This window comes from Magallana gigas, chromosome 6 (genome assembly GCF_963853765.1).
Source record: "Magallana gigas chromosome 6, xbMagGiga1.1, whole genome shotgun sequence".
NCBI lineage: Eukaryota > Metazoa > Mollusca > Bivalvia > Ostreida > Ostreidae > Magallana > Magallana gigas.
Genome location: NC_088858.1, coordinates 35,658,436 through 35,802,614, shown reverse-complemented (window position 1 = coordinate 35,802,614; position 144,179 = coordinate 35,658,436). Strand labels below are relative to the sequence as shown.

At 34.4% G+C, this 144,179-nt stretch overlaps 8 protein-coding genes and 1 non-coding gene across 31 annotated transcripts; 4 read left to right on the top strand and 5 right to left on the bottom strand.

Moving 5' to 3' along the window:
- Positions 1–5,860: 5,860 nt before the first annotated feature.
- LOC105322435 (putative ammonium transporter 3) lies at positions 5,861–19,560 on the bottom strand. 2 transcript variants are annotated; one of them, XM_034469481.2, is made up of 9 exons: positions 19,300–19,560; positions 11,195–11,458; positions 10,271–10,559; positions 9,965–10,036; positions 9,822–9,881; positions 8,004–8,080; positions 7,784–7,897; positions 7,544–7,665; positions 5,861–7,444 (listed from the first exon to the last, which is right to left on the bottom strand). In XM_034469481.2, the coding sequence occupies exons 1-9, from the start codon at positions 19,388–19,390 to the stop codon at positions 6,833–6,835; spliced, it is 1,701 nt and encodes a 566-aa protein (XP_034325372.1). In that variant the 5' UTR covers positions 19,391–19,560; the 3' UTR covers positions 5,861–6,832. The 2 variants fall into 2 exon arrangements, with proteins under 2 accessions (XP_034325372.1, XP_019920482.2); XM_020064923.3 differs by lacking the exon at positions 19,300–19,560 and adding an exon at positions 16,034–16,326.
- Positions 19,561–36,327: 16,767 nt separating this feature from the next.
- On the bottom strand, positions 36,328–64,979 carry LOC105322432 (aryl hydrocarbon receptor nuclear translocator homolog). 4 transcript variants are annotated; one of them, XM_011421159.4, is made up of 16 exons: positions 64,839–64,979; positions 53,506–53,563; positions 52,400–52,468; positions 50,713–50,870; positions 43,490–43,569; positions 42,509–42,601; positions 42,079–42,196; positions 41,609–41,638; positions 41,090–41,284; positions 40,536–40,713; positions 40,042–40,148; positions 39,630–39,780; positions 39,045–39,235; positions 38,454–38,632; positions 38,136–38,205; positions 36,328–38,009 (listed from the first exon to the last, which is right to left on the bottom strand). In XM_011421159.4, the coding sequence occupies exons 1-16, from the start codon at positions 64,879–64,881 to the stop codon at positions 37,729–37,731; spliced, it is 2,001 nt and encodes a 666-aa protein (XP_011419461.2). In that variant the 5' UTR covers positions 64,882–64,979; the 3' UTR covers positions 36,328–37,728. The 4 variants fall into 4 exon arrangements, with proteins under 4 accessions (XP_011419461.2, XP_011419462.2, XP_011419460.2 ...); XM_011421160.4 differs by lacking the exon at positions 64,839–64,979 and adding an exon at positions 56,846–56,963; XM_011421158.4 differs by lacking the exon at positions 64,839–64,979 and adding an exon at positions 55,450–55,721 and having other exon boundaries at positions 43,490–43,566.
- LOC105322433 (conserved oligomeric Golgi complex subunit 1) lies at positions 55,791–84,940 on the top strand. 3 transcript variants are annotated; one of them, XM_011421162.4, is made up of 28 exons: positions 55,791–55,931; positions 67,460–67,544; positions 68,092–68,136; positions 69,153–69,219; positions 71,583–71,692; positions 72,045–72,114; positions 72,902–73,081; positions 73,500–73,541; positions 73,689–73,775; positions 74,175–74,313; positions 74,662–74,715; positions 75,350–75,412; positions 75,920–76,001; positions 76,558–76,663; positions 77,123–77,227; positions 78,141–78,232; positions 78,911–79,069; positions 79,360–79,539; positions 80,413–80,505; positions 81,081–81,191; positions 81,439–81,543; positions 81,938–82,031; positions 82,339–82,416; positions 82,508–82,584; positions 82,804–82,987; positions 83,475–83,606; positions 84,017–84,220; positions 84,603–84,940. In XM_011421162.4, exons 1-28 carry the CDS (start codon positions 55,895–55,897, stop codon positions 84,762–84,764), a joined length of 2,943 nt encoding a protein of 980 aa, XP_011419464.3. In that variant the 5' UTR covers positions 55,791–55,894; the 3' UTR covers positions 84,765–84,940. The 3 variants fall into 3 exon arrangements, with proteins under 3 accessions (XP_011419464.3, XP_065943275.1, XP_011419463.3); XM_066087203.1 differs by lacking the exon at positions 55,791–55,931 and adding an exon at positions 64,975–65,099 and having other exon boundaries at positions 68,092–68,140; positions 69,157–69,219; XM_011421161.4 differs by lacking the exon at positions 55,791–55,931 and adding an exon at positions 64,981–65,099.
- A 342-nt stretch (positions 84,941–85,282) lies between these two features.
- Positions 85,283–106,796, bottom strand: LOC105322431 (homer protein homolog 2). 11 transcript variants are annotated; one of them, XM_011421155.4, is made up of 9 exons: positions 106,698–106,796; positions 92,879–93,035; positions 91,153–91,284; positions 90,705–90,908; positions 89,520–89,665; positions 89,093–89,249; positions 88,281–88,400; positions 88,099–88,179; positions 85,283–87,786 (listed from the first exon to the last, which is right to left on the bottom strand). In XM_011421155.4, the coding sequence occupies exons 1-9, from the start codon at positions 106,706–106,708 to the stop codon at positions 87,589–87,591; spliced, it is 1,206 nt and encodes a 401-aa protein (XP_011419457.3). In that variant the 5' UTR covers positions 106,709–106,796; the 3' UTR covers positions 85,283–87,588. The 11 variants fall into 11 exon arrangements, with proteins under 11 accessions (XP_011419457.3, XP_011419456.3, XP_065943278.1 ...); XM_011421154.4 differs by having other exon boundaries at positions 106,578–106,718; XM_066087206.1 differs by lacking the exon at positions 106,698–106,796 and adding an exon at positions 104,325–104,341.
- A 188-nt stretch (positions 106,797–106,984) lies between these two features.
- LOC105322430 (uncharacterized) lies at positions 106,985–112,769 on the top strand. The gene is made up of 12 exons (XM_034469485.2): positions 106,985–107,142; positions 108,285–108,441; positions 108,936–109,004; positions 109,097–109,173; positions 109,328–109,378; positions 109,492–109,565; positions 109,771–109,890; positions 110,377–110,457; positions 110,977–111,115; positions 111,265–111,347; positions 111,588–111,684; positions 112,588–112,769. The coding sequence occupies exons 1-12, from the start codon at positions 107,059–107,061 to the stop codon at positions 112,759–112,761; spliced, it is 1,206 nt and encodes a 401-aa protein (XP_034325376.1). The 5' UTR covers positions 106,985–107,058; the 3' UTR covers positions 112,762–112,769.
- Positions 112,770–113,158: 389 nt separating this feature from the next.
- On the bottom strand, positions 113,159–122,603 carry LOC105322429 (lamin Dm0). Its single transcript, XM_034469487.2, has 11 exons — positions 122,088–122,603; positions 121,526–121,658; positions 120,968–121,117; positions 120,208–120,381; positions 117,185–117,310; positions 116,833–117,053; positions 116,344–116,557; positions 115,827–115,946; positions 115,555–115,674; positions 115,210–115,293; positions 113,159–114,947 (listed from the first exon to the last, which is right to left on the bottom strand). The coding sequence occupies exons 1-11, from the start codon at positions 122,483–122,485 to the stop codon at positions 114,915–114,917; spliced, it is 1,773 nt and encodes a 590-aa protein (XP_034325378.2). The 5' UTR covers positions 122,486–122,603; the 3' UTR covers positions 113,159–114,914.
- Positions 122,604–126,054: 3,451 nt separating this feature from the next.
- Positions 126,055–129,964, top strand: LOC105322428 (sorbitol dehydrogenase). Its single transcript, XM_011421143.4, has 8 exons — positions 126,055–126,145; positions 126,822–126,855; positions 126,962–127,126; positions 127,316–127,475; positions 127,769–127,953; positions 128,388–128,563; positions 128,840–128,961; positions 129,419–129,964. Exons 1-8 carry the CDS (start codon positions 126,098–126,100, stop codon positions 129,564–129,566), a joined length of 1,038 nt encoding a protein of 345 aa, XP_011419445.2. The 5' UTR covers positions 126,055–126,097; the 3' UTR covers positions 129,567–129,964.
- Positions 129,965–130,902: 938 nt separating this feature from the next.
- On the top strand, positions 130,903–133,073 carry LOC105322427 (lysoplasmalogenase TMEM86A). The gene is made up of 2 exons (XM_011421142.4): positions 130,903–131,042; positions 132,079–133,073. The coding sequence occupies exon 2, from the start codon at positions 132,083–132,085 to the stop codon at positions 132,788–132,790; it is 708 nt and encodes a 235-aa protein (XP_011419444.3). The 5' UTR covers positions 130,903–131,042; positions 132,079–132,082; the 3' UTR covers positions 132,791–133,073.
- A 1,690-nt stretch (positions 133,074–134,763) lies between these two features.
- Positions 134,764–141,967, bottom strand: LOC105322425 (uncharacterized). Of its 7 annotated transcripts, none has more exons than XR_010714741.1 (4): positions 141,783–141,967; positions 140,998–141,052; positions 137,261–137,410; positions 134,764–136,299 (listed from the first exon to the last, which is right to left on the bottom strand). It is a non-coding gene; the product is annotated as an uncharacterized protein (transcript). The 7 variants fall into 7 exon arrangements; XR_010714740.1 differs by lacking the exons at positions 140,998–141,052; positions 141,783–141,967 and adding exons at positions 138,078–138,145; positions 138,298–138,318; XR_010714738.1 differs by lacking the exon at positions 140,998–141,052 and having other exon boundaries at positions 141,783–141,953.
- Positions 141,968–144,179: the final 2,212 nt, after the last annotated feature.

Genomic DNA, 144,179 nt, shown 5'->3' with positions numbered 1-144,179 from the left:
AAATCCAAAAAGTTACCTGTAAGTGTCCAATAAGTTTAAAAAACTGTCCATTATTTTAAGGAATGGACAGTGAAATCTGCCCAGTAAAAAATAATGGATAGTAATTGTAAACTTATTGGACAGGTACAGGTGACGTGTAATAAAACAAATACCATGCAAAGCCATACATCTGAGAACAAAATGAAATTTAATTAAGCACGCTTCGAAATATAATAATCCAAATGAATTGACACAACTCTGTAAAATAATTCAAATGCACTGGTACATGAGTGGTAAATAATCCAAATACAGTTGTATACATGTATACATGTGTGGAATCAGGAAAATCCAGATTTGACTTTGCCTCCGTTTTCTCAGATAAACCACTCCGTATTAAGTCATCCAAATCCTGCTGATTCAGAGGTTTTAAAATCCTATTATTGCTCTCTACCTCTTGACTGGCGTTAATCATATCTTCATCAGAGATATCAGAAAAGACACAGTTCTGAATTAAAACAAAATCTGGCCCAGCCTCCATATCTAGAATGTCACTTATAACACCACCCGTGTTTGGATGATTTTCATAATCATCCTTGCATTTTGACTGAGTTATTTTTAGAAAATGTTTCTCCATCAGAGGAAGGCATCTCGATACTAAAACACAAGTTGTGTGAATGAATGAAAAATCATGCAGTTCAAGTTATACCTAAACCTGTCCACTAAGAAGACAATAGAAACAGAATTCTACTCAGGACTGCATTTTTGTTAGGGGTGGTTATAAATAGCTCTATTTTCATTGTCTACTGGTGTACCTGTTGAAGTCCATTCTTAAAACAAAAGAGGAGAATGTTTTAAGTCGGATATAAGCCTCAAACTGTCCATTCTGTGAGAAAAAGAACTGATCTCGGCCCTTCGGGCCTCGATTAGTTCTTTCTCTCACAGAATGGACAGTTTTTGGCTTATATCCTTTACATAATCCAAGTATCATTAGTATTAGGACTGCAATAGCATTATCATTCCTTATCAGTTTGGATGACTTCCTCTGCAAGCGTTGCAGTTTTCCCTCGTTTACTAGAAGTCTCTGCAGTGGCAGAAGATGTGCTTCCTTTCGTCGTAGGTCAACAAGTACATAGAAGGGTAAGTTGTGTGAACCCCTGGCCCCTGTATATTCATCCTGGTGTGCCAACCTTCAACCTGTAGAAATAGATGTAAAAACAAATGAGTAACTGTTCATTTTCTTATTAGACAGTCATTCCATAACATTTTTTAAACTGTTGGATCTAACTCATAAAATTTGTCATTAACATTTTATTACATCGTTGTTGGTGCGAATGGACTGGTTGAAGGTGCACCAGGATGAAATGGGCCACGTCCTGCTTGTGATCCAGGTCTGTTGCACATAGTTGATTACATCCTTTAGAGGTTCATCCTGAACAGAAGCGCTGATCTTCTCAAAGGAAGGCTTGATGTGCTCCTCAGGGATGAGAGGGAGGGCCATCAGTATCCTTATACACTTGTTGATGTCATCTCTTTCCCTGTAGGCAACCTGAAACACAATAAAAAACAAGTATTCCTTTTAAAGGAATGATCGGCAATAATGATATATTGATAGCAAGAACAGGCACGTAGCATCTCACAGCAACAATTTTTTAAAATTTATATATAAAAATTGGAATTATCATGGAGTTGCCCCCCCCCCCTCCACTTTATTGGGAGCGAATTAGGATTTTGAAGATTTTGGGAAAATCAATTTTTATTTTTTTATTTTTTTTTTGCTTGTCAACATTTTTTGGATGAGTTCCCCCCCCCCTCCCCCACTTTCAAAAACGATGCTACGGGCCTGAAGAAGCAATCAACATGATCAGTTTGATGTAAAATAATTTAAAAAGCATTGTATCTTTAAAAAATATAGAATATTTTGAATCTGTACACCATAATTTCATCATTATAACCCGTCAACAAATTTAATTTTGAAATAAATTTGGGGAAAGCCGTTCGTAAACTCCTTGTTTAATATTTTTAACGTAATTATTAAATGTTAACGTATCTTCTTCTTCAGAATACTGAGTATGGCTCTAAAAGAGCATTAACACGTATACAAAGAAAGAGTACGTTGTGTTAAAATAATTTAATGCGACTGAAAAACATTGAATGCCATCATAACTTGCTATTGAGGTCGCATTATAACGTAACCTTATTTATAAATCAAGCCGTCTTCCTAGCTACTATTATGCAACATCAATAGATCGAGGTCAGTTCATGGAGCATCTTCTTATGATTGAGGTCAGTTCATCGAGGTCAACAGGTGGCACCTTAATGTACGGCGGTCAAGGTCTTATTAGAAATAATAAGCACTGAATTAAAGAATTAATATGTCATTCTAAATAAGTATTTTTCACACGGTGACAATACCCTCTTGCCCCCCCCCCCCCCCCCCCAATACGTCCTCGTGTTTCCGATAGTTCTTTGCACTCCTGGTAGCTCTTCCGGTACATGGATGGGTTATCGGATAAGCACGGCGAGGATTTTGTGTTTGGAGATGTTGTCATGGATGACGTTGTGGTCCAGATTGAGCGCGGTATGAAGCTTTTGGTCTCTCGATTGATGCTTTATGATCTTTCAAATGCATTGATTCAAGTTTGTCTTGCAATGTGACTTGGAGCTCTGCTTGTTTTATCCTCGCTCCCGCCAGATCTTCTTATTGGGCACCGAGTTCTTCACTCTGTTTCTTGATGGAATTGTCTTTTTCCAACATGTGACGTTTGAGGGTTTTTCGATCACGTTTCCATTTGTTCCTGAAAAAGTCCGCTTCTGCTTTACTGGATGCCGCCTGCTCTCTATATGTTTGGTTTCTGTTTCGATCATTTCACAATGAATTTCATTTACATTTACGGTTGCAAATGGCATTTCGTGTAAAGTGTTTCTTTTACTTCGATTTTTGTTGAATTTTTAATACATTTTCTATCCCTAGTTTGTTTTCTGTCAGATTTTCTTTTCCCGACTTCTTCTGTTTGTGTTCCAACTGTGCGAGTTGTAATGGAAGAGACGACCGGCACCCCCGGAGTTCCTAATTCTGCACATCCGCGCACAATGTCCTTTTCTACCGCACTTGAAAATCTAGATGAACTGGCGCTGCAGATGTTCCATCCATGCCTTAATCCACAGCGTCCACACGGTTGTAGAGGGAAGCGCGGCCGGACTGGATGCATCCACGCAGAGCTTAGGGGAAAGACGAATTACATGGATTGGGGATTGTTCGCTGCTGTGAGTAGGTACTGGAATCCGACTACTACAAAGTATAAGTAGCAACCCCGGGTAACTTCACCCTTAGGAATTCTCCAACAAATATGACCGATAAAGATCCAAACTTGTCGTTTCTACACGATCTATGCAGCCGGCATGGACAATACAAGGTCCAGTCTTCAACTGATGATCAATGTGAATGACGACTACTTTATAAGCAAGGCATATAAAGGGGAATAAGTAGAGTTACTCTTGACATAAAAGATAATTATATATAATTTAATTACAAGAATTACTCAGGATTAATTGACGATTTCATAACAAGTGGCACCTTAGTGTCCAGGGGTCAATGTCTAATTAGAACACTGAATTAAAGAAGCAATATGTCACTCTAAATAAGTATTTTTCAGATGGTGACAATATCCAGATGGTTTCCGGAATTTTTTTTAGGAACTTTCGTTGATTATTAATTAGCGAAGCCTGATTGAGAAAAAATGAAAACAAATTGGTAATCCTCAAGTACCCATGATGTTTAAAATATATAAAACAAAAGACAGTACTCTTCTGATTTATGGGTATTAAAGACCAAAAATTTCGAGTCTATTATTTTAATATAGTAGTATAGATGTTAGTGTCGTAATATTTGTCATTTTTCTAATTTTAAAGACCAAATGTAAATTCATCCAAATTAATACGAGGGCAGATGCGACTATTGCAATGGTACACTAGTTTTAGAGAAAGAGGTCACAGCATTCAAGATTTGACCATCTATCATAGATTCTGTCGAAGATTGAAACTCTGTTGCATAGTTTTGTGCTGATTTGTCATTTGAATTTAAGTATTGTTTTTTATCAGCAGCCACAAACATAAAATGATTGATTGAAAATTTGGAAATTTTAGGATCATGGCGGATAAAAAAAATTTAGTTGCATAAGACAAAAGGGACATTATTTGTGATTCGTTGACCTAAAGGACAGTCAAGAGCAACCATGGGGTACATAAGAGTGTAAGAGGGGGTTAGGAGTAATCACTGTAAAATGTTGGTGCCATGTGTATGTGCAAAGTACTGGGGTACATCCATGAGTTTTGTGGCATGTGAAGAAGATGAGTTAATGGGGACCGGGAACAAGTAAAATATTATATAATAACAATGGTTGTTTAACTGTGTAGATTGGAACTTTAAGCGTCAAAAACAAAATAAAAATGGGGATCTTTATAAATTATGCTAAACTGTCCACAATGCTTTGGATCTGAAGAAGGAAGGATGTAATTACCTTAGGAGAGATCAAATAAGGCAGGTGTATCCCCTCGATAAGTTCATAAATACTTGACACGGTATAAAGACTATTGTAGATAAGCTGGTGCATTTGTTTGTTTTATAATAAGTTGTTCCAGCATACAAACTCATGTTCCACAGAGTCAACCGAGCTGTGTAAATGTGTGTTAAAACCACAATGTCTGTTAGAACCACTGTGTCTTGATGGCTTTTCTGTACCGTATATCATTAAATCTGGCATCAACTGTGGATATAAAAGAGGGAAAATGCTTTTTTAAAATGACAGTGGTTGTGGCAATTTGGGCTTTGTTTCGATTCAGGGTTTGCATATGTCTTTGTAATGTTGCAATATCATCGGGAGTTGCTGCTCCGAAAAGTGATTTAGATATCTGTCCTATGAAATCTAATATTCGACGCTTGTGTCAAGATAAACCGATTTAAGTCATAGGTTTTCGAAGATGACTGTTGAATTAGCATATGGATATCATACACAGTTGTATTCAGGTTTGTCATGGTTTAAGTCCGCATTGCGTTGAGTGTTTAATTACATGGTATCCGTACTTACACTGAGGGGCTTTGTTACAATACAGCTCTGGTTCACGACTAGAGGAAGAGAACAATAATATCTCACTTTAATGTTCCACTTCTTCTGACTTATCGATGCAAGTCAATTCATATGCTACATGAAAAGATCAACCGCATGTCCACCTGACATTAGGTGTATGGGACGTAGTATAAGAGATTACAGTCGTAACTTCATTGTTTATTTCTATTAATAAAAAAAGAAAAAATCTGTAGTTTTATTTTGTAATTGTTTTATTTCTAAGACATGTACATGAGAATAGGGGCAGTAAAAAACGCTTATGCGATGTAGTTGGTGAATGGTCTCATTTCATCAGCAACCATTTATACTGGTGTGGTGTATTCAACATCCGATACGGTTATCTGAAATGTCAAACTCCATACTACAATGTACGTTGTAGATGTTCACGAGGGACATGACGAACTCTGATGTTCACGAGGGATATGGCGATCTCTATCCGAGATGTTTACGAAGACCTCTATTTGAAAGTTACACAAAAAGTAAGGTTACTCCTATTATGACAAATTTAATGTTGCCTATTGCAAATGTTAAAACTGTTGTCTCTTACCGGTATCTATATAAGCATGTACGATTCAACATGTTTTTGATGTCTGTTTTAAAATTGGAGACAGTTTAAAAAGGGGGAGTGTTGATTAACGACCTCCAAAGACATCTTCATGTTGACCAGAAATCTAGCATGAAATCGTGCATGAGTCGTTTACTCTGCTGTGCCTTTTTACTTCACACAGATGCAGGCTAGGTAAATACACCAAAACGAATAAAGATCAATCATGTAGATCTATTTTTCAGAAAATAAATTAAAAAATTCATAACAAACATCTTAGGGTATTCTTGCAAGTATACTCAAGACAGACGAGCATGACAAAAGATGGGAATAATCAATTCGCAGTTTCACATGCCAAAGAAAGAAGTGAAAAAGGTCTAGCTAATGAAGTGAAAGTTGATAAAACATTCGGTGAGTATTAATTATAATATAATATTACTGTATACAGGGTTATTTTCGTCCCGTGTAATTTTTGCCCTTTTACACTAGCAAACGGTTTCGTCACGTCTTGAATTCGCCCAGATGCAAATGTGTTAACAGAGATATTATTTGCAATATAGAATTCGCCCAGTCTTGAATTCGTCCGCTGACAACGAGGGCGAAAGGGGCGAAAATAAAACTGGGGCGAATATTTCCCTGTAAACAGTATTTTCTCACTCTTAAGCTTTAACACTTTTGCTTATTTTAGAGTACATTGCCGATCTTTAAAACGCTGTGATGGATTTGTGATAGCTAAAAGACAAAAGATAATTGAAGTCACATTAAGGTCGTTCCCAGAGATACCAAAATCCACACTATTTCTGACTTGGAATTTTTGTCTTAAAGCTGTCACTACACAAGCTGGCAAAATTCGGCGGTCCTGTCTTTCTAATGAATAAATTTTGCAAACCGAAGTATTCTAAATTTCGATACATCCTGAAAACAGCATAATTAACTAGATTTCTTCTATATTATGAAACGAGCCAGTTCTCTTTCGATTACCGGACAGGGGTTATTTTGACTGCATCGAACTGATACGGGTGTACTACAAAATCAGGTATATCGTAAGAAAACAAGAGTCCTCTATATGTCAGTGATATTAAGCAGACTTTGGTAAATAACATTGTGTAAAATCACTTTTTTCATAACGTTGTTTACAAAATTCTTATGTTTATTTTACGTGCAAGAAGTAAAAGAAACACTCTCGTTATACATAAGTCACTGTTATGTTGTCTCTGTTTGTTTCTTCAACATACTTGCAAGATGGTATGGAGGGGTAGGGCAAATTACCCTGAAGATCATAAATCTCGTTGTCATGGCTAATTGGTAAATTTGGCGTAACGTAATCTTTTGGACTAAACAAAACAGGATTTTTTCTAGTTTTACACCAATTCATGATGTTTTTTAACAAGGTCAGTGGTGAATTCTTTTCGGATACATCAACCTCATCACTAAGAGACACTGGCAATTGATAATGTAGACTATCTTTGCAACTTCCACTTTGAGTTGAAAACCGTCTGCCGTATACGTGGCTTTGTCTTCGGTGCATCGTTGCGATTGGTTGGTCATAATGACGTATGATATCTGGCTCCTCTTTACTGGCTTGTTCTGATTCGATCATTCGGGTCTTTTTATTGTAAAATACGCCCCCTATCGCATGTTCCACAATATCCGCTCCGATGATCTCTTCTTCGAGACTCACCCTTAGGCCAACGGTGACCTGGATCAGCTTTAAGAAAACTACAGACGTAACGACTGTCCATCCACAAATAGAAACAACAGCAAGAGCTTGAATCCCAAGCTGTCGAAAATCACCAGACTAAAAGTAAATAACAGAAACTTCTGAAAATTTAAGTAATCAACTCATTTTAAATCAATTTCAAATAACAGTTGTACATTTGTTTATTGGGTTACTTACATAAACCAACCCTGGGCGAATTCTGTCCAATTGCATAGCGTCAGTCAGCTCGTCTTTCTCAGTAAGAAATCCGGATGCAAGTAGACTAAACATTCCACTAGCAGCATGAGTTCCGACACAGCCTGAAACAAAGGTAAATAATATCTTTTGATAAAAAAAATTCTAAACTAACTCTCTCTCTCTCTCTCTCTCTCTCTCTCTCTCTCTGATTTTCTCATTACATTGCTCTAATATACTTACCCACAGGATCATCTATCTTAAGCTTGCTCAGAAGCTCACAAACTCCATTGGTAATCAAACTCGAACACACCCCAATCACCAGGGCTTCCCATGGCTTTGCGAGGGCACAACTTGCTATTTATAGAACAAATTATGTTGATAGTTTTATTCCCGCTTTGCTGTTGTAAATTTAACTTCTGCAATGCTTAAAATATAGAAAATTGCTTTGAATGTTCCTTACCCGTAATCCCCACAAGCGACCCTAAAATTCCATTGATAGTGTAGCCCACATCAAACCTTCGTTGTTTAAATATGTAGCTGTAAGAAAATTAATCATAGTGCATTATTTTTTATTCAATTTTTGAAAGACAAACCCACAAGGGATTCCTTAAAACGTTGATGCAAAATCTGCGGATAGTTTGTTTAAACTTATGTAATATTTTTCAAGCAATTGGCTGTGATTGAATATTCGCTTTTACCTCAAAACAAATGCGACCAAACTACGTTACTTTTTATTGTTAATTAACGTTTATTTATACATAGGCTATAATCAATAGTTTTGTATTAAGACAGGCGAATTTTTTTTACTTTTGAGGTATAGTCATCATGGGTTTTTTTTAAAATTCATAGCCAACACACGGATTGACTTCAAACATTAGAATGTCGAGGTAGACTTCGTTCCATGAAGAAGTGTCCAAAGGGCAACTCTTATTTGACTCATTCCTTTACAAAACTTATTCATAATTTTTTTTATTAAGCTCATTTTATTTTATATAAACAAAATGAAAATTAAAATTCTGATAAAGATAGTTTTACTAAAAACTGTTTGTTTGCGGTTTCTACGGGAATTACGAAAGCCATCATTGTACCTCATTAAACCATATTGTAAAAACCGATTGAGTCACAAAAGAAGCGTTTTGTTATTGTTACAATATAAATCAATGATAAGCATGATGATTTCAGATCGAACTCACCGCGTTCTACTTAGATTGTTTTAATTCGGTTGCACTGTTTAACAGACAGTACCGATTTCTAACAAAAACGATTTGCTAAATTATTTACAAGGTGAACTAGAAACGGTATTAAAACATCAATCCCATGGCACCTCCAACGGTTATGATATGTATTCATCGGTCTTATCGATTCTCTAGCGAACTCTAAGGACAACGAAATTGGATATTGCAACGATGAATTGAAAAATTAAATCAAGATTTGATTCTATAAATCACAAATACATAATTAATATTTTCAAATCCCAAGCGGTAATTGAAGAGACAAAAGAAAAAAAACATAGTTTGCTTCATTGGTGTACCTGATATTTCCATTCCTATGATATGCAGATTGATGATGTTTGGTGACATTTGGAATAAAATATCAATAGAATATGCTATTTTGCTAATCAACCCGTCTTTACTGATTGCAAAGTCTTAAAAGGATTTCATGGTTTGCTAAGTGAACAGATTAAAAGACATTAGTGATAAATGTCCGAAGTTCTATTGACTTCGGTACATAAGTGCACCATAGACTTCTTTTATTAGTGGTTATGTATGTCTTGAGACAGACATTTATTTACCTACATTGTACATGTATATGTATTTGTTTTTGTACGCCATCGTGTGTCATCCTCTAACATTTGAATCATTTTATTTTCAGCGTCGTTTCCAAAACATCCAGGATTATCTTGGTCGAATTTGGTTTGAGCAACTTATGTAGGAAAAATTGTGAAAAGTAAGCAAATAGTAAATAGTGATAATGAGCAAAGAAGCTTTTACAACAAATGTAAAATTTCTAGCCCTGAAGTCAGGTTGGGCTTTAATGGTCACAGTGAATAAGCAATACTTTCAATATCTTAATATTCTCTACTACTGGACAAACAGCAGACAAACTAAGCCGGACCCAAACATTTCAAAGAAAGGTGTAACTGAGGTGGCGCAAAACTAGTAATCGACGCAAGACCAGAACGCCGAAGAAGGCGTGTCACCACGCTTCGTTGTTATATAAGTAGTATGTTATGAATATTCTTTTGATCTGTATCAAAATCGATATAAATTGTACACACCTGGTCATGGTCCCTACGATGCCGCCAGCAACAGAGGCCAAAGTCGTCGTTACAGCTGATCTAAAATACCAAAATTACAATGTTAGCAGCCATAACGATGGATATTTGAATACTAGTGAATTATTGGTGATTTTTCTTTTTACCTTGCCGCAAGTTTCCACTTTAGCCCGGATATACCAAATGTGCTTCCACAGTTAAATCCGAGCCAACCCCACCTACAAAAATAATACTTTTTCATTAAAATATTTCATGAATGATTGAATCATTGCAGGATTAAAATCAAATCACGAGCAAAATGGGACGGTCTCTAATATTTATTACATGTATATCAATAAACAAGAAAAGAAAGATTTGAATTGTAAACACTATGAAATTACAAATGAATTCGTGAGAACAATATTTCGGTTACATGTAATGATAATACATGTACGTAGATTCTTTCAACTAACCACAGCATGAACATTCCAAGGATGGCATTTGTTGGACTTCCCATCGCGGGCTGTTCATTTTTGTCCGTGGTGAACCGCCCGTGTCTTGGTTTCAGCATTAAAGTTGCTACTAAACCTGTGACTCCGCCCACAAGGTGGACTGGTCCTGCCCCCGCAATGTCAATCACGCCCATTTCATACAACCAGCCACCGGGCGCCCAGACCCAATGGGCGGGAATGCAGAAGATGAAAGTGTTCAACATGGAGAATACGATGTAAGCATCTAAACGAGTTCTCTCCGCCATTGAACCTTATAAATAAAAACGAGAATATTGATGATTTTTTAAAAGAGCTATTTTAAAATATCGGTTGCTGATGTTTTGTTCTATGTCTAATTAAGCCAATGGTTATATTGATACATGTATATATGAAGTCTAGTCAACAAAACATTAAAGAAAATAAACGTAGCATGATTAAATTGGCAATCAGTCAGAGCAAAATAAAAACGATTTTGATGCTAGTTAAGAGCGTTAAGCTTGCATGACACGAAAGATGATAAAAGAAGGAGCAATTAAGCTATTTCTTCCGGGTCTTTCATTTTTTTATCCACGTCTGATGCTGACAACATAGTTTTTAACAAGATAGGATTACGAAGCAGAATAAACCATGACGAAAGAAAATCGAACTGTAAATCGATTACCTGTTTCCAAAAATAACTATTTTTAGTACATGCGTATAATTATGTAAAATATGTTTGTGTACCTGTATCGATGCACAAAGAATAAGGCACACAATATAGTTATGTTGTTGATAACAACCCCAACCCCCCCCCCCCCCCCCCCCCAAAAAAAATGCACCATTGCTGTTAGCAAAACTCTTTATGAGACAAAAGCTAACAATTGTTGAAGACTTAATTAAGCGACGCCAATAACATTGCCTACTTACCTGACACAATAGTAGTTGCCGTCGTTGCAAACGATGACTGGAAGAAGAACTTGGAATAGGTCCATCCTAACTCCGAGGAGTTGGCATGAACAAAGAAGTCGCCCCAACCACAGAAAGGATTTGCTCCAGGCTCGTCCCCAAAGCCCAGGCCATACCCAACCATCCAGAACGTCAATCCCCCGAACATGACATCGACGGCGTTCTTCATCATGATGTTGACCTCATTTTTCACCGTCACCGAGCCGCTCTCCAGCAGACCAAACCCTTGAAAACGGGCGTTGTGTGTTTATTTCAAAGAAAAATTGTATTTCATCTACATTCATTATAGTCGCTAAAATATTTGATCTGCAGGTTATTTGGCCGACTATTTAAAAAAACAAAGTATCTTTAACAGATAGAATTAACCCCTTCACGGTTAAATGCGGTACTGCTCTTTTGCAGGGTGACATAGTTTGGTGAAAAATCACCTAACGTCAATTGTTTCATTTACGTCATTTAATTATCTATCTATTGAAATTTCGGCAAAGTATATCATTTTGCCCTGCAAGATAGCAGTACCGCAGTTATCGTGAAAGGGTCTAATATCTTTTAATTAAAGTAACGTTAATTAAGAAACCTATATTATAAATACCTGAATAATAAATGTATTGAGGCTTATTTTAAACTGGTATATTATCTTTGTATATCGCTGGTAAATTTTGAAACAATCTGATAGGGATGTTTGTACGGGGTCTAATTCATCATATACAGACGATTAATGCATTTTAAATATGAATATTTTTTTTTAAATTATTATCCAATAATGAAGAGGACTTTTTTTCATTTATAAAGAAACGCTTTCAACAACAATGTTGAAGGGACTTATTATGTTTCCGGTTTCTCGTGACAATTTCGGCTCCATATGAATATAGATAAAGTTTTAAATTCTTCAATGCCGACGTAATTGTCTAATACTAGTCTGCAAACTCCATACAAGAATAACAAAATAACAAAAAACTTTCCCATCAAATATAATGCTTGCTTTATCATGTCCCTCGGTACTAAACTGTGTCCATGCAAATTTAATGTGTTACACCTCCGGGCGAAGCTTCCCCCGACTTTGATGAAGTTTAACCCCGCTAAATAATGCATTGAAATGAAACACTTCAGTATATTTGATACATGAACCACACAGGGACATTTTATTCGCAATGAACTTGTTTGTTTCCAGACAAATTTGAAAGACTATACAAGTACGAAGAAATTCCACACAGACAAACACATACATATATGCTAGGTATGTAGATTATACTCAAGAGATTGAGGTATGTAGATTATACTTTAAAAAAAAGTGTTTTAGTTTCCTCAAGCGTTTTGCCAGTAATCACAGAATCGCTGGCTCAAATGTCGATGTGATAGCAAGTAGCTATCGTAGCCCAATTTGTGCACTCACCGAGGCCCTTGCTTTGAGAGGATTTAGCTTAATATTTTTTTTTCACTTCTGTAAAACAAGGGATTACTCCAGTAAGTCATAGGCTCGTGTAAACATATCTGTTGTTTATTCTCTTTCAGCCAGAGTGAAACCAAAAAAAATTAATACTCATAAAAATTCTTTGAAGTAATCTTATCTTAAAATTGATTATTTCATTAAATACATCAAAACTATTCCTCGCTTGAAATAAAAAAGAAAGTTCTACAGATTATAGTAATATGGTGTTTTTTTTTGTTATTTCAATTTAAAAATATGCCTTTACTTTGAGTTCCAATCGTTAAATTAATGAGGCCTTATTACTGTAAACCTTATAGCAAAATTAAGACGAAAATAGATATAAGTACACTTGAAGTAGATTTTGTCTTATAATTTCGTAAAGGATTGTGAATCATTTATCACGACACATTAGCTATTTGTCCTATGAATGAAACGAGATTAATTGAAACATTGTATGCCTGTATATCAAAGAATAATATTATTAGGTATTTTTCGATGAAATGTAGGGCTGCGTTTTACAAAAGAACTTACAATTAAGTCTTTCAGTCCCATAGAATGATGTACAATGCAATTTGTATCTTTAATGATACAACACCATTTGTTCTAAACAATTTCAATAGTATTAGAGTAACTTTTTTGTATTTATTTCAATTTATTGATAGCATTGAATTTATTTTAACACTTTTGAATATGGTCCTTGGTCTCACTTTCTTTTCTAAAAAAAAAACTCCAGCCCCGAGAAGGATAATTAGCGCCACACTGTTTACTAGGGTTTTACATATTTTCCGTATACTGTAAACAACTGTTAATTGCCAACAACTTTACTCCCCGATTTGCCAATCATAAACTGTATTACAACGACCTTTATCTTGAGGCATTATTCACTGGAAAATCCAAATGTGCGTGTGAGTTAATGATTATTTTGAGGAAATTCCTCGCAGCAAGAAATATATGAGATGGAAAGATTTTCACAAACTCGTAACCTAATGAAAAAGAAAGTTTGACAAAGTAGGCCATCCGCTAATTATTTTGTTGAATTTTCATATTGTGCGACATTTAATTGAGTTCCAAATACAGTAGTGTTATTAATCATTCATTTAGACATGTAAATAATCAGAGTTTTAATAGCAACTAATTCAAAACTTTGGCAGCTACTGTCTAGTAAACTTAGTAAGTGGGGGAAAATTGTATACCCCGGTATAAGTCATCATTTATTAACAAAATGAAAATGATTTTGATAGATTCAAATAAAAAGTGGGGTTTTTTTCAGGAAATATTTCCAAATGAATAGATGAATATATAAATTCTATAAGTAGAAACACTGAAGTCATATAAAGTCAGGATCGTTAATAAATGTTGATTTTTTAGTAAAAGGATGCTGACAAGAAGGGGTAAAGCAATGCTTTCCAGATCTTTGTACAGTTAAAATGTAGTGGCATTACGGATACTGATAGTCTTACCAACAAAGACACAGGCCACAGAACATGTATGTGCTAGCACGATAAAGATTCATATATAGTTGACGAAACCAGACCGTAAGCCCCAGGTTCAAGTGTCCTCAAGCGAGTCTAGCAGCACCCTTGTGGTTTCAATGAAATTAAATCACCTAAAATATCAGCAGTATCGTGGATTCCCATATTATATTTACGTTGTATCATTGCTTTATAACAATGAAAAATGTATCAGTGTTCCTATGCAATATAAATGATATGATCAAAAGGAATTATCATACTGTGATTTTTTAAAGAGGGTTATAAACGGGAGATGTCGCCCTATAAATATAGATTCGGGTATATATTTAACTCTTAACCAAGGAATGGTACACGAACTAAAACAACGAATTTTATTTACATATCTACAATATTATTGCAAATATCAAACAGAAAGTAAATGTGGAAACCAAACAATTTGATTAATTTGTCATGTTCTAGATTTTGAATTTACCGGGTGGCATTAAATGCAAATTTTACAACATGACAAATTGTTTAAATAAACATTCACGACTTTCTTAATGTTACATTGTTACTTGCAGTTATGATTTCACAAAACTGGTTAGCTAAAAACCGACTACATTAATTACATGTATGATTCTTTGCATTCTAAAGTAAAATGAAATTCATCGCAGAGTTTGTTGCAGTTGCATAAACTACAATAACGTTCACTCCTGCATGCATTCGTGAACCGAATTAAAAATCAACGTTCAAAAGTAAAAATAAACTTCGTATAGAATGATAGAATTACATCCACTATACCCTGTCCCAATAAATCTGTCCCAAGTTTCTATAGTTTCTGGCTTCCATCACTTTTTACTTAATATATCGATATTCATACATATGTTTGTGTACAAACTGCGTTTGTATGTGTATTTTCGTAAAAATTCGTCAAAAAGTGAAGGAAGCAGTAACCGAGAACTATGAGTATGATTCCCTCTATTTCTTATGGAAATTGATTCAAAGCTCTATTTTTGACAGGTCAAAACCTTCAGCAACGTAAGAAAAATCACGGACTGTACGAAATATTCATTATAATGTCAGACTCAAATTCCATATTCATTTTAGACTTTTTTTTATCTAACGTGCTGGTGTACTTTAAACAATTATTTAGTAACGTTTACGATTAATTTGTTAAAAAGAAGATGTAAATTTAAACAACTTAATGCTTTCTTTGATGATTCATGCGGGTTATGAAGGTAGCGATCATTGCAGATAAAATTTACATAACCCGTTAACTGCAGTGATCAATACCTTAATAACCCGCATGAATCATCAAAGCAAGTATTTTATTATTGATATAACTGGAAATCTTTCGAAATCTGCTTATCTGACCTTCCCTCAAGAGTTAGGAAACGAAACAATTTTTATTTGATGTTCATTATATGGAATATGTAATTTTACAAAGGTTATCTTTCATCCATAGAAAAAACCTGTTTCGCTGATATCGTAAGTTTCAATTTGAAACGTATCTGAAGACCGTATAAATACCAAATGAATTGGATTCAAACTATTTGTCAAAAATGCATTTCAAATGAAAAATCTAACTACAGCAGTAGTTAATAAGTGTTAAATTTGTAATTTATGAAATTCAATAATCCAACCAATTTCAAGAACACTGCACGTAAAGCTCACAAGAATGATCTCTCATTTACCTCTCAAAATGATATTAAAAGCCAAATAAAAAAACACCCTACAAATCATAACAAAACCTAGTATGCAAGAGTTGTATCTTCACGTTGATGTTCCGAAAAAGAGATATCCATAATTATGTGTTCAAATCTAGATTAAGAATGTACTAAGTTATCAAATGCAACTTGCTTTTCAATTATAATGTTTTCTATTATGATAAGAAAAAAATTATCAAGTAAACCTACTTACCAGATTGCATCGTAAAAATTATAAAGGTGCTAGAAAGAATCCAAATAGAGTCGTTTTGGGGGTCTTCGAATTTTTCTTTAGTTGCATTGGGAATCATTTTGTGTGTTCCGGGTACCGTATCCCACAGACTCGGTTCAATGTTTGCGTTTGTAGGTAGGCGAGGTTTCCTAATGAAGTTTTTCTGTTTTAAATGTGATTTTAAAACGACGAAGTTGATGGATCGATTTCTGATCCCAGCCGAAGTTTTGATCCTGAATTAGGATGATGTTGATCACAGAATATCTAAAATACCTCGTCACAAAGACTGATGTATAATTAAATATTACTAACTGGAAACCTTTAAACATCGGTATCTAACAATTTTGCCATTATCTTTTTATCCTGATTTCTCTCTGTGTGTTTCTGTGACTGTTGCATGCAGATAACTCTTCGCACAGCCATTCCATTTCGATTTTTGAAAAAAAAATAGTATTGGTTTTATGGATTACGTGCATTATATTTTTTAAATGGTATTTTATTTATACCCCCGTTCTTAAACAGAGGGGAGAAATGCTGTTTAATTCTTGTGTATCTATTTGTATGTTCGTACCAAATTTCTGTCGCTTTTTTCTTCAGCAACTATCAATCGCAGATGCTTGAAATTTTAACACACTCTTTGTTTAAGAATGCACTACTGTGAAATTCATTTTCGTTCCAATCAGATGTCAACTTCCGGTTAAGTGATGGCTTTGTTTTTAACACAAATTTTGGAACAAAATTAGATTTCTAATGCGGGTTATGTATTTTTACTGCAATGTCGCCACCTTCATATCCCGCGTGAATCACCAAAGAAAGCATTTTATTGTTTACATGTACGCTCCAATAGCAATGTAACATGTATGAGATACGGAGATTAAAAAATATTTTTTTTAATAGAAGCAATTTATGTGTATTGAACACATTAAACTTTCGGTTTGTCGTACGCATGTTTTCCAATATTAGTACTAGCAGTGAGCGTATTAAATTTATATATAATACGTTAGCTTCACAAACCATATATAAATATGTTTTGTGTGTATATAAGTATTAATAAAAATGAATAAAATCCACGTGTTTGAAAATTTTGTTTGTTAAAGTTGTATCGCCTTATCTCGTAGGATAATTAAATGTGACGTTAACAGTAGAATTAACTTTGATCTTTGATCAGCCTTGTGTTAATAAAAGATAGGAACAAAATTAGAAACCTAATGAACGGTTAAGAAATCATGCATTTGAGAGAAGAGGACGTAAATAAAAATGTGTCCACTCACGTTCATAATTGGTTTATAGAGAAAATTATTAAAGAAATCATCATAAAATTCTTGAAAATGGGCCCTGGTATTTCTGTTTGCTTGCTTCAACTTATGCCGAAGTCAAATGATCCCTGGCGCAAGTGACAAGTATGATTTCAATAGAAAATTGCAGGAAGTAAAGCTTATATTAGGTCGAGGCCAGTAAATGAGAGAGAGAGAGAGAGAGAGAGAGATGTATTTCAATTTTTTGTGTTTAAACCTCAATTACTTTTCAGATTAAAGAGGCCGTATTTATTAGGTCATCCATTTTAATTACTTGAGATGAAATTGATACACGCAAGATTAGTTTTTCGGATTTTGATTACTCTTGTGCTCCGTGCAGACATTATCCTGTTCAGTCTGTCATGCAGGTAATGAGGTTTTATTTGTGATGGTTATGTAATGGTTCTACATAATGGTTAATCTGGTGATATAGTGATTTTTAATTTCCTCCTCTACTTTATCTATAATTTGGATTTGTGTTTAAACCCCTGAAGAGAAGGACAAACAGACAGACAGAATTCTGTTGTTGCTAGTTAAAGAGAGTTAGATGATGGTGTCCATTTTCCGACTATTTTAATCTCCTTTAGAAAGAAAGCTTTGTATTAAGATATTTGAAAATGTTAAAATTTTAAAGCTAAATTGAATAGGATTTTTTTTCTACAATATATAATAGTATATACATTTAACAAATCATATTAAAATTTAAGGTAGATCTGATTGTTAGTTGGTTGACCATACAGGCTCCTCCATTCGACAGGGCTAATCTTTATCTTTAAAAAGTTATTTTTTCTATGAGTTATTTCAATGATTTACATTATTATACATGTATAATAACCCTGTTGGTTACCTTAATTGAACTGTCTATACTTTTATGTTTTGTCCGTAGTTGTAAAACTCTTCAGTCTTCGACTTCCATCCTTTATATATGCAAAACAAACAGCCTCTAAAAACTAAACCCTATATTGTATGTGCATTTAAGGTCTTATGAGACATTTTTCGATCTTAATGTAAAAAATCAAATATTTCACCGGTTTGAAATCTTCAAACTTTGCAATATTCGACCAAAATACAAATGTTTAAAACATTCTGGGAATTGTAAAAATTAAACAAGCCTTGAACTTTTTGTCAAAGGTTTATATTTTTACACAGTCAATATGCTTGAAACTGGTAAGATTGTGACATGATTACATCAATAACTGTATCGATACAATCAGGTTATTGTTTCCAAAATATTATTAGTATTTAAATATTTACGTATAGACCCTTAGAATAGAAAATTTCAACGGAATATTTTGAGTGTAAAAGTTGTTGTTTTTCCAGTTCCTAAATCGTGGTAACTTTGATAATACAATGTAGTTATTTCGAAGTCAAAATGACAAACTATCAACACAGGACGGGAACATTACAACATTAATTATAAATCAATTTGCGTTTTATGAGGTTAATCTTGAATCTTATTTTTTTATACGATTTCTTGATTTAAAGCATATATAATTAAAACAAAAATATAGGTGAAAAAATTACAATAACAAACTGTCAACCATCTCAAAAATCCATAAAACGAAATACAAATTCAAAGCAGAGTAACACAGACCTCTAAAAAGATAGAGGTACGATCAGGTATATAGATATATAGATAAATTCGTACTTAAAACTTTAAAAAAAAATGTAAATTAAAGTGGTTTATAACGCAAATACCAAGTGTCTTGCAGATCAACACATGCAATTTTTTTGACAAATTAGGAAAGGGATAAGTTGGCTAGTTTGACATTATCATTAATTGCATCATAGAGAAACCCATACAACTTGGATATCTATAGTCTCTACAGACTACAGGTTTAAATTGTTCGTAACCTCTCACAAGTTTGCCATACCACTAAAGCAAATATATTAAATTAAGTCTGCTGACAAACTTCATTATAAGAGTACCGGTATCACTGCCATTATACTCACCAGATTGCATCGTGAAGATAATGAACGCACAAGTCAAAATCCACGTGGCATCATCCAAGGTCTCAATTCGAAACCTGTTAGGGACATCCATGCTAGTTATCGGACTATTCAATTCAACAATTGTCTCTATCACAAATCGCTATTTATCTGGTACTCACAATTAAACAAAACCTTAACATTTATGTTTGTTCACAACACGGGACAACATGGGCTTAGCCAGGAATATGCTTCATTAGATTGTTTCAAATCAATAATTGGTACTTGGATTCCACGTACACAGATTTCTTTGTATATGAAAAAGAAAAACTCACAGCATTGTAACTGTGATTTCTATTCTAAGCTGCAAATTGTGTGCAGTCTTCCTGTTTACAATTATGATACCCAAGGGGCCAAATTACCAACCCGAACAACAGTGTACTAAAAGCATGTGAAGTCTTAAACTGTATCAGGATGAGCGGAAACACTCCAAAGAACAACAAAAACTCTTAAAAGTGAAAAAAAAATATACAAGAAGACAGAAAAGATAGATCAATAAACACTAAATCACACAAGCATTCGCACATATATATTTGAAAGTTTATAATGAAAAAAAATATGAAATATTATAGTATATAATTTGAAAACACACTACACTTCTACTAAATCACTTCACTATAAGACAAAGACTTATTATTTTCTTCTTCGGGCATTAGTCCCAGACCTAGAAAAGGACAAAATCACACAAACAAAATAATCAATATTATCGTCATTGAGATTATCATATTCATCATTATCAGCACCATATCGAAACATCGTCATTAACAACACTGTCTGCTTTATCATCATCTTCATCAAAATCATAATCAAAACATTTCATCTTCATCATCATCGTCTGCTTCAGATTCTGTTTCATCATCGAAATTCCCTATCGCAATAATACGATACACGGTTCTCTTTCCGTGTCCTTGTAAGTATGTTTCATAAAAATATGCCACATAGGCTGAAGCTGGAATCAGATATGTTTCGGTATAAATGTAGATTAAAGTAGGCTTTAATTAAAATACTTTCAGTGGTTAATGATTTAAATTTTACAATATTTAACTCGAAAAAATCGAAGTAATCCCTCTAACCCACTGCTGTTTGGTAACTTTGGGGGGAAAGATTACACTTTATTTTGAAAAATAATATGTCACAACATGAAAATGTACCTTTTCATCTTAATTAACGATGCCCCCATACATGTGTTTATCTCACTGGACTGCTCTGCCGGGTATGACCTAGCACCTCTTGTTATGGTCGGCTGAGCTCATTGTAAAGAATTATGGGAAAGCTCTATTGGGTGTGTTCGATTTGCACAGTGATTGTCGCACAACTCCCCCTTAGTAAATTGTCCAACAATCTTAAATACAATATCACTGGAATGAAATGGTTTTTGTTGACTTTCAGTCCACACAACTCTATTAGATTGGTCTTTTCTCGTCAGGTCAGAAAGTATTAAGCTATGGCAGAAATATTGGGGATATTTTTTTAAATAAAAATCCGCTAAGTTCAAGAAAGCACGAACCTGTTTCTTTGTTTGAAGCACTGGCCCATTTCTGACGGATTCAATCTTGTCCATTTCTGGTTCCAACCGATGATTGTTTACCAGATGCCCCAAACAATCAATTTTTTCAAACCCAATGAAATATTTGATTGGTCTAGCAGTTTATCTGGCCTCTCCTCAGTCGTTCAAACACAACCTTTAACGTGATCAGATTTTCTTTGAATGTATCTGTGTAACAATCACTTATATCAGGTAAGCTTTACGGCCCTGTATTATAAACCCGGCTGGGTATTACCCACAATTCTATAAAACACGTGATCGTGCGTGACGTAGTAGAATTGAGCCATTTTCTCAGGTGTTCGGTCGTGTTGCAAGTGCGGCGCACGATTTATGCATATAGCTGTTTGACTAGCTTCAAAACATGGGCACGGAAAACAGACCGTGGTGAGTAATGTACAGTGCATTCGATATGTATTCTTGTTTGTTTTTTTGCATATAAAATAAAATTTTGTTGTTTAACTTATTTCTATATATAGCTTAGCTAGCATTCACAAAACTTACCTGTGTTGTTCACTCAGGTGAGACAGTGGAGAGAAAGTTTAAATACCCCATTCTTATTTTTATCGATAACTTTAAACGCCTTTTGTATTTGTATTTTTCGTCTTCTTTTTAACGTATTTTTCTACTGTGGAGATATTTTTTGGTAAAATGAATTAAATGTGTTGGGCGGAATTGAGTTCCTGGAAGTGGAAGCCATATTGGTTTCAACTTTGTTTACTTGTTACCATGCATTCGTATTTTAATGAATATAGACAGCTATAAGATATTATATACTATAGAAACATAATAACTTTGCCTATGGCTGTTTTTGAAAACTGAACATTATTAGTAAGATCATTTAGCTGTCTATTATTCATAGCTAGTAATTATCAAAAAGGGAATTTAATTTTTGGGGTTTAGATTTAAGCAATTAGTTTTGAACGAGAGTGAGTGTGCGAGTGACGGTGAAAGAGAGCGAGAATTTGTAAATATTTTCTGTTTATTTATTTTCTTGTAAATAAATTCATTAATTGAAACTGTCTTGAGTGTTATTTGGAGATCGCCTGGCTCAACCACGTTACATTTGGTGTATGGTGTCTGATGTATCAGGATCATCTGGGTTTCTTACACCATTAAAATTTCCGAGGATCAAGTCATATGACGGATTGTCAAAACACCAAGCAATCACTGTACCGGTGTAGAAAGGATTATCTATTTCAACTTCAGCTAGATCTGCTTCGACAACTCTTCCATCTGCTAGAATATGCTAGAATATGCTAGAATATCTGATTTTGTCCTGTCATCTGATCCGGCTAACTAGATTTCTTCTAATCACAGCACGACTGCAACCAGTGTCTCTGAGAACGTTGATGATTCTATCACCGATGCATCCTTTCACGATTGGCATGTTCGTCTCGATAAATGTCACAGTTTCACTAACATGTGGTAAGTCTCTTTGCTTGTCGATTACTGACGATCCTTGGCCTTGTCGATAATTTCCATGACGTTGATTTCCTAGGAAATTTTCTTAATTTCTGTTGTTAGTTTGCTATCTAGCTGTACGATTTCTGTATCGTATATTATTGTTATCGGATTTTTCGGTGCCACGACCGCCATGACTTAATCTGTCAATTTGATTTTAACTGGTCTACGTGAATCACATTCATTAGCTTTATGTCAAAATCTTCCACATAGAAAACATCCTCTTTGATTTGTTGATGTAGCTAGCACATTGTCTTTGGATTGAAACTGACAGTCGTTGTATTGTCTATTAATTTGTTGTTTTCTTTCGAATCCAAATGGCTTCATTGTGAGAAAAGACGACGTAGTAGTTTTGGCTTCAGCAAATTGATCAGCGAACTGTGCCATTTCCTGGATATTCGATGGACATTTTTCCTTAACGAAAAGTGAAAGTTCTTTAGTACAACACAATAAGAATTGTCCGTTAGAATGCGATCCTTCAGTCCTTTATACGATTTGGTAGATTCTGAGAGTTCAATCCAGCGTTCTAAATAACTGCCTAGTCTAGAAGAGAACTGTGAAAACGTCTCACTTCCATCAGGATTTGATGTTCGAATTTTTTTTTTCAGAAACTATTCTCTGTCATTTCAAATCGTTTGTAAAGTGCGTTCTTAAGTTCATCATTATCAAGAGCACTGGACTGTGGTAATCTAGCAAAAACATCCAAAGTGCACTAAGATGTGATCCCCAGTTGATGCGAATTCAGTTCGGCGCAGTAGAATATCTTTCGAACCGCTGAAAATATATGCATCAATATTGTCTTTTGCTTCGTCAAAAGGAGGTAATTTTGGGCCTTTCATTGCTTGGTGAGTCTCAAGGACGTGTGTTGATTCCATGGATGATTTCTGAGTTTTTTCTGCATGGAACTGTTGGTCAGCTTCAAGTTCTTTTATTCTTCTTTGATGCTCAGATGCGGCGAACTGTTTTTTTCTGTCTTCCATTTCAAGTTGATGTTGCTGTTCCTCTCGAGCGCGATCACTGTGTTCTTTTTCCATTTGTAGCTTAAATTCTCTTTCTTCTCTCAGATTCAATCAATATCTTGAAGAAGTTTCCCCATCAACTTTATGTTGCCGGCGCGTTCACAAGACCAAATAGCATCGTTCTGAATTAGTAACGTGCAGGAGGGGTAGAAAATGCAGTTAATGGTTTACTTTAATCAACCATCGGTAATTGCCAGTAAAATTTGCTGAAGTTTACTTACGAAACGAATTTCTTTCCTGTCATCTTGCGAAATATGCTCTCTGGACTTGGCATTGGTTTAGTATCAAAAACTGTAACACTGTTCAGTCCTCTATAGTCGATGCAAAATCAGTTTGTTCATTCCTTCTTTTGAGCAATGACAACTGATGCTGAGTAAGGGCTCGGATTGGTTCAGATAAAGTCACAATAACCTTATGCTCCATTAATGTTGTTGTTCCTGGTATGTCTGTAAGTACATCCGTGAATGATTCACAGAGTGAAAGAGCGGCTCCTAGTTGTTCTCTTGTCGAGCGCTCCGAACAACTTTATATCCTCTACTTTTTCTGTCTGAGAAATGGATGGCATCAGAATTGAATCCTGCTCTTCATCTGCATCTGGATCACTATGGTGTTTGAGTGACAAAACACAACAGTTTTAAGATTCTCTTTCAACGTATTAAGATTTGCAATAATTGTTTCATCTTGACTCCCATATCTATCTTATACTCCATCTGTCCAATCTGCTGTATAACACTGTAGGGTCCCTTCCACTGCATGAGAAGTTTGTTAAACTTTGTTGGTAACAGAACAGTACTTTGTCATCGTCTTTCAGTGTGCGGTTTTTTGTTTTTCTGTTTTAGTATTTGCATTGATGTTTCGACGCCTTTTTCAGATTCTGACAAGCAATCATGCAGGTTTCTTCAAGTCGTGCTTTCAAGATCAGTACGTACTGATACGTTGTCTTGACATTTTTAGCTGGAATCCCCTTAGTCCAAAGATCTTTTAGAATAACCATCGGTCCACAAGCAGTCCGCCCGTAAAGAAGATCAATCGGCGCAAAACTCAAGCTTTCCTGGGGAACAACACGGTATGCGAAAAGTATTGGGTTGATGCACTTATTCAAGTATTTTGGTCTTTCAGAACACATCCTTTTGAGCATCTGCTTCTACGTACCATTGAATTTCTCAACAATCCCTTTGCACAATGGGTTAATGTACTTATACCAGTCTTTTAGTCGTTCGGAACACATCATTTTGAGCATCTGCTTCAATGCACCATTGAATTTCTGAACAAGCCTATTGCACATGGGATGATACGGGGTAGTAGTAATGCGTTTAAAGACAAAAGACGGCTAACTTCTGTCATATCTTACGCAGTGTTTTGTGACCCTTGATCTGTGAGCATCTCGACTGGAACTTTGTCATTAACTGGTTGGAGAGGGCCCATAATTTCAACTGCTTCTCGCTAAACTGCTTCTGAAATTGAAGGTATTTGTCCAAAAGGTACTGCAGGTACTTATTCTTTCGAAATAATATTAATTCTCTGACACACATCACATGATTTGCAAAAACGTCTTTGTCTGACTGAATTCTGGCAAATAGAAGTCGGACACGGTTCTTTCATCTGTCTTCTATGCCCCTAGATGACCAGCCATAAACGTCGCATGTGTGATCCTCCGCATAACGATTGTTCTATATTTCTTTGGAACAATTAACTACCGGAAGAAGTTTCCCATTTGAAACTTTTGGACTAGAAAACTCAGAACGACATTTGTTTTCGTTTACACATTCTCGAATATCCACCATCATTGACATGTTTAAACTGTCCACTTTCTATCAAGTTTTATAGCTTTTTCAATGTTTCGCTCTTCCGTTGTTCCCGTATTATATCATCAGGTGACACATCAGGAACTTTCATAGGTTTTTATGAAGGCTGTTTCTTTTCCAATTGTCCACGAATATATCCGAGAATAATCGCCACATCAGCATCGACTATACAACCGTCTGCTAACTTGCAGCATTGAGATGTCCCTGTTAGTTGCTACTCAAATTCGTGTTCCTTACGAATGAAGGCACCACTAAACTGTGTGTCTTTATGCAAAGTCACCAGTTTGTTACCTACACTTCCTTTTACTTCTGACATATCCCGTTTCACATAGAGCAAACGAATCACCAACACAGGAAAGATTCAAGGTTTATCGACATATGCAGATCCTTGACGACCCCTGCCACGTCCTTGTTATCCAAAGTTTCCATTACATGAAATAATGTATGAACCACGCTTATGATCAATACGGTGAGTATGTTTCTAGTTTCTCGGTCGCAGTAACTGTCTAATGTTTGGAAGTTATCAGTAGTTGCAGTTAAACCACTTATGGCCATATTTTCAACACTCGTAACTTCACACCGTTACCGCTTTGGTTCTGTTGTACTGTATATTTGTATTGCGTTTGTTTGTCTTCCGTCGAAAATCGGTTTCTGTGTGAACGATGAGGAAGTCGTAGTTCTTACCTCTGCAAATTGGTATGTATATCGCGTCATATCGTGAATCGACGCCCAAATCTTCTCATTGAAGAATAATGCCAATCTTTTGAGCAACACAAAAGAAACTGTTCATGCAAGAATAAGTCATTCAGATCTTCAAAAGTTCTGTTAGTCTTCGATAACTGGATCCATCGTTCGAGATAACTGTCCAAACTTGTAGAGAATTGCACAAAAATTTCACTTCCATCTGGTTTTGAAAAACGAAATTTCTTACGAAAGACATCCTCGGTCATTTTTCAATTCACAAATATCAAGTGCTGTTTTAGGTGACGGACGTGGGAAAACACTCAGTGCTTTTCCCTTGAGTCACTTAGGTGAGCTTCACATGTATCTTTGTGCCATTTCTGTGATATTGCATATATTTTAAATCGTTGAATATATGCATCAATGTTATCCTTCAAGCCCTCAAACGGGTGAAGTTTCGGTCTCTTCACTGGTTGAGAAGTTTCTTTCTCATCGTGAGTCGTAGCACCCGATCTCTCTAGCTGTAACTTAAGTCCTAAATCCTAGTTCCTAGATCCAAAAGCTCCAGCATCTCTTGAGAGTAGACATCGTGGAATGACTTAAAGACCAACTTACATCAAATAAAGAAACTAACTTCTCACTATTTATCAAAAATATATACCAAAGGTTTGTCACTCAACAAGGGTAAATATGAACAGCACTTACACTTGCAATACTACTAAATTTCAAACGTAAACTTGGCAACCCTTCACAAGTGAAGATACCTTTTGTAATAAACAACGTTTGTGCTGTAACCAATTGTATTGGGAAGAGCAGAGACACTCCTAATAACAACAAGAACTTTTCAATTGAAACAAAAATATTTTATTTACATAGGAAGAACGAAAGAAAAGATAGATAATTAAACAATTAACCACACAAGCAATCAGATCATCATCATCATATTCATCATCAACATCATCGAAACATCGCCATCAACATCACTGCTTCATCGTCAGCTTCATCATCTTCATCGTTAACATCATTATTATCAACAACATCATCGACCATCGTCATCATCATAATTATGTACTTCACAGTCTGTTTCATCATCATAATTAAAATTCCCCACCGCAACAATACGACACAAGGTTCTTTTGTAACGTTTCAAGCTACTTGTACTGCCAGGGGAAGGGCTCTGGTCTGGCCTTTACCAGGGAACATTAACAAGTCTTATAATATAATGATTTTCTATTGATTGTCAAAAATGATTGGTTAGTCTAACCTTTCTTAGGTTAATAATCAACAACTAATTTCAGAGAATCTAGTATATTTACAAACACGACAAGAGTATAAAAATATATTATTGACACTCTGTGTGATGACTTGTGCTGCCTTGTTCGGGTCGGACAGTACTCATCCACAGTGAAATTCCTCTGAGGTCAACCACTCAGCTAAAATGACTGACCGTCCTCAGATCACCGCATATACTGTAGGCTGTCTCATTCAGGACGGAAAGTATATGTGGTAGCCCTTCAACCACTGTGCACACTGTTGCCTGCCTTATTCAGAACGGGCAGTAGGCACAACAGCCTGGGCGACAGTCTGATCAGCCACTAAGACAATAACAATGGCTAACCTCTCTGAAGAAAGCCTTCTGTGGAAAGCCAAAACAACTGAAGCATAATACCAAGAGGACAACCTCTCTATGGTCTGCCAAAATACCCAACACCATTACAACGGACGAGCTCTGTATTAAGGTGGCTCTATACACCCACAGTTTATTCCAATTTTCAATAGAAGACCACAAAACATATACTTATCAAATATTAAAATGACGACATGGATACTATAGGTATTTTTTAAGAATTTTTAATGTTTTTTCGTGTTTTTGTAAAATATTTTTAAAAAGACAGCTATTAACAATTGAGATAATTTTTTTGTCATATGATGGATATTTCCTTCGGACACAAAAAATATAACACTTCTTAACATTCAAAAATGTTATTATTGCAATTTTTTTAAAGTATTTTCCCAAAACATAATTTTTCAAATTTTCTTACTCTGTTGACAAATCATCTGAAAAAGTTGCTTGATGTTATAAGAAAATGTATTTTAATAAATGTGACATAAAAAATTGAATGAAATTCATTGCAAATAAACACAAAAAATATTTTAATTTTATTTGGTATGAAAGTTCCTCAGGTAAGGGTTATCGTTCCTAAGTCCCGAGGCCCAAACACCTCGGGGACTTTTCATTTCTGAGTTGAAGAAAATTTCCTAAATATAATGTTGGAATGATAAATACATACATATTTCATTATAGGCCTCGCCCTGTATTAGTGAATATATTCGCTTTAATGCAAAACTAAGTCAAATAAATAGAGGTGAAAATTGACTAGGCTAATAGGATTTATGTATCCCAACCTGAGAGAAATTCAAAGCATCCCTCTCATCCCGTTAAGGTGTCGATATTAGTGTGCATTGAAGTATATTATAATTGAAATATTTTCAACGGTTTAGAATTTTCTTTCACAGTATTCTACCAAAAAAAATACGTTTTAGACAATTTTGGAAAATTAAAAAAATTATTGTTCTCTACGGGAATCGAACTCATGACCTACAGGTTTGTAGTGAACCCACTGTGCTACGGTGTAACATATCAATGATGGTAAAGAAACTATTTAAAAAATAATACTTGATTTTATTGTTTATTTCGATATACAATACCACACAACGTGAAGGTGTCACATACCACATTACCCGTAAGTAATGAATTTTCCAATTATCAAATTAAATCTATTCATTTAACAAACTTTTCAAAAGAGCGGTCCCCATACAATTCGCCTCAGTTTAAATCAGCCATTACCGGAATTGCATGCTTCCAGATTTACTTTTTTGCGTACTGCGTCATCAAAAAGTGGTGTATAGAGCCACCTTAATAAACACAATACCTTTTATTCAATTTCACTACCGTCTTCTCTGTTCTGCTGATCTTCAAGTAAGCAGCCGAGAGCTGATTCACCGTCGTATTTATACCTTTGTATTACGTGAGATAAACAAAGAAACTAAAAAAAAACGTCCGGGTCAAACCTAAAACATGTCCGGAATTATTACACTCTTTCCTTGTCCTTGTCAGTATGTTACATAGAAATATGCCACAAAAGCTTAATTAACGCTGCCCCCCCCCCCCCGACACAAACACCCCCATATCGATGGACAGTTCTACCGGGTATGACCTAGCATCAATTGTTATGGTCGGCTGAGCTCATGGCAAAAAATTATGAGAAAACTCCACTGGGTGTGCTCGATTTGCACAGTAATTGTCTCAAAAACCGATATAATTTTTTTAAACAGTTTAAATATAATAATACATGACAATTCCACCTTAGTTAAAGTCCATATGTTCGACACAAAAAACAAAAGCTAGTAAAAACGTTCCTAAAGAGATAAATTTATCAAAAATCTAGGCATCCCTTTTCATCTCTGGTTTCTGTATATAAAATGGAGCTGAAGATTTTTTGACTAAGGGCAATGTATGCGAACTTGATTGTTTCCATTGTTTCTTATGTAGCTACCATTTAAAACACGTATTAGCATTTAAGATTTCATTGTCTACAATGAAAATCTATATTGAATTATCTTTGATGCCCAAACTTACAGGGTGGTTCAATTCTAAACAATTATTGATGTTAAAAACCAGAGATAAAAAAAACACATCTTAATTGCAGTGCTTTAATTATAGGAGCAACAGCGAAAACATTGCGTGCAACATCACTCCCTTGCTTAATGAACTAATGACAACGTGACTCGGCTAGAGGTCTCCTTATCATTACATGTATTTTCTAGTACAAGTCGAGACAGATGTAGAATTAGGGTTTTCAGATTGATACCAGATAAGTATTGTCTGCTCTCAAATATGTATTGTCTTTTTAGGCATATCGACACACTTAAAACAAGAGGCATACAGGCCTTGACGGTTACCTGAGGACCATTGTCCTTAGACTCACCTGTCATTTTTGTATTTTTAAGATACATTTTACAGTCGTCACTTTAATCCTTAACTCCTCTGACTGGTACCCCTGCCATTCATAGTTTGATTTTTTTTAAAAACATTTGTTCATAAATAGGCGGGGGTAGCAAGAGTCAGAAAAATATCGGATTGTCTACATCTTAGCTCCAAGGCAAAATATTGTAAACTTTTGATATAAAGAGACCTGCAGGCCTTTGATGTCGTTCTTTTATAATATTCACAGTTTCATTTAAAATGCACACAGCATACAATGAACAGGAAACCAAAGTAGATTTTCTAAAACAGAACACATTTACCTTGAAGTTTTCAAGTTTAACTCCCTTATTCTTATGTGGCTTGTTGATGCTGATTATATATTCATAGTGACATGGTTGCAAACGGTTCTGAATCAGATTGGTATTACCAATTCGGAGTTTAAATAAGTCAGAGAAAATAAACATCGTATGGTTTTATACCAAAGTTGCAAATCTTCCATTACAATGAAATTTAAGAAGTACCTTATTTCAAAACTAACTTAATTTCAATATTCAATTTGCAATAAGCATGATTGCGTTCAAATTTGTTACCAGGTACATAAATTTTCTGTGCTTTCTCATGCCAAAGACGCTTGTTACTTTTTTGCGTACCTTTACATTCTTTTGATCCCTTGTTGTAAAATATAGGGCTATTCTTTGATCATTCTTCAAGTCATCACTGAAAGTAGGATTTTGTCATCGTTTTTTTTTAGCAAGGCCAAATGGTTCAGATTGTTCTTGTGGAAGTTGTTCTAGGCACTGAATTATTTCATCGTGTTCTTCAACTTAATTGTTGCCTGTTTTCTCTGTTTCTTAACGTTTTTTCTTACTACATTTCATCTTTGGTGGCATTTTGAATCTTTGCAGACTTTATCATCAGACAACTACCGATAGTTTAACAAGAGGCCTTGGGGCCACATCGCTCACCTGAGCAACAATTGCCTTAATTCTGATCAAATAAGCATTACAGTATCAAAATATCTTGACAACTAAGTACAGTAGATCTTGCTAAAAAAATTGAAAATCTGCCAATTTTTATCCACCTCTTTTTTTTGGTAAATACCAAGCCCCTTTTGTTGTTGTACCTGTAAGAATATTTTTCTCTTTTTTTTATACCCCCCCCCCATTTCGTGGCCCCACTTTTCTCTAGTGAATCATGGTTTCATCAAAATAAATCTGCTTAACCTGTGCCTCCACAGGGACCATGATTTGAACAAACTTGAATCTACATTATCTGAGGATGGTTACACGCCAATTTGAGCTTTCTAAGCCAAAGATTTTTTAAAAGATTTTTTTTAAAGATTTTCTCTATATATTCCTGTATAAAAATTTATCCCCCAATTGTGGCCCCACCCTACCCCCGGGGACCATGATTTGAACAAACTTGAATCTACACTATCTGAGGATGCTTCCACTCAAATTTGAGCTGTCCTGGCCAAATAGTTTTTGAGAAGAAGATTTTTAAAGATTTTCTCTATATTTTCCTATGTAAATCTTGATTCCCCACTTGTGGCCCCACCCTACCCCCGGGGACCATGATTTGAACAAACTTGAATCTACACTATCTGAGGATGCTCCCATTTTAATTTGAGCTTTTCTGGCCTGATAGTTTTTGAGAAGAAGATTTTTAAAGATTTTCTCTATATATTCCTATGTAAAACTTGATCCCCCTCTTGTGGCCCCTCCCTACCCCCGGGGACCATGATTTTAACAAACTTGAATCTACACTACCTGAGGATGGCTCCACACAAGTTTAAGTTTTTCAGGCCGAATAGTTTTGGAGAAGAAATTTTTTGAAAAATACCAACAAATTTTCAATAATTCTCAATTATCTCCCCTTTAAAAAGGGCGTGGCCCTTCATTTGAACAAACTGGAATCCCCTTCACCTATTGGTGCTTTGTGCCAAATTTTGTTGAAATCTGCCCAGTGGTTCTTGAGAAGAAGATGAAAATGTGAAAAGTTTACAACAACAACGACGACAACGACAGAAAACGGACAAATTGTGATCAAAAAAGCTCACTTGAGCCTTTGGCTCAGGTGAGCTAAAAATGAACGCAATTATTTCTTTTCGCTTGAGCTCGTAGTTCACTCTCATTACTCAATCACTCAATATTATGAGGTGATAATTTCGGTCGGGGCGTGATCAAATCTATCAGAAAGCCCTTCGGGCTTTATTGGATTTGATCATGCCCCGACCAAAATTATCACCTCATAATACTCAAAGAATGATTCCTTATTCCTTTATTACATTCCTATTCATTAATGTAACACTTGAATTTGTACACTCAAGTTACTCGTACGACACTTGGGATAGCTCATGTGATAATCACTGTGTGACAGCTCTGCAAGTACTACGAAGTTTTGCGAGTGTCCTACGAATGTTGACGATTTACCGCGAATTTATAAACGAGGGCAATGTCGTGCGATGGTTTACGAATACATGAAAATCGTACTGGGGCCACGATTGTTCTTAAATGTCATTTTATCTGAAAAAAATTAGATGCACATAAGAGTTTTGGAAATTCTATAATGATATAAAATTTGAAATATAAGGAAAGAATTTTTTCATATGTTTTTATATTGGCATAAAATTTGTCTGGTTTATTCTGACTCATATTTATATGTTTTTAAGTCTTTCTTTTTTACAAACAAAATGATGATTTAAGATCCTTCACAAATTGCTAAAAAAGCAAAGTACTGAAGAACTGACGGGAGTTGATTTTGTCGATGTTTATTTATTTTAAAATCAATTATATGTTATTTTGCATGACAAGTACATGTAGTTTCCAATTTGAATTACGCACATTTTTATAATATGATTTTTTTTTACTTTTTGACAAGAATGTCGTGAAACCCCCATATGAATCATGTTAAATAATATTTAAAGATAAAATTAATTCAATCAAACTATGTATCAGTGTATTGATCCAAGCAATACTGAAAATTTAGTCTCGTTCAACCAAACGCTCGGCTGACACCATAAATCTCCGACAAGGATTTACGGAGACAGCCGAGCGTCGAGTTGAACGAGACTATATTGAACTCTGGCGTAGGAATACATACGACTACAAAAAATATTTAAATTGTTCTATTTTCAAGGTATTTACATGTATAATATAAATAAGTTTCCTTGAAAAAACAATGCTTTAGCATATATTACATCGAATTTATCAATTATTTTCAAGAACTAAATCTTGTCAGCGGTGATGATTTGTGCTGAGTTCCAAACACTGTTTCACTTTCGGTTTGTCTGAGTAACTGCATAGGGGAGTAGATTAAAATCAACTCCCAAAAATGGAACAGAAGTTCAGGGCGCATATAAAGAAAGTAATTCTAATGCTATAACCGACACGAATATATAGCTAAAAACGAGAAGGGGAATAGCGCACTGTCATTTTAGACAGAAATTCTACACTAGTATTTTTTTTCCCCCGGAAGGTTTGACCCGGGGTGATTTTTCCTAGGAGGAATTCTACACCAGTCTCATCTTTCCGGGTGAAAGTTCATACCCGGGCGGCCGGGCCAGTTTTTCCGGTGGGAAAGGGGAAAGTCGATCTATGCAGGGGGGTGTCTATGCTACAACACCGGATTTTCTTCTCCAAGTGTGAAGGAGCCAATTGGAATAGAGAATGAATTGCTAGAATTTAAGAAGATAAAAAAAGTCAATAAGTTGGCCATTGTTCAGTATAAATAAGGACTCTTAAATTCGAAATTTTATTATATTTTATATTTCCATGTATACTGTTTAGAATGGTTAATATGGGTTTTTAATGCTTTCTCAAAACTTGAAAGTCAAACATTGAGTTATAAGCAAGATAAATAGTTTAATTGAAATTCTTTGTTTTGATAACAAAGTTCGAGCCTTACTATTGTTTACGTGTGTTTTATTGGTATAAGTTCCAATCAAGTGTTGCTTTCTTCTGTTGATAACGATTTTTATGGACACGTTGACTCAGTTAAATTCACCTTGTTTGTCACGAATTATTTTGTGAAAGAAATTGTTATTCCATAATTCACATCATTTGTTAACAAATATATGACTCAAGCTTTGTTTATATAACAATGAATTCTTACTTATATATCTCTCTTATAAATTGACTTCTAACATTCAAATTGTGATCAATCATTCAATATGCACAAGTACATTTATTACACGAAAAATAAAGTTTTGATCTGAAATCGTGCGCAGCTGTAGTCCTTTTAAAGCGTACAGTATATGGGAGTGACCGCTTGTTCCCGACAATATGCTCATTGCATTGCAACTTGATTGCTACCCGGATGATAATGTTGAAGAATTGTGCTAAGAGTCCCCATTTACTAATGGATAAAAAAATGATTTTCCCATAGTTATTTCGCGTAAGAAATGTAATTTGTTTCCCATGATTTTGTCTGGGTATAAAGAGAGAACGTGTGAAGAGGAAATCCTAGGATTTTTGCCATTTATTGATCTCATTTTTTTCCACTAACAGGTAAAAATGTTTATGTATTTATTAAGCTAAAGTAAATCAACAAAAAGTTATAAATTAGTTATAAATTATAACAAGAGACGTTTGTGAAACACTTATGCCCCTATCCCTTGGAAACATCCACAAAGAAAATGAACGTAAACTGCAAATAACTGGAATTTTTCTAAGTCCAAGGGCCATAACTCTGACAATAAATGCTCGATCGTACCCAATATATCGAATTTGACCTAGATATTATCATGACAAACCTGTATACCAAATTTCATTTCAATATGTTCATCCTCTGCGAAGAAAATGAGCGGAAACTGCAAATAACTGGAATTTTTCTATGTCCAAGGGCCATAACTCTGTCGAAAATTGCTCGATCGTACCCAATATCGAACTTGACCTAGATATTATCATGATAAACCTGTATACCAAATTTCATTTAAATATGTTCATCCTCTGCGAAGAAAATGAACGGAAACTGTTGGTGGATCGCCCGACCGACAGACAGCAGCAAAGCAATATGCCCTCCCTTCTTCGAAGGGCGGCATAAAAATGGGTTACCTTGGAAAGACTTTAAATAAGAACAGTTAGAAACCATATTTTCTACTCAGGCAGAATTGTGATAGGAAAATAAAATGAAATAAATGTATATGTAAATGATTTTAATTCGTATACTACAAGGAATGACAACAGACATACAGGGGATTTACACAAAACAATGATGAATATAAAATTCACTTGTAGAAACGTAACAGTTAATGTTATATAAAAAAAAACAAATTCAAAACATCCAAAAATCTTCCTGGCAATGAATATCAGTTTCTGTGAAAATGTGCTTTTTGTTTATAAAATTCTGAACATGTACATGTGTGTTGTTGATTTCTGCGGATTCTACCAACCAGTCTGAGGCAGGCAAATGAAATATTGGACACTTTTAAAAAAAAAAGTACGGTACCTTCTGTGATTAAATAAATTTTGTAATTTTCTCTGGTTTGAGCCCTAATACTGGTATAAGAAAAAGGCTTACAAATATATATAAACAATATATCTATGAACAACTTAAATTTTTGTATCATAGAATAAAAGCAAATTGTGTGTTTAGGTCTTATGATAATGAGATGAAAGAATTGAAAATGGTAGAAAAAATGATGTTGAATATTTTGATTTCTTTGTTTAAAAATGTGAAAATATAAATATACTGTACATCTAAATACATTCACCTACTTGCATCTATATCAACAATGTTTTGATTTGAAGAAGAGTCTCTAAACTGTCTATCAATGTCTACCGAATGGCGATGCATTTAGAATTAACAGGAGAGGGGTTATAGATTATGGCACATTACTGTTTGTTTTGTTGCTTTCTATTACCCTCTACCCATTTATCAATTTCAGCACAATTGTTGTTGATAAGTAAAAATGCGTACAGATCATGAGATGTAAAATCCACAGGATCATAAACAATTTTTCGAAACCTCATCTACCTAAAATAATTAATTGATTTGTGTGATCAAAACTAATATGGCAGTTTCAACTTAATTTGATTGTAACAGTTATACAAAGATATGAATATTTTACTGTTGACTTAAGAATTACCAGTAATTCCTAAAGAGAGAAAGACCTTTGAATCATATCAAATTACCATATTCTGACAATAATAATAAATCAATGTAAAATAAATATATATTTTTGGACTAATGTCATACATGATACATCCTTATACCCTGAACAGATGAAAAAAAGCCTATAAAACCATTACATCTGTGGTTGGTATATTCATCTCACATCATGTGGGAAATTCAATCATCCCAAGTGAGTTAACAGTAGATTCAAAATTGCACTTGCTTTTTTATCTTATAACTGTTTATATACGGAATAATATATGAATAAATACACGTACATAAAATGCTAAATATGAACGAACCAGTGAACAAAGTGGCAGATCTTTTTATCAGATGAAACATTTTAATGAGACAAAAAAATCAAGAAGAGAATAAGAGGGTGCCATGGCAGCATAACAAAAGCATGGGAAAGTAAAATTTTGTCAAGTTTTCTTATTTAAAAAATGTTCAGTAACATTAAAGTAAAATCAGGGGTTGTACACTTACAAGGAATGCATCATGCCATATTTCTATTCAAGAGTTAGCAAGCTCATTACCAACACATGCCATATATATGTATCTACAGATATGTACAGGAGTTCTTTATGCATTGCAGAGGTTTAATTTGCCTTTAAAACTGGCAACCCAACCCAGCATGTGCTAAAAAAGCATTTTATCTAAAACTGACTCCAAGGACTATTTCCCTCTAAATAGTAAAATTTAAAAGGCCAAAATAAAACCAAACAAAAACAATCTTGGGGTGGTAACACATGTAAACAGGCAACATAAAAATTATAACATGATTTTCCACAATATCTTAATAAAATTTAAAAAAAAAAAAAAAAAAAGGCTTAAAACGAGCCTTAGAAACATTTAATCTATCTGAATACCAGATAATTATTTGCAAGCAAAGGGTGGCAATTTACCCAACAAGTTAAAGAGGAAAATGCAAAATTTATCCCCTGTCCCACTTTCAAAATTCCAAATATATCATAATGGTAGCATTTAAGTGAAGTAGCACCACACTGTATGTATATCCTGGGCCTAACATCTGCCTATTTTTATCATATCAAAGTATCTTGATAATGTACGGAAGCTTATCAGTTTGAATTGGTCTTCTATTTTGCGGAGAATAAATTCTTTGACACTACAAAAGAATTCAAATAGCTAATTGAAATTAGCTAATATTTAAGAATGCCCCCCTTTACCCTAACCCCCTCCCCCCCCCCCCAAAAAAAAACCCAAACTAAATACTGCTGCAAAATACTAAAACATAATTAATGGGCATTAAGTAAAATGTTTTTAAATAATTGCATGATCTTATACATGTACCATAATTATACTCAACAAACACAAAATTAACAGATTTTCAACAGCTTAAAACATATGAAATAAAAAACAAAAATTCGCATATTGCATGATGAATAATAAAGGTGATCCCAAGTGCAATGGCAATAGGCTATATATATAGCTATCTGCTACATCTGTTCCTCTACATCAATGTAGTCAATAAAAGAACCAAGCAGAATCGTTTTCATAAAATAGTGATAAGCAACGGAGTTGCAAATAATATAATGTGTTTCAGAATTTTGTTTGTTAGACCCCCTAATCTCCATTGGCAACTGATTATAACAAAATAATGATCTTTGGAAACTGAAGTATAAATGAAAACAATAAAACTTTTATCGTATGAAATAAATGATGTTTCATTATGGTATAAACATTTAATAATGTATATAAGAATGGTCTGTTCAGTTGAGAATGATGATATAGAGATGAGTGCTCTTTGTTATGCTGATTTTAGTCCTGGAACGTGTTAAACATTCCTGAGAGATCATTAAACTCCTGGCCTGGGGGGTCCAACATGCGCAAAACATCACTGAACTCCTCATTCTGCTGGCCATTGGGAGGAGGTGGGGGCTGCCCTTGGGGGTTCTGTGTGGCTTCTGCTGCCCCTCCCTGCCAGTGTTGGGGCCACATGCCCTGCCCAGTTGTAGAGGGGGGAGAGGAATGAGAAAAGTTATTTGGCTGTGAGCTGGGGATATTCTGTGATCCTAGCTGAGTATAGGTAGGAGGACCAGCTGAAAGAGTGGTAATTTCTTGTAATATTTCATTCTAAAGTCTTTACTTTAAAAAAAAAACCAAAATGTTCTATTGTTTTCCATTTGCTACAGTAACTGAATTGACCAATTGAAGAGTTTACTGACCTGGTGAAGAACTGTTTGGACTGATCTGAGAAAATCCTGAGGCAGGGTTGCTGCCGAAATCAGCACCTCCCTTAAAAAAACCCACACATTATACATATATTGTAGTACATCATGCTATTATAAACATTATTTTATTAAACATATATTTTCAAAATAAAAAACATACCCATTATTGCAAATTCCTACGATTGCTTTGGTGTCTAAATTACATGCATCTAATCATCGTATCCATGAATTTGTATTCAAAGTCTTGTTAAATCTTAAATCTTAAAATCTAAAACTACATGCTTAGGTTAGGGTGAGTGCAATTTTGTTTACCTGGTTCTGAGGGAAGCCTGCGGGCCCTGCCCATCCCCCAGGGTTAGGACTCCTCCTGACCCCAGAAACACCGGACGGCTGGGACATAGGCATGTTGGTGGCTGTGTTCTGCCCAGGGTACTTCATTTGAGAAGGAGAACTATAATTGTACATCTCTGGTCTGCCCACTTGTCTGGCTCCTACAAATGAATAGAGTTGTCTTTCCTTTAATAACTTGAGACCGATCTTGACAAACCAGACAATTCTGTATATGTATTTATATATTTTACCTTTTATAAAATGTACAGATACAGGTAAAATACTGAAAACTTTTTAATAATAATAAAAAGAGTTACATGTTTTCTTGTGATAAGCCTGTATATGTATACATTTCTGTATAAGGCATACAGTATATTGCTTTTTAAAACACCGCCTTTAAATTTCATTAGTTGAGCTGTTGATTTACCTGCAACGGTCTAATTTTAAAGATACCACTTCTGCAACAGTTTGATAACAGGTGTAGTATCAGACTAGAGCTAAGCTCACTAACTCTGGACCATCTGACTGTGAGAACTAAGGAGGACATCACAGCGGTATCTTGAATAAACTTACCAGTCAGAACAGAGCTGTAGTCCTGGAAGGGTTCCCGGAAGTCGTGCTTGTTGGCTGGCTGCATGTTCATTTCCGTGGGCATGGGGCCCCTAGGAGGGGTGTTAAATGAGGCCATGGACGGGTTTGGATCTTGTGGTTGTTCGCTTGGCATTCCTGGAGCAGTGGACGCACCAGCTCCCTGCTGAACACTTCTATAGAGCACAGAAAAAAACAACCAAATAGGTCATTAGATTACATTACCAGTATATATGTGCAGTGAATGCTTATTCTGACCATAGAAAAACAAGCCTCAAACAGCCTAATGTTACATTTTAAAATACGGCATTTCCGAAAACTGTTCATCAATTCGGTTTACTTTCTCTAAATAACATGTAACTTGCTTTCAGAAGGAAGTGCATAATTTGGGACTGGTCTTTCTTTATTAAACACGTAGATCAGTAAAAACAGCATCATAAGGCAAAACTTGTCATAAAGAAGTAATATTCATTGATCCCAGTGAGATTTGATTTTTCTTTCTCATTATCATGTAATTGGACCTAAATCATAAGGTTTTTAACCACATCCAGAAATAAATTGAGTTCCTACTTAGCGGATGTATTTGTGCAGACAATATACTCCACTTCGTCAGTGTACGGGTTCTGGAAGCTGAAGCTGCTGGTCCTAAGCCACACCCACTCATGGTTGGAGGCCCTGAACCTGTACATGATGGACATCACCTGACCCTTCAGCTTCAAAACTGAAAAAAAAAAATTTAAATTAATTTAAGTAAAATATTTGGTATAGACCCACTACCTACAGCCCCCCCCCCCCCAAAAAAAAATATATTACAGAGAATTTCATGTCAAAAGAAATCATAACCCTTCTCTTCCTTTCCCATCCCCCCACCCCAAAAACAAATATTAAAATAATTTATTGTGAGAATTTCAGGAAACTAAAGATTAAATGTGGATTTCAAATAAATATTTTCCACAAAAGTTTTTTCAATGTACCAACGTACCTTGATCAAAAGTATCTTTCATGTGCGCTTTGTCCTCAGGGTGATAGAAATCAAAAGCTGTTTTTCCCAGGAGGTCAGCTGGCTGGTAACCAAGAACGGCTGTCACTCTGTATTAATCAAAGACAAACCAGAATTAATGACGTCTATTCACACGCATAGTATTTCCCAAATATAAACAAATCCTCAAAATAAAGGATTAAGTTTATGAAATAATATATTTGGGGATAAAAAAAATGAATTTAAAAAAAAATTCAATTCAGTAGGTAACAACAAAAGCCTCTACAAGATTAGAACCAGGATGTACAGATCACAAGCCTGACACTTTATCTACTTGGCTATGGAGTAATTTACATATTGCCATCGATAAAATCCTTTTAATGAAACGAAATGTTGTTTTGATCAGAGGTCGGCCAATTATTTGATGATGAGTTATTCCACTCCAACACCATCTCAGGTTACATGTACAAATGATGGAACTGGCTCCCAATTCTTACCTTTGGTCCACAAAGGTGAATTTTCCATCCATGTTGTGCCTGGAGATGAACTCAGTGCCTCCGTTTGGTCCCATCAGGTCGCTGCAGTTTGGAGTGCTCGTCACCTGGAGACGACCTATGCCCACCAGACAGCAGTGTGTGCTTGAGTTCTCGTCCGAGTCCCTGTCCATCTGGACACCTGCGATCAGAAATGACACATGAGCTGATATTTACCTGCTACATATAACACAATGCCCCACAAGAAGCTAACACCCTGCTGCATAAATTGTGAACTTTTCAACAAATTGAAACCAAGGCTATTTTCATCCTACATCAACATGTTTTTATTGGTCAAATCACACTTAAACACTTATTCTGCACCACTGAAATTTAACTTCTAAAGCGCACCTGTGTTCCAAGGTAGATAACATTACACTAACTTTCCATTCTACCTGTACACAGCCATTCCCTCTCCAACCTTACTTTAGTTTTTCTTTAACTATCTTGGCTGTACATCTGTAAGTTTGTAATGGCAGTTCTGAGCATATCCCTTGTAAGTAAGTTGATGACTTTACCTGAAGGGGGCCAGTTCTTGATGTAGCCTGTGACATGTACCACGGTGTAGTGGTTTCCGTCGGGGGAGGGGCCCAGGGTGTTCCTCTGTCTGGCCCGGTGGGTGTGACTCGCGCTCATGGTGTTCACTTCCATGTTGCCCATCTTCATTCGGCAAATAAAGCCCCGCCGCGACCCCATACACAGTCGAATGGAGGCTGCAATGAACAATGGGCAACCCTTCATTGTCTTGATTATAAATGGCACACATTCATTCTACTCTAAAAACTTTTGTTCTTGGGAAATGGAGGGAAAGGAGAAAAAATTCTGACAAAACACTTTTTCACATCATTGTTACTGTGTATTAGAAAAAGAGGTTGTCTTTTTTTAAATTACAAATATGCTTCTATTGCAATCTAAATTAATGTAGGGGAGATATGACAAATGTAATTGATGGTGAGACCACATTTGCAATCTTCATTTTTAGAGTCTGACTTAAGGTTTGAAATTGTATTCATTTTCAGATGAACAATAAAACTTACTTTGATGGCTATCTTTCTTTACTGTTCCAGCTGAAAAAAAAGATCAAGAAAATAATTATTATCATAAGTCAATGGGTGAAACATTGCATAGCTTTTTATAATAGATCCATTTCAGACTTCTTGATGTACAGCAGACTAATTAACAGCCAATAAAAATCTGTGAACAAATATCGTTACTCCATGTAGTACCAAGGGGAAGACTTTGTTTGCCTAAGGAGAGGGGTGTGTGGGTGGGGTTGCAAAGTCTGCTTTGGATCTGTATAGTAAATACATATTTCCTGGTTATAAAGATGACCAAGGTAAACATCTCTCTAGACAGCAATTTTTTTGCTTATCAGTTTTTCTGCCTTGACACATTAAACTTACTGTTGACCTCATAGCCAGTAAAAACAGGTGTATAGGTCTATTAAACTGCTATTATACATGTTTAGTGCAGTAGCAATATTCCTGGTTTCTTAATGATGACTTACTTTTCAGGTCTAGGATTCTGCCCGTGTTTTGAGATTCTGTTGTGGACAACTGTTCTCTCACCTTCTCCACATCGTCCGGATGGACCAAGTCGTACATGGAGTTTCCGAACCAGTCAGCCTGTGGGGAAATTTATAAACAAATTCCTATCAAAGAAATCATTTTCAAGGACCTCCTATGATCTTGATATTGTAAATAATGAACTTTGTGTAACATGAGGCAAAGAAAAAATAAAAAGGGAAGGGAGTAGGACAACATTTTTTAAAAACTGGATCGATTTTCTATTCATTTTTTATGATGATAAAATCATTGGCATTAATTCAACTATCTGCATGGCTGAGATAAAATGTAAGCATACACCTCACAAATTTTATTTGTCCAAGCTGTGCTGTAAGATTTAATCTTTGATTTAAGCATGCATAATATTTATACCTGAGACTGGTGCAGGACTTGTGTGATGGAATCGGAGACGTAAATGAGCCGACCAGAGTCGCACTGAACCACAAACAGGAAGCCATCGGCAGCCTACAATACAGTACGCAATATTAATGGAGAGTATGCCTAACGTTACAACTTACAATACAGTACGCAATATCAATAGAGAGTATGCTTAATGTTATAGCCTATAATACAGTATGCAATATAAATGGAGAGTATGCTTAACGTTACAGCTTACAATATAGTACCCAAAATCAATAGAGAGTATGCTAATGTTACAGCCTACAATACAGTATGCAATATAAATGGAGAGTGTGCTTAACGTTATAGCTTACAATACAGTACGCAAAATCAATAAAGAGTATGCTTATGTTACAGCCTACAATACAGTATTTGGTACAAATTGGAGATTTCAACAAACATTATAGCCTACAATACAGTGTGTAAACTAGAAAGTATGCCAAAAATAAATTTTGCCCTTTTCAAATACTAGTATTCAAATCTTAAATGAATACAATTTTCAACTTGGCAAGCAACTTATTATTGGTATAATGTACCATGAAGTCATTAATAGTATCTACAATTGAAATTGGTATGAATTTTTAAAATTCAAAATGATTAATGGTATACATGTACTTGCAAGCAATATGCTTGGAGCTTCTGACTGCAGAATCGATTGAAACACTACATATACACATGAGCATTTTAATTTAATACCGTTTACACAAAACCTAAAATATGGTACACCTGTACCTTCCATAACAATTAGCTATACTGTATAGTACAGGCTGCATATTATTTTCAAATTGATATAAAATTGAATTAAAACTGAATAAAAATTCCTCCAGAAAAAGACATACCACCAATCAACATCAGGAGCTTCATAGCATACAATCAACAGGGTTTTGAAGATAAACAGAAGATTTTCATATATAATTATTTATTTCATGAGAGAGTAAAATTTCAATTTTTTACCTCTAAAATCAGATGTTTGAGTTCCTGGTCGGTCAGAAAGGAGGGCTTGTAAGAACCGTCCACACTGGTGTTTCCAGCTACTGAAAAACAGTCACTGTATAGTCATACTAATCTACAACAAGTCTAAACCAGAATCAAATATACTTTCTAATTTGAAGGACATTTATTTCAACATTTATGTCATCTTTAACGTATAATATATACATGTATGAGTATTGTCTTTACATTTTGTATTGGTATAAGATCTTTACATTTTGTATTAACAGCCAAATTGTCTTCAATGGGAATGTGAGTCTGCAATTGATATCATCCTGATTATTTCAGTGATTTTTCTAAGGTCATTGTAGGTTTCGACCAATCGTTAAACAAGGCGTTAACTATAAGTTTCCATAAGAAATGGAGGAAAGCATACTCATTAGATGTAAATATAATTCAGTAAACATATTGATTAACAAAAACATTGACTTGTGTTCTTCTACTCACATGAACAGATATGATTTTAAATTCCTATTCAAGAGCAAAAACAATTTGATGAAAAGTTCTTTATGTCAACATTAGGGACTTTTTTTCATCAGTGTAACACCTGTACATGTACCTGGGTTTTTTTATTATCTGAAGTTTATCATACAGATAGATATTTTTTGCCTACATCTGTAATTTTTTTGTGTAACTTTTCTGTACCTAAATGATAACTTTTTTTGTACCTGCATCTATAACTTTTCTGTACCTAAACAATAACTTTTCTGTAACTTTATGTATAACTTTTCTGTACCTACATCTATAACTTTTCTGTACCTAAATGATAATTTTTTTGTAACTATGTGTATAACTTTTCTGTACCTACATCTATAACTTTTCTGTACCTAAATGATAACTTTTCTGTAACTTTAATTTGTAACTTTTTTGTACCTAAATGATAACTTTATTATAACTTTTTGATAACTATTTTAAACCTATTTTATTTTTATGAAAAAATAAATTGTCAATAGTTACACTCTAGTTATGACTTTTTTGTACTTAAGCAAAAAGTTACAATATAGGTATAACTTTTTGATGCTAATTTGGAACCATAATTGATCAGATGGTTCCAAATTGTGCTAACTTAGTTATGACTTTTTTGTAACTTTTTTAAGGGCTCATAGGTATAACTTTTTAGTGCTTTTTTTTGGTATGGGTTATGTTTGTTTTTATTACCTGTCCAGTATTTCTATTTTATATTCACAGATTAAAAACCATGATATTTAGGATGTAATGAAAATTGCTGTATATATAATAGGCATATAATACAGAATATCTGAATGAAAACACAAGAAATAAAATTGAAGTAAACCCCTCCACACACACATATACAAAACCTAAATGCTATCATCAACATTTAAAATGGTGTGAATTTACAGCTGAATATAATATAGAACCATTATATGTGAGCTGTTATAAAATTTTTGTTTTATGATGTACCGTTTTAATGATAACATCAAAGAAGACATACCAGTTCTGTGTGTGAAATGTACATGAATATAAATTCAGGATTTTTTTTTTACTAACTCTGATCTAAACTCCATAACTTATTAAAGCACTAATTTTTTTTATTTATATTAAAGCAATATGAGCTGCATTTTTCAAGCTGAAATTTTTTTTTTTACTAAAATGTTCTTTTCTACTAAACTGACAAAAATATCATTGTTTTAAAATTTCTGTTAGCCATATTTTTGTGGAAAAGGCCGTTAAGCAGCCTTATTTGGAGCAAATTTGAATTATTGTCGACCTGTATAAAAATTGATTTGCTATTATATATTCCTTAGAAGAGAAAAAAATGATTTGCTATATATTCCTTAGAAGATAAATATTTCCTTTCACAAAAATTAATAATTTTTTCACATCTTATTTATCATAAAAGTTTAAGTTATATGCAGACTTATCATACTAGCAGGTTTTTACAGCAAAATAAAATTCTAAAAAAATACAGCTCATATTGCTTTAAACTTTAGCACTCTATGTTAAACCAAGCTCTGATGATTAATTTTTTTTTCTTTTTCAAGTGTCTTCACATAATAATGTACCGTAGTAAATTCAGTAGAGATGAAAACATTTTCACAATAATGCTGGCTGCCTTGATTCATAATTCATTCTCTTTTACCAGTATTAATTCAATATTCATTCAAAGCACAATGTTTTTTAATAGACTAGAACTAATTGCTAAGCAGAGAAGCCACATAAATGAAGTAACTCAATTCAAGAGCAGCTAATTTCTCTCACATTTCACACTTATTGATACATGAAAATCAGATTCCCAGGGGGTATACAGAATTGGTTTCATCAATAAATTAGTTTAAATTTTCTCATCCTGAAATTTAAAGAAGTCCAACTTCACAGAGTTCATCAATGTGACCTGAAGCAGTGACGTTTTACATGGAAGAACTTACAACACATTTCCTGTTGATCAAGTGTATGAGTCACTGTCAACTTAAGTCTTAAAAAAGGTGAACACAGTCTTGTATTATACATGTACAAGAATAGTTTAAACTCAGGATTATTACGTGACATACTTTCAGGCACGTAGCATCAGGGGGGGCCAGGGGGAGCCTGCCCCCCCCCCCCCCACTTTTTCTCGCAGCAACTAATTTTTTAAAATTTACATATAAAAAATAAATTATCATGGAGTTGGCCCCCCCCCCCCCCCACTTTTTTGGAGCATGTAAAAAATTGATATGAAAATAAGGAAATTAGGATTGAAATTGCAGTTATATACTATGCCAAGAAGAACATGGTTGAAGAAGAATTTTTAGTGCATATAATAAAAATATAGCTGACATGTGATTTAGGAATAGTTTTTAAAATTGAGCAAACTAAACATAAACATCGGAAATTAAAAATGGTTCCTCACACCAATATGTTATTTGATGGATCTATGGGTATAATTTTTTTAAACATATGATTTTAGAATGATAACGAGAAAGATTGATACAAGCTAGCTCTCAACTATCTTATATGAACTTTTATATAGAGAAACATTAAAACTCAGGCGGCAGAAATGAAGAAATTTCATTTGTTGGGGATACTTTATCAATGAATTCATAATATAATTATCTAATATGTTAAAAGAGGATCAGGTAAACTTTAAATTTCACTGATGAATAAATGATAAATGTTATTTAGTGATATTTTAAAATGGATTTGATCAATGGCCACAACCGTAATGATATTTTAAAATGGATTTGATCAATGGCCACAACCGTAATGATATCCCGATAAAAGTCCAAGGACGAACAGCCTTAAGTTTTCTCTTATAGGTATTACTGTAAATGGAGAAAATTTTGTGCAAACATATTTTCTAAGGCAAACACATATGCCAATTAATACATTTGTGCAAATATATTCTAGCGCACATACCTTTTATTTAAAAAAAAAAAATGTTTTTTATCAACAGAATGTGTTTACTCAATCACATTAACATTAACAACTTTGATTGCTACCACACTTACACAGGCAAACTGTTGATGAACGTTTCATATCGACCAATAAGAGAGCTAGATTTTAATATAATGTTAAAAAAAGTCAGGCGGCAGAAATGAAGGAAATTTCACTTGTTGGGGATACTTTGTTTGTTAAAACAAACAGAGGCATAGATTCATTATTTAGAACGTTTCATATCAACCAATAAGAGAGCTAGATTTTAATATATCATATGTATTTTCAATGTGGACGATCGCCTCGCTTGAACACTGTTCACAGTGAAGCGCTTATAAGAAATGATATGAAGAGAATAATTTCAAAATTTTGAATGTGCTAATGATAGGTAATAAAAATGCTGCATTAAAACTGAATTAATCAAATAATGTTTATTTGGCAGAACTTGCTCAATTATCGATACCTCTTATCTGTGTAAGTGTGGAAACAAACAGAATCGATTGTCCAAATTACCGTATGTAAGTGCATTCTTCTTGTATTTAAAACAGACTAAACTTATTGTTTTAAGGTCAAGATCTAGTAAATGAAAGGTGCCTACAGGTTCATAAAATTTAAGATATAAATTCTTTCAATGATGCTTCATAACAATAGCTTTGTTTAATAGGGTGTACCAGGGCTAAAATTTTGGGTCAACACAATGAGAAATCATGTTTTAAACTGGCATTTTCAATGAAATATGAAGGAATTGAGGAAGAAATATCGAAGTTTTATCCATTTTTGACTAATAAAATATATCTAGAATGCCTACAGTCTCCCAAAAAACAGAATTAAACAAGCTCTTGACCTCCTCTTTAAAATGATATCAAATTGAATATAGGTACCGGGATTACTTTTCCCATGATTTAACATAGAATGTCAAGAAATTGTTTCTACAGTCTCCCAAAAAACAGAATTAAACAAGCTCTTGACCTCCTCTTTAAAATGATATCAAAATGAATATAGGCACCGGGATTACTTTTCCCATGATTTAACATAGAATGTCAAGAAATTGTTTTATTTTCTTTAACGCCGTAAAGTACAGGAAAAAGATTCTTCAAATCAATTATGACATCATAATGGTTCTAGCACAAAAAAGACACTCTGGAATCATTTACTAGATCTTGTTGATCTTAAAGGGACATGGTCACGATTTTGGACAAAAATTTGTTTTTCGATTTTAATGTTTACAACGCTTCATTAAGGCATTTTTAATAGGCAACCAAAATTTGAGTGTCATCCCTTGAGTTATAAGCGAGTTACAGTGCCTACAATTCTTCGCTATGTAAACAAAGCGTTTGTTTACATTTTGAATGTTGAAGTGAAAATTCCAGTTTTAGACATCAAATAAATACGTTAATCATTAGGAACTGTTTATTTATGCTTAATATGAATAAGAAAATAGACAAATCAGCTTGAAAAAGAATTTTTACTGGTATATTGAACCTATGTAAACAAAAACAGGGCACGAGCCTTGTTTACATGACGAAGAATTGTGAGCCCTGTATCTTGCTTAAAACTCATCGACTGGCACCCAAGTTTCATTTGATCATTAGAAATGCATTCCTAAAGCACTGTAAATATTAAAAGCAGAAAAATAAAATTTGACCAAAATCGTGACCATGTCCCTTTAAAGAAATATATGATATAGAAAATTGTTGGCACACTTTTTATTTCAGCCCTCAGGGATGGTTGCACCAAACATGCCAAAGAAGCTAAAATTTGTAGTGCGCCAATATATTTTCTTGTTTTTATACAGTAATTAATTTACTGAGATGATAATCATTCACATCTCTTATAGATCTATTAGCACCTGTGTAATAAACAGCAGATCTTTGCTCCACAAACAGAATAGTCTGTTTGTGTCTTGCTGTGTTTGTCTTGTATCCAGCACAGCGCTACCTACTAGGGAGTATTTGTGAAACTTTCAGGCTTGGGGGTATTTTCCTGTTTATCATATTTATCATTTGTTAACAATTGCTCTTTCTTAAAATAGAATGATATGTAATCAACATTCAACATACAGTTCAATTACTGAAGTCTTGGTGTCAGCAGACTAAACAAGATATCTGTGAGCCAATGCTCACTAGCGATACCCCTGCACTTGCTTACCAGTAATTGTTAATTATATGATTGAAAAAGGTACCTTTTATTTGTGGGTTGAAGTGTATCTAATACCTTATAGCTCTTTTTGCATCAATGTCCATTGTTTGAACAATAGGATAGGTGGGAGATGGTGGAAAATTTTGATTAGATCATAAGTTAATAGGGTGTACCAGGGCTAAAATTTTGGGTAAACACAATGAGAAATCATGTTTTAAACTGGCATTTTCAATGAAATATGAAGGAATTGAGGAAGAAATATCGAAGTTTTATCCATTTTTGACTAATAAAATATATCTAGAATGCCTACAGTCTCCCAAAAAATGGAATTAAACAAGCTCTTGACCTCCTCTTTAAAATGATATCAAATTAAATATAGGTACCGGGATTACTTTTCCCATGATTTAACATAGAATGTCAAGAAATTGTTTTATTTTCTTTAAAGCCGTAAAGTACAGGAAAAAGATTCTTCAAATCAATTATGATGTCATAATGGTTCTAGCACAAAAAATACACTCTGGAATCATTTACTAGATCTTGTTGATCTTAAAGAAATATATAAATATAGAAAATTGTTGGCACACTTTTTATTTCAGCCCTCAGGGATGGTTGCACTAAACATGCCAAAGAAGCTAAAATTTGTAGTGCGCCAATATATTTTCTTGTTTTTATACAGTAATTAATTTACTGAGATGATAATCATTCACATCTCTTATAGATCTATTAGCACCTGTGTAATAAACAGCAGATCATTGCTCCACAAACAGAATAGTCTGTTTGTGTCTTGCTGTGTTTGTCTTGTATCCAGCACAGCGCTACCTACTAGGGAGTATTTGTGCAACTTTCAGGCTTGGGGGTATTTTCCTGTTTATCATATTTAAGTATCATTTGTTCACAATTGCTCTTTCTTAAAATAGAATGATATGTAATCAACATTCAACATACAGTTCAATTACTGAAAAGACTTGGTGTCAGCAGACTAAACAAGATATCTGTGAGCCAATGCTCATTAGCGATACCCCTGCACTTGCTTACCAGTAATTGTTACCGTAATTATATGATTGAAAAAGGTACCTTTTATTTATGGGTTGAAGTGTATCTAATACCTTATAGCTCTTTTTGCATCAATGTCCATTGTTTGAACAATAGGATAGGTGGGAGATGGTGGAAAATTTTGATTAGATAATAAGTTATTTTTAAAGCAGCTAGAACACCATTACATAACAACATTTTGAGAGTAGATTTATGTAAGTTTGCATTTTGCTTGTAATCCAAACCATCTCAACAGATCATAAACAAGCTGAGAAATTTTAGTAACTGGGAATCAAAACTACAAACAGTATCATCTATTATTTTGGTTTATCACTTGCTAACATAGTACTGTGTACAGGAGTATTTTCATCCTATGGTTTTTTGGGTTTTTTTGCCCTTCAAATGAATTTGCTGAGACACATTAGGAAATAGAAACTATTTCAAATTAACACAGTTATATAAAAAAAAATTTGAATTTGCCTGGTCTTAAATTTGCCTGCTGACAAGGGCCAAAGGAGCGAAAAAAAATTGATGAGAAAATTTCGCTGTATACAGTTCCGTAATGCAAACCATTCAAACTACCATGCTGAGAAAAAGCATTATTTAGCATGAGAGTGGATTTCATGTTATAACATTGCTAATACCTCTCAGAGTTTTCATGTGGGACACGGCCATTCGAAGGATGGTCAGCTTGTCTGGTTTGCGGGCGAGCGTGCTACAGGTGGGCACCATGTCACACAATTCATTGATGTACGAGGTCATCTTGTTCCTCCTTCTTCTCTCAATCTCACAGTGGCTTTCTCTATGTAAAAAAAAGAGAAAAATTCATCGATCTATTTCTTTCTCCTCAAAAAAGCACAATAAAGAAGGTATCAATGAGTTAGTTTTGACTTCTTCAATTTTAAATTATGTGTGCCAATTTTTTAAAATTGCAAACAGGTGTCAAACACAGGTAAGATTTTCCAGTGTCTCACAAGCAAGAATTGGAGGAAAATGGTAACATTTAGCAAAAAAATTCTTAATACAGACTGCATGTCCTTGCCCGTTTTTTCATTTTTTGTAAATTTTGGTGTCCTGCTGTGATCCCATAAATGGGGCAAAAAATTACAATACACACATTTTTACATATGCAATGTTTCTTTTAAGGATTTCAATAATTTTGAAATAAACTGAATGAGCTTAAGCAATTTATGTGAAATGCTGCGTTTTCAAATCATTTCATTTTTACCAAATTAAAGAAGAATTGACCCATTTATGTGAAATTACGTCATTGCTCTTCAAATTCTGTTGGTTTTTAACCTAATCTGCTGTAGTTTCTTTAAAACCTTCATTTAATCACAAAGAATGAATTTTGTGCAAAGCTTATAAATTGAACCAACTTGTAGATGAATTTTTCAAAAGAACGCATTAACTTATATATCTAAAGCTGATGATCATAACAAGTTGACATTTAAATAATTTGTTTACAAAATTACTGAGATTTAATGGTCTTTATTTAACTAACTGACTCGTCTTACAAACAACCTGGTATTTAACTTGTAGGGTAATTACCAGCAACTTGTTACAAGGAACTTTACATGTAGTACCGGTAAATGCTTTCCTTATCATGAGCCCTGGTGAAGACCTTTGAATTTTGGTGTGATAACAATACTAATTAAAAATACCTGATAAAAAGTTTTCAAAACAAGATGGCATTCAACGTTATTTATTTCAGCCAATTGATGCATGGTTATTGGTTAAAGATTTAATTGTGAATTAACCTAATTTAAATGTTGACGCTGTATGTGGTTGGAAATCTAGCAAAAAACAATTCTTCACCAAAATAATGTTTTTAAAAACAAACTGTTTGCCATTTTCAGCATATTGCAAGTGTTTCCATTTTTAATCTCTAGATTCCTACAAGTGTCTCGCCTAATCATCAATAAAGTGAAGTAGCCACTTAATAAAATCCAAATGATATCAACACTTAATAGGCTGCACACAGGCTAATGGCAATAAACTCTCTCTATCAATAATAGCAAAGTCAAACAAGTTCCAATTATCTCATTGATATCCTAGCTACCGGTATTACAAGAAGTCATACATGTGCATTATCATCTAACCTGAAGTTCAAATTATCAAAAAGATCAGCATAATGATCACAAGCTATCTAATAACAGTGAAACTCGATTTGATCAAATGACATTTTGATTGTACATGTTGTGACGTGCATTTAAAATAATTTCTACTTTTTTTAAATCAAAGAAGGCAACTTATAGCAGTCTTTTTTTTAACAACCTTGCATATCCTTTTTTTTTCTAAAAGATGATTGATTTGAATTTTTTTTTTTACCTGGCAAATCTCTCTTTGTCCGCCTGTTCCTGGTTATAGCCTCCCCCTTGCCCATCTTCTTCATCTGACCTGATCAATTCATCAGCAGCCAATCAGAAATCAAATACATATGACGGAGCACCATTATTTTTGGTTAATTAAATGGGTCATTTTTATATACATACATGTAAATTGTTACTTTTAAAGGTTATATGATTCATGAAATGTATCTAAATTATGTAATATTGTAATTGTTAACATTGAAACCAGTGAAATATACATGAACATATGGACATTTGTAGGTCAATTTCATATTGGATAGACATAGTGCGTCACACTTCATCAATTCAATTACATGTATCACCAATATGTTTCCAAAACTTGCTAATCATATTATTTCTTATAAAATATCAAACTTGCTCAAAAGGGATCGTGATTTGAACAAACTTAAATCTACACCACCTGAAGATACTTCCCCACAAGTTTCAGCATTTCTTGAGAAGAAGATTTTTAGAAGAATTTTTTCTACATATTTTCTAGCATGCAAAAATTTGACACCCCCCCCCCCCCCCCCCCCCAAGTGTGCCCCACACCAACCCCAAGGGATATGATTTGAACGAAGTTGAATCTAAACTTTTTGAGGATTCTTTCACACGTTTCAGCTTTTCTGGGCAAATGGTTTTTGAGAAGAAGACTTTCAGAAAAATATCAATTCATTTCTATAATTCAAAATTGCCCTCCTCTGAAGGTGTGACCCTTCATTTGAACAAACTTAAAACCCAATAATGTTTTGAGCCAAATTTAGTTTATAGCTTAATGGTTCTGGAGAAAAAAATGAAAATATTAAAAGCTTATGATGGAAGCAACAACAGACTGATCAGAAAAACTCACTTGAGCCTCTGGCTCAGGTGAGCTAAAAAGACTGCAATTTCCCTATCAGTTAAACTGAGCAATATTTCTGCATCTCTGCATTTCCAAAATATTATCAGGCTGAGTTATACATATATATAGCCAAAGCGTGTTTAGCGTCATAGAACAGTTCCTAACGATGATGAATTTCATACAAACTTTGGAGCTGTTTATCAGTGGGACACAGAAAAACCGAGAGGTTATCAGATGTTACTTACTCCCTCCCGGATCCACCCTTGCGTTTTCGATTCCCTCCTTTGGAATTATCAGGTGTCCCTGAAAAAAACAGACACAATATTTATAAACATGGCATATTAGATTCCATCAAGTTAGCTCATCAGTTTTGAAGTTATGCAGAGCTTTCTTGACAAAGATAATGCTTATCTCCAGCCATCTGCCATCCTCTGAGAGAGTTTCATAATCATGAATGGGGCTTTGGAACAGAGGATGTTTGGGAAAGAGAAGCCATGAATGAGAGGATTCACAGAAATATTTCATTCATTCAAAGCAAATTAAATGATGTTCCAGTATTCATTTCCACCCATGATGTGAGTAATAAATAACGAGATCAAGCAATTTACCTTCAATCTTGGTCAGATTAATATTAAATGCACATATCATACATACAACACAATTTTTTATGTTGGCACCTCTTTCTTTGGTTTTTAATTTCACTGTCAGTCAATGAAAGATAAAAATGTATAATCCTTGTTATATTGATACCATTCAACGATATCTTAAATTAAGATCCAAAATCTTTCATCACGAACAAGTAAAATTAAATCATTGATGATTTATCTTTGTTTTGCTGTACAATATCCCCTTTTTTAATCTAAATTAAATATTTTCGTACCTGTGCCAAGTTATTGATGACAGATATTAAAACTGCTACGGGTAAGGGCAGTAAAAAAGTAACTGGTTTGTATGGAAGTAATTTTTCTGGGCAACCATATTGCCGCTGGTGAGAAAAATAACTTTTGTATACCGGTACGTGAGGATGTAAGTGCTGGCCTCAAAATCCATGAAAACTGACCCAATTTTCCGTACCACAATTTAAACACCTTTAAGCTTACACTTATACAACAGGCTTTAACAATGCCCAAATGTGTATAACAGTACAACATAATTACTTTATGAAATTTCTTCATGACAAAGTGATCGACTGAATTAATTCTAACCTGTGAACAACATCCCATAGTATGTAATGATACTGCTTGAATCACACAGACATTTTTATCAATCTTTGTTTTATATACCGGTATGTGAGTTAAGGGGGGGGGGGGGGGGGGGTTATTTATTTTTTTACACTTATCTAATAAAACAGGAAAGTTCGTTTAATTAAAGTTTGTCTGCCAATAAACAACATGATTATCAATTAATAGCTGCATGAACTTTTAATTACATGTACAAATATGTAGAACAATAATATTTTAAGACTGGTTCTAAAAATTTAATGAAAATGGTTTAAATTGAATGACAAGGTGATACGTACAGCCTAATAACTGATTCAGAAAACAATATAATCAGAGAAGCCACACAATCACTTGATTGTCATTCTCAATCAGACTCAGAAATTAAACCGAACTAATTCAAATTAAATCTGATCTAAATAAATATCCCAATTACTTTACATGTACTGAATATGATTACCGGGTAATAAAAACAGCACTGTTAATTATCTATTAATGAATGAAAATTATTACATCAAAATAAAATGTATAGTTACAGTTAACTTTTAACATTGAGTTTTCTTAAATCACAATTAGCAACTTTCCAGAAATTCCCAGTATTGAAATGTAAACCAGCCTTCTATTAATGAATGAAAATTATTACATCAAAATACAATGTATAGTTACAGTAAACTTTTAACATTGAGTTTTCTTAAATCACAATTAGCAACTTTCCAGAAATTCCCAGTATTGAAATGTAAATCAGCCTTCTATTAATGAATGAAAATTATTACATCAAAATACAATGTATAGTTACAGTTAACTTTTAACATTGAGTTTTCTTAAATCACAATTAGCAACTTTCCAGAAATTCCAAGTATTGTAATTTAAATCAGCCTTATGTTAAATCTTTGTCATATAAAAATGATATAGTTCTACAGACCAACAAGAATTTTTCCTGTAGTCTATAGCTTTTCCTGCTCAACTTCTTACCATAAATTGCCATCTCTGTATATGCAACAGGGATCGGTGTGACCCCTGGAAATGCATACTGTCGACTTTGACCTCCACCTTGATTGAAGTCATAGCAATGCTTTGAGGGGCCCTGATATGGAAGATCAGAGTAATCCATTATTTCTCCTGTTTTCAATTCCAACAAAAGTTTGATTGCCGACCAAAATTGTTATCACCAACAAAATTTCCCACTTCTGCAATTTTTTTCTTCTCTCTACTACAAATACCACCAATGAAATGCAGACGTGAATATTTTCCTTGTGAAAGAAAAAAAATTAATTTTTTTTTTCTGAAATCCGAGATAAGATGAATATAAGCAACCTCAAAAGAAAAAACAACCCAGAAGTCTTTCTTCCAATTTGTTTTCCTTTTACATCCTATGTGAAAAGCAGACGACAGGTAACATGCTGCTGCTGTCGCTGAAATGAGCACTACAGTTCAGGTAGACAGGAGACACACAGGTAGGTTTACACTTACTGGAGTAGCATCTAGCAGCTCACTTATTGGTTTTCAATTTTCAATATAATGTTTCGCTAGGCGTACACAGCTTTCCGCTGGTGGACCTTCCACACACATATTATCAAAGTGTTTTCAAGTGCTCTACTAATTTCATGTCACCATACACTTCTTCTAACTTTCTCACTGCATTGTAGAGAGAGTGAGCGAGCGAGTTAGAAAAAACAATTCTACACCCCCCCCCCTTCAGCCAACCCCCAGCTTTGTTTTATGTTATGTTTGTTTTAACCATTTCATGCATTTTTTTTTTTTAGTTTTAAACTTAGCAAATATTAGTATTACACAGCTATCCAAAAGCTGCCTTTATTTCTTTAGCTCGATTTGAAAAAAAAAAAAAATCAGGTAAAACTTGGGTTATCAAAATGTTCCAGAATGACAAAGTTTTCCATAAACTGCCTGGTGACCTTATTATAAATTATTTCTGCCACCCAGGAGCTTGAACTGAAGTCACGAATTGTGGAGCATTAACTGTAAATGTACTCCTACACATGGTTGCACTTCAGCGGACTCTGTAATCTATAATACAGCCGTCATCATGAGGGCAAGTTGATACACTGATCTAATGGATTACCATTTCCCATTTACATATAATGTTTTATGTTCCATTACTATACTTCTCACTGCTTAAAAAAAATTATTAATCTCTGAGGCAATATTAGGAATAAAATAAATCAGAGAGTTTAGGCCTTAGGGGGAAAAAGATATCCATATGTTTGATTCAAAATCTCTTTTTCCTTCCTTAAAATTTGCCATATTTCAACACTTTATAGGTAGTACATTATAGTAAGAAGCACAAATGTTTTTCCTATTATGTACACATACATTATACAATATGGTACACCCATCACCAAACACCAACCTTCTAACTGTAAAAACCTTGACAATTTCATGATTATCGGCTATATCCTGTTTCAGTAATTGATCATGACGCTGTACACTTGTTAAAACACTTGGAGCTATCGCTGTGTATTAGAGTTCTCACCTGTTATCAGGCGAGACATGACAGAATGAGCCTCATTGTCATGAACTTCTATTAATAGATCTGGAGGTGCAGAATGATTAACCTGTTCCCTTTACACATGTGACAGACATAAATTAAAACATTATCTTTTGTATAAGTCCATTGCCCAATGTCAATATACTGAAAGTTTACAAAATCATTATAATGATATACATGTTGAATACATATCAACAGGTTTGATGATATTACATGTATATACCTATACCTATATATTTAGAGGTAATAAGCTAGAAAAAGATATTTCAATGCATATTTGGCAGAAAGAGAATTTTTTAAAAACAATATCATTCTAATTAGTTTATTTTTCATGACAGCTTTTCTTTCTTCATTGCGGTAGTTTTTTTTTCTACAGTGAAATTTAGCAGATATTATCTACTATAAAAGTGATTATTTACTCCTTGGAAAAATGTACACAAGGTATGTGGTAAGCTTACAACTGCATGCATAAAATCCCCCCTTGTCTATGTTTACAAAAAATCTCAATGTCAAAAACTAGTCTTAGTATAAATACTTAGCTGTAAAATAATGACGCACTTTGCAATATATGTAACAGTTTAATTGGGCAAAGTCAGTCTGAGAAATTTAGCTTTATCACTGATTAAACTTTTCTCACATGTCTAACCCTACCAAAGGTTAACTTTTATAATATTTTTATAATATAAGTTATATATAATATTTAATGGTTATATAATATATATTTTATAACTTATAACTTAATTTTATAACATATAATATATAATGGTTATAAAATGTATATTTTATAAATACATGTAGAACAGAAAAGGTTAAAAAATATAGGACTTTTATTTGATATAATAAAAAAAAAGACTGCATTATTACAACACACTTTGAAAAATTACGCACTTTGAAAAAAGTTTTCAAAGTGCGTTAATTTTGGGACCAAGTCAACGCACTTTGAAATTTTTTTTTTTTTTTTCAAAGTGCATTGATATCGTCGATATTAACGCACTTTGAAAAATGTTCATGGTTTAGTGAAAATAGTTGATAGTTTTATATACAATAAATGATTGTTTTAACCTTGTTTAGCTAAATGTGATATATTTAAAGAAGAACTCATTGCATTCTCAGCTAACTGGATAAACACTTTCTAGATGAGAATTTTTTTCTTCTCTCATAAGACAATATCGACAATTTACACCAAAAAAATTCGGGAGGTTTTAATTATCCAACATGACATAAACTTCATCGCTTAGCAACTGCATTTTCCTTTTTTTTGAGTATGCAGCAAATTTACCTCTTATCTAATATATTAGGCTATGCCCGAAGGAATATGATTTATATATATATGAATAATGGAGATCAATGTATAATATATTTCAACTGGCTTATTGCAAATATGATGTGAAAAAAGGATACCTTAGTTCTGTCTTTCAAAAACAATAATGATCTTTTAAAAGATCAGTGTGAGAAAATTAACCCACATCCTTTTGCTTGTTTTTAAGCTTATAACAATTTAATGTTCGTTAATGTTAATACTCTTTTATTGAAGTGGTTTATTTGATTAGAATACGAAAAGAGAGTTATTGTTGAAACACATAGATTCTTTAACATACCATTGGAGAAATTATTATTCGGCCAGCTCGTTTTTTCAGTAACACTGCATGTACTTATACAGATCATATTTCTTTTTCTGATCTTAAATGTTTAACCAAAGTTGCAGACTATCATATATTATGGAAGGAAAAATGAAGGGTAGGGGACATCCTTCTTGTAATCAATAAATGATGCACTGGTATTCGACCTGTACCTTTGGTTAACCCCCACCCCCATCCCCGTTCTAAATATGTTAAATTAGATTCATGAGTGTTAACAAATCATCATACAATCAAGAAATTAGAAATTCAGTTCCAGAATTTGTGATATAAAAATATTTTTTCAAAGTGCGTTAAGAGTGTCGATACTAAAAAATGTTGATGTACCTAATTCATAACGCACTTTGAAGATTTTTTCAAAGTGGGTTAATTAGGTCCAAAATTTAACGCACTTTGAAATTTTTTTCAAAGTGCGTTGATTTTGTCCAAAATTTAACGCACAATTTTTTTTTCAAAGTGCGTAATTTTTCAAAGTGCGTTGCCACACTGCATGGCCATTAATTTAAGGAGCTGCGATGAGTTAAAAGTCTTCAATTTATAGCTCCTTGATACACATAAATTTTTTATAATAAACCACACAACTAAAAAATACATTCTATTCAATTTATATCAGTCTGATCATTTGACTGTTGCATAACCTGATCGGCGTAAACAACAGATGTTTTGACAGTAACCCCAGTTTTGAATGACCTAAAGTGAATACTGCTTTTATCACATTATTCCATTTAGAAAACACTCTATGTCTATAATATACCAATGCATATTGAAAACTACAGCTGGTGTACATTACTAAAATAAGAGGGTTTCACATGTTAGTTTTAAGGGTCTATAAGCACCGGTGCTTGTTTCTGTAATAAAAGTTTACCCTCATAGTAATGATCATATAATAATGATACTTTAGGTGTAGTATTGAACATTTAATTATACAAAAAACAGTAGACTAGTGCCTGCAGCCTTTTCCCCTACATAAGTACCATAGATGAGTTCTTTTCTTCTATTTGATTCATACTTCATATATAATATCTATATAATTACAATACAACATGTATCTTGTTGTGTTGACATTAATTCGATCATTATTTGTGTTTAGGTGGAATAACACATCATCACAAAATGGCTGACCGCTGATCGAAACCGCCTTTCGTTTTATTAAAAGGATTTTATAGACTGAAACATGTAACTTACTCCATAGCCGAGTGGATAAAGTGTCGGACTTCTGATCCGTATTACGTACATCCCGAGTTCAAATCCCGCAGGGGCTTTTGTTGTTACTTACTGGAATAATTATTTAAGATATTCTTTTTTATCCCCAAAATGCAAATTTTTCACATATTTGACATTTGTACAGTTTTTTTCATTATGTCTTTCATTATCAAAAAATTTCCTGTTAATTTGAGTGACTTTTTCCAGGCGTGTTATTCCACCTTAAGTGTATGTAAGAAAACTTGGGGGTATTTTCTACAGGATGTTTTGAACATGGGCTTTGAAGGTGGGCTTGTGAATCATAACTCCAATCTCCAATAATTCAAAACAATACCATGACTCCTGTACTGGTACATTATACATGTCATTATATCACTTGTTTATTTCCATGCAAAGTTTTCTCAAATAATTTGTTTATTTCCAAAGCAATCTCCAATAATTCAAAACAATACCATGACTCCTGTGCTGGTACATATTATACACGTCATTATATCACTTGTTTATTTCCAAAGTTCATTGAAAAATATATTTATGAATTCCAAGTGATTAGGAACTTTAACAATTATCAACATAATTATCAACTCTTCCTGAGACCTCCCATAACGAAAAAAAAACAACAACATTTTAAAGCAGTTGAACAAAACAATTATTAGTTATATATGGTTTATTATAAGTGTGATTTAATAATATCCTTGAAATATTATATTATGATTATGATCCTCCATACACCCAAAAATCCCTCTCTGTTTAGAGTAAATCTTCTTTTTTTTCAATATTGGTCAGATTTATAAGTGAGATCAAAATATATATTACAACATCTCATTTTCAATAATATAACATAGTCTGCCTCATAATAACCCTTCTTTTTAGTGCCATTATATACTTCATGTATCTCATATATTTAATTACCACTCTGATATAAACTTTAATAAATCTATGATGCAATGGGCAAGTTCAGAAAGTTACATGGTTTCAGTGCAGATATCTAGCAGCAACAAAAGGGGCATAATTACAACTCCTCGTATTGTACAAATTATTGCTGCATTAAAAATCTTCAGTAGTGATCATTCAATAAAAACAAATCAGTTAGCTGACTTCTATTTGTTATAACAATTAATATGTTTTCTAAAATAAGAATTCTCGATTTCCCTGAACAACCTATCATTAAGAGCTATGTGGCATTCAAAAAAATTTAAGTCTGTTATATATGTTAGCTAAGCCTATTAATAAAACAGTAAAACATATATGCAGGAAATCTCTAACCTTGGCCTCTGGGCAGCTGTTCAATCTAGCATAATCATAAAACTTGATTTTTTTCTTCATATTTTCATGTGATTTATCATTATATAATGATCATGGTTTGAAAAATATTTACATCATTGGTCCCAACTATTTATAGGGAATAATAATTTAAATGAAATTTAATAACTTTACGTATACATGTCTAAATAGATTTTTTTACAAAACATATATTCAAGTACTGGTAACAGATATAAATATTAATATAAAAAATATTGGGTTTTTTTTCTTGCACGGCTCACAATTCATAGCTAAAATAACCACGAAAAAAATGAACTTGCAGTTTTAGAATTTTCTATGACATTCATGCATGCACATGTTTCTTAGCTATTCATTGTTTTAAAAGCTTTAAAACTATATATAAAAGCTTTTATAAAAAATAACTATAAATAAGGTAAAGCTGCCTGTCTCAATAGTCACTGGCAGGTAGTGGACAGTCATTTATATGATACGAAAGTTTTAAGAAACTGTACATGTGTTTCTGTGTTATGATGCTATTATGAACTAGTGTGTCTACTCTTGTTCAACCACATCCTTTTTCTATGAAACACTTTGAAGCTTTGCATAAAGAGAGCATCAGGTTGAAGGGGACCAATTATGAATATGTTATTAAAAAAATTAAAAATGTAGAATTCATAAGTAAAATAAATATTACTGTTGTTTCATTTCACATTCTCAAAGACATTTTTTTAAAAACAAAAATAATTCAACAAAAGGGACCTTTTTGTGTTTTGTAATATTGGTATTGGATAATCAGGACCTGGTGCCATAAAACTTAGACAAGCTTACTTTTGATCTCAGTCTCACTTTTCCACTATATAATATATTCCTTTTGTACAAGTGAGACTGAGATCAAAAGTGAGCTTGTTCAAGTTTTATGACCCCGGGGCCTAGAGGTAGTTAGAATCATCTAAAACAAAGACTTTAGAGTTACTTAACATGCATGTGACATGTTTTGTTGTTGTTTTAATCGATTTTATTCTTATTTCGGTACAAATTAAATTAAAGTTATCCTATCTGGTTTATATTTTTCCAAAAATTTATTTCACATTGATATCAACTCAACGAGCAAATAATGAAAACATATAATTTACCTATATTTTCTGCTGTTTTGTCAATTAAAAATAGGAATTTGACAGTGTTAATAGAAAGTTAGAAACATGGTGTTTTATAAACTACAATGTAGCTTGCACAAAGCAGGCCAAGGCCATGAGGAGACTTGTAAGTGTTATAAGTCAGGAATATACGGATGTCAAAGCATGTGGTAAGTTCAAATCAGAACTCTCTTGCTTGTTATTCCTTGGCAAGGGGAGTAATGCAGAGTGAGACACACACTTTCTCCATTCTTATTTTCTTCGTATATTAATGGTTTCCATTGTGATGATTGATATCATTTAAAACCTAGCTATGTGAACATACTCAACTGAAAGATACTGTAAAATCATTAAAATTTGTGGCCTAGGCAAATTTTTTGGATTTCCATAACTTTATAGCTTCGTGGAAATGTAATTTCATGTATTTTCTTGTGCCTACAAAAGGAAATACATGTATTGTATTGTTGAAAGGTACACCCACAAATTCCACAAAAATTGAGCCACCATGAAATCTAATGATTCCACAGTATGTTTTTGTTACTTTTGATGCATCATATTCACTAAAGATGATAGTGTTTTAACGTCTCAACGAGTCCAAGGAGGGCATTCAAAACATTCTTAACAATTTGCCGATTTATTTTAGCAGTTGAAATATTTAAATTTATATTGACACATGGTTTTACTGGTCTAGAGAGTAAAACCATATTGACACATGGTTTTACTGGTCAGATATTTATTATTATCAAAAAGTGGTAGAAGCTGAAACTTGGGACAGCTGGGGTGTAGTTCATACTTGTAAGTTGTTTTTGTAAACTCATATTGAGCGTTTTCAGTTCCACATCCAATTTCATAATTGAACATTACATTATGTCAGCTTATGGCCAGGTTCTGTAGCATCCTAGTGGTGCTAGAAGGGACTTAGGCCTATATATACAACTGTACATCTGTGGTGCCAGGAATGAGTATATCATAGATGATATATATTTGGCCAACATGTTATAATACCGAGCAAAGCGAGAGGTGGGTGAAGCCTGCCTCGCAAAGCAAGGCTTAATGGTAACACGTATACATCAGAATAAAAATGAAAAATAAAAGTTGAATCAGGGGTACTAAGGGCTGAAAAATTTTCTTCCACCTATAACGGTTGTCATTTTGTTTGAAAAAGTTATAAAACGCATTCCTTAAATCAGTGGCACTTTTCTATGTATATTGTCCATTAGCTCTATAAATTTTTTCCAAGTTTTCAATTGATTGTGAAAGTAATTATAATGAAAATAAATGACTAAGCAAACCAGATAAGTTTCATCAGTGATTTAATCAGGAGATAAGACTAGTTGCACGTATATATCTTATCAAATTATTAGGTGGAAAATAAAAACATTAAGTTAACATCAAGGAACTGATCTTTTTAGATATACTAAATAAAGTATAGAGAGAAAATTTATAAACTTATGAAATGGATAAGCATTAATTGAATGAAGAAATAACAATTCTTGGAATCCCGTACTTTTCTTCAGCTATTTCCGAAGACATAACGTTTACCTTCTACGCACAAAAAGCCACGTTTAGATTAACTTTGGTTTATGATTTAAGTAAGTATGCAGGCAGATCCTACTGTCTGCGTTCCAAACCATAAAAATCTGTGCTCTGCAAAATGGTCACACCCTTTACATATTGTGTCTAATCCAACCCACAATAACATTTAACAAAGTTAAATGCACATTTTCCTTCCATGGTTTAATGGTCAACAACACTAACTGCATCAGGAATAATTATTGAGAATGGGAAGCGAGCCCTTGGTCTTTGTATCAGTTAGAAAATGTTCATGGCATACGATAGAGGTACCCAAGTCAATGTCAACAATCACATAGTTCAATGTTGCATGTTGAACTACGAAGTAGCTATACTCTGTCCCAAGATATTTTGGATTCACGTTTGGCTTAATTGTTTGATATTTATAAATACCTCAGGATTCAAATGATGTTCATTTAAAAGTATGAAAAATTTCCAAGATTTCTCAGTCAAAACGCCCCTGTTAGCTTATCAGGTTTCAATACAATGCTAAAAAATGTGATGTCTACGGAGATTTTGCATTGCAGCGAGCCCGGATGATAACGTTGAAATATTGCGCGATGTATTCCGAGTGTATTCCGAATGGAGAAAAGATGTAAACATTCCCCATTATAAATCTCCGTAAGGAATCTGTTTTCGTTCCTGTGAATTTTTCCGAGTGAAAGATGATAATGTGTCAATGAAATTATCTTGGAAAATATCCCTTTCAACTATTTCAATTGCACTTCATTCACAGGTAAGTGTATTTTTATTAAAAATCGTCCAAATGTGCAGCATAAATATCTTGGGACAGACTATAGTAGATATTTCGTCATCGTTTACCATTTTGTTTACCGTTATTTTTTATCTAATGCAAGCTACTGTTTCAGTCCAAAACTAAGGTTAAAACTCATATACAACTAACAGATGAAGTAGTGAAATTTCTATGATGGTCATTGTTTGATTTGTGTTAAAGTGTCAATGTTGTAATCATATGTAGCCTACACAATGTTACATTGTTGTCTACAATCTCTTTGTCGTTGAGGTTCATTGATCTATATAGATACTTACCACCACCAGAAGGTCCCGGGGACATCGTCGACGATGCTGACATGTAAAGTTTTCTTAAAGTGACCACAAATTATCAAAATATTTAGATTTCTTTTCTTTGGTGTCAAAAATTTTTCCGGAAGTAGTCAAGAATCGACTGACCCGATATAAACATGAACAAAGTTGCAAATTCGGATATAAACGTTAATCTTTATCTCCCTTTGTGGAACTCTTCATCAGATGCCAACATGGCTAAACACCAAGACACCCGGTCGGCAAAATGTAAGCTGATACGCTGATTAGAATCTTATAGATATATATATTGCATCAATTTACTTACCATTTACCATGTAATTGTTGTGTCAGAAAAGTTTATTGAAGTGTCAAGACTGATGCTTTGATCTCATGTTGAAATGTCATTACATATATATGTCCTAATGATATTTGTAGTTCCTTGATTCATTTGTCACTGCTCAGATTAATTATAATTTAAAGTTACTTTGAATTACTACCATACCCCATAAACATTGACAGTCTTGAAGTTATTACTGTTTAACATGAATTGATAAACAATAGTATTCTGTTATTACAGTGTTATAATGTAAAAAATCCCCGAAAAAAACAAAAATAAAACACTGAACCAAATTTTAATCATATGTGCAATATTTTGCAATGGGTCTCTTGTTGCTGTTGCTGTTGTTTTTTGCCTTTGATCAGTGATGTTGAGGGTATAACATCTGGGACAATAATTTTGATGGGAAGCCAGTCTGCATCAATCTCTCTTGTACTGCAAAATTATGGAAAATCCAACTCTCACTCTCTCTGATTGATTGTCTGTCTGTCTTTTCTCCTCTCTATTTTCAACCACTTTATTTTGCGATATATCAGAGATATATTGGCCCATGGCCACTAATTTATTGTTCAAGCCTTTTATGAAAAACAAATCCACTCTTTCCGCTAATATGTTTTACGGTGCGACCGTTGGGGCGAGCGCAGCATTTGATCAAATAATGAATTATAATAAATCAATAAAAATAAAAGTATCAACGTAACGTAAATGAATTTGAATGCAAAATAAATAAAAACATGCCTATTTTTTCTTGTAAATTTTCATAATTTATAAGATTGTTTATTTATTTAAATAGAATTTATCTCAGTTTTTACAATGTTGTTGAATAATAACGATTTTAACATAATGTTTATTGCAGTTTATTTCCTCTTTTCTTGCAGCATTTTTCTTAAACTTACATATAAAAAATTGACCTATCATATAGAGCCCCCCCCCCCCCCCCCCCCCCCCCCCCCGTTTTAAAAAAAAAATATAATTTACGTATTAAAAAAATAATTGCTGATCATATAAGAAAATCGGTTTTGGACCCACCCACCCCGAGAGGATGTAATAAATGTGAAAATAAAGATACCATTGAGCAGTTAAAGAGCTAAATGCATACTACGCACTCACCATTCCTCACCCGGATTAGAATTTTATTTTACTTGTAAATATTTTTTAAATGATGCTGCCGCGCACCCTTTTAAAAAACGTTCCTGGAAATTAATTACTGTAAATATATAGTGAATAAAATAAATGTGAGCATTCATCCAAATGAGAGCAAGTTACAACTGTTTCCTGTTAAAAAAAAAAGCTTTGCAAGATTTTGAGAAGATTTTGGTATTTATATTCCAGCAGATTTACAATAACTACTTAGAGTAATTTCCCCTTATTGTGATGTCAAAGTTGACGTCGGTCAAGTGTCATCTGTTTTTTGAAAAACCCTGGAAAAAAAAACTAAGTGAAATATACTCTTTTGTTTACTTAAAAAGCATGATATTCATGAAATTACACAATTTATCTGTTTCTCAAAAGTTTTACTTTGATTCTCGCGAGAAGGAATCAAGTCTAGTGATAAATTGCATTGTGGGTCGAAATTTACTGACTCCGAAAAATTCTGTGGGATCAATGTGCAAGAAATCCATTGTGACGTCACTCGAAGGAACGACGACTCTGTTAGTCTTATGTAATGGAATTATTTTATTTACAATGCATGATGTACATAGTCTTTAATCTTGTTCTCGTGAGAGTGTGAAATGGGAAACCATATTTACAGGGAATTACTGGGACGATTAAAACAAGGCATTACTGGTCCGATTTACTGATGTCAAAAAAATCCGTTGAATGAATGTGCAACTAGTCCGAATTTTCTATTCACACACGCCTTGCTGGTAGAGCTCGCTTCGCGCCGGCGCTGCGCGCCGGCGAGCTGCGCTCGCTTAAAATAACTGAAGATCCACATCTGGGTTATTAAAACTTTTATGGTAATAAGCTATAAATTCTTACATTTTATTAATTAGAAATGAACTGTTTAGTTCACCTGTTAGCTAACTTAGCTATAGCTATCAAACTTCAGTCATTTTGCTTGAGATTTTTAATGAGAACGGCATCAAATTAATTGTTTTGTGTTTTCTATACTGATGATAAAATATTTTTTAAAATTGTACAATGATGTTGTATTGCAACATTAGAGGACTGGTTCGCAGCAAGAAATATTCACTAAAGTAACTTGCACATGCATTGAATAAAAGTTGGTTTACAATGTTACATGTTTGTAATTGATTAATTAAAATTAATTTCTTGCTAATTTCAGCTCTGCCAGTGCATGAAATGGACACAAATATCTTATTTGAAAAATTCACAGTAGAGGAGATCAGAGAAATTGAGAAGAAAACAAGGTAACTTAGATACTGAAACTATTTACTTATATGTACCTGCACATGTATGATAAATATTTTTGAAAATTAAAATTTTTTTGATGATTTCTTACAGTTTTGAGAATGTCTTTCTTTGGTGATTCAAGCATGATATGAAGGTGGCAACATTTCAGAAAAAGATGCATAACCTTTGTTAGCGTTAGCAATGATTGCTACCTTCATAACCCGCTTGAATCATCAAAAAAAGCATTTTATTGTTCATATAATTGATTATAAGAAGTATGTAAAATTACTAAATTACTGTTAATGTACATCAGTACATTAGCTAAAAGAAAGAGGCAAATTATATCCTATCAGAATTTGAGTCTTACTTCATCACTCGCTGTTTCTGTAGAGCTATAAATTAACTATTATTGGTTTCTGTAAGAAATAGATGGACTCATACTCGGTAGATGTAAATATATAAATATGCATAGCAGAACAGATTACAGATTGACCTTATAAAGTTTCTGAGTTTTAAGACTATGTTTATTCACTATAAGTTGTTTTTAATTTCACGATATTTCAGAGCTGACATTGAAAGAAAGAAAGAAGATTTACGTATCATGGTGGGGTAAGTTATGGTGTATATTTTTAAGTAGTCAAAAACTAGTGCAAATTTTTATGCTCCATAAATTGCAACTCTTTAACCTAAAACATCTGTAAAGAGTGTACGTACTGTAGCTCCCATGTCTTTCATAGGAATTTTTTCAGACCTGCAGCTAGGTTTTAACAGTTCGTTGTTGCATATGAACTCTTAGGTATCAATAAGTATATACGCATTATCTGACTTGCCACAAAATTCCACCGAAAGATGGATATTTCTTTTTATTTGTACTTGGCTCTCTTACATTCAGATGCCTCCAAAAGATGGTAATTGCCAATTTCTGTAAAACTGACCATGCAATGACTGGCCAGATTTACAAGTGTAAAGAACCACAAAAAGTCCTTTCAATAGGAAAAAAAATTTTTATCACAAAGAACATTAAAGATATAATGAGTACTAGTATAAGCAAAATGGTTAATTCAATCAGAATTTGATTTCCCTCATGTTTTATCTCTGTTACATGTAATTAGAAGTTTGTTACCTAGGACAGTAACTGACAAATTAAACTTTGCTCCTTTTCATGCCAGCTAGAGGTGAAACAGTTGCTGTCTAGAGGAACAGTATACCTAATATTTTCCTCAATGTTTGCATAATATAACACTTGGATTAATTTTAGTGATTTTATTTTGTTTGCTGGTATTTCCATGACTGTATCACTGAAAGCATTTAATTTTGATAATTAAATGTTTAACAACGGAATTCTATAAGATTGATTTTGATTTTTTCATAGTCTAAGAGATATGCCCCCTCCATCCAAAGAAAAAAAAAGATATTGCTTTATCTTATAATGCAATATATGATTTTTTTTGGTTAAAGAGACATTAACTTTGTTTTGTAAAATTTAAGCTACAGTGTCTACATGGGTTGATACAAATTAATTTGTTTTGCACATACAATTTTCTAGCATCTGTCTAACATTTTATTTACAACGGCAACTGTCCTGTGTTTAGTATGTATATGACTGTGTGTTTCAAACCTTTCAGGGAGAGATACAGAGACCTGATAGAGGCAGCTGATACAATCACAGAAATGAAGAACAGTGCTCAAAATGTAAGAATCTTACAGAATACTGAATATATGCAAACTTTAGTGCTGATCAAGCAGTTACCAGGTATTGGCATGGTCCTGTCAATTCGATGAAATCCTTGCAAATCCCTATGTCTGTACGTACAAGTGAGGATTTTTTAAGAAAAAAATCCTCAACCTTTGACAGAGTACAGTATAACCTCATTAAAATTTTATATTTCATCATTATCTCTTCTTTGATATGACTTCATCATTGGAACACAAATGGTAGGCCTAAATCATTTTATATGAAATTTGTGTTTTTTGAAGAGTAGATTATTCAGAGCTTTAAGTTTTCTGTTAATTTATATATAAAGATATCTACATGAAATGTGCAGTGTCAAGAAAGATCAGTTTTCTGAAAGTTGTGTTTAAAGAGGCTCGTTCCTCTGTTTTTTTGGTAGCCATTTTGGGTCACCTCTAGTTTGAAAATTCTGCATCGTATATTAATTCAATAATGGTAAATTCATATTAAAACCAATAATATTCAATTATGTTATTCTGCTAGCACTAATGATAAACATGTTAGGCACTATTCCCTCTGTCTATGAATTGATTATTATAAAAATGATAATTAACTCCTCTTTCAGACCAATATTTTATAAATCAGATTTTATTTAAAGTCAGGTTAAAAGCAGTTATAACTTTGTAGGAGAATTATATTTGATTACAAAGCGTCCTTAAAACTGTGCTTAATTTCAACTCTGATGGGCAGATCATTGTGGGAGCAATTTAGTTTGGATGTCGTATACGTGCATAGTCTTGTGACATCAGGAAGTCAAAGATATTTGTTCAGTGCAATAATAAAGAAGATGATGGTAGATGATTATCATGAACAATGTCCTCTTTATATATACTTTCATTTATGATTTCATAGTACAGACATCAAAATTTTTTGTTTCTTATTTTTACACGTAATAATGTAAACCAACTTTTATTCACGACATTTATATTGCAATGAACCGCGTGTAAATTGGTTTGCAACGACTAATTTTCACGACCAAGCGTTATCTACATCCATGTGGATATAACACATTTTAAAATCATGAAAACTAGCTGGTTCTTTGCGGGAAGCATTTGTGACAAATCTTCCAAATCTTGCAAAAATTTCTCTCATGGGAATAATAGTTGGTTTACAGAATGATAAAGGGGCAGTATTCATTTACATATATACTCTCTTCTCATTATATCGCGGGTTCCGTTGTATCGCGGTATGTTCCAAAAGGTAGGATTCCAGTTTTTTCCCGTGATTTTCCACAAGGAGTTCATGCACCACCTTCAGGATGAGTGCAAAGAAGACTGTCAAATATATCGGCAAATAAAAATTTTCTCACAATAAATTTTTTTTCCAGAGAGAATTTAAAGCAAGTTCAAAAGTCCACAATGTACTGTGGAATCATTGAATTTCGTGGGGGCCAATTTTCGTGGATTGCTTAAATTTGAAAGGTTCGTGCGGACGTAATTTCGTGTATTCTCTTAAACCTTCAAAGGAAATATGACTTTATTACCCTAATTTATTAATTCGTGGAGGATGTTAATTCGTGGATGAGAGGTACCCACGAATTCCACGAAAATTGAGCCACCACGAAATCTAATGATTCCACAGTATATGATGAAAAAAAATAAATAAAAAGCACAATAGAATTTATATTTCATTCCCTAACCAGTTTAAGTGACTTTGCTTTCATGAAGAATAGTATTTTATTTTCAAAAAATAAAAACCGTCCGTTATAACTAAACCAGGCTACCAAATTTCCAATGCCGCGATACAATGGAACTCTCTAATTTTGAAGGTGAATAAGACTTGTGATTTAAAAATAGCACACAAAATAAACTAAGTAAGTTGGGAAATTGATGTTCCTCAGAAAAGCTAGTCTAATACAAGCTTTTTTAAATAGCACTAATGACATGTAAAAATAATAACTTGGTATATCATTTTTTAGGGGAAAAAATAAGTACCGCGATATTATGAGACACCAGTATACATGTACTAAGTTGGTACATGATCAAATCTTCTTAGAAGCCTGAAGGGTTCACAGGATTTGATCAAGTGACCAACCAAGTTTATAACCCAGTGAACTTTTTAACTTTCTGTTTATTTTTTTAGAAATATATATTGCCAAGGGGGACAATTAACTAACAATAGGGTTGTTTAGGATTTGTCATTTATCTCAGTTGTCTGTTAATTGTCTTTAGACTATCATTCATTCATACTTTATTTCCTCTACATAGAGATTGAACATAACATATACATAATAATCGTGATGTTTGTTTTAAAATCAGTGAAAAATATTGTCGAAAGAATTTAAATTTTGTTATTTTGATGTTTTTGCGATTGTGTATTCTAGGTGATGTCATCTATAGCTAAGATGGAGGACATGTGCAGGCAGTTGAAGCAGAGACACATGGTCAGAGGCACATCTTTCCAGCAGAGGCTAAGCACGGGGCAACAAGGAGGGTGAGATTTTCTGAAGAATTGCCATTATTTAGTGTTATGTGCCTTGTATGACGGGTTCTGATTGGTTAACAACATATGTGAGGATTTCAACACACCTTGCTGAAGGCGGAGAATAAATATTATTATACCTCAATATGATTATTTTATATAATGCGTCATCTGACTCATGTAGGTACATGTATTTGCAGTAATCGTATACATGTATTAAAAGAATTTTTTTTTACTATGTAGGAGTCAGTTAAGGAAGCAAATGCCTTAAGGAATAATGCAATAATATTATATCATAATTATGATAAACACATTCCTTGAATGCAGCCCAGAAATGTTCAAAGTATTTGGTTTTATTTTATAGGAAGAAGCAAGAGGTTCATTTCTATGGTATTGCTTCTCAGATTAAGCTACTGCTGGACATGCCTGAGAAAGTAAGTACCGGTACATTTTGATATGGTCTATGATATCATCATTACAAGGATTCAAGTCCGATGATTTTACTTTTATAAGTGGTTCTATATTCTATATACTGTGGGGATGTTTGTATTCATTTGTAGATTTTGTTGGTATCCCTAGCACACAAATTTCAATCCTCTATGAATAATAAGACTCTATCTTAATTTTAATTAATTTCTTCATCTTTTATCAATGAAAGTAAATCCACAAAATTTTTATGTAAATAAAGACATTTCCACAATTCATTGGGGGGGGGGGGGGGAATTCACTGATAAGGAGTATGCACAAAAGCCACAAAAACTAAGCCACATGCAGTGACCATAAAAACTCAAATGATTCCAGTTATTAACTTAAGATTGGTCAGTCTGAAGAACATTACATGTAATAAAAAAGAATTCCTCTTTTTTGCCGGCAATGTAAACTTCAGTTTCATTAAGCACTAATGAGTACCATAAAACAAGGTTTCAGTGAGCATTCTTATAACAAATTTAGTTTAAACAATATTTTATTTCAAAATGAAATAGGATTGAACAGCAGGCAAAGCCTCAGTTTTGTCCTCTCCATAGACACTTTACATTAACAGCCAAACAAATTTCATAACCCTTAAACTGATCACGTTTAGAATGTATTGAAATTGCTTGTTCACTAGTTTTACTGTACCTGTTTTAAATTTACGAATGTATTTCCGAACATTATGTTACCCCCAATTTAAGTAGTACATATACTAAGAATGGACCTGTATTTGAATTCTGTCTGGACCAGATCTGGAGTGCCCTGGATGAGGAGGATTATCTGACTGCTACTCAGCACTTCCTGCTGTCCAGGCACATCCACACCAGTCTCCAGCTGGAGTCCCAGCAATCCGGCAATCTCCTCTCCATGTTTCCCGTGCTCACCCGACAGTGGGCCGCAATCAGTCATTTCAGGACTACGATTCTACAGGTTTGTCATAATGGCTTGATTTACAGGCTACAATTTTTTTTTTAATGAGGGAAAAAAATTGATTACATTACTGTAGATTCCTTATTTTAAGCGAGTTCTGTATTCTGCGATTGAACCGTTTTATATCAAATTGCAAGAATAAATGTAATGTCGCAAACGCCAAATTTTTATCATAGTTTTATTTAAATTAGTTTAAATCTGACCGAAAAATGAAAGCAACATTTTAAAAATCTGCAAGATTGCTTTTACGTGGATATTAATTCCTCATGTTAATTTGGAATCTACAGTATTGAATCTGGATTCCTTAGGAGAGGGGTGAGGAGGTTGGGTGGTGATTAGATTTCTCAGTGACAATTATGGGGTTTTTATGATTTTAGTTTGTAAAAAAAATTTCATATACCGGTATTTTTAATTTCAGGGTTGCAGAAATGTTTTGAAACAACCAGCTGCTAAAGATGAGGTAAGTATACCGGTAATATATTTGTAATAGTTGATTTTTTTTTTCAAATAAATGTTAAAAAACATTTTATTACTGAGTTTGTCATAAAACGGCATTGTATTATTTCTAAGTTACATGAGATTATGAATTATTTGTGTCTATTTTCAGCAAATAGCCAGAGTGCTCTGTTCTATCATTGTGCTAGAGGACAGCACACCTAGACAAGTTTTCAATGAGTTTCTACTGGCCAGAACTGTAAGTCATCTCTCCTCAGTCAATTACATGTACAGATCAATACTTTGTACTCATGATATTCAATTTTGATTTAGATAAATGCATATTTGGTTATGTATATCTGTCCCTTTTCTTGTTTCAGTATTTTTTCATAAAAGTTGAACTGTTTATTAATTTACTGTACTATAAATTGGCTTTTTTTATGATGACATATTTTTTGCTATTTCACATACTGGTTCTTTCATGAATTAATTTTAAAAAATCACAAAAATGGCTTGTGAAATTTTAAAAAAATACAGATTTGCTTGATTTTTGCATACCGGGTAATTTGCATCACACGAAGAATAAAAGGAAAGGAATTTAAGATATTCAAAGGATATAGAAATAACAAGATATGTCTCCCCTTGTCTTGTTGAGCAGACGGCCGTCCAGCAGTTGTTTCATCCCAGTCACCAGAACGCAAGCGTGAAGGAGCAGATCTCTCTAGTAGTACAGCTGATTACGACCACGGTTCACCAGATACATACCGTCTTCTACAGCCCCGCCGAACCCTCAGACAGTACGTCCCATCAAAACATCTCTACACTCATAAATATTCATGGGTAGCAACTTTCATGGATTAAAAAAAGTTTGCAGTTTTTTTACGATAAAGAATTTTGGACCATTGCTCGTATCATTGAACAGTGTCGCCAGCTTGCTTTGATAAACTCAGCACCAAAATTCATGAAAATTGGGGTTACAAAATATCAGTGAAACAACAATATTTGGAGAAATAATGCTCCATAATCAGATGCACAGATATTGCTTTTAGTTTACAGTTTGTCTTTTACAGTCAGTATTTATTTCACAGTAAATTGTGCATTTGTACATAGCCAGATGTTCATTTAACCTTTGATTTCTGTTTCAGTTCCCTGTAATCTTCTTCTGACTATTTTGACAGAAATCACTTCAGAGAAACAAGGTGGGCATCATGTTAACATTTAAACAATTCATGTGATTCATGCAGTTATGAAAGTAGCAATGTTGCAGAACAAATTCATGACCAGCAAATTAAACATTAAAATTTTAACTTTTAAGGCCCATGGGCCTCATATAATGATTATGGTGGTAATTTGAACACCTCTATATTGTGACCTACTTTCTATTAAAATAAACGACAAAAATCAAGTAAATTTTATTCTTATCCAAAATTGTTACCTAACAGTAACAGAGGGCAAACAAGGGCGTTATCTACCAGTCTGTAAGACATAAGTTTGAATCCAGGTGGAGCTCTCCAATTTTTAACTTTGAATTCTAACAAATTTTAAAACATTTTTTTGGTCAAATATTGTAAAATTTGAAAAATCTAAACTGTGAGAGTATTTTAATTATAATATACTTTTATCTCCAATAATATCAAAACGTGTTTATACATGTAATACCACTTGCACACTTGTTATGAGTTTTGTTGATACATTTTTAATTTACTGTACAGTAATAAAAGTGATTATGCCTAGCAATGACTTTAAAGGGCAAACGTGTAGATGATTTTAAATATCAAGGCTTACAAATTGATTTTTATGAGACTTAGTGTTCTACTTTTGATTTAATTATAGGTGCACGTTTGTTGGAAACACATGGATCCATGTCTGCCAAAAGCCTGCCAAAGTCTGTATTAGGTATGATCGTCAAATGATAACTGTTCTGCAAACACTTGATTGGTCGATCATGTATCTCGGTCTCTGCAGGTGGTTAACCTTCAGCCCAGTAGCATTAACAGTCAGTGTTGTACAAGAAAACTGATAAAAACAGGTACTGGTAATTGTGTCACAGTTTCAATGAGTCTAAGGGGCCAATTTTGAGATGGCACAGTACTGTATTTTTCAGATTTTTGGTCAATGCTGTTTATGTATAAATAAATACCAGTACAAGATATGCTTTAGTTTTGTGACTTTCAAAATACATGTATCTACAAGTGTATTGGACTTCTCAATTTTGATTTTACTGGTTTGACCTCAAAATTCACTTGTCTCCGTCTTTGAACCTCAGAGTTTTCGTGAAGACCGTCAAGGTGTGTGTGTTGGTTTGGTGGGGGGGGGGGGGGGGGGGGGGAGAGAGATACTATTTCGTTTCTGTAATTTTTCTCCTTAAAATGCTCTGAAACTTTACTGTTTCTGACATTTTAGAGTTTGTTCCTACCCTGCGGTCTCACGCTGTCCCTGTGTCTGTACAGCATCTCCAAGACAACTGTCAGCAGTGGATTAACACGTGAGTTTACAGGGCCGTATAAAATGGTACCTTCATTCCCTGTTATAAAGTGAGTTAACAGGGCTGTATAAACCAGAAGTTGCAATCTTTGTCATAAAGAGAGTTTACAGGGCTGTACAATATAATGGTACCTTTATTCTCAGTCAAACAGGACTGTATTGCCATACTAATAGCTGCATTCTCTGCAATAGAGTGAATTTACAGGGTTGTATATACTGATAGCTCTATTCACTGTAATAATTAAAGGGAGTTTACAGGACTACTAGTCACTACAATCTCCGTAATAAAATGAGTTTACAGCATTATATACCCAGTAACGGTACATGTACAATATCTGATTTGTGTTCGGAAGTTATAGTTTAAAGCACTGTATGTGAAAAAAAATCTGTAAGATTATAACTGTACTAATATTCTTCAAAACAGTGATCAGACAACCCCAAAATGTTTGATACATAGACCCCTGATTTATACCGGTGTAACCAAGACTGATGCTCTCCTGCATGTATTGATGAAAGCATGTTAGAATTTATAAATGGGGTGTTTTATTTTTCTCCAGATGCATGAACAATGTGACCAGTGGAGTGGGGAAGCTTCTGAGTTTTGTAAACACTGTAAAGCGTTTAGCAGACATCAGAGACCAAGTTTGGCTGTACCTCAAACAAGTGAGTCTCAACTTTGAGTAGGACTACAGCTGAGACTGTTTAAGTTTCCACTTATTAGTGTCCATTCAAGACAATGGATTGAGTTTTCTGGTGAATGATCATGAGGTATATGATACTTCTATAAAGAATAGAAACTGAGAATTTAAAAAGATGTTAACCTTGTAGGCCTGGTAAATTCTTTTATTAATTTCAACAATGTCTGTCGATCTTCATGCTAAATATTTTCATGTAAAGGAAATCTTTGTTAATTTTACAATAAGTCAAGAGTTGCAAAACAAATAAAAGTTGCTACAAGGAACCACAACTATTACATGACATTGTATATGATTCATTTTGATTAAGTCTTTCATTTCACAAATATTGTTCCCATGTAAACACTGTTTTAAAAAAAAAATTTAAAATTTAAATTATTACCGGTACTTAAAAATATCAGTGTTTACAGTAACAATGTGTTTACAGGATAGCTGTATGCAAGGATGGGATGTGGTCTGTCAGAGAATTCTAAACCAGCCGCTCTCCATTTGGCACGGATTTCTACAGCCCCTCTTCATTAGCCGAGTCAAGGTAGGAAATTAGAATTTTAGTGAAATATTTTATTCTAGACTCTTTTCCAGTCTCATATCAGCCACTTTTGAAAGCCCCATCATTCTTTTTTTTTTCTTATTGTATAGTTATCTGATGGGAAGTTACAAAAAGTTCTCCCACAAATCGTCAATGTTTGTAAATACTGTTGGTCTCATATGCTCCTTAACTCAAAAACCAAATGGCTATACATGATTAGCGTCAAATTTGGTCCCATGGTTCAAAAATTGTGTCAGGTATATTGTATTATTTTCTTACTTCTTAGAAGAGTTGCTATTAGAAATATTTTTCATCTATTTATCCCATTAAATACCGGTATTACTAACTGGAAGTATCAGATGTCAAAAGTGACACTACATTTAGAATTCAATCAAAATCAGTCAAAAATGTGCATTTTTTTTTCTTTTTGAATGGGAAATATAAAGTACAACTTTGAACCAGCAAAATCTTAACTGATAATTACTGGTGGTCTTGGATCAAGAAATCATCGGTGAAAAGATTTTGTTTGTTTACGTCTGCAGTTTCTGTTTCCTGTAAGAAAATTTGCCTTAAATTAAGCCTGGCTTAATATAGCCATTTTATGACAAAATTGCAAAAATGCCAGGAGAGGCTGACTTTATATCATATATATCAGAATGGAGGGCATTGAGATGAAAATAAAAAATATGAAAAAACTTCACTTTTACATACAGTAAAGTTATGATGCTCCTTTTTGGGGGGTAATATTAGGCCCTTATCAGATGGGCTGTTACATGTAGGAGGTTTGCATGATAATGTGAAAAATTATCTTCTCAAAAAGAGTTCAGAATTTCTCCATTGAAGTTTTTTTTTTTATACCCACATCTTAATATTTGTGTATTGTGTATATTTTAATTTATCAATAATTTTTTGTCAGGCATTGATAAAGTTCCAGTTGGAATCTAGTACAGAAGTAACAAAGCGCCAAATAAGCAAGGTTGTCATGGCGATTGGATCTGGAGAAGAAGGGTGATAATATGATTTTCTGTTTATATAAATGCTAAAAAATGATGTTCCAGTTATATAATTATTCTATAATATTATATTATTATAAAATATAATATTATTAAGTTCTTTTATCAAAAACTGTATAAACATGTACATGTAATACTACAGTGTTCAATATACTGTGGAATCATCATTGTTTGTGGGGGGCCAGTATTGGTGGCTTTTGTGGGTAACCCTTGCCCACAAATTTATAACCCCATGAACCTATACACTATCAATTGTTTAATATTTATTAAAATTATCCCAATTAAACAAACAACAAAATCACGTCCCCATGAACCAGAAAAATTATGGCTACCCGTGAATAAAAATGATTCCACAGTATGACATGAATACATCATTATGATAGTTGAGTATGCTGTATGTATACACATGTGTTTTTTATACACAGGACTTGTGTTAACTGTGAACTTTCTTAATTGAAAATAAAGTTCACTTGCATAACTAACTGTTAATTAATATACAAGTCATGCATCATCTTGCTTAATATGTCAAAATTGGCTTCCTTTCATCAGACCTATTAAATAAACAGTTATGAAATGAATATGAATTTCTACCTTTTATTTCCTTGTTGTGAATTTAATTTTTTTTTAAATCCACGTTTAAAAATATTCATGTGAATGGTAAATGTTGTTGTAGAGGTATAGCTGACACAGATTTAGCTGGTTATATTTGGCATGAATCCCCTGGAGATATTCCTGTTAACATGGCCTGGACTACTGCCACTTCTAGATCAAACTCCGATAATCCTGGAGGACTCATCATGAAAGCCAAAGCATATACCCCGGTCATTCAGAGGTTTGACTGATTTATAATACATGCTGAATTACTCTGTTTTTTAATAAAGAAGTAATGGTAACATCAGTTAGAAATTTTGGACTTGACTGTTATGTGATAAAATATACAAAATGTCCATGTACATTTGTAAAATTTTAAACAACATCCACCCCACCCCCACTCAAAATCAAAATCATAACATACAAACTAATTGTATTTTGACATCCATCATCTGATCCAGTTCAACTAATTTTCTGATGAAATTTTGGGAACAAAACTGAACTTCTGCAATGAATATGATTTATTACCAGTCTATGTAAAACCTATGAAGAGAAACTACAAGGACTGCTACAGGATGCCCTGAGTTATCTCTCCTTGTCGACTCCTGTGGAAGAATCCAAATCCTCACAGCCGGAGGCTTTTGACCGACTCTCGGATTCAGATGCACTGTATGTCCACATCCAGACTTCCTGTAAAGCATGTTTAGAGGAGTAAGTACATTTTGTTAATATCACAATGTTTTTATACTGTAAATGCATAAAATAAGAAAAAAAATGAACTGCCTAGTAAGTTCACTAAGTTGTAAGAAAATTTATACATGTGGTTTATAACAAGCAGTCACATGGAGACTATGATGTTCTGCACACAATTACCACAAAAAAAAATTTTTATTTTAATATTTATACGCATAATTTGCTTTACTACAAGGGTTAGTTCCCCTTTGAATATCATGACATCAGCTCTATACTCAGGTTGCTACAGTTTAATAAAACATGGAACATTTATTGTTTTATTTCTTAATGCCATAAGAACAAAGGATTTCAGTTTATGCCATGGAATGATTTGAATTTTTTATTTTATTGTATTGTCAGTTTTCTTTGGATTCATGGAATGCAATTTCATAGATTCGGGGCAATTTGCATGTTATTGATTTTTTTAGGATTTATTGGATGAAATTTTGAGGGTGCACTTGGCATTTAAATCAATAAATACTATGTTTTATAATTCATTTTACTGGTAGTTGTTAATTTATTCATAGGTGAGGGATAGTCCGATACCTTTTCTACCGTGATTGTAATAATTCCACTTTTGACTCAATATGATTCATAAATGGTCAGTGAATTCAATATTGGACTAAAGCAAAGCCCATATTAGGTCATCTACAAACCATGTCAACAATAGTATACCGTCAAAATGGGACTGTTTCAAAACTTCCAGATATCAGAGTAATCGAGATATCGTGGGTTAAATACTGAAAAAATAAGTGGTTGAGACTTACAAATCACTGCGACATATCCATGTAGTTGAGATATCAGTGTTCAAAATATCATGTCCAACTGTATCCCTGTTTGTGGTCATTGCAGACTTATAAAGTACTTCAAAGAACATTTGACTCTCTGGGAGAAAGCCCTGCACGACATCAAGGATCCTGGCATCAATCAGATGACACAGGACAAGTAAGAACGGCCATCGGCCATTAACTAGCCTGCATCTTCAGTTACTGTAAAGCAAGAACATGTTCTGTATACAGGGGTATTTTCGCCCCCTTGTAATTTTTGCCCTTCTTCACTTGCAATGACTTTTGCCCCAACTTAAATTTGCCAAGACACAGTTGTGTTTAAGAAGAGATAAATAAATATGAGACATTGAAATTTGCCCAGTCTTAAATTTGCCCCCTGACAACAATGGTGAAAGTGGTGAAAAAAAAAAAACGGGCAAATATTACCTTGTACATAGTACATGTATTAAACATTAATTTGCGTAAATATTCTTGGTATTTGTAAGTAACAACTTTTCTCAGTATTCATCATTCCAAACCAGTTATGAAGATAAAGAAACTGATGACCACTAGCTTACTCTTGAAAATTGATCACCACGAATTTAGTAATCAACTGGCCATTTGTGAACTAAAATAATGCCTATACCAATACATGTATTATGTGGTTTGCTGTTACAAAAAGCCTTCTCCAAGTTCTGAGATTAAAATGTTTAACTGTATGATATAAGCTGCTTGCTCTTGTTTTCTGTATAGAGTTCTGTTGATTGGGAGGCTATGTTCTGCTATTGGGGACATGGTGCCAGCTCTACAGCAATGCATTATGGGGAAATCTACCATCCATGGACCAGACAGTGCCAGCAGCAGGTACAGATGGAGAAAATTAGGCTTTGTTTGTTGTGTAGAATTTCTTTAATTATAAATATTTAAAAAATCAGAGGAGGATGACCACAGAGAATCATGCTCTGTATGTTGTGATGTTTTATTTTTTATCTACATGTTAAGGTTTATTAGAAATAGGAGTAGTAGATACGAGAGAGAGAGAGAGAGGAGAGAGAGAGAGAGAGAGTGTGTGTGTACATGTTCATATGTATATAATTCATTTTTATGGTAGGGTGCTGAAGAAACAGTCATCCAGCAGTGGAGGCAAAGTTAGTGAGAATTCAGAATGGTCCAGCTCAAAGGAGAGACTGTGTAACTGTCATAGAGAGGCCTACAGGTAATGGCTGTACCTACTGTACCAGTATCTAGAGGTTCACTTTGGGGTTCCTTTTTTTTTTTAACCCCCCCCCCCCCCCAATTTTAGCCATTATCGTCTTTTATTACAGACAGAAGTTTTAGAGCTTAATTACTTTTTCAGAAGTATCTGAAAATATATGTTAAATGAATTAAAATAATAATTAGAAAGAATATTTTTATCTTCAGTTCATGTATACAAAATCATAAACTTAAGTGAAAGTATAATATTCTTTCAAAGCATCAATATTATTCTGTGTTTAAGAATTATTAGTGTGTTAATCTTGATGCGTAAAAGTTGACAGTTGCTTCAATATATGTGTAGATTTATAGCACATTAAGCAAGAGAAATCAGATTAAGACTTGATTTTTTACAGAATATGGGTGGATCATTTGACTTTATCAGTGGTGACAAAGTTGAGGAATGCTCTCAGCTCTAAGGAACATAAGAATGCTCTCATCTACTGCACAGTAAGTTTTTTTAACAACCCAACATGATTTTAAAATTACCTGTTGGGGATATGTTTGTCAATTTTAAGTGCATTGCAAGTTTTAGCAAAAACCAACATGATTCTAAGTGTCTGTTAGGAATCCTGCCGTTTACTTCAAAGTGATTTTTTTTTAACAACGCAGCATGGTTCTAAATTACCCTCCCACATTTACTGCACAATTTATTTTTTTTAAATAGGGTATGAAATATACATTTACATATACCCCCTAGTATTTGTGTTCTATCACTGTCAATGCAAAATTTTTTGATTTTGTTGATTTATCACAGAGATGGGACGAAGTCAGCATAGAGGAAGAAACAGAAGATGGGAAAAAGATCAGCTCCAAAATCAGGGTGCCAATGCAGGTAGTCATGTTTGGACATTCTGGTCAATTCTAGCTTCTGTATGTTTGATAATTTTATAGGCATGGTGATTATATTTGACGGTTGATTTCAGGCTTCATGGTATGTCCAGAACCTGCTGTACAGTCTGTGTCGAGAAATCAATCGAGTGGGAGGTCATGCAGTGCAGAGGTGAACTAATGACTCTATTTTTAGCTTTTTTACATGTAAATCAAAAGTAAAAAGAGAGATTCATGTAAATAGAAAGATTAACATATATTGCTGAAGCAACACTATCAGAAAAAAATCAGGATTTTGCTCTTCACCCTGCAATTATGAATTCACCAGGTTCATTTGATTAACCATATTTAAAAGTATTTTTGACGTTGCAATGTTACAATTATCTTTCAGGGGAACATTGCATCAACTTGTATCCAAGGTAACTGATGAAGTAATGAAATCCTTTGAGGAGGTGGTATCTAACAGCAGAAAGAAAGACAGCAATTGCCTCCCCCTGACTCAGCAGAGGGCACTTCAGCTCATATTTGACGTTAAATTCATCCTTCAAATCATTCCTAGAAAAGATGACACAGTGGTGAGTAGGTCACTACATCCTGTTCTCTTCTTAAACATGCCTTGATGTAACAGTGACTTTGTTTGTAAAACTGACTTCATGTGTACTGGGATACTGACAATCCGGGAGTTAGTTGAAATAATGCCAATCCAGAATAAAATTAACCCCAGTTCTTGTGCAAGATAGTATTGTTTTTCAAAGAAGCCCCTGCCCTGTTTTTATGCTTGCAATACTGTGGAATCATTAAAATTTGTTTGGGCGAATAACCCAATAAGTAACCCAATTTTTGTGGGTTACTTAAATTTTACAGGTTCGTGGGGACGTAATTTCGTGTAATCCTTTATACATACAAAAAGAAATATGACTTTATCACCCTTATTTATCAATTCATGGAGGATGTTAATTCAAGGATGAGAGGTACCCATGAATTCCACGAAAATTGAGCCACCACGAAATCTAATGATTCCACAGTTGTTGAAATGACTTGTGATTTCTGTATCCTTCGTAGGAGGGTAAATCCTACCAGAAGGCAGCAGCCAGGATCATTGAGAGTCTGGAGGAGAAGGTGGACCCCTTTGATCTGGATGTCTTCTCTCCCTACATGCAGTCACACTTGATGAAGCAGGGACAGAGATCAGCAGTAAGCACTCAATAGTCTGAGAGTTCATGTTAAGGAGCCCAAAATTTAACAAAGGGCCATGCATATCTTCACAATTCTTAAAATGTTGAAAATAATTAATCCCATTTGAAATAAAAATAACTTCATAAATTCTTAAATAATACTACCGGTAATTTATTTCCTCATTTGTACATGTATACTTGAAATTTGTCAAACTCTTCTTAATCTGGATGTAGTAAAATTCTATAAAATGACCATGGATGGCCATCTACCTCAGTAACCTCATTAATCGCTTTTCATGCAATTAAAAGTAAATTCAAAAGGAGTTAATTCTCAGAATGTACAGAAGTATGTACATGTAGTGTTTTTACTCTGCTCAAGATTCTTTTTACATCTCATAGAAAATAACTTTAAAATTGGTCTATTGCTAGGTATTGTATGGTGCTCTGACATCGTTGGATCGCCTTGGACTGTTCAGTGCAGGGAGACCTCTACAATCGGGTCAGAGTGAGCAGCACAACGTCCTTCCGCTGACTTCCTGTCCCAGTCGGTTCACTCTCCTCCCCATCAGCACTCAGCCAATCAGATCATCGATACAGGCTCCAGCTCTACAGAAGTCACTGTATAAAGCCAAGGTAGGGAATACAAGCAACCTTTAAAATTGAAAAACTTAAAAGTACCGGTAGTTATTATCCACATAACTTGATTATGTCCCTGACATAGTTCTAGACCGGGTCCAGTATTTCACAAGCTACTGTCAAAATATAAAATGTCAAGAGGCCTTCTCAGCAGAACAGATGCTTGTGAATGCTTTCCGAATTTCCAAATTTCCCTGTTACTGTAACACAAATTTGACAAGCGCTCACACATGCCCTCCCTTGGTGATAGGTTTCGGATTATAATACCAAAAGGTTCGTGTAATTTTTTTATAAATTGCAGTCATACAATATGACTGTACTATACTGTGACCCCCGTCTGTTGCTGTATGATTGTACTCTGTTCCCTCCTCTGTTGCAGGCCTCTGAGGGAAGGTCCCACACCCTGACTGAGACAGCGGCGGCCGTCCTTCCCCAGACCAGCAGCATGCAGAAAGAGAGCTCCTTCTACAACAAGCTGGGCAGCATGTCCAGTATGTCCGAACTGTCCAGCTGGTTCTCCAACATCGGCTCCAAGTCCTAGGCTCCATTCAAGCTCCATGCAAGTTCAGCAGAGTGGGCAATAGCTAGCATTGACAAATCACTGGCTCGACTCAATACATGCCGACCTCAAGACAAGAAACTGACAGTAGACTCTAATCAAAATTTCAAATACGCATGACTTTTGAAATGATTTTTAAAATTAAGTAAATTTTGTATTTGTGAATCATACAAAATTGGGATATTTCAAGCATTTTTGTTAGGAATAAATCAAGATATTCAGGATTCAAAACATAGAATATGACCCAAGTTTGTTCTCAGTTTATGGTCCTGCATGGAGCCCGGACATGTACATGGAGGAACACCCATATATGTGTTCCCAAAACAGAAGGCATAGGGATCTATATTTTTCAGTTCAGTTTGGAGTGTATGAAACTTATAACCTTTTTCCACATAATTCTATAGCAGTGGTATCCTAAATAATGACTGTGATACTTTATTAATATTTTGTTTATTTATTGTACTTGTGCCTAGAGGGAAATAAAAAAGGAATCGACAAAATATGAGTTTTTTGTTTTTATTCATTTTCATCAATGAGTATATATATTTCTTATACATGTATATGTATAATATTGCATATATTAGTGATGATGGCAAATTAATCAAATAAAACAACTTCATAATAATGACAACGGGATAAAGAACAAGGCAAATAAAGGAAACTTACAACCTTGAAAGCTGTCAGTTTGAAAAATAATTTACATGTACATGTATTTATTAACTTTTTAAAATTAATTTACCAATAACCAAAAATAAAAAGTAAATAACTATTTCTTTGTTCAAGTTATGTGGGCTTTATCCTTCAAACATTTGTACATTTGAACTGCACTGAGTCTCCCTGAGTTATAAGACCACTCCCCTAATTTCTCCCAACATACTACGCTAATCAAGAAGTACCCACATCTAAGCATTGGTTTTGGTTAATATCAACTGGTACGGATAAAATTCTAAAATATATTATTCTTTGGTTTCACAATTTTACCAAGAGGGTTTTACAACGATGCAAAAACTGATGTGTCTGTATATTAGAAGCACACAATGTCATATAGGATACACTTTAAATATAGCTATAAACTGTGAAAAAAGACCATATAGTGACCTACATTAAATTACATTGTACACATAACAGTGAGACAACTTTTAAAAACTGAGAATAGAACATTTCACAAGGAACCAAATACAAAAATCTTGTCGTGTGTCTGCTTGGGGAAGGTAAAATAAATTCAAGAAGTTAGCTAGTTCACAGAAAGACACATACTTATACTTCTCATGATCAAAGTATCCATACTTATTAAGTCCAAAAGTGACATATTTGATCCTTATTCTGCCAAAACATTTTGGACTCCTTGACTTTTACTTTAACATTATTAAAAAGTACTGATCATGAAAAGCTATAGGAAATAAGATTGTACATACAAGATGGACAGAAAAACCAGTGATTGTCTTTTCAAGACAAATATTTCTTTTTATGATTTAAAAAAATGGATAGTTTGGGTATCTGGTTCCCATAAATGTGACCACTCTAACTAATAAATACAGAGAGCAAAGCTAACGACATCATTTAGCTGGACTAGATATATGAAAAACATTAGTATTTTAAATCCCTTCACCTTTAGGAAGCCATGTTAGTTGTTTGGACGGATAAGGCGTGTGTACAAGTTCTATATTATAATTGTTTATATAAGGTAGTATTTGTATCCCAAATCAAAGAAAATGCTAGATATTCAAGGAAAGGCACAGATATAATCAAGTAAACTAATGGACTTGCATAGTGGCTTTGATAGATATATATAATCTTTTGCATAAGTACTTATTGTTCTACATAAAAACTTCTATTATTAAATGATATGATTTAAAATTAAGTGTTTTAAAATTCAATATATAACATAAAAGTTGATCAACATTAAAAAAAAAAACAAAGCAACATATAACTCTGAAAAGATTAAAAAACAAAAAACCAACATGAAAAAACTTTTTAAAAAACACAACCCCCCAAAAAATGGACAATTTCAAAAAAGCAAGAGAACACAACAATCAGATCTTGATATCTATCGTCACAAGCTAAGGGTTTTTGCGACGATGCTTGATATCTGGACGTGAACAGATCATAGTTGACAAGCACCAGAGGAAATGCAAGAATTCCTGTGAAAAATTCCAAGCCCTGAAATTGATAGGCTCACAACACAACTAAGATTAGAAAATAAAGAAGAGACTTCTCATATACTGCTGCCCTTAATTTACAATGCGGCAATTCGAAATACGACACAACTATTGAAGCATCTAAGGAAAAAACACATACATGTAAAACCACAATAAATTATACAAGTTTTGTATACATCAGCTTGGCAAATAATGCTTGACACATGTTTTTTTCATACAACAGAGATAAAAATACACTGTCACTCATATAAATTCAATCTTGCAGATCTTAATAAATACCACAGACTTGTAGTAAGATACATTAAATGAGTTTCAATGATGCAAAGTAAAACGACTTTAAAATTGACTTCTTTTAATTGGATTATCTCGATATTCCCATGACCTTTATGTACAATAAAAGTCTTCGAAAGAACCAGTAGATACATTTCTATCATTTTCTACCAATTTCACAGATCTTTTTTTTCTCTCTGGAAAAAAGACCCTTTGCATGGCAAGAGCCATTACAACTATTCATCACTTCCTAACTCAGAAATGTCTCCCCTCCTGCTTTGCCTTTAGAAACTCTAGTCGGCTCTTCCATTTCTTGGGGGAAAAAATAGATATTGTGTGGATACACATGGGATTATAGCTAGAGAGGGTATCAGCTATCAGCTGTGAGATTCTTTACGAATTAGTGATATGATTTGCTCGTGGATTTCGTACAGTTCCGTCACTTTGCTGCCTAACTGATCTTCCAGCCGAAGCAGCTCCGAGTTTTCTTGGTCATGTGACATGTTTCTTTCCGTTAATTGTCTCTGTAGATCTTCTACCTTTAACTTTAGATGATCATTCTCATCTTCCAGTTTCTGACAAAATAATGAGAGTACATGATCCAGCATGCATTTATGATCTGACAGTAGTAAAGTACAAGTAATTATTTTTCTTATTTTTTCAAATTCATTAAATTCCTATGATAAAATTTTCATTTCATTGGTGCAACTGGTATTGTGATACATGTATTGCAAACAACAAAAAATAATTTTGTAAACTAATTAGGTTTTTTAGGCAAGTTTTCTTGGGTCTTTTTTAGAAAATTGAACATTTCATTTCATGGATCGGTCAACAATGATGAAATTTGGTGTTTGAAAAATAATGGTGAAACAAATTAATGATTTTACCTTGCATCTGCTTTGTAAAGTCGAGCTTTGAGTCTCTCTGGCTGAGAGCTCACTCATTCGAAGACTCAGCTGATTAATCTCCTATAATAAAGAATGATGTAAAACATTAAAAAAGTAACACAATCTGCATATTAGTCTGAATTGAAGACAATGACTAGATAGAAAGGTGTTTGAGAACTCACATCTTGTTTGTCTTGGTTGTCGAGTTGCACTCGCTCGAGTCTTTCTGTCAGCTGCTGTAACTCGGTCTGTAGAGCTGCTACTTGTTCTGAGCCACTCTGTCGCTTCTCCAGTTCCACAATCTGACAAAACAAATGTTGATTAGAGTCAAATTGTAGATATCTACAAATATTTACCATATGTTGATTATATAATCCAGTTAAACGAAAGACAAAATGGTATAAATGACAATTTTCATAGACCAATACTTGTTTACATTTCACCCAATAAAATTCTCATTTTCATACCACACAGAATTTAATACAAGGGAATACCATAATAAAACAAAGAATTGTGACAGATTTTCCTCTGCATTCAACAAGATTTTGAAGGCCATCTAAGCAGAACATGTAATCTGATAAAGCATTACATCTGTTTTTAAATTACCATATGTTATATTAACAAAAATCCTGTGGAATCATTTAGTGGTTAATTCATTGGGGGGGGGGGGGGGGGGGGGGGGGTCAAAATTTTCAAAGATCGACAATTTTTCTAAGGTTCCCTGAAAAAGGTAATTTCATGGAATTACTTCCACATAATTATAAAAGATGAAGACTGTATTTCATAATTTGTTGGTGCTGTTTATTTGTGGGTGAGGGATAAGCACAGAATACATGAAAATCAAGACCACCCTCCCTCCATAATATCAATGATTCCAAAAGTTCATGATAATGAATGATTCTTGATTCCAAAGTTCATGATAATGAATGATTCTTGATTCCAAAGTTCATGATAATGAATGATTCTTCTTCCATTGCAACAGCTTTCTACCAACCTTTTTCTTCATTTTGGCACTCTCCTCTTTGTACGCTGCAAGTTGTTTCTTCCACTCCTCCACGTTTGTGGTGCTTTCCTGTAGCGCCGCCGTAAGCCGCGAGTTGTTGTTCTTCAGGGTCTGTAATTCTACCTCCCATTTTTTGGCATTGGTTGAACTAAAATATTAAATATTTCATTGCTTTTTCTATTAAACAGTCACGTTACTTTAGCCATACAAATGAGACAAGCTAATATTTAATTTTTTAAGCAATATCAAAAGCAAGCAAAACTGAGCTTAGAACTTTTTTACTTCAAATCTTTATATATACCTGTAGTATTTTAACATAAATTAATTGTCATACATTGTCTGAATTGATGTTTTCTTTATCAAGATTATCTGTCTGAGAATACATATAAATGTATTAAAATGCTCTATAACCTATTACCTTTGAGCTAAGGCTAATTTGAGTCGATCATTCTCGTATTTCAGTTGACTTTCCGAAGCATTGTTGGAGCTGTTGTTAGGTGAGCTGTTGAAAGAGTTTCTCCTCTCTCTTAAATTGGCATCTTGTTTACTAGATGTATCTGAGCCCTAAAATGGTGTTTGAATATGTTAAAATAAAATCAAAACAAATCCAAACAAAATCAAATTTCCAATTAGTATAAAAAAAAGAGAAGCATTTTTAGCATGAGCTCTACCATAGAAATCAGAACAATCCAAAATCTTTACTTCAAAAAGCATTATCTTAGGCATGTACAAAACATTTTCAATCAATAAGTGTCTCATCACCTTCATGCAATTAGTGGGAAGAGTAAAAACCATACAAATCCCTAATGATAATCGTATATACAAATCTATCAGCGGCCCATTGAAGATAAATATATCATGTACACATATAAAGTTGTTTTTTTTTTACGTGGGAAATTTCCTTCAATTATAGACTCGACGGAACAAAAACATCCACCAAATTACAAAATCATGCAAATTAGTTTGTGTAGGCTATTTTTATAGCTTAATTCTTACATCCAAGTACAAATCTTGCTGGGCAAAATGAAAAAATAAGCAGAATTTTATAAAGCAAATTATATATATATATGTAGTTAGTTTTTATAATGTTATAAGATTTCGTTTAACGTCTGTGGGTGTATTGCAGGCATGATGATGAATATCTGCGATATCTAAGAAGGCGTGGATACAAAGTGTAAAACATACACATCTGTTATGACTGATACAGGTTTTTTTATGTATTAATTGTTGAACTGTCTTACATCACAGATGACCTCATTTTGAGACAACCTACAGCTTAAAACCAGAATTTATGAAGATTACAATCTGTAATCATGATCAGCACTTCAATTCCAATTTTTTATTTTTGTTAAAAAAAAAAGGGGGGGGGGGAATTATGAAGCAAGCTAGTGTGTGAAGATTCAAAATTCTCATATAGAAAAACCATTGAAATAACACTTATAGTGGAAAGTGAGGAAATTTCCAGAATCAAATCATAGCTGTGTCCTACAAAAAATTCTATGTGCTGTCAAGAAATTTCAAATTTTTCTCATACAAGGATTTTTTTTGTCTACGAAACTGCTTGAAAGTGGGTTAGAGACAAAGGGAAGCAACCCACACCAACCTGCATGGCAGACAAGCTAGAGCTTCTGTGATGCAAGAATTGTCTTGGTTGAGAGGAATTTGCGTGCTTGGAGGAGGAGGAGTGGGACTCCTCATTCCCATTCACCTGTGAGGTAGAGTTCTGATTGGTTGACGGGGGAATGGGTGGTGTCTGGTTGACCACCTGTCGGGTCATTTCTTTGACTTCTTTGAACTTTTCTATAAACTGTATGCAGAACAAAGAAAGTGCATAACATGTATATTTAGAGAACATCGATTCATCAATTTACGTATAACAATAGGTAGGTAGAATACAATAAATTTACATTTAAATACCTATGCTAAATGATCTTTTGCTAGCAAGTCTCTTCAATAATCTTATGTCACTATGATGGGCTAAGATATATGAGATCATCATTATACAAGTCTCCATGACATAAGATAAACACGTAAGATATACATGTACTGACCTTCTGTAGATCTTGCTCCGAGGAGAATCCCAGTCCGTACACAGTGTTAGCCCTGGGGTCGGACCACTGGCCAAACTTCTGGGACGTTTTTGTGAAGGTCATCCCGGGGGTGATGGTACTGTTGACAATGGCCTGCAGTCACAACGATGAAAAGGTGTACAAAATGCAACAATGAATAATGAACTATATGTACCAGTATTTACTGCATATATTACAGGCTTAACTGAGCCTTTTTTGGTAGGGAGTCCTGTTTACTTTCAAAGAGGAAATTTTCATTATTTTTGGCCCCAAAGAAAATTGCAAATCATGTAAAACAGTGTCTGATTATTATTTCTATTTCTTAAATACAATGTATTTAGTTATACAGTTTGTAGTGAAGATTTTTATCTTCAAATTTGACATCTTATATATATGTTCCATGTTAACATTAAAATATTTACCTACTTGTATATATTTCAAGAAAAATGTTTTGAATTTTTTGTTTACATGATTTTTTTTAATAGTCTGCAATCTTAACCCCCAAAAGTGATCCTGAACTTATTTTGGATTTCAAATGTAAGTCAGATTAAAAATTTAAGCTGAAAAAAAGGATAGGCAAATATTGGTACATGTACATCTCAAGCATATAGATTGGAATACTGGCATACTGCCCCTATTAGTTTCTATGCAGATGACTTCTTGAAACATAAATACTGGAAAAAAGAAATTTTTCAGCTCTCTATCTCAATTTTAATCAGCTTTTTCTTCTTCTTCAAACGTCAAGATAACCTCTTGAAAATGTAAACTTTTCGACCAGGAAAAAAAACTTTGAAAATGTCAAACTTTTTGAAATAAATTTCTAAACTTTCAGCCCCACAACCCATTCCACCAGTCAAAAGAAGACAGCTGCTGTCCTTTTTAACCTTGAACACTGCATATCTCCCCTCCTCATTCCTGCTCGTAGCTATTTTTTGGGATAAACAATTTCATTTATCAGGGAGATTGGTTTCACTGGGGATAGCTTGCATCACAACTTTGGAATGTCAAAATTATTTAACATCCCCATTATCTTTTGATGGGAAAAAGGGGGGAGGGGGAAATGGAAACAAAGCCGCATGGCAGGTTACTGCTGTGATGGAGGGGAAGACACCCCCATCTTATTATATAATCTGCAGATACCAATCTACATCATTATTTACCCAAACCAGTCCTCCTTATCAAATCTTTAAAACTTTTCAGTTAAAAGTACTTTCATTTGAAATCCATAACACCCCCATTGAAAAAAAAACCCTACTCAACTCCTATTTCTTAACAGCTAAAAATATTTTCTTTAATTTTCAATTGAAGATTGTTGGTATAAATATAGATACAACTTCACATAAATTGAAATCTCTGTGCCAGGGATATTTTGTAAAAATAGTTCTAATATATATGTAGGAATATCAGGAATACAGCTGCACAAATTCTTAACTGGCACACCATGAAATTGTGTATCATGCATAGTAAATCTTAGTTCAAATGACTCACTCAAACTTTTTTTTTATTACCATAAATCCTCTTTTCGCACTATCTTAATTTCATCTCTGTTTCATTTATAACCATGCACTGTCAAATTCATCCTTCCCATCTTATTTAAACTAATGTTACAAGGTATTCAAAAATCCTTATTAAAAGGTATTGATTCTAAAACCCTGTTATATATTATACATATAATGTAGTCCTCATTGTAAACCTGCTGTTATCCTACCTTGGATCCATCGACACTGATGATGCGATAAGTATTCCGCGTGGTGTCATAGTAGTAAGAGACACTGACGGCACTTTTACTGGCTGGGATCCAGTTCTTCTTGGTCTCTGGATCTATCTGGAACACATGGGCCTTCGTTGTGAAGATGGGTTGTTCCCTGTAAAAAGACAAAACACATACATCATAAGTACAAAAGACTAATTTGAAGAGAGACCCCCTTCCCTGATATTTTATAAATTCTCCATTTCACTACCTTTCCATTACAAGAATTGAATTGTCATCCTTAACATTATTGTCCAAAATTTCTAAATGCTTTCATATCAAAATTTTTATGCTTCAGTCCACCTCACTTTAAAGTTCAGAGGGACAGTAAAACTCTAATGTGATATATGCCTGTCTTCATTTTACACACAAAATTATTCATAATACAGCTGAATAGAATACATCTACGATGAATGACAAATGCGGTGTAAAAAATACAAAACAGTAATAGAATACTTTAGTGGGTCGCAATGTTAGATACGTGTTACAATACAGGGCATGCATAATTCAGGGTTTTCATAAACAAGGATAGAAATACCAAATACCAAATACTGATCAATAAGAAATTCAAGTCTTCATGCTCCATATGTAAAACATTCAGATGATCAAGTTTTAGCTAACGACAAAGCTGAATCTTTTTCATTTTTATTTTTGATCTATCTTACTTCACAGTAACATCCGTCCAATCATCGAAAACGTCGTCATCCATGCTCCCAAAATCTCCGAGTCTGAACTGGACGACAGAATCAGTGGACCTCAGTGGTCCGTGTGACAACACCGACATAGAATCAGACATGATCGACAACACACTCCGTACACACTACCTCCAACACCGAAAACACCGACCGTCTGTCACAGAGTAACACCAAGTCAGTCCTCAATAGTCAGTACACAACATTCCACTTAGGCTTGCTAACAGCCCAGTTCTACCGCAAAAACAAGTCTCAATTTTTTTCAGTTCTGGCCTACTGCACAGACTGACTGTTTCAAATCACTTTTTTGTCTTTCCAAATACTTCCACAGATATGGCTTTAAGCTGCACAATAAGATTGATTTCCTCAGAGATATGTTTTTAATCTGATTACCACTATCATTATAATCCTGTAGTTATATGATTTAATAGCCCCCTGACTGACAGGCTTGCCACATTAGCTAGAGCCCCTTGGTTCTAAGGTCAGATGTGACCCAAGGGTGTTTTTTTTCTTTATGTGGGTCGCTGGCCAGTAATCAACAAATCATTAGCCAATAAACTTCCAAGCCCACTTCATCAAATTCAGGTAGCTGTCAGGCAAATATTTCACTTTCATTCCACAAAATTTCAGTAAATGTTCAACTTGTTGGCAAGTGATGGTATTGCAGAAATAGTGACTTTATCAGACATTCTTCAGCGATTTTTTTTTAAATGCTACACACAAACATCTCCTTGTATTTCTTATCAGATTGTTGCTACTTTGTTTTCCCTCCAGCACTTCAATGTCTAAAATTGAAGTCCATGTATAGACACCATGCACTTTAAAAACCCCCAATCAAACAGAAATTCCACTGTTTTAGAAATCATTAATTTACACTCATCTCTCATTACTGACAGAAAACTTCATCTTGACTAGATCGGGACCCCAAAAAAAGGAGGGAAACCAAGATTAATGTTATTCCCTGGGATGAGTGATAAACATCTTGGATGCAAACTGATATTCATTCGATCCCTTTCCCTTTTCACCTGTTCCAGTAATCAAGGAGGAGCTGTTTACTTGATAAGCTCTGTACATAAATAGGGAAGTGATTATGGCCACTGATTTGATTTACAAGGTTCCTGTCAGGGTTATATGGCTGCAGACAGCTATATATATATAAGTATAGATGTCCAGGGAGGCCATTTAACAAGAGAACAGACCATAGTAGACAGGGGGCAGATAACATCAAAGAGAGAAAATATCCTCACCTCCAATATCAGGTAAAAACTAGAGAACTGAAAGTTATCTACCAGGTCAGGTCATGGAAGAATGTTTTGGATGAGTTTGAGGGCTTACATGTCAGCTAAATTAATTAACTGTACATGAATTTTGAGATAAAGGTACACTAACCTAGCTAGGGAAATTTCCCAGTACCCCAATAAAATGCTAAAGTACACAACAGGGAGCAATCCAAGCCAATATTAATGGCCTACAGTTTTATGTCTCTATCAACATCTGAAACCAGAGCATTCGAGTACAAGTGTTGAACAGGTACTCAGGTAGCTCTTTTTGGAATGAACTCTACTGATATAAGAATATTCACCACAAGCCATGAATTATACCAGTAAATGATGCATACAAATGCGATGCTACACTTTTCACTATACATCTAATGATCTTGCTCTCAAGCAAGAATAAACATCTGAATGAATTGCAAATCTTTGTCCACAAAGAACAATTGAAATACCGTAATTCCGACATCCTTCTCCATTCCTTCATAAAATTAAATTAATGTACAATTACCATTTTTCTTACCCTGATACATGTGCATCAATTTTCTCTAAAGAGTTATTAATATTTTGTAAAGGAAAATTGGGAACTGAGCTGCTTAAAACAGAGAGAAACTACCAAGAACATTAAAACCTATGGAATCTTCTTTACAAAAAATAAGAAATTGTACAAATTTATTTCATCTGCAGTGCCCCAGATTCACCCTGTTAGCCCTGATGAACTATACACAAAGCACATGAAGAGATCTAGCACTTCCACCATTCAAGTTATAGCGCCACTGGAGACCAAATCCACCATCAATTGAACAGTATACAGGAAAACTTATCTATCATTTTACAACTCACAGTACAAGATTTGTTCATTCATACGAAATATTTTTGAGGGGTTCATGCAATTCGCTTTTTTTTTTTTTTGGCCCCCTACATTTTTACATAGACAAGTATATTCATGTACAGTTGAACTTTGATGTCTTTACCATTGATATCTCGAATATCATTGATGTGTTAAAGTGAGTAAAAACCACTGTTCGATTATACATATATTTACAACTTCTATTACCCTTGGATATCTCAAAGATTTATGTTAGTTTTGGTCGACTTCCATGAGTTCCAGAGAACAAGATTTTACTGTAACTGAGTGATATATGTTCATGTACCAGGTATTCATCATTTATTTATCACAAACCAATATATATCATATATTTAAAGGTACTAAACTGCAGGTACATACAGGTATTTTTGGGATTCACATATTTGTCCCTCAGTACTTCAACCAATTAATGGCTTTAAATCATAACACCTGTTCAGTGTTAAAACTATGATCCTACACTGCACGGGGTTTTAATAGAAATTTATTTAACTTCAGTACTATCATTTACAGCAATTTAATAACTGAAAGTTTTTAATCGTTCTTACCCGGTAATTAATTATGAGTAAAAAATTCTTCTGGTAGTCTGTAAAATTTCAGACATTGAGGTAAATTACAGCTGGACCTTAATAGTTCAACTCTTTATATCAATAAGTTTTTTTTTCCTTTCTCTCAGAGTCTCAGTTCCAGAAACTTTGCAGTGTCAATACACTACTTTATTGTGATTCTGAGTATAACATAGAAAATCAATGTTTTATGTTATTGGCAGCCAATGGTAAAAAAAAACTTGAGATTCAGGGAAAAAATCATATCTTAATGCATGGGCACTTAATGGTACATGTACATGTAATCAATTAAAAGTAGAGCTAAAATTCAGACTTAACATCTGTTCTATAGAATTATTCTGTATGTTTACTATGAAGAATGCAATATTTTTCTGATTTATAAACTCTGATGGCTAATTTATATACAAAATTTAACATTTGACATGCTACAAAAGTAAACAGTTCTCTCATTCCAAAGTAATGCTGCAGGCATTGTAAAAATACATGTAATGAAAACCAACACAGAAGAATATTTGAAATCTAAGACCATTTTTTGGGTATAAGGAAGTGTTCCCATCCATCAACATCTTCTCCTTCCATGTAAACCCATTCATCAAACAGTCTTGTACACTCTATAAACACACCAGACAGGTGAGAAAACACCCCCCCCCCCCTTTCTCTCTCTGCCATCTAACACCTGGACCCTATAAGGTCCCATCTTGTAAAGATGAATAGAAGCTGGCCATATGAAGGTTTCTCAGTCAATCAAACTGCAGTGTAATTACGCCTATTGGTTTTGGCAAAGAGTACAAAACATAATTGTGTCATATCTTAGTGTGAAACAGGAAATTTGTTGAATCTTCTTATTTTTTTCATTTGCCAGATAGCAATAGCTGATAGTGATAGAAATGTAATCTGGATGCCCTGACTTTACTCCAGCATGACTGCCCCCCTGTGCACAAAGTCAGGCTATTTTTGGCAGAGGGTTTGCACATCAAAGACACTGAGATGTGTAAGATTCGGCAACCAAAGAGATGGGGTATACCCAGATGTATAGATGAAGCATATGTTGTTATAGAACAGGTCATTCCAACACTATCTGTTTTTTACACAAACAACTGATGTTCTGTAATGTGTTTACAATAGAGCCAAACTTCATCAAACACAAGCTGCATCCACATGCTTGAAAATCTTTTTTACATCTACAGTTAAATAAGCGCTGCACCTGCATGGAATGCTTGCTATCAAAATAGTTTTTTCATTAGAAATGAAATTCAGTAATAAAAGTGTCCATTCCTTTGCACATGCAGAAACATGATTTTTTTATAAACAAAAAGATCCATTTATCTACATACCAAGTTATAATGAGGAATACATGTAGATCGTATTAAAGCATGCAACACTCCAAAGAAGATAAATACTTTTTATAATCTTGCCTGTCAGTCCACACAGAGTGATGCTCAAGCCAGGACAGATCCTGTATGACAGACTCGTCGGGGGTAGGAGGTCGCCTCCCCACCCCGGGGCTTCCTGGGAGAACTTTGATCCCCCTCCTCACTGCCCGTGGGGAGGGTGGCACTGTCTGCATGGTATGTGTGGGGGAGTATCCAGGAGGAGGGGTCACAGGTGCTGGAGGAATTCCGGGCGGCATTCTATCAGGGGTGGAAGATCTTCCACGAACTCTGATGATCCCATTCTGTATCACCGGTCTCTGTCCAGTTCTTGGAATTGTGTTCTGTCTGTTGACAGATATAACTTGGGGTCCCTGGCCGTGGACAGGGGGTAGAGAGTTCTGTCTGGTCAGGGAACTGGTCTCAGTTGGTGTACTTGGGGCTGACACATGCTGTCTCCCATTCTGAGGTGCGGACAGGCTATTAGGTCCGGATAAGTTTGCTGGTAACACTACAGGAAAATCCGGAGTTGGAGGTCGGCTTCTGGTGCTTTCTGAACCAGAAACAAACGAGGACATCCAAGACATGATTTTCATTGGAAATGTTTTGAAAAATAGAAAAACAAGTGAGCACCAAAATTCCACAGATAGTAATCCTCCACAAAATATATCAGTATCCTTCAACAAAAATAACAGATTGAGAATTGGTTTCTGCTGCCGTCTGCCTCTTACATAATGAGTCTACAAAGGTGCATCAGATATTCCTCCCTATTTCATAGAGAGTGTAGTCTGGTAGTTATATAAACACTGACTCCAGAGCTCCACTACACCATCTTCCATATTTCTCTTCCCCACAAAAGATAAAGGGAATGATAATTGATGTTATCTTACAAAACATAATCCAAAGTCCTCTATGATAAGCATACAACACCTTCAGAACAGTCGGCTTCCAATAATTTTCTATCTTTAAATACTCTGATTTAATTATATTCCAGCACTTTACCAAGAGATCTGTTTTTGGAATCTTTGAGCACTAAATCCGTTTCTATTCCAAGTTCCCGAAATAATTTCAAAAAGTGTTCCAGTAATAAATTCAACCATCGAAAGAGGCTTGTAATCTCATCTATCACCGCCTCATTTTTTCAGTTCAATCTGGAGAAAGATTCATCAAAAGGGTTAATAATGCAGGAAACAGGCCGATACAGGATCTGACTTATCACCTTCGCCCGGACACCCCTTCCCAGCAAACAGAGGCACGGGGAGCAATCAAACAGCGGCAAGATCGAAACACGAATAAAAGAGCAACATCTATAGGAGATGGATATGTGATGTCAGAAGCAGACCTACTCCCGTGAAAAATCGTAAATCTATAAGTTCCAGATCCCAGAAGTTTATCAACAAATTTAATGGAAATATCTAGAGTACTGATAGATAGCGAGATATTTTATTCCGCAGATATATGTGATTTCCGAGTCTTTACAACTACAAGAAAAGTATCAAACTGTCAGAATGATGTGTAGATCTTCTTGCGATTAAAAAAAATTTGTACCCCGAAATAGATTCATAACTTTCTCTCATAAAAACCTGTAATGCTCCTTGTAACTGCTTAATTTAATCAGCAACAAACTCCAAGTGCCATTAATGAATTCTTTTCATCTGCCTGATAGAAGGACTGGTAAGCTTCCTCCCAAAGTTCTGCCTTCAGAATGAATATGAAACAGGTGCTAGCTGATGCTAATTACATCCTAATTATCAGCTTCATTTAGAGGAGCATATTGTCTCTGGCGGCTGGTTTCTCCGAAAAGGTATAAACTTCTCACTTTCCCCTGCCCAAAGCTGTCAGAACAAGCCCTTGACAAGTGAGCGATGGTAAAATTCCCGAAAATAAATGTATAGACAAAAACAGCACCATGAATCTCACTGTAAGACAGGTAGATTGGGTACCTGCGGAAAAAATTCCAAATCACGACACATGCAAGGTGTATGTTATTCGGCCTGCCAGCTGGGGTTGCCACTGTCTTCGAGATGTTGAGGGGTGCTACTGCTGTCACTGAGTGAGCTGACTGGAATATTCTCTGTTATAGGAGCATTCCATATTATTCTCTTTCTGCTCTCAACAAATGTTGTTCATCATCACTACATGCAAGAGGAGGAGGACAACAATTGGTCCGTTACAACCACACACATGGAAGACATCAGTTGTGTTTCTCTGTGTAGTAAACATTTGTGGTGGCTGCATGTGTACAAGACATAGTAAATATCAATGGGAGATGCACATTTGGAACTGACACAATAACCCATCAAGACAGTTTGCATGCAGGACTCTAATTAATGTTTCTTCATTGACAAAATTATACTGTTGCCATTTTATAGTATTTTAACTTCAGAGACAATATAGAAGAAGAAAAGGTTAAAAGACCTTGAAAACAAGTGTAATACTAGTACAAGCATGCAAAGAACAGCTATCCAGTCTTTGATGAGTAAAAAAAATATTTGGATAAATTCCCAAATAATTGTAACCAAATATTTTTGCAGTCCTTGTAAAATATTTAATTAATCACAAAACAGGTAATTTGCACAAAATTAAAGCTCTCTTGCTTGTGGAATTGCCCTTCCCTGTCTTGGCTTTAAGGTACACATACCTGCCGTATAAATGTATTCTTGATGAATACGCAATGAAGGGGCAATCATTCACTACCTATCGAAACTCATTCCAAGTCACACCAAGCATGAAATTACAATGTACAACAAGATATAAATACAACAGACTTGAGTCTTGACTGAATATCAGAAAGTAAATCCCCTCACATGTAGCACCTTGTACCTAAGTGTTTTATGGGGCTATAAACGACTCCGATATTAACATCCCTCAGGATTCTGAAGAGTTTTATAGATAAAATTTTGTTCAAATATTTCTTCTCCATATTTATAAATGAAAAGTACTTCGCTCAGGAATGTTAAAAATGCAGAAACCTCATTATTTTTTTATCTTGAATCAATTTTGCTGCAGCAGTTGTTAATCTGGACCAAAAATGAAAACGCAAGATAACTTCATAAATGTACACGCACTACACACTAAACCGCTAAGAAAATGAAAAACAGCAGCGTAAGGGAGGCAACTTTCCTTCCAAAACAATAATTAAAACAATACGCTGTATTCTGATAAGTGTCAGAAATACAAAGTTGTTACTTTTACAACATAACATGAACAATCTTGTATATGAAAGACAATTTCCCTTACCTTCTAATGATACTTGAGACCCTGTACACGCGAGTTTTCAATTCGGCGATCGTGTCCTCAATCATGATCGATAGTCAATCACAGTCTGCCACCCGTCAATACACACACTGACGTTAAGTCATTCGAGTCCTTCCTTATATATACTGGGCATACAACACCCAGAATAATAAAAAACAACAACACAGAATACCCCTATTGAAAAGGTTTAAAAAATAGATGTGCCATGGATAAATGACTCCTCTCTCTCTCCAAGCACCGAGGCTCCCGTTCCAATATACACGCCGCCGTTGTTTAAATGACGCTCTCTGATTTGGGAATTTGATAAAACTGAAGAGCAAATTAAGCAGAAGAGAAAAAAAGGGGGATATATACTTACGGCAATTTTCTCGGACTCAAGACCCCCATGTCTTCCCCACCATTACTGGCCATCAGGATTAGAATATAAATATTGACCCTTCCATCCAAAGAATACAACAAAAACAGCCAAACAAGTTTACAACAACAAGTGTTATTCTTACTAATATCCAAAATCTGGGATGGATGAATGGAGATTCATTATAGGTACACAAACCAATTTCGTCCTTTCAACAATCCGTCTTGTCAACAGATAGAACCATGAACAAAAGTGCTTGATCCTTCCAACAAATTGACAATGGAACATCTCAGCTTATCTTACTGTCATCGGATCTACACGGTGAAATGAACAATTCTGCTTTATTGCATTTCAATCTTTTCTAATCATTTCGCTCTCTTAATGTGGGCAATATCCATTACAAAAGTCTTGAATTAGATCTCCATTCAAAAAATATCATGAGATTTGAATTAAATTAACCCTTTAAAACTACAGTGATGATGCTTTTATTTTCAGATCAGAACAAGATTCTGCTGGTTGTTAATGCTGCTTTTCTATTTTCTTTTAATAAATTTTGATCTTTTTACTTCAAAACATTTTTACATTTAGAAAACAAGATTTCTCTAACTAAATGATAAACATAAGTTGTTTGAATGTTCACTTCAGGTTTGATTGGCAATTTAATTGCAGTCATCTTTGCAAAGTCATAAGTATCTTTCTGTGAACCTCTTAGTACTAGGCTCTAGCATGCTTGCGGGGTACATCTTTCATTACCAAAAAGCAGATTTAGGAAGAAAAATACATAGTCTTTCATCTGGTTATCAATGTATCACACCATTAAAACTTCCCTTTATTTAACCTTTGCTTTTTTAGTAATCAAATTTGTTCCTCAGATATTTATTCATATGTTCAAAATCTCATTGTTTGACACAATACTCAGGAAATATTCTCAGTACATGTTTAGCACCTACATTTGTAGCTGTTACAAGAATATTTTACAGGTACATATATAAATTCTAAAACTTTTATTGTTTATCTAGAATAAGTCCCATTCTGACATCAAAAGGCAATATGTGATACTCAGATACACAAATTTCCAATCAGCCAAACGAAATAAACCCAACTGGGGCAGAATTTTGTTGGGAGGGTGGAGGATGCAGTGTCTTGTTACAGATAATGGCTCAGATCTCTCAGTTGACAGTTAACAAGTCTGTACAGATGCCTTGGATGGAATTTCTCACACTGTCCCGATCAGATCCAGCAAGATCTAATCTAGTCTTCCGACCTGACCAGTTTAAATCGGGCAGAAAAACTAGGCTAATGCCTAATGGGTTTTTTATTTCTTTTAAAGGGTACCCTAATGATTTCAAAGCACACCTAAGTAGTGTACAGTAAACTTTGTCCATAGCAAAACAACTACAGCCATCACTTGAAGTGGACTGACAAATTTTAATCAACAGTTGATCCATTTGTTGACAAATACACATCTGAAAACAACAACAACCAATACATATAAAGAAGACGACATAAGTAACATACCACAACGTCTTAGCCTTCAACATGTACACAGCAGACATCATCTTCAGACCGCAGTCCTTAGAACATTCCTATGTGCATCAATTGTCCACCCATGAGTAATCCAAAATCACTTTCTTTTTTTTCCTGTTTTTTTTTTTTTGTTAAAAGTCCTCAAAACTTCCCTTTTCTTATAGGTGTTGTCTGGTGGCATCAGGTAAGACCTGGACCACAGTGTGTGTGTGACTGACCATGTCACCTAGGCTCCCACCCCATACCTGGCTACGATTACAGAATCCCTGTCACTGATATCTCTAACTCTACATTCTCTCTTAATTTACATTCTAACCCAATAACTCTGTAATTGGGTACAGAAAACAAGTGCCAAGAAAGAGCATTACATCAGACTGAATGATTTCCTAGACGTGGCTGTGAATGTTCTTTGCTGAAAGCATCAGTGGTTTCTCCCCTGAGAGAGACACTGTGGTCAAATAATGACTATAGATTTACATATCGCAAGTGCCCCAATGTAATTAAAAGTGTACTAAAATTGGTGTAAAGTTGATAGGCCAGTAAGTTGTAAATCATCCTGGATGATTTCTACACTAATCGAAATTATAGTGTGGTGTTTGACAATTTATATCTTAAAAACAATGCAGCAACTATTTGTTGTTTTTTTTCCCCAGGTTGAAAAACAAGTCAAATTAAAAACTCAAAGCACAAAATTTTTCGAAGCAACCTTGAAATTTTCTTGCTTCAAACTACAGGACATAATTATAATGGTTCAGAAACTTTACAGGAGGACATTGTTCTTGCCATATGAGGCACAGAACTGTGGTCTTTATTTCTTCTTGGTAATTCACACACGGTCTGTAACAAGGCATTCCTTAGTAGCTATATAAAAACCCCATGACAAGACTTTTGATGACAAACTTCAATCCCTCATATAGTTCTTTGGGAATATATAAGCAATTGAGAGATATAGAGTTTGTTTATAAAGTAAACAAAAATTTGCCACCTTTCTCGGTGACAGCCAGAATTTGGATAATGCCCTAGACTCTCACGGACCGGTTTTCCGGTATGGTCCATTAGGTCAGGCATTGTTACGGGGAGAGGAATCTCCAGGGTGTGACCTAGTGGTTAATTACAGATCACCGCTCAGTAACGTAAAATCGGACACACATCAAACATCATTAACTCTCCTGTATTGTAGTATCAGTCCAGTGTTTGTGGGGCATTTAAATGTGATCAAGCAGATCCCAGGTAAAAGTCATAATCTCCACACAGTGGAAGGGTCTGGGGACAGATAGTGCAGAATAAACATACAAGGAGATATACAGAAAATCAGCTTAATATTGCCTATAGTGGAGCTGCCAAGTAGCTAAGCTCAACACTCCAAGAATGCCACAGGGGAGACAAGCCAAGGGAAGACAGAGAGATTAATGGTGACCCAAACACTGACCAGTGACCACAGTCTATCTGCTAAATTCATGAAGAATAATTCAGGGTTATAGCAATTTATGCACTACTTACATATCTTTCTGACCATTCAATGCATGGAATCAACCTGCAGTTGTGCAGTTTTGCAAAAATCAGAGAAATTTATACTGCACTTGTCCTAACTGTATTCAGAGAGGAATGTCACAATTTGCCATTAATTTGTTATGATTTGTAAGACTTTCATTCATGGCAGAAATGTTGACACAGCTTTTAAAGGTTGTGGTATTAAAAAGCTTTGTCTGGTTAAATGGAACTGGGTACTTCAGGATGTGACAGAACAATTGACTATCCATTGCTAGAACTGCTAGTTGTCAAAGCACATTAAATATCTCTTTACTGCTTGTATGACAGCTTTTTGCAACAAGAATATGTAACACTCCTGTGTGAATTACAGAACACACTAAAGAAGTAAATACCATGTTTTGTACACCAAAACATCAAACTTGTAAACTGAAAATCTTTAAAATTTGTTACCTTCAACAAAAGGACTTGAGCAAGTGATTTTTTTTAGTTCTGACACAGCAAAAATATTTGTAAGACATTCATTTAAAAAAAAAAATTCTCAACAGTCTTGTTACAGTAATGTCTACACCACAAATGATCTTGTTGGCACCCCTGAACGTATTGTGCTGTGGTTCATAAAGCATCAAAGAAAGAGTGAATTAATGAAATCAGACAGTTCCGGTCTGTTGTAGCATCTGGCACTTTTGTTCTCCAAGTAAACACAAACCTCACTGCCCTTTTTATACATGTATTTTTTCTCTCTTTATCAACAAAGTTCTTCAAGCAAATATAGCAGAGGCATTCTGACCATTGCATGTTGGTAGTCAAAATATCTAGATAGTCTAGCAAAAAATGTGCTCTAAAGATTTGTTTACAAATGAAACTCAGATGCTGGCGAAGTATTATGCCTTGTTTATGGTTTGATTATCATAACATGATGTTTAACACTTACATAAAATTGATGAAGCCAGCATGAGGCAGAGAGGAAAGCCTTTTTTGAGTGTGGAACACTTAGTACAAGAAATTGTTCAAATATCATCGTAGAGAAGATATTGATAGGATATTTTATTAACAAAAAATCCTCAAATAAATCGAGTTTGCTTAATATGGCACTGGTATATACATGTATACATAAGATAACAGTTTGCAACCTATATATCTAAGGACCAGGAGAAAAAATATTCCAATGTACTGTTTGTCAATGAAAACAATAACTGAAAAAGTAACGTGTATATTCATCATTGCACAAAACATCCAAATTGTACTTCTTAATTGCACTGCGGCATTGCCCCTATATTTAAAAGCTGTTATTTTCTTTCCAAGTCTAGTGCTGAAAGAAAGTAATCTTTAATAGACTTAATGAGATGTCTAGACATTAAAAAAATATGAAGAAAGGAAATTTTGATGCAACTTACAACAAATACAGTCTTTTGAATATCAACATGATCAAGTCTTGATCTCTTTACCACATATTTCCATACCTCTAATTATTGACTGCAGTCAGAGAAATCCTTTAAATAGAGAACTTTAAGATTTTCTCTTTGATATGAATACTGAAATTCAATTTAAAAAATTCCTAAATTTCTTTTGGGGTGTTTAATTGTTCTCTTAAGCATTCCTATTAGCTTGTGGGTCTTGTAAATGGGAGAGAATTTTCATTTGGTTAAAATATATATCAGGACAACATTTTTTTTAAATTTAACAGTACTTCTCATAGATTTAAACAAATTAAGGATGTTAATTGTTAAATTGAATTTTTTTTTGCAAAATTGATGGATCATAATTTGTAACATTTACATTAAATTGTAGCCATTCTTTCAAACACTTTCCTTTGCAAATTTAATTATATATAATATCTAATTCCTAAGAAAATCAAACACACTTTCCTCTCCAACTGATATCTGGCTGTATTTCAAGAAATAATTTTAATGAGCATATTATAATCAAGAAACATGTACTTTAACACCAGTCAGTAAAGGAATACCAATTTTATCCTAAACAGATTGACACACTACATCTTGTCCCATAATTACACAGGTAATCAGTAGATCATTAATTTGATAGTAATGCAATTGCACTTTTTTTCTAAATATTAATTACAATTAATAATAGTTTTTAAAATATGCATATTTTGATAAAGTTAGACGTGACTATGCTAGCTCTTATCATTACTTTGAATGCTATGACATGCGGCATGCTTGTTAGTAACCAGTGGTTAACATTCTGATCGACCTACGGGCTACGTTCCTACCGTACTATATTGCACACTCAAGGTGCACTCACATTTTGCTGGTACAAAAAAACTTCATGAAGTTTGGGGTAGTTCAAATAAATATTCCTAGCACGATGTCATCTTTCTGCTCCTGAACTGACTTTACGCCGATTGACAAAACGAATCCTTACCCTATGCTCATCTTGAAATCTTAAAATTCTTCACATTCTTTCCATTTTACTGTCAAAATTTTCAAACCGGAAGTGCATTTTTACGTTACAGACTAAAATCTGAATAAAAAAGTAACAGAAATATTTCCGGAAAGATATCGGATTGATTATACTTTTACCGTTAACAGAGTGAACCAAAAATTGCATATCTCTATAAATACGTAAATAATTAAATTACAAATTTTTTCAATTATATTTCGTGTGAATAAGTTTGTCAAATTATTATTATCTATTAATAGAAACAATATGAACCGGAAATATTTTTAACCACGTGTACAGCTGATAGCGTGTTTACTTTTTTGTGCAGCTTGAAAATTAAAAGATGAGGAAAAGAACAATTGTTAAACCGAAAGCTGTCGCTGACACTGGAAGTGGTTCAGTTCAAAAAGAAGAATATTCAGTAAAGGTAACTGTAAGCATGGTTTATTTGCCCAGGTTTTAGGCACATCAATGAGGGGGTTGGTCTATGGACAGCAAGTAGCCACTGCACAATGTACCCTAGAAGAAGAGATCTCTCATGAGAACTAGGTGTGAATGGAGTTGGGTTGCAACTTAATTGTCACCATTACTTGTTGCTTTTACATTGAAATATATCAGATGATGGTTGGGTTATGTATGAAACTGGTGTTGAAGCATTTCTGTTTGATACATATTTTAAAGCTATGAATGGCCTGAAAGAATCACAAGCAATGAATTTATTTTTAATTAACACAGAAAATCACAAGTAGAGCTCATTCAACAGCTGTTCAATATATAAATAGTGCACGCCTGCAATTGATGAACCATTGAATGTATACACAACAGTACGTGTCTCTGTGAATATTGACCTAAGCTCTACATGTAATTTACCTTTAATTGGACAATACCAGGGACATATTTTATACAAACTAATTTAGTATATACGTCCCTGACAATACAGATTAAAGATAAAGTTTGTAAATGCACTAAATGTGGCTTTTCTCTGACAAAGATTCGTCAAAGATTGTACGTTTCAGAATGATGAATTTATTGATTTTAATTCTTATGCATACTGCAGCTTTCAATCCCAGCAGGGTTTTTTCTGCATCCCTTAACAGGGTTGTCTCTAAGACCCGGGAGGCGGGGAATTTCCCCGAATAAAGTGATGTAATTACCCAGCTATTATTGCATTTCAAACACAATCTAGCTATAAGCTAGACCTCCAGATCCCCTTCTACTTTTTTATTTCTCCCTTCTTCTTCAATTTTTAGAGACAACCCTGCCTTAAATATATTATCATAATTGCATGCATAAAGAAGTGAAGTAAAGTCTGTGGTCAAAATTAGATGAAATATCAACAAAAAAATAATGATTTATTTTTTTTCTTGATATTCATGCAGTAAAGAACATGAGTATTATTTTTGTAAATTTTAATTATCAACAGTTCCACGAATAAAAAAAAAGATGAAGACAAGTATTGGGACTGAGAATATTGTTTTTTTTAGAGTTATCTCCCCTATTACAAGGGCATTTCAATAGCCCACTTGAAAACAATAAACTTGGTATAATCTCATGTTCTCCTTTCTGTAGTCCAAAGGAGAGCAGTCCTCGGACAGTGGGGGTGGAGGGGGATGGGGGAGGCGTCTCCTGAAAGCTGTACAAATTCTGATCGTCATCACACTTGTTCCGCCATTCCTGAACTATGCAGCATTACAGAAAGAGACCCAGGAACTACGGCCTGATAATGGTATCTATATTGTCAGCATGCAGTGTGTTTGATTCATTTTGATTTAAATTAGTAGAATGTGAGGGGGGAAAACAGTACAGCTGTTAAGTATTTACAGATTAAAGGTACATGTACTAGTGCTTAAAATCAGCTGGATTTTTAGTAATTATCTGACACAGTGTTCACTTGTGATATGTTGATCAAGATCCCTTTTTTTTTGCCTTCTACATTTAGTGTCAAAGTTTGAGAGTGTCATGTCACTGCGCTAGCTCTTTTTAAAAGATAAATAAGCTTGTAATGATATGATGTAGTCTTTAAAAAAAAAATCATCACACAAAAAAACAAAACCTGATGTATGTATACATATGATTAAAAACTTGGCTCAAATAATGATACTTTGTAACATACGTTTTATTATTGTTTTAGAAAAGTTAAACAGTTAAAGAGTTAAAATTAAAACTGCGGGTATCAGAACTTTATGACAATATTTAACAACAAATGGCATTATATTTTAGGACAGTTGTATGATGTTGCTTGGGGACAGAAGTTATTTAAAAAATGCCATGGAAAAGGGCCTCCTACAGGTATACATTTCATCAATTGATGCTGAATAGGTACCTTTACCTTGAATTTGTGTATTTTGTCAAGTTTTACAGTAAAACCTTTTGCTTTACAGTAATATTGGATGCCCCCACTGGCATGACCTCTGATGTGTGGGAGTTAGTGTGGCCAAGCATTGCAAAATTTTCAAGGGTTTGTACTGTTGTTACTTGAATTTCTAGAATGTGACGGTTATGCATATCATCTAATGCATGTCATCTAAAGTAATAAAATGCCATAAAATGTCTACTGCAACTTCTGTTGTGTTAATCAATCTGTTGTGTTTATCAATATATCTCGCCAACAGGTATGTGTGTATGATAGAGCAGGACTTGGCTTCAGTGATCGTCCATTAAAGGTATATCTTTACACATGTATAGAGTTTATGGACCTCAGACTTTTCTGTCACTGCCATATGCACTTTTATTTGGAGAATAACAGCGAATGACAAAGTTTTCTTTTGTTTTACAGAATCACTCTCAATCTGATGGAGAGGATGCCAAGAGTAACATTAGAAATAGATGGCACCCATTTACAATAGAAAGGTATTTATTTCCACATTTCTACAATGCATAGATACATACCAGTACATGAATTATTACAGACATTGTCTTAAATGGTGTCATGACATGTCTGAAAATCTGCATTCAATAGGAAATTTGTTAGCTGCATAATGTAAAAAAGAGTTTTCTCATTCATTACAGATTGAATACTGAAGTATTTTGATATGTGTATTAAATTTTGTTGCAGAATGGCAGACGACTTGAACAAATTAATTACAGCAAGCAGTCAGGAACCACAACCTTTCATTTTGGTTGGAGCAGAGTTAGGGGCCTTGGTGGCACAATTTTACACCCAAATGTTTGAAAAGTATGCATTTTTCCTTTTGAAACATGTAGTATATCGAAATTAAAAGCATTTTAGCAAGACCTTGGACTTTTGATAGGATGTAATTATCTTTTTCTTTCATCAAAACAAACTAAAAATGATGCTGGTTTCAAGTGAAATATGCACAGATGGCATAGTCTTACCGGTAGCTCAAATGTGTAATGGGATATGAGAAATAATGAGAAATAATGACGGACCAGTTGGGATTCGAACCCGGGCCCCCTGAATCTCAAGTCAGGTGCTCTACCAACTGAGCTATCTGGCAGGGTATTCGAACCGGTCTGACCGTCACAAATGCCTGACAAATCTTGTTGATTTCAAAGAGCCATGGTGGAGTGGTGAGCATTGAAATAGACTTGCCTACTTCCCATTGCCGTTTGACACAACTTCCAAAAGTCTTTGCAAGCTCTTGTTAAAATTATTTTTTTGTGACTGTAACAATGAATAAGTAATGTTGTTTTATTTCAGTCAGGTAGCTGGGATATTGCTGATAAACCCTCTGTCAGATGATCTGTTTGAACTAGATTCTGGTTCATGGGAGAAACATTGGTAGGTAAATTTTGCTCAAAACAGATCTGATTTATATGTACTAGTATATAGATACCACTGTATTTACAAATAAACATGTACATGTTCAATGATGTATGTACTTTTTATTCTAATTTGAAATGGAGAAGAGTCCAGTGATGCTAGATTAATTTTCTATATCACAGGCGTTTTCCTACTTTAAAAAAGTACATGTATTGTAATACTAAGGCATTCCTGTTCATGAGATGACTGCACTGTATCCATATATATCACTTCAATCATTTCCACAACTAGTCCATGCACAAATGATGATAAGCCCTAATTGGGATCACATTAATAATAATTTTTCTTTATAACAGTCACTGTCATTAAAAATTATTTTGTATAAAATTACTGTTTTGAATAAATATTATATCGGTTACCATATTATTTACGGGGTTAAAATAATACATGGGGAAATAAAAATGATTTATGGACCCATTTTCGACTATTTCCAATATTTTCTTACTTATTGATCATTCCTGTGTGATTTTACTTTAGGTATGGCAATTTGATTCCAAGTTTCCAGAGTTTACAGTTGGGAGCAGCCCTTGGTTTGGTTAGACTGGCACTTATTGTGGGGCTGATCAGTCAACCATTGACTGGAACCAATCTTGCAGAAGATGTGGTCAACAGACAGGTTAGACATTCAGAATCCAGATTCAATTTGCAAGAAATTAAAATTGCATGTTCGAAAACTGGCATGTCATCCACCAAGTACATTTGATTACCCTGTAGTCCTACCCAAGGCATTTTGAAGGAGTTTTACATCTATCTCTTTTTTTCCAGAAATATTTACTGTGTCATCCAAAACACCTCAGCTCAGTAGTTGATGAATATCATTTCATCAATGAATCATTTTCACAAATTAGGTGAGATGGATGCAAATTTCTTTTTACAGATCTTGCTAAAATATGATTTCTGAATTTTGATCTCTCAAATTCTTGTTTTTATTTGGAACTTCTTTTGAATTTATTTAAATGTTGTTTAGAGATGAGAAATTTTGCACAGAGTTTTTTGTTTTTATGAGGGAAAATGAAGAATTTGCTGTTATTGTCATGTTTTCATCTATTGTAAAGTATTCTATTGATTTTATGTATTGCATGTTATAGGACTATGAGGATGCTAAAGACAGTCCCCAGTAATGTCTCTGTCACTGTATTAAGTGGAAACTATTATGATGAGTTAATGCCAAGCCATTTAAATAAGGTAGAGTAAAATTAATACCTTAGTGTGCGATTAATTTTCATGTACATGTATTTATATACGCTAGAGCATTTTGTCCAGAACACTTGGAGTTTACCAAGTTCCAAAGATATTTGAAGCATGTTTTCCCTCCCCTTGGTCTAATCTGGCTCACACTTTATACAGAGTACCTTTGGGTTTACAGTAACCTTGACCCAAGTTCCTAGGTCCAAGGTTAAGGTCATAGCAGAATTATGTGCAACATCATTGTGTGGCTCATATTTTCTTTCCTCTTGATCCAGATCTGGCTCACACTTTACCCACATGTTGACTTTTGTCAATGGGTGGGCAGTGACCTAGCCCAAAATTTTTATGTCAAATCAGACGTTGTTAAAAATCCCTTTTTGAATCATATTTTCTCTCCCCTTAGCCCTATCTGGCTTATTTATTTTACATAAGGAGTGTTTTGAGGAAGATGTATTGGGTTTGCAGTGACCCTGAACCATGTTTCTGGATCAATTTTGAAGGTCATAGCAAATCTCTTTGAAATCCAGTTTTGAATCACCTCTCCACTTGTTAAATCTTTCTCACATTTAACCATAAGATTGCTTGTTGGTAAGGGGTTAGCAGTAACCTTAAATTGAAGTTCTGTGTCAAATGCAAAATTTCTAAGTTAGAGGTCAAGGTCAATAGAGTCCTCTAAAATTCTTTTCATCCAAATGCCCTTTATTAAATCAGGGGCTCTTTGAGATGGCCACCCTCTCAATGATGTCTAGTTCTACATGTACTAATTTTAAAGAATTTATGAACTATAAATCATTTGTTTTTAACTGTTATTTACATATACTTGTTCTTAAATGACCATAACAAATTTAGTTTCTATAGATATTTGTTGCAAATTGGAATGAAATATCCTTCTGTTTTCAGGCTTGGGCAAAATCGGAGCAGAATTTACTGACAAAGTATTATCCTCGAGCCAAGCATATAGTCATAAACAGTTCAGACAGACATATGCTGTATAGAAATCCGGATGCCATTTCAGAACAAGTGATTAAAATGATTAAACAAATAAGAAACAAATTGAGGATTAAAAATGGATAAAATCTAAACCGTTGGTTTTTTGTTATTGATAACAGGGCATATATTTTACATGGAATGAAAACTGTACTATTTTAAAATTTAAAATACTAGTACCGATAATCATATTTTGATATGATTGTCTGAATGGCATGAATGTGTAATGCTTGCTTTTAGCCATTTTACTGTAAATTAATCCAAGTCACCCTTTTTCTCATTATGAAAAATTAAAAGCCTTAGCCGATGGTATTTGAACAGCATGTTGTACATGTACATGAGCCTTTATTTTTGGCCCTCGAGATGAAAAATGCTTGTGAGAAAGTTGCACCACAAGAAATCTATGGTATCAATTTATTTAGAACCATTAAAGCTTTTCTTTGAAATATATAAAATTCATTGCCAACAAAGAAGACAAAGATAATTTACACAAATATGAATTGTTTTATTACTGTATATGCTCTATAAATGGATAGTAGACATTTAAAAATTTCTATAAGTTTTAACTAATTAAAAGCATAGGCATACTGGAGACAACACCGATTCAAATGCCAAAATTTAACACCTAGAAAAACAAGATGGTAACTACTGTATATTCATTAAAATTCATGGGGGCTAATTCTTATGGATTGCTTAAATTTTGCAGGTTGGTGGGGAAACATTTTCTTGTTTTATCTTATACCTACATAAGGAAATATGACTTCATGGTCTAATTTATTAATTCATGGAGGATGTTAATGCATGGATGAGAGGTACCCGTTAATTCCACAAAAATTTAAAAGCCACCATGAAATCTAATAATTTTACAGTATATATGCACCATTATGCAACATATACCCTGATAATCCAGTTAACAATACAAGAAGCACTTTTTAAGCAACATTTAAACAAAATTTAAAGCAAGTATATTCCAAGAAAATAAGATTTGTCTCCAGTTACCTCCCAAACCATTCCTAAATGTACTGGTATAAAATAATCTAAATGGATCGGTAAACTTGTACAAATGTTGAAGGGTCAATGCTACAACAATCCCTACCCCTACATAAAATGGAAGTACTTTATCTAAACGTTCACATTATTACAATCAAGAATTGCAAAACATCCTTTTGTACAATGACGGACTAGCATTTGTTTGTTAAATTTTTAACCAACCACAACATTTTGAAATAAAAGTGCATACATGATTTCGATATGTTTGTATATTTAAAAAAAAAAAAATCACTATAACCAATCATGAATACAGTGTATACATTGTGTATATCAACAACTGAACATATATGTGGAGAGATAGAACATACTTTAAGCAAAGACATGACAAATAAATAACAATTACTACTAGGAAGGAACTGTGCATGAATATTTTGAAATATCAGTACATGTTAATGCACTTTCAATATCAAAGCTACTGTAAGAGAGAACAAAATACACAACCCTAGTGTAAACTTGGCCAAAAAAAGAAATCAGCACATGTATAATATTCATGCATTTCAAAAAGCCCTGCAAATGCATCCTACTTATAACAACAACCAAAAATTGCAATAAGAGTAAACAAAATTGTTCTAATTGTTCACAGTTAAAAAAATATCTTTTGGTGCACTTTAAGGTGGGTTTACAAAATTATGCTCACTTCAGTAACATGAATTATGGTACTACATGTACATGTATACAATTATTGGTTTTGATTGAACTATAAAAACATTATAACGGTGATATCAGATGAAAAGAAGAATTATGCTACCAGCAGTGCAGAAAACACTGTAATTGTTTGACATAGTCTTACACAATGCAGAAAAATTCCAATTTTACAAATAATGCCCATTCATAAGGGAGAAAATACATTTACTGTACATGAACATCTGTACCATAGTAAAGGGATTCCTTGAGATAACATCGTTATGTACACAAAACATTGCTGCCTTGGGTTCAATTTTTGGAGAAATACTAAAAATGCACATAAATCTCCATCTTAAGAGTTCTTATCAATTTACATTAATGAGACTAAACCATTACTTTAATTCAAGTACCAAAGATAAGCATAAACTTCAGACCTTCGTATCACAACACACTACATGGGTCTGGGCAAGAGAAGTTGAGGTCTGGATATACACAGAATATAGCTCTATCTGCGAGATGCTTTAATACTCCCTCCTCATGGTAGTCCTTGGGAAACCACGACCTGTCTACATGATTGAACACCTATCCCTCTCTGCTCTCTGTAAAAATAATCCTTAGTTAAGATGGACAGAATATGATAGAATCTGTACTTAAATTATGATTAACCATTTCAAAATAAAATCTACTACAAACATGTAGATAACAGAATTCAAGAGATTCAATGAGGTTTAATATTTTGAGAATTAGTGGGTTGACTTGTACGATTTGCTGCCATAATTTTCTTTCGGACTATGTAAGGAGTTGGTATTAATATACTGTATATATATTGATAAGCCTAAATTTTAGCCTAGTTGTGCCTACCTCTGCTCCAGGTTCTGACAATGGTCTGTATGTAGAGGTAGTAAATCTCTGAACTTTCTTGGTCATTGCTCTCCTCGCAACCTCCTGTAATAATTAATATAAAATAGTCTCCTGCAGTCAATTCTAAAAACAATACTAAAGCATTACATAATGCATTTTGATACACAAGGTACTTAACATAAAACTGCCATGATAAATATACATTGAAACTTTACACAACAAATCATTACTTTTACTGTAAAGTTCACCAAGTCAAAAGCTAGCAATAAACAATAAGCATTAGAATATCTCTGGCAAAACAGTAAGAAACAACAATATAGAATTTAATTTAATGACTTTTCTTACCTCCCCATCAGAGTTTATTAGAACACAGACCATGGCATCTTTGTTGGGGACCCACTTTGAGCCCTTCATAACTAGGTCACTTGGTGGACTGTGGGTCTGACCAGTGCCAGAGCTCCACACCTAAAATAACAGATAATTTTGGAATAAAATAATATAACAATTAAAACAAAGACTGAAATAGCTGATATGCTCAAATTCAAATTTGATTAACAATTTTAAAACCCCTACAAACATGTTTTTTTTTCAATGTAGGTCACAAAAATTCAACTCACTGTACAGAATGTGTGTGCCTTCATCTGAAGAGAGCGATGAAATTTGTAGTGTGCTTTACTCTCTGCATCATCTGCTTCCGAGTGACGCAACTGCAACTGCCAAGATCCAACTGCAACATCCTGAAGAAAAACAACATTCCTGTATACATTCTCAGGACTGTTGTCCTTGTAAACAATTTCAACAGCAGAAACAATAAATATTTAACAGAGAGTCAGAGAACATGGAAATAAGTTTAGACAAGATATTATGCAGCCAAGTGAAAATGCATAGAGTTGTTGCAGGTAAGTACAGATATTGATGTGAAAATGTGGACTCAATCTAATGGCTAGCAGTCCCAAAGGCTACCCAAAGAATTATGTTGAACACTTCACACACGTCCAAAATCAACAGTATAGGAAATACTAGGAACTGGTTAATATCTTAGAAAGTAAGCTTATTTCTAATATTGAAGGGGCCTTGTTTGCCACCAGGCATATTTAAGAACAGTACAAAAATTTAAACAAAATTTACATATACCTCATCAGATTCATTGTGAAGTTTGATAAATTTTCCATCTGAATCAATTTCTTCAATGTTAATATTTCCAGAGGAAGAAGACTGTGAAGAGAACCCTGAGGTTGAGTGAGATTCGAACTCCTGGACTTGCTCAGCGAGGGCTACTCTCTTTCTCTTGTGTCCCCGCCTGCTGCCTGGGGTAGATCCTGGGGAGGAGGTCTGTGACATGTTTAACCTAAAAATGAAATTACACTACTGAAAACATTCTGCATAAGTTGTCCCTTTCTTTTAGTTGAATTTCGCTATTAATGAAATTTTAAGAGGTCAATTCTGATCATCAAATTGGTAAGAAATATCCTGCCTCTCCTTACTGAAAACATCAATCAATATTTCTCCCTTTTAAAATACATCAGTCAAAAAAACAATAACAAGTAAATTAAAATCAAAACGATCCATACTTCATAAAATAAATAATCAAGATTCATTCAATCACTTTATAGAAGTTTATACCTTTCCTCTTCAGTTTCTAAAAGCTTTCTATATGTGGCAATCTCATTGTCCAGTTTGATCTTGACCTCCAGAATGTCAGCATACTCCTGGCTCTGCTCCTCTATGGTGGCGCGCAGGTCCGCTATCTCCTGGTCCTTCATGGTCAGTCGCTCTTCAAATTCTTCTTGCTCCCGTGTCAGCTGACTTTGGAGGTTTGATACTTGGGCCTCTAGAGCTGCATTCTGAATTCAAAATTATTCAACTAGTATTACTTTCAATTTAAAGCTTAAATGGCAAGACATCCTAGACAGTATATAGCATTTATAGAAATTTTTCTTGGGTAAAAGATAAAAGATAATAATAATAATTTTACCTCCTTCTTTAACTTTGTGAGTTCAGAGGACATCTCATCGATTCTCTTCCTTGTAATCTTAATCTCATCGGTAGTAGCTGTAGGTCCACTCGTACTTCTGTTCAAGGCACTCTTCAGAGATCCCACCTAAGATAGAATGTAATGTGTATCAGTCACATAACTCTGATAGACTTTTTTGTTTAAAAAAAAAATACTTCAGATAAATCCCAAACATATTGCATTGACAAATTACACGGCCAGCATTGCTTTCATCATGAATTTCATCAAGCATATCTGTAATAACATGCAGCTAAAGTGTCTTCTCAAAAAATGCAATTTTGTTCCTTTAAATTTTCTACTCATTTAACAAACCTATCCAAAGGTATTATCAGATGAAAAACAAGAGGCCCAGGGGCCACATTGCTCACCTGAGCAACAATTGCCTTAATTCTGATCAAATTAGCATAAAAGTATCAAAATATCTTGACAACTAAGTACAGTAGATCTTGCTAAAAAAAATAAATTGAAAATCTGCCAATTTTTATCCACCTCTTTTTTTGGTAAATACCAAGCCCCTTTTGTTGTTGTACCTGTAAGAAGATTTTTCTCTATTCCTATACAACCCCCCCCCCCCCCCCCCCCCCCCGCCCCCCATTTCCTGGCCCCACTTTTCGTTATGGAATCATGGTTTCATCAAACTTGCATAACCTGTGCTTTCCCACTAAGTACTGAGTTTAGGACCGAAAACTTTCCCCAGAATAATTTTTAAGATTTTCTCTATATATTCCTATGTAAAAATTCAAACCGCCATCACAGCCCCACCCTACTACTAGGGGCTGTGATTTTGGAAACTTGAACTTACACTACCCAAGGATGTTTCTACACAAGTTTAAGCTTTTCTGGCCAAATAGTCTTTAAAAAGAAGATTTTTAAAGATTTTCTCTATATATTCCTATGTAAAAATTCATCCCCCATTAGGGCCTCACCTTACCCCTGGAATATTATTTAAACAAACTTGAATCTATACGATCTGGGGGTGCTTCCACTCAAATTTGGGCTTTCCTGGCCTAATAGTTTTGAGAAAAAGATTTTTAAAGATATTCTCTATATATAAAAATTTATCCCCCATTGTAGCCCCACCCTACCCCCAGGGACCATGATTTGAACAAACTTATATCTACACTACCTGAGGATGCTTCCTCTTTAATTTGGGCTTTCCTGGCCTAATAGTTTTTGAGAAGAAGATTTTAAAAGATTTTCTCTTTATATTCCTATGTAAAACTTGATCCCCCTATTGTGGCCCCTCCCTACCCCCGGGGACCATGATTTGAACAAACTTGAATCTACACTACCTGAGCATGCTTCCTCTTTAATTTGAGCTTTTCTGGCCTAATAGTTTTTGAGAAGAAGATTTTTAAAGATTTTCTCTATACATTCTTATGTAAAACTTGATCCCCCAATTGTGGCCCCTCCCTACCCCCGGGGGACCATGATTTGAACAAACTTGAATCTACACTACCTGAGGATGCTTCCATTTTTTTAATTTGAGCTTTTCTGGCCTTATAGTTTTTGAGAAAAGATTTTTAAAGATTTTCTCTATATTCCTATGTAAAACATGATCCCCCTATTGTGGCCCCACCCTACCCCCAGGGACCATGATTTGAACAAACTTGAATCTACACTACCTGAGGATGCTTCCATTTTAATTTGAGCTTTTCTGGCCTAATAGTTTATGAGAAGATTTTAAAAGATTTTCTCTATATATTTCCTATGTAAAACTTGATCCCCCTATTGTGGCCCCACCCTACCCACAGGGAACACGATTTGAACAAACTTGAATCTACACTACCTGAGGATGCTTCTATTTTAATTTGAGCTTTTCTGGCCTTATAGTTTTTGAAAAGAAGATTTTTAAAGATTTTCTCTAAATGTTCCTATGAAAATCATGATCCGCCTATTGGGGCCCCACCCTACCCCCGGGGACCATGATTTGAACAAACTTGAATCTACACTACCTGAGGGTGCTTCCTCTTTAATTTGAGCTTTTCTGGCCTAATAGTTTTTGAGAAGAAGATTTTTAAAGATTTTCTCTATACATTCTTATGTAAAACTTGATCCCCCAATTGTGGCCCCTCCCTACCCCCGGGGGACCATGATTTGAACAAACTTGAATTTACACTACCTGAGGATGCTTCCATTTTTTTTAATTTGAGCTTTTCTGGCCTTATAGTTTTTGAGAAAAGATTTTTAAAGATTTTCTCTCTATATTCCTATGTAAAACATGATCCCCCTATTGTGGCCCCACCCTACCCCCAGGGACCATGATTTGAACAAACTTGAATCTACACTACCTGAGGATGCTTCCATTTTAATTTGAGCTTTTCTGGCCTAATAGTTTATGAGAAGATTTTAAAAGATTTTCTCTATATATTTCCTATGTAAAACTTGATCCCCCTATTGTGGCCCCACCCTACCCACAGGGAACACGATTTGAACAAACTTGAATCTACACTACCTGAGGATGCTTCTATTTTAATTTGAGCTTTTCTGGCCTTATAGTTTTTGAAAAGAAGATTTTTAAAGATTTTCTCTATATGTTCCTATGAAAATCATGATCCCCCTATTGTGGCCCAACCCTACCCCCGGGGACCATGATTTGAACAAACTTGAATCTACACTACCTGAGGGTGCCTCCACACAAGTTTAAACTTTTCAGGCTTAATAGTTTTTAAAAAGAAGATTTTTGAAAAATATCAACCCCTTATCTCCCCTTTAAAGAGGGCGTGGCCCTTCATTTGAACAAACTTGAAGCCCCTTCACCTAGTGGTGCTTTGTGCCAAATTTGCTTCACCTAGTGGTGCTTTGTGCCAAATTTGGTTGAAATCTGCCCACTGGTTCTTGAGGAGAAGATAAAAATGTGAAAAGTTTACAACGACGACGACGACAACGGACAAATTGTGATCAGAAAAGCTCACTTGAGCCTTTGGCTCAGGTGAGCTAAAAAGATCTAGAATAACAGTATGCATATTAAAAGTTCACCGAACCTGTCGTTCGTAAATAGTTTCCACTTCTCCTCTGACTTCCTGGAGTTGCCTGTCGTGCTGCTCCCTCATTTCCTGCAGAGCCTCCTGCATCTTGCTCTCGTACTCCTCTCTGATATTGGAGGCATCAACTTCATCATACTCTTTGGAAGTAGTCACTGTCCTCTCAGTCAGTTGCTGGAAAAAAAAGTTGTATTTAGTGGAAAGTCAAATAAAATTTAATTAAAATCAATGGGAGTATGACTTTCCAATTTACCCATTTGGAGTACAAATACACTCTTCTGGACATTTTGAGAACTGCAGTGTAGAGAACTTTATGGCTAAATGAGAATTCACACGAAGCCTAGACCATTCAGTAAACCTTTTATGAAGGTAATTACCCAGCTCTATTTACACTTTGTTTGTACGTTTGCAGTTAATAAAGACAGTAAAATAAACTTTGCATGAAAACTGAGTTTAAATCTCAGTATCAGCTTATCAAAGTACAAAGACCAAAATACAAATACATAATTATGTAGAAGTATTACGTAGATCAGAAGGATTAACTGTTTTATCTATTTGTACTTTGTCTCTTGTCACTAAATGTATTTTATCAAACACAGAAGGTATTAAACTTTGATTAATGTTATCATCATATTTATTTTGTGGTTTTTTTTTTTAAGGAAGTGTAGGTTGAGATGAAAGTCTAATTTCCCATAACAAACATAATTAAATAAAGTCAATTATTAAAACTCTCAATTCTTTAGCCACCTTCATTTATTACCTGTTCGAACATCTGCGTTTTGAACTGCAGGTCTTCCTTTGTGCTCTGGAGTCTGTTCTGTAGGTCCACCCTCAGCAGTGTCTCATCTTCTAACTGCTTCTTCGCATGTGCAAGCTGCCTTTCCAGATTGGCCAACTCTCCTTTCAATTTCTTTAAGTAAACAAAGAAACAAAAATAGAATAATCAACAGCTCATAAAGTTGTGACCTAATATAAAGAATTCCTAGAGCTTTAAAGAGACCGTGTGGAAAGCAAAAGCACTGCAGGTGACAGTTTGACAAAAATAACAAATGCATTCAAATCATCCCTTATCCTAAATTTTTTGAAGCAAGGTCATGTTGTGATCAACTGGACCAGCCGACTAAAACAAAGATAATTTTTGCTTTTAAAAGAATGAAAACATTGACATGCCTTTTTCATATATTTCCCTAGAAGAATGAAAACATTGACATGCCTTTTGTGTATTTCTACAAATAATGTGATAATCTGTATGCTATAAAACAAAAGAATTTGAACATTCCCTAGTTAATCATTTGTTGAGATGTTTTTTGATGCATACATTGATTTCAGTGTCAAGAGCCTTCCTTGCTGCCTCCGCATCGCTTGTCCTGGCCTGTAGATCATTGTTTTCTTTCTGCAATTTCTGGGCACTATTTTCAGCATCTCTAGCCTCCCGATCTCTCTTGCTGTATCTGTTTATACGAAAAACAAACTCTGGATTGATCTTATCACTCTTTGTGATAACAAGCTAAAGTTTACAAAACAACTTACTTAGAACTTTTCGTTTTAGGATATTTCAAAAAAATATTTCACTGAATTCATTAAACAAAGCCTGCAATTCGAAGAATTATCAAAACTGTGTAAATATTTACATCTGAAACACATTTAAAACACAATGCTATGAGTTGTCTAGATCACATTTGTGTTTGTTTAGCTGACTCAGTGAATGAAACATGCTGCTAATTTTCACACGAGGTGTGGAGCATGTGTGTGTCTATAGTAATGCCCAGGGCGTGACTCATGATCCAGGATTTAAATGTCCATAGCCAAGAACTCGAATACACAAACCATTAGAGATATTGAATTACATAACAATTGAATCATTTAAATAGCTCACTCACTTGCCCTTCCATTCATCGGCGTCTGCTTTGAGCTTTCCATTCTCGATCTGCAGACGAGCCTTTTCTTTGGCAGTATCATCTAAAACCCGGCGAGCATCCTCCAATTCATTCTCGTACATCGATTTCACACTGGACACTTCTCGTGACACGGTTTCCTCCGTAGAACGCACCTGCACAAGCAATCGATTGTTCTCTGTTTCCAGATTTCGGATCCTATCTATGTACGCCGCCAAACGATCGTTCAGATTCTGTAACTGAGTTTTCTCCTCCTGTCGGGTGATGCGCGCGGGCGATGCCGCCCTAGCCCGCCTCCCCGGGGATGTGACCCCACTAGTCGAGGGTGATTCCTCCTCGGTTCGGGTAGATCTCCGGGACTTAGAGGGTGTCACGGTCGCCATCTCTATTTTCTTTCTTCTGCCGATCCAACGCTTCACGGATTTTACCGCAAAATGGCTTCCAAAAGCGTGGTTACCCGCCTTTTCAGAGTCACGTGATTTGCCTAAGGGACTGGTTGAACGAAAATAAGCCTACCGGTTTGGATAATAAAAACTTCTAAAAGTGTAACGTGGCTCATTCATTTTGTCTAAATACAAGAAAAAATATTTCTCTTTTACTTTATTTTCGATCCCAAGTCTTTAAAATGCGTAGGACAAGGATCGTTCGAATACGTGTTTGATTTTCAACAAAATAGAATGTTTACCCATTTAACATTGTTTTATAGGTATTTTTAATGTCATTTTCCGCGAATATTGTCAGTTTGTAATTTATGACTCCTTTAAATTTATTAAGTTTAAATAAAATGTGATTGCACTTATAATAATTGTATTTGTTAGCTTGCAAGTTCACTTTAGTTATTGCTTACTGTAGTACTTAATGGCAGATCAGTTACCTTGATTTTGAGAACACTTTCAAATATGCATGCATGCGCGATTGTTCAAGGTGCCTAATTTAGATTTAATTTCGATAATTTTATTAAACACTTATGTAACAACAAAATATTGAATAAATGTGTTATGAATATTTGCACACACAAAGTAGCGGGGGGAGGGGGGGGGGGTTACATAGAGAAAATTGCATTTTGAAGTAGACCCCCCCCCCCCCCCCCCCGTTTTTTTTTATTACGCACTACTTTGCTGGCCAAGGGTTTACGATCTAATCCGCTCCTCTACAAATGAAACCGTTCTTGAGATTTTTTCTCTTGACAACATCGCGTCACTGAATGGCTTAGAAGTTAGGATCTCAATTTTGATGCACTTTTATAGTCAAATGTTGTCTTATGTTATGAATATTACTGTATAAATATCAACCAAAAAGTCGTGAAACGGAAGATGTTTAATTATGCTATGGAGATATCGGTTTTTCGATGCTTTGTCGACAATTCTGTGTTTTATTTTCTTTGAGACATGTTATAAAAATGAAATTCGAAATATCTTTTGTTCTTCCAACTCTTTGTTTTATATATGAATAAAGGCTTTGTCTGTTGTCCAATGTTGTGATATATCAATAAAATATATTTGATTAAATTTTATTTGGTATATATTAATAAATCTGATCAAGTGCATCCGTCATCATGAACCAATTATAACTAAGTGAATGCATTATCCATACATTGTTGCACCCAGACATAATAAAATTCTGTTGCATTTCACCTGATAATAACATTTTTTTGTTCGTATGATTTATATGAGTGGTTATATTTTAAATGCAATTGGAAGATAATTTCGTGACCGTATGGTTACTGAAAAAGTAGGCGGGTGAAATGGTTGTTCTCTTTTGAGAAATGGACACGCTATGCCTTTCCATTTCTCAAAAGAGAATAGGGTCTACTAAAAACAGGTGTTGTTTACTTGTACTGAGCAGGGTCCGTTTGAGCTGCTAATTGCTATATTCATTCTTTATTCACTTTAGACTTTACAGCCATCAATCTAACAAAATGAGACACACGGAAATTAAAGATATTAATTTCCATCCATCCATATAGACTATAATGCACAAATTAAGCATGGGTGGTTACTATGGGTTTTTTTGTACGTATGTACTTTGCATGTTGAATACACTTTTATATACATGTACATTGTATCTCTTGAATTACTTATATTTCATGGCTAATATGTGCAATCATTTGTATACTTCAGAAGCATTTCCACTCAACAACTCGCCTCAGAATATGAGAGGAAACACTTCAGTCAAGCTTGCATGCTCTGGAGGATTAATTTTATAAACTGCCTTGATGGTTGCATTATGATACACTGTAGATGCTGCTTTAGCTCATGTAGCTTAATTGAAACTTACAAGAAATAAACCGAAACGACATATTTCAAATACTCATATTTCTGCTGACGGTTAGTTGTTATATTTATATGCCTGTAAAGTAAGTGCTTCAGTGGAAACAAAGCATCTGTGATTATCCAACATAAAGCTATTAAAGCCAGATAGCATACAAGATACTATTTATTGATAAAAGAATGTGAGCTCTATATGTCACACATTGCAGTAATGTTGGCAATGCTGAAATAAAAAAAAAACAGCACAAAATTCAGCACAGATTTAGGAGAATTTGAATGGATCATCTTGTGGAATGTTCGTAGAGATATGCTAGAATAAGTGGCCCATGGGATATATAATATAGAATTTTTATATTATTTTTACAACATATATCGCTCACATGAACCCCAACTTTTTGTCGCAGCAAAGATTTATCTTAAATTAATTTACATATAGAAGAGTAAATTATCAAGGAGTTGGTTCCCACTTTTTTGAGACCAAGTGAAAAATTGAAGTAAAAATAAGCCTGAAAATTAACAGGAAAAGTGTTCGATAGCGGCGATTTTTTTAAAAGAAATATTGCGCAAAGTAGTGTTAGATGTACATATAACTTTAGTATATAACTCTCGACACAAAGGGGATGTAAGTAACTAAGTTGTTCAGCGAACGATTATAAGATCTTGTGAAATCAGCATGCATGGTTTTTTCTTTTGAATGCAACACAATTTCTTAGAAGAAATGATATAGTTAAAGGTTCTATTTGACACTTAGAGATCTTCAATGTGGACAAAGAACATCATGTCATCATCGTTTTAAATTGTTGCCAGTTTTCCCAAATCGGTTTCGAACTCTTGATTAACTTATCAAAAGTTTACATTGTAAAGTTTACTACCGGGTACCTTTTTTTTTGGGGGGGGGGGGGGTAATTTAAATCCATTTTTTTTCTAATATAAATATTTTACTAATTTTATCTGATTATTTCTTTCAAAATAGTTGATTCTTACGTTAACAAGAACAAGAACAATACAATTAAAGTTAATTTTACAGTCTCATTATTCTCTTAAAATCTTTAAAATTCGGGAGCTTCCGGGGGGGGGGGGGATGGCCTCTTGAACCCCCACCATGGATCTTTTGGGGTCCTCTAAAGTCTAAAGGTACGTAGCAAGGGGGTCCCTACCACTGTTCCTTTTTTCTTTTTTTTTAACAAATTTTATCGACCTTTTTTCATATTATGAATTTTATTAGATAATTTGTGTTAGGAGACTGACCCGTCTTCTTTTTCTGTGACAATATTTGCAAAAAGATGTGAATTAAATATATAAATGATCATTATTATAAGAGGCTAATTGTAAATGAAAATTCAAAGTTTCGAAGAGTTCATAATATCCATAACAACGCAATAAAGAGCTCATTAAAACTACACTCCCTCCCCAGGAATAGATTTTTAACATTTTAAGGGTAGGTCTGCACCCCCCCCCCCCCTTTTCCTTTTTGTTGTGTTCACCCAAACCATGAGGTCGATAAAGCATGTATATTTTCTTCAATGACCTTAATTAAAACAACAACAGAAACGGAGGAGGACTTTGTATTCTGAGAACTTTTAATTAAGCTATAACTTTGTTTACGATAATATGTTACTTATGTAGAATTAATCTTGTGTTAATAAATGTTAACCCCCCCCCCCCCCCCCCCCTGAAAAAAATGACACGTCTGTACTGCCATACTTTCCACAAGCATTGGACACGATGGCAAATCCAACTGTTATCTTGAAAAAGCAAGGAGAAATCGTCATTGTAAGGCTGTCAATATTCACACTTGGTTTTATTGTTTATTGAACATCGTATTTTATAACCTGTCAATAGCTATTATTATCGATCTTCTTTGTACAATGCATCTGCGTACATGTATGCATTTACCAATGTGTTTATTATTTAGGTCAATGGCATTGTGTATTCTATAGTTAGGCTTATCTGTTTATGTGTCAAGCGCAATAACTCATTGTGAATTAAGTTTTTGACGGCATAAACACTAGGCTTGTAATAAATCGGAGTATTTGGGACTATCAGTTACTCACAGTTTGTACTTAATTACCTACACACATGTGCAGATCTAGAGGGAGGTTTGTGGAAAGGGGGAGGGGCCTAGGGTCTATCCATGCCAAGATTGAATAAAATTAGAATTGTTAGTTGGTAAGAAATATGATTAGGTATACATGTGTACAACATGAGGAACATATTTATGCCCCACCCTTATCTTTTTAATTTATGCAATGACTGCAGCTGACCAGTAGCGATAGTTTAAAACTTTCAGCATTTCATTTTTACAAATAATATTCAAACCTATATCATGCCATCATTTGTTTCTGATAGGATTTCATATTGGTCACCTTAGTTTTCCCATTTTTTTTGTTTATATGATCTAGGCGACTGAAATTTGTTTTAAAATTTGAATTCTTATTTCCATTTCAAGGAGGATTGCCCAATACCAGAACCAAAACCAGGAGGTAAACAAATATTTAGAATTTTTAAAAATATCTCTTACATAAGGTTAACATGCAAAAATAATAATCTAATGCTAAATTGTACCAAGTTTCCTCTTTAATTTTCTAGAGGTTCTCCTTCAAATGCAAGATGTTGGAATCTGTGGCTCAGACGTTCACTATTGGCAGCATGGAAGAATTGGAGACTTTGTTGTTAAAGCACCGATGGTGCTTGGTCATGAAGCCAGTGGGGTGGTCAGTAAAGTAGGAGAGGGTGTGTCCAACCTCAAAGTGGGTAAGTATTCAGCTGTAGTCTTTAGTGTAATTATAACTTTGCATGTCCACTTTTAGTTCTGGTGTCTAAGCCAGTTGATAATAACTGCTCAGGTGACCTATGTGTATTTTGGAAATAAAATATATTAACTTGTTCATTTGGATCAAATCAGAAGCCATTATAAACTAGTTGGATTTTGGGGTGTTGTAGGTGACCGGGTAGCCATTGAGCCAGGTGTTCCCTGTCACACCTGTAAGAACTGTAAGATTGGGCGGTACAACCTTTGTCCGGACATGAAGTTCTGTTCCACGCCCCCTGTCCATGGAAACCTGGCCAAATTCTACACCCATGCTGCGGACTTCTGTTTTAAGTAAGAACTGTCTTTTTGAGAAAGATTATTTATTTTGATGCACCCCGATTTTCATAGAGTATCCTGTCCAAAAGGATCAAACATTTTGATAATCTTAACTTTTGCAATGAATTTACAAAGTACAAGATAAATGTTTTTATTGCAACTATGTTGGAAGTAAAAAGTCAACAACTTTTCCATTGTGGACTTAGCTTCAAACAGGTTTTTCATAAAATAAAGCCTATATATGTCATTCTATTAAATTAACTAGGATACCATGTGTACATTCATGTATATAATTCTGAATGTCCTAGGTTACCAGACAATGTAAGCACAGAAGAGGGTGCTTTTCTGGAGCCCCTGTCTGTGGGGGTCCATGCTTGCCGTAGGGCAGGGGTCAGTCTTGGGAGCAGGGTACTTGTTTGTGGGGCGGGGCCAATCGGACTGGTCAACCTCATGACGGCAAAAGCCAATGGAGCTTCAGAAGTCTGTATCACAGGTCAGAATTTTAAAAATTTGGTTATACCTACAATGCAATTTTACTACGTGTAAGAATGACTGTCTTTCTGAATAATTTAAAGCCAGAGAATTTTGTGGAAGAATGTTTTACTGTTATCAGAAGTCAGCGAGCAATTTTCGATGTGATAATTAATAAATATCATTATACAGTTTAGCTTTGATATCTTGATCACTGATATCTTTAATATAATGGACATGTCAAAGTGATTTGTAAGTTTCAACCATTTATTTTTTAAGCATTATACTCTTGATATTTCGAATACTCGGATATCTAGAAGTTTTTAAACAGCCCCATCTTATTTGAGATAATGAAGTTTGCATGTACTTTCAGTATGCAAAAAATCTGCAATAGTAATATTGCACAGCTGCTGAATAAAACATTATTGTTATTAAAATCCGTTCATGTTTTTATAGACATTGATGAGAAGAGGTTAGAAATGGCCAAGGCTGTTGGAGCAGACTACACTGTGCTTGTCAAAAGTAGGGATGGACAGGAAGTGGCCAGACAGATAGAGGAAGTAATGGGTCAGAAGCCAGAGATCACCATAGAATGCAGTGGGGCACCACCAAGCATACAGACAGCCATATATGTATGTTCTCACTTCTGTTTTAAACATAAAATTTTCAATTTTTTGTCTAAACCTTAAATATTATACATTTGGACAGGATAAACAAACAATTAATTTGACGATACTCAGACGACCTATTTTGACGATGATTATAGAGGAAAAAAAAGTTTCTAAAAATAGAGGCATTTGAAAACAAATTGTACATTTGATTTTTTCTTCTGTCTTTCTTGTTAAAGTCTATATCATTATAATATATTAACAGTTTACTTAATATGATATTTGATTTCTTGTTGCAAGGCAACAGAGTCGGGTGGCTGTGTAGTGTTGGTTGGACTAGGACCAGCGGATGTCACTTTGCCGATTGTTAATGCTTCTGTTCGTGAAGTCGATATTCGAGGAATTTTCAGATATGTAAACTGGTAAGATATGCACATACTGTATACATGTAGTGTATTGGATTGCAAGAATAAAATTTGTCAAGAAACTTCTTCAAGGATTACCTTAATTCTTTGTTTTGAATAAACTCCCGACAAAATAAGTTGGTTTGCGTATAATTTAAAAAATGAGATAGTCATACTAGAAATTCATTAATTTATACATCACCAACATCACCACACATTTAAACATGCAATTGCTAAGGAGATTTATTTGTCATATTAAATTTAATAGGATATTTGTAATCTTCTGTTATTCTAATTGCTATATGTTTACTTCTGTTATTCTAATTGCTATATGTTTACTTAAAATTATGTGCTACCAGTAGTTGCTAAAATGATGTGCTAATGATTGAATAACCTCTTGAAATGCATTTGTTTTCTTACAATGAATTGCCAATTTTTCTATGTCATGCTATGTTTAGATATCTTTACATTTCAGCTATCCAACAGCACTGGCCATGATTGCTTCAGGAAAAGTTAACGTCAAGCCTCTCATCACCCACCGATTCAAACTCCAGGACAGCGTGAAAGCTTTTGAGACGGTTGCCAAGGGCGAGGGCATAAAGGTCATGATTCATTGTGCTTAGTTACCAGACAGGAAGTTGTATGAAAACCAGTAGACTAACAGCAGACATGGATTATTGGAATGATTAGGTTTCTGAAAAGATTACCAGAAATTGGACAGTGTCTTAAGTCAATGATATGGAAAATGTTTAAATATGGTGCTTACAGTAATTCATTATTTTTGCTTAAATTCGCAGTATGTGAAAATCAGTACAAGAATATTGAAGTATTAAGATGATCTGACCATAGTCTCATTTTCATTTGTTAGCAAATTGTTAATTTCTAATTTGATTACCAGATCTGATTGAATGTGTGAACTGATTTTGTACAACATTTGATTGATTGATTTATTTGTCTGTGATAATGCCAATATGGTGTAGGATTCATATAATCATTAGCATTAAACATTGTATCAATTTCATTTTATATGAAAAATTTTTGTTGTTGTTTTCGTACGTAGTGTGCCATTCATATTTTGAAAAAGGGGGGGGGGATGTAAAAATCACTCTGCTATGCAACCACTTGCCACAGATGTGGATGAAATTAAAATATCTCAACTTTCCACAGATGAGACTAATGAAATTCTCTCTATGTTTTCAGCAGTATGATATTCTTTAAGATTGGCCAAATAATGGTAACGTAAAGTTGATACTTTTACGTGTAGTAGTAAGGCAGACACCCCCCCCCCCCCCCCGAAAATATGCCTTTGAACAACCCCCTTCCCCTCGGAATCCCATGGAAAATATTTTTTAGACCAACACGTGACTTGCTCCCGGTAATTTGTGCCCCCCCCCCCCCCGGCAATCAATTTTATCCCTCGGAATCCAACCTCACCCGCCCTGTCCCTCCGCGCATGAATTCCCATCCATTAATTTGGTTATGTAGTTCATGTGTATATCACAATTTTTCAAACTAATATTTCTTTCAATATTTCTCACATTGAGAACTGTTACAGTTTTTGCGTTGTAGACAGTGAAACGTTGCACTTTCTATTTATAAATAACGTTTATTATGTTAACCCTTCATGGATCAAATTTTGTATTTTACGTGTACCCGAAACAAACCATATATTGATATCTCATATTACGACGTTATCTTTGTTGCAATTTATAAATTTTGAGATATATATTCAGTTAAACTTATCGATACAAGTGAAAATATTTAGGCTCACTTAAAAACAAAAACAAAAATTAAAAAACGGTAAAAAAAAAAAAAAAAACCAAAACAACCCGCTTCTTAAAATCACACAAGTAGGTTACTAATTAACAGTGATTAACTAATCAGGATTATTGCGTAGTTTCTGAGCGAGTTGTGCACGTTTACAGCGGATATATCGCAATGCGCCCCGTGTCCTATCGATTGTGAAATCTGAATGCAGCAGACGACTGTTCCTGGGTAGAAGTAGATAATAAACGTCGCCGCGTAACGGTTCAAAGTTCATCCCTCTGTCAACAATCTGCCCCCACTTTTATCTCCAAACCTGACTGACCAGCAAAAAGGTAAGTTTACGTACATTACATTACAAATATGTGCAATGAGGCATATTTTACAGAACAAGGCGCTTTTAAAAGTCCGTCCAAGATGTCTGTATTATCGATTAAGTGTGGTCTGGTGCCATACTATTTTGAATCAAGTAATGGATTTTGGTCTTTTATACCAAGACCCTGAATAAATGCACGGTTGTTCCCAAACCACAGCAGATTATCAGTGATTTGCAGTTCATTTAAGGTCGTCTCTATAAATGCAGTAGTTGGACTTTGAATTCGGATTGACCAAGTGTCTTAATTGCATGGGTAGCTCACTATTTTGTTGGTATATGATCTAAATTCATGCATGTGTTTTTAATGTACAAGGCCTAGATTTTTTATCAACAATGCACTAATATAAATTACAAAAAATGAACGCATCATCATTGTTATATATTTTGGCTGTTCCAGAGGCGTCGGAAGCAAATTGAAAGTGGGGGGGGGGGACTTGTCAAATCCGGACAAGCAACAAAAAAAACCCCGAATATGGGTATGGTTGTTTCTAACTTTGCTAAAAAAAAAGTGGGATGGGGGGGGGGGGCTTAGCTCCCTACCCCCCCCCCCCCTCCACCACCGTTCTGACCGACGCCTATGCTGTTCAGATTGGAGTTTCCTTTACGACGTCAAAGCTTTCTTGATGCACATTGTCATTGCCTGTTATGGTGCTAATGTATACTTTTTGTAGGTCCATGTCCTACGAATACATTTTTTATAGAGAACATAAATACTTTATTGTATCAACAACGTAACACAAAAACATGTACATGAATTAATTGCAAAAATGACCAATAGTTTCATTGGATGGTTGGGAGGGGGGGGGGATGTTCTCGACACATAGTCAAACAACCTTATCTGATGCACCCGGTTTCATGAGAATAACATTAGGTGTAAATGAAACCGGAATCATATAGATAATTTGTAATTAAAATCAAAATTTATTCAGATTACATAACTTGAACGGTATCTCTGTGAATTTTAAAGTTAAACTGACCAAATATTTGTTTTGCAGAAAAATGGATATAAAACAGGAGGAGATCATATTACGCTTGAAAAACCTATTCCTTATTCCATTTTACGTGCTGAGTGCTGTGTACTTTGTACTCTATCAACCATTCTTGCACTATCCCGAGGAGACCTTTTCCGCCGCTTTCTTCAAAGTTCTTCCGATTCTCGCACTGATCGGATTTGTAAGATTGAATGCGGGAGATGAAGACATAATTCACAATCCAATACCCAAGAGCGACTTTCATAAATTCACGATTCTAGGGTTACTGTTTTCCAGCATCGGTGATGCTTGTCTCATTGCAAGGGAAACCATGTTCATTCCCGGAATGTTGTTCTTCTCCATTGCGCAGGCGTGGTATATGTATGCGCTTGGTCCTGGGAACAAAGGTAGTAGGTTAGAATCCATCTTCTACCTGGGAGGAACCGGTACATTCCTGTTCTTGGAGTGCAGCATAGATGGCATTTTTATGAAATTTTTGGTGCTCATCTACACCGGCCTGATTTTCACGGTGGGGTGGCGTGCAGCTTCTCGATTTGAGCGGGAACAGTCGTACCCCGCTTTCCTCGGGTTTGCTGGGATACTCTTGTTCACATTCTCCGATTTCCTGATCGCGATCAACAAATGGAAGTTCTACATCCCGTTCACGGAGTTTCTAGTTATGATCACATACTATGGTGGCCAGCTTGGAATTGCGCTAGGAACATTGAAACACTAAAAGCGCCCGTATATCTAAACAAATTTTCTTTGTTTATTGCTTGACGTTCATATTTCAATGACAATTTCATGTAAAATTATTCAAGTTCATCATTTCATGTGATGATTTTAAGAAATGTTGCCATTATTATGCAATTTATTTACTTTCATTTGCTATGAAAAGTTTATATGCGTGTTTGCTCAACAGAACAAGTTGTTAATTTTGTTGATAAGTACCAACACTATGCCGTTAAGAATTTGTCTATGTACACTGCTTTCAATAAAAAAAAATGCAATTTTGTTTTCTTAAGATTTTCTGTATAATCTTTTATTACAAAGATACTAATAAAGCACAAACATTTATAACTGTACATCATGTATACATTGGTGAATCTCGTCCCTTATAGTACAGAGAAATAGACATTGGACCCCTCTAATTGAAATCTTGACAACACTTAGGTAAGGATTTTTAGATTGTATATACACAGAAAAAAAACATTACCAAAAAAAACCCATTTACTGTTATCCCCTACCTCCTTCTTGATTTTCATCTTCGTATAAGTACATTTTTCTTACTTTCAGTTTTATTACTTATTATACGAAAAATTTGAGGATATTTTTGGGAGAGTGGGCAGTAAGAGTAAGTGTGCTCCCCCCCCCCCTCCCCTTTGAAAGAAATCCTCGACCCGCTTTGAATTAGGGTATGTGATTACATGCCATCCAAGGGATGCCTTTCAAAAGCATTAACAAAGTCTTTTCTCGAACCAGCTTTAAAACATTGACGGAAACAAAATGCTTCCTTCCTTGTTGGAGATAATTAATGAAGTGCTATCCAGCTACGTCAGAGTTTCCGAGGATTATTCCGCTTCGCATTCACTTAAACAATAAAATGCTTTCTTTGGTGGTTCACACGGGATACGTAGGTGGTGACATAGAAGAAAAAAATACACAACCCGCGTTACTAGCGGGTTATGTATTTTTTTCGTGCAATGACTGCTATCTTCACAACCCACGTGAATCATCAAAGACAGCATTTTTATACTTTACATTTTCGTCTTTCTTTTAACAAATCAATAAATTGATCGTAAAAAGTAAGTAAAATTAACTATAAATCATCATTAATCAGTCCGTTGAATAAATGAAATAGCCAGGTCGTCAGTCTTAAGGACGACGGACCCAATTCTTTTCTACAATTGTGATTTTCATGAAAATTTTACAAAAATTGCATAAAAAGCGAATTAGATTTTTTGTAGGGGCCATTTAAAAAATTGTTCGTATTACTTCTTTTTTTCAATTAAACATTATGGGGAAAAGCGTTCTTGTGAGAGATAAAATGATTTTTTTTAAATCTGAATAGATTTTCTATCTATATTGGAGTATGATACTTATATGATGATTTTGAATTTATCATATAAAAAAAATGACCATGGTTATCGAGTCTGACATCATCATGGTCGATGAAGGTGTTGACCAATCGAGACCGGGAGCTACATACCTGTAGCTAGAGGGAATTATACTTGCATGGTGGATGTAAATATATGTATATAAATAAGCATGTATCAGTATGTTATAATTATTTCATTCAAAGGAGATGATCCGCTTTTCACATCACGATGAATCGTTTCTACTTACGAAAATAATCTCGCAAGGTTATGTAACACCAAAGTACTATCCTGTACCCAAACTGTGTACTGGTATTACAGTAGTACAGATTAATTGTTGGAAAAGAAGTTTATGTTACAAATGTTATCCATGTTTATTTAGACTTTGCAGTTCATCTTGTAGCTTCAAATATGAACACTATGCTTACAGTGTATATAGAATTTTTTTTATTTATACGGCTCCACTCATACCTCAACAAATGACGTTAACGTTCCTCCAACCAAGTAAAAAAAAAAGGCGACAGTGCTGTATGCCGAAAAAGAATACATGTACATGTATGTCTTTTCTGATACATGTAAACTAATAATATTATAAAAGACAACAAGAACCAAATTATACACGCAGACAAGATTTATAAAACATCAGTCGGACATTATCAATACATGTATAAGAGACATTACACATTGAAACCTATAATACGGTAACGACTGTACGATTACTGGACGCAATCCATGAGGCAACTGGATACAACATTAAAACGGTTTTTAAAAAATGGTGTTAATCTGAATATGTGATACACAAGAAATTGACAGAACAGTTTTTCGAACAGTAGATTTATTGGTCTGTACCGGTCATATTTGCTAGGTAAGCACAAGTCCTGTTTATCCTTTTTCTGTGCCGGTAGTCCGACTGTACCGAAAAAAAGGAAGCAGAGAAAAGAAGCAAGAAAGAAGCACACAGGTTTGGCGTGAGCTCTAACCCCTCCTTCCACCCCTCGGGTAATCTAACGCATATTTTTGTCAACTAAGAAAAGGACAAGAAACGAATGCAAGCGAGGAAAAGTGGGTTGAAAAAAATGTCATCAGTTGGACGTCCGTACGCGTTATTCGGTGACGTGAGATTTTTTTGTCCAAATACTACGAGTTTGTTTAGTTACAACTAAGCTATATTCAATTAACACAAAAAAACAATATAAAATTGAAATCTTATATTGCAGAAAGCGTAGTTTTAGACTTTAAGTATCATTTTATCACATTTAAAGCAATGTTAATGAGAACATAATATCAATCACTATAACAGTTTGTTGCTTTAGGGGGAACTATATGTTCACTTAGCTGTCTTTTTTTGCTTACTGTACGTTTTTTTCTATTTCAGTGAACTTCGTTGTGAGTCATTAACAGCTTCATTTACCTATGTAAAATTTTAAGAATTTTCTTTCAATATGTAGATCTGTCTTAGTTGTGCCCATCATAATTGCATAACACAGCAATGCCGTGTAATCAAACAAAGTTCCCCAAAAGTCAATAAACGCGATCTTCCATCTCCACTTATTAGCAGCCTGGATAGTGTCAGAGGCAATGAAAAGCAAACTTCCCAGACAAGGCATCAAGGTAGAAAAGTACAGTCCCTCTTTTCGCAGACGACACGTAGAGCGCCACCCAACGTTGTATATGAGTAGTAAGTGAAACAGCACGAACACGTCCATAATGCCGTCATCGATGGAGTTCATGACGAAAGAAAACGACACTAGTCCGAAAAACATAAAAACGTATTTCACTCGGCTGTCCGTCATTTCCTGTTGAACGACGAGGGAGAAATAAAACTGGGCAATCGTGAAACACAGCATCCCATCTTCCATAAGATCGGTGTCAAAGATGAAGAAGACGTCTCCGATGCTATAGAAAAGCAGACCTGTTATCATGTTCTGGTGGTCGTAACTCTTGGGAATGATGTATCTCAATTTTTCACGCGAAGAAAGCCGCACGTATACTATTAACACCCAGACTGGAAGTGCTTTTGCTAGAGCTGCTGTCCAGGTTTGTGGCGGAAAGCGAAAAAGAGGCTGGAACAGATAGAAATAGCAGGCTACCGAAATGTAGAAAGGGTACATCACTTTGGACGCCAAACGCTTCCTCAGCAAGGGTATCACTGTAAAAAAATAGAAGTACTAGTACTCGTTTGCTATTATTCTAGCATCACTTCATCACTATTTCATCCAAAATTCCGATACATTACGTTAAGTCCTGCCTAACCATGTTCACAATTTTCATAATTATGTTACATAGAGAGAATTGGTACAATAGAGGAGCGTGGAATATATAGTAAATGCAGGTTTCTCTGCGAATCCCCCTCCCCTATTTAGAATTTACTTCTCTCTCTCTCTCTCTCTCTCTCTCTCTCATATTCTTTTCTCCCAAAAGTCCGCGAGTTGTTGCATTGGATCTCTCCATTAGACACTGTTTATACAGTTTAATCGAGAAAAGCGCAATCAATTAAAAAAAAGATGACTTAAAGTAGATCCAGTGTTCTGTGACGTCACACTTTTTTGTAAAACTTTGAATTCTTTAAAAATTGTGCAAGATAGTTTTATTTATTTTATGTGAATATAATCACATGGGTGTAATTAGAATTATTGGTAGGTTCAAGATATTTTCGCACTTAATTTTATATTAAATTTCAAAATATTTATATATTTTATCTATGCAAAGGGGAAATAACTCTTTTTCTGACTTTTCTCTCAGTTGTATGTCTAAATGCTTTGGTTTTTTAATTCCAACTATTTATTTTAAAATATTTTTGTAATTTTAGTTTTCTGATAAAGTTGACATTAAAATTAAACAAGAAAAACAAATTTCTGCCTACAAGATTTTACTTTTAACAACAACAAAAATACATTTTTCATATGCTAAAATATGCTTTAGTTTATGTTTATCTGGCATCTCAAAAAGTGTGATGACATGCATATTTTTTCTAACAATTGATGACATTAAAGTCTATTAAGTCGAAATCAGTTCGGTTTTTCAACTTTCCTCAGAGAATTTTACAAGTATGGAGCTACCTTAAGTAGTTTGTATTGATGATTATTTGATTACAATGTATATATACTTACATTTGTCAACGGACGACATTTTACGCTTATATCACTTTTACTCAATATATAAGAGTGTTCCTTCCTCCTTAGGTCAGCTGATCACAATAAGTGTTTTACACTTGACGAGTTTTTCCCTGTTCAATCAATGCCCTTTTATGCCGAGGAATTCTGTGAAAATTTGAAAAATTACTAAAATAACATGTATTAAAAAAAACTGCCTGCTCGTACAAAATAAAGGAAGTGATGCACTTGCTCAAACATGCGGTTAATGCAAGTACATGAACACTGTGCGGGAACTATTGCAAGCGTAGATCGGGATGTACATGTGTATGTAAATGTTAGTATATATACTGTACAAACTTCCTATTATTGTATGCTACTATACTCAAAACAACTGCGTATATATAAGTGTTCTATTTAAAATATGCTTAAAATATGCTTAAAAGCAAAGAATACCGTACGTTAACTTGTAAGATCAAATTCGTATAACTAAAAATAACAAAATGTATCTTACCAAACCTTATTGTCTATCCTTGTATAAGCCCAGATGAATTACATTTGTTTGATGGGGACGCCCTCTGCATTGAACTGCAGACCATGTCAAACAGTTTAAACACGTTATATTGGGGTAGAAGAAAGTCTTATCAGTTTACGATGTGTTTACTTTGAGAATTAATCTCTCTGTCACCCGCCAACCCGGTTCGATCCTATTTATTATCGACTGTGTTTAATTCTAGCTGACCACCTACCTATTCTTTGATTGAGAGAGAGAGAGAGAGAGAGAGAGAGAGAGAGAGAGAGAGAGAGAGAGAGAGAGAGAGTTTGTTTACTGTACCTTATATTTTACCATACTGTATATTATGACAGAGTGCATTGAGACATGAATGGCCATGAACCTCAAATCTATGGTGAATATTTAAAAAAAAACGGTTAACCGAAATTCTACGATTTTTGGGGCCTTCATACAGCCCAAATCATACACAACCGTAAGGTAACGATTTCTTTCACAATATTCCAAAGTTTATAAACCCTCCTTGCATTAAATTGCTACATACCGAGGTCATAAGTCGTATGCTTTGTCCTCCACCAGCATTTTGAATCTCGAATGACAATTGTTTAAAGGGGCATGGTCACGATCATTTTTTCCGATTTTAATATTTACAATGCTTCAAATAAGCATTTTTAATAGGCAACCGAAATTTGATTGTCATTTGTTGAGTTTTTAAGCGAGTTACAGAGCTTGAAATTAACAAAGCGTTTGTTAACATTTTGAACGTGAAGTAAAAAAATTCATTTTTAATTTAAAAAGAATGTTTTAAACGTTATATAGGAACTGTTTATCTATGCTTAAAATAAATAATAAGATAGACAAATAAGCTGGAAAAAAGATTTTTACTGGTATATTGAACCTATGTAAACAAAAACAGGACACGAGCCTTGTTTACATGACAAAGAATTGTGAACCCTGTATCTTGCTTATAACTCTACGAATGACTCTCAAATTTTATTTGATTAGAACTGCATTTCTAAAGCATTGTAAATAATAAAAACATAAAAATAGAATTTGACCAAAATCGTGACTATGCCCCTTTAGAGTCTTTTTATATTATAGATCTATATGTACATCAAAAGCGGAGTTTAATACGATGTTTCCAGTTTGTATAATTTAGGTGCTGTATATCCGGTTTCGTAAACATTTAGAGCAATACGATATGTATATACAGTGTAGTATGTATGAATCTGTTTGGGAGGGTAACTGTTGATATTGACACCCCGAGGTTTTCGAGGGGTGTCAATTTCAACAGTTATCCTCCCAAACAGGCACTATTTATTTTATTATACTGAAAGTCTTAATTATAAAGAAAATTTTACTGCTTTTATATATAGAAATGAAGTGAATTCTACGGCGAACCGTACGCGCATATAACAATTCGTTTGATTATACTTTCATGTTAAATACTGAAATCTGATTGGTTTAGACGCAGTTGGTAATCCGTTCTATTACCCTCAGCGTCGGCAACACACTTGGCAACGGATAACACTATATAAATAGTGCCTGTTTGGGAGGGTAACAGTTGAAATTGACACCCCGAGAAAACCATTGTCAACCGACGCGAACCGGAGGTTGACAATGGTTTTCGAGGGGTGTCAATTTCAACTGTTATCCTCCCAAACAGGCACTATTTATTTTGTTATACTGAATGTCTTAATTTTTAAGAAAATTTTACTGCTTTTATATAGGAATAACGTGAATTCTACAGCGAACCGTACGCGCATAATTTTCGCGCATGTAACAATATATAAATAGAGCCTGTTTGGGAGGGTAACAGTTGAAATTGACACCCCGAGAAAACCATTGTCAACCGACGCGAACCGGAGGTTGACAATGGTTTTCGAGGGGTGTCAATTTCAACTGTTATCCTCCCAAACAGGCACTATTTATTTTGTTATACTGAATGTCTTAATTTTAAAGAAAATATCACTGCCTTTAGATAGGAATAATGTGAATTCTAAGGCGAACCGTACGCGAATGATTTTCGCGCATATAACAATTTTTAATGTTACCCGTTGCTAAGTGCGTTGCTAACGCTGAGGGTAATAGAACAGATTATGAACTGCGTCTCAACCAATCAGATTTCAGTATTTAACATGAAAGTATAACAATTTCTAATGTTACCCGTTGCTAAGTGCATTGCTAACGCTGAGGGTAATAGAACGGATTATGAACTGCGTCTTAACCAATCAGATTTCAGTATTTAACATGAAAGTATAACAAAATGAATTGTTACATGCGCGTAAATTATGCGCGTACGGTTCGTCGTAGAATTCACTTCATTTCTTTTTTAAAGCAGTAAAATTCTCTTTAAAATTAAGACATTCAGTATAATGAAATAAATAGTGCCTGTTTGGGAGGGTAACTGTTGAAATTGACACCCCATCGAAAACCATTGTCAACCTCCGGTTCGCGTCGGTTGACAATGGTTGTCTCAGGGTGTCAATTTCAACAGTTACCCTCCCAAACAGGCACTATTTATATAGTGTTACCTGTTGCCAATTGTGTTGCTAACGCTGAGGGTAATAGAACGGATTACCAACTGCGTCTAAACCAATCAGATTTCAGTATTTAACATGAAAGTATAATAAAACAAAATATTGTCTATAAAATGTATTTAGTAATTAAAAACGATCATTCGCAAGGCTGTTTTATGATGAAAACCAGTCTATAAGTGCAGTATACATGACAGTTAGCTGCAGTAATGTAGCTCTCTCCAATTTTATTTATCTGATCCCCCCTCCCACGCAAACAAAAAAAACAACAACAAAAAAACAGGAGGGGCCACATTACTGCAAATGAAAGCGTATTCTCTTTTGAGATGAAACGAGAAAAGATGAAAGCGATAAAAATATATACTATAATATAGTCCGTTAAATCTTGTTATAAATGAGGAAATTGTCTGATTACATGACGTCAAGTCCACGTGCACTAACCAGCAAATGCAGTTTGTCCGGGTATGGTAAACCTTTGAATATGTTTAACAGCTATTGAGGTTTACCATGCGTGCAATTTTTGATCGATCGAAACTTAGCTACATACACATTAAAACACCCAATCTAATTAAATTAAACCTTTCGTAAAACCGCCCTCTCTGTTTATCGTCTGATTGAGTTAGATTGTAAGAGCCCAAACTTTAAAATAGTCGTAGTAATTTCCAATGACCATGAAATAATTACGTGTAGTTTTTTTTCTATGTTACCTGCCAATCAGTGGTCAAGATGATAAACATTTTTTACTCACTTCGTATGAAAAGTCTAACAAAAAAAATGAAAAAATAGCGACACATCATTAAAACGGGAGTATCGAGGGTCTGATTTTAAGCAGATTGGAAAAACTTACTTTTTCTGCAAAGTTTGCTACCGTCATAAGTTCATACCTGTATGAACCAAAGGCGAATAACCGCTATATTTAAACAATAAAATGCATTCTCTGGTGTTCATACGGGATATGGATGGAGAAAAAAAGCGGGTTATGTATTTTTTTTCTGCAATGATCTCTACCTTCGTAACCCGCATGAATCATCAAAGAAGGCATTTTGTTGTCTAAATTATTTACATCTTTCTCTTAGAAAATTGATTGATTGTAAAACGTATAAATGATATTAACTAAATTACTATTCAGGTACATCAGTACGTTAGTTAAAATAAAACCCTGCCAAATCGTCTCCAATGGGAATTTGAGTCTGACATCAGCGATTATTCCGTGCAACACGTGATTTTTTCTTATTAGGACGCTGTAAGTGAAGATTTGAGTCCGGACAGTTTCTATACACATACAGTAGCTATGAATTAACAATGAAATTAAGTTTCTGTATGAAATAGAGTGTATCAAACTTGGTATAGATGTACTTGTAAATATATATACTAGTAGCTACTGTACTTTTGGAACAAAATAATGTTAGTACATACTTTTAGAACGTAGAAGGTTTCAAAAGCTTGGTTTTCCTACCGTTAAACAAAATATAGCATAAAATTGCGTACTTACGTGTACAAGTCCTTATTATCACTTCCCTGAATTAATTTGCCTTAGGGTTAATTTCAATTTATAGCCTATGTGCAGTGTCCCATATCGGATGGGTGGGTTACTCGCGTGAAAATAGCGAAGGACCACTGCTTCCCGATTTCAGCGAATTCGAAGGACCACTATATAGCTTTACTTCCCGATCTCGAGAAATTACGTTGAACGGAGCACATGCATGCAGAATACAGAATAATTAATCTAAGAGCCTATATATAGTATGTGCTTCTAAATGAATCAATCGATCTCTGCACTCATGTATTTACAATAATAGTCTTATCTATTCTTACAAAAATGACAAGGAAATATATATTTGCCGACTAGCCCAGAATGCATACGGGGGAGCCGGAAGTTTATTTTAAGCTGAACAATACAAAATTGTATCATGTACATATACTGTAATATAAAAAATCACTGCCTCACCCTTTTTTAACAAATATTTGAACCTTTCATCGACGACGTGACCGGCCAGAAAAAAACAGAAATAAAAAACTATTAAATAGAAAAATCTCTGGAAACCTGTGTCCCAAACCATGTCAAAGTCGCAAATGCGCGCCGTCTCAAGGGTAGTGCAGGGACTTTACAACAAAATATGAAAATTTTTAAGCTTCTAAATTATAGTATGATAAAAAATAACAATTTTTTATTGATGTAAATTTGATGCGTCTTTGTAAGAAGACGGGCTAGAACTGATTTCTCGTGCTATTTGAACACCAATCATACACTCGTCACCACGTGACTCGTAACTATAAATTTCATTGGATACAATTTTCTACTCGAATCAACAAGACAATTATTTTCCGCTAATCTCCGTACCGCGGAAAATATTAAGTATAAAGGTTTTCTCAGTTCACCTCATCTAATTATTATTTTTCATTCAGTATCCATCCGGGTTGCGCTCTCTCTCTCTCTCTCTCTCTCTCTCTCTCTCTCTCTCTCTCTCTCTCTCTCTCTCTCTCTCTCTCTCTCTCTCTCTCAGAATTTATAGACAAGTTTTTTAGTTTAAAGGTTTTCTCAGTTCACCTCATCTAATTATTATATTTGGGAGTTGATTTTAATCAACTCTCCTATGCAGTTACTCAGACAAACCGAAAGTGAAACAGTGTTTGGACCTCAGCACAAATCATCGCCGCTGACAAGACTTAGTTCTTGAAAATAATTGATAAATTCGATGTAATGTATGCTAAAGCATTGTTTTTCAAGGAAACTTATTTATAAATACCTTGAAAATAGTCAGATTTTAAATTGTACGAACAATTTAGATATTTTTTGTAGTCGTATGGATTCCTACGCCAGAGCTCAATATATAGTCTCGTTCAACTCGACGCTCGGCTGTCCCCGTAAATCTCCGAAAAGCACAGAGGCTCTCTTGCTTGTCGAAGATTTACTGTGTCAGCCGAGCGTTTGGTTGAATTAGACTAGAGTTCAATATTGCTTGGATCCATACAATTTTCGAGAAATATTTCTATAACTGATACATAGTTTAATTGAATTAATTTTATCATTAAATATCATTTTACATGATTCATATGGGGGTTTCTCGACATTTTTGTCGAAAATGTCCAAAAATTTGTATTATAAAAATGTGCGTAATTCAAATACAAATTAGAAACTACATGTACTTGTCATGCACAATTACATATCATTGATTTTAAAATAAATAAACATCGACAAAATCAACTCCCGTCAGTTCTTCAGTACTTTGAATTATTCAGTATCCATCCGGGTTGCGCTCTCTCTCTCTCTCTCTCTCTCTCTCTCTCTCTCTCTCTCTCTCTCTCTCTCTCTCTCTTGAATCTATGTTCATCATACATAATTATGTCACAATTTCTTAAATTTAGTGTACCGTATGACTTCTATTTTTTTAGATGATTTGAAAAGAAAAAGCTAATTCTTAAAAAAAAAACTCTCCTATGCAGTTACTCTGGCAAACCGAAAGTGAAACAGTGTTCGGACCTAAGCACAAATCATCGCCGCTGACAAGACTTAGTTCTTGTAAATAATAGAAATATTTGTTGTAATGTATGCTGAAGCATTGTTTTTCAAGGAAACTTATTTATAAACACTTTGAAAATAGTCAGATTTTATATAATACGAACAATATTAGATATTTTTGTAGTCTTGTGTGTTCCTACGCCAGAGTTTAATAAAGTCTCGTTCAACTAGACGCTCGGCTGTCTCCGTAAATCTCCGACAAGCACAGAGGCTCTCTTGCTTGTCGGAGATTAACGGAGACAACCGAGCGTCTGGTTGAACGAGACTAGAGTTCGATATCAATAGTGCCTGGATCCATACGACTCTTAGAATTGTTTCGATTACTAATACATAGTTTGAAATATCTTTAAATATTACACATCCTGATTC

What these genes read in the sequence shown, in the direction of transcription:
- LOC105322435 (XM_020064923.3), bottom strand. Translation starts at nt 16,130, where the DNA reads ATGATTCCCAATGCAACTAAAGAAAAATTCGAAGACCCCCAAAACGAC. An exon ending in ATCGTAGGGACCATGACCAG is followed by an intron (nt 8,081 to 9,821) that starts GTGTGTACAATT and finishes ATTTTCTTACAG; the next exon opens with CTACATATTTAAACAACGAA. An exon ending in TAAGATAGATGATCCTGTGG is followed by an intron (nt 7,666 to 7,783) that starts GTAAGTATATTA and finishes CCTTTGTTTCAG; the next exon opens with GCTGTGTCGGAACTCATGCT.
- LOC105322432 (XM_011421157.4), bottom strand. Translation starts at nt 55,588, where the DNA reads ATGGATTACTCTGATCTTCCATATCAGGGCCCCTCAAAGCATTGCTAT. An exon ending in AAGTCCTGCACCAGTCTCAG is followed by an intron (nt 42,197 to 42,508) that starts GTATAAATATTA and finishes ATTTCCCCACAG; the next exon opens with GCTGACTGGTTCGGAAACTC. An exon ending in CAGGCTTCCCTCAGAACCAG is followed by an intron (nt 38,206 to 38,453) that starts GTAAACAAAATT and finishes GGTTTTTTTAAG; the next exon opens with GGAGGTGCTGATTTCGGCAG.
- LOC105322433 (XM_011421161.4), top strand. Translation starts at nt 64,991, where the DNA reads ATGAACAAAGTTGCAAATTCGGATATAAACGTTAATCTTTATCTCCCT. An exon ending in CCTGCCAAAGTCTGTATTAG is followed by an intron (nt 75,413 to 75,919) that starts GTATGATCGTCA and finishes CTGACATTTTAG; the next exon opens with AGTTTGTTCCTACCCTGCGG. An exon ending in TCTTCATTAGCCGAGTCAAG is followed by an intron (nt 77,228 to 78,140) that starts GTAGGAAATTAG and finishes ATTTTTTGTCAG; the next exon opens with GCATTGATAAAGTTCCAGTT.
- LOC105322431 (XM_011421146.4), bottom strand. Translation starts at nt 98,280, where the DNA reads ATGAAAATCATGTCTTGGATGTCCTCGTTTGTTTCTGGTTCAGAAAGC. An exon ending in TCAGTGTCGATGGATCCAAG is followed by an intron (nt 91,285 to 92,878) that starts GTAGGATAACAG and finishes TTGTGACTGCAG; the next exon opens with GCCATTGTCAACAGTACCAT. An exon ending in CTTTACAAAGCAGATGCAAG is followed by an intron (nt 87,787 to 88,098) that starts GTAAAATCATTA and finishes TTATTTTGTCAG; the next exon opens with AAACTGGAAGATGAGAATGA.
- LOC105322430 (XM_034469485.2), top strand. Translation starts at nt 107,059, where the DNA reads ATGAGGAAAAGAACAATTGTTAAACCGAAAGCTGTCGCTGACACTGGA. An exon ending in AAGAAGAATATTCAGTAAAG is followed by an intron (nt 107,143 to 108,284) that starts GTAACTGTAAGC and finishes TCCTTTCTGTAG; the next exon opens with TCCAAAGGAGAGCAGTCCTC. An exon ending in AAGATGTGGTCAACAGACAG is followed by an intron (nt 111,116 to 111,264) that starts GTTAGACATTCA and finishes CTTTTTTTCCAG; the next exon opens with AAATATTTACTGTGTCATCC.
- LOC105322429 (XM_034469487.2), bottom strand. Translation starts at nt 122,485, where the DNA reads ATGGCGACCGTGACACCCTCTAAGTCCCGGAGATCTACCCGAACCGAG. An exon ending in GCCGATGAATGGAAGGGCAA is followed by an intron (nt 121,659 to 122,087) that starts GTGAGTGAGCTA and finishes TCGTATAAACAG; the next exon opens with ATACAGCAAGAGAGATCGGG. An exon ending in TGTCAGAACCTGGAGCAGAG is followed by an intron (nt 114,948 to 115,209) that starts GTAGGCACAACT and finishes TTATTTTTACAG; the next exon opens with AGAGCAGAGAGGGATAGGTG.
- LOC105322428 (XM_011421143.4), top strand. Translation starts at nt 126,098, where the DNA reads ATGGCAAATCCAACTGTTATCTTGAAAAAGCAAGGAGAAATCGTCATT. An exon ending in GCATACAGACAGCCATATAT is followed by an intron (nt 128,564 to 128,839) that starts GTATGTTCTCAC and finishes TCTTGTTGCAAG; the next exon opens with GCAACAGAGTCGGGTGGCTG. An exon ending in ATTTTCAGATATGTAAACTG is followed by an intron (nt 128,962 to 129,418) that starts GTAAGATATGCA and finishes TTTACATTTCAG; the next exon opens with CTATCCAACAGCACTGGCCA.
- LOC105322427 (XM_011421142.4), top strand. Translation starts at nt 132,083, where the DNA reads ATGGATATAAAACAGGAGGAGATCATATTACGCTTGAAAAACCTATTC.